Raw genomic sequence first — 143,190 nt, forward strand, 5'->3', positions numbered from 1 at the left:
TTGATGCCGCCTAATGAAAAAAAAAAAAAAGTGTTTTATAGCCAAAGAACATTTATGGAATGGAACACTGTGCTGGTTTGAGGCCAGCCAGAACATCTCTTGCCCCGAAAGGGACAAAAGAATGACACACGCAAACGGATTGGAGAGTGATGGAAAAAGTTAAAATGGAAAAACGAATTGGTGAAGCTACAGAAAACTACAAACTACAAAGCATAGTGGAAAAGAACATCCTAAAGCATACAGAATCCCCTCACAGGATTCCCAAAAGCTTCCCAGTCCTCCCTTCCTCCCACCTGAGGGTCTACCCAACCCCTCAGGGCTCTTCCTCCCCCCCCCCCCCTCCTACTGCTAGGCAAGTCTCAGGCTGGCCAGGTCTGAGACTGCCTCCCCCTCCATTCTCCTCCTGGCATTAGGCCTAGACAGGCCTAAGAGGCCTTGAGGATACTCCCCCGGCATTACCCGATAAGAGAGGACATCTCCCATGGGAGCAGAGGGAAGAAAGAGGACGAGAATGACTCTGCAGATGGCCTTATAGGGCATAGGATTTATGGGTAGAAATACGCCATTTCCTGTGTCCACCCCTCTGGGTGGGCACCCAGGACACCAGAGGTGTATCTCATGTAGCAGTGGCAGGGGGCACCCAGCCTAAACTGCCACAAACACAAAAGATAATTTTTAGCCCACCCTGTCCTAGTCCACCAGGTCATTGAGATCCTGTGGGAAACAAGTGAGAAAGCAAACATGCAGGTAAGTCCAGGCACAGCCAGGCTGAGGGTGAGCTGACCTGCCTGAGAAGTGGTTTGTGCAAGATGCATTATAAATCACAGCAACTGGCAGCAAGTGGTGCAAGGGGCACCACCTAACCTAGGCACTCAGGCATGACTGTAGAGTAAATGAAAGCAGTTTGGTGACTGCTGGCATAAAGGGTGGAGTGGCTTGTTTGTTTGAACCCTGGGGGGCAAAAAAGGTAAATAATCCTTTGAGGAAAAAAGGGTAAATAAGCCTCCATTGCCCCTTTGCCCACTTTTCATTTGAGAAATCCCCTCGAGGTGTCGGTAACCACGATGGAAAGGGATGTGTCTGCCACTATCTGTATTTCTCAGAAATTCTAATTTGCTCCAAAGATTCACTCTTGGGAGAAGGTGGTTGCCAGCCAGTGCTCTGCAGGTCTTTGATGGGCAGAGGTGTAGCCAGTGGGGAGGTTTGATGCCAGCCAGCTTGCTGTGCATTCTCACCGTGTGACTGCCAGGAGAGCCAGCGTGGGGCCAAGCACTGGGAGAGGGGATGGGGTGTGGGGTGGAGACTTCCCTCCCAAGGGAGAACAAATATTTATCTCTGATCTTCAATGTCTCTGTGAAACAGAGAGTTGGTCTCCACCAGTTCCTCCAACAACCCCCCTCAAGGTAAGAACCACTCTTACTCATTGCCCCCAGAAGCAGTCCATGCAGGGATGAGCTCTCTCCTAGGGATAGCAAAGCCAGGACCACAGGGCACCACCGCTGGCCTTGTGCCCAGCAGAGGCCATGGAAGAGTGCTTCCAAGTTTTTGTTCAGACTTCCAGCTTCCAGTAATGAAGTATGTCTTGTGTGATGTTTGTGCCACTGCAGCCTCCATCCACACCACCCTGCCTGCCAGCTCCCCAGACCTTCCTAAGAGATAGAGCTGCACAAAGAGGCTCTGCACACTGCAGCTGGGGCAGACAGAGGTTCTCTTTCCATGCCTCCCAGTCACACACACTAAGAACTAAGCAGGATCATTTTCTTTTAGCCTGGGCAAACCTGCAGTTGCCCTGAGTGCCTGCAGAGCTGTTCCCTAACCAGCCGAGCTGGTGGACACTTTTCATTTTCTGTTTCTCTCCTTACATCCAGCTTGCTCTGACAAATGTTTCCTGGTGACAAAAGCACGATGGATTCCCCTACATTGGACCGTTTCAAAACTCAGCCTGAAAGGATGCTGGGCCAGCTCATTTCAACCCTACTGCTACCTACAAAGGTAGGATTAAATGATCCTTGGGGTCCATTCTGTGACACTGTGATACTTTGACATATGGCATCTGTGTTTTAGGAAAAGCTCCCTGAGCTCCAACAACAGTGGGAAAGGAGAGCTGTGGAAAAAATTAAATAATATGTTGAAAAATACCAATTCTGTCCTGATCTACCTGTAGAGATGCTAACTCATGACTCCTGCCAAACACCCTGGAACCATGTCTGCCTGGTGTGGGTGGGATGAGATACCTGAGGTGCTTGGCTGCAGCAGGAGAGATGGTGTCTGGGATCAGTCCCTTGTCTGCCTTTAGACAATGCAGTGCCAGCCAGACTATGAGACATTCTGATTCAGTGATTTGCTACTTGTGCAGAAGCTGGAGTGAGCAAACTGAGCTGTGTGATGCAAATGGCAATGGAATTGGTCTCGTTTGCCCTGTCAGGAGCAGGATCTGTGTATGCTGTTTAGCATAGATATTAAGTGCCATGACTAACAGATTTTTTTTTGCAATGCTGAGATTCTTGAAGACTGATAAGAAGATAGAAGAGCCTACCTTGATTATTTGTTTGGTTTTGAACTCCACACCTCAGGCACTGACTTGAAGATTGGCATTGTTTTATTTTATTTAATTTTTATTTTATTTTATTTTATTTTATTTTACTTTATTTTATTTTATTTTATTTTACTTTATTTTATTTTACTTTATTTTATTTTACTTTATTTTACTTTATTTTATTTTACTTTATTTTATTTTATTATACTTTATTATTTTATTTTACTTTTATTTTATTTTACTTTCTATTTTATTTTATTTTATTTTACTTTATTTTACTTTATTTTACTTTATTTTACTTTATTTTACTTTATTTTATTTTACTTTATTTTACTTTATTATTTTATTTTACTTTATTTTATTTTACTTTATTTTACTTTATTTTACTTTATTATTTTATTTTACTTTATTTTATTTTATTTTACTTTATTATTTTATTTTACTTTATTATTTTATTTTACTTTATTTTATTTTATTTTACTTGTTATTTTATTTTACTTTACTTTATTTTACTTTATTTTATTTTATTTTATTTTATTTTACTTTATTTTATTTTATTTTATTTTACTTTATTTTATTTTATTTTATGTGTTTATTTTTTATTTGATTTTTTAAGCCCATGCTGTGACTCCTGATAGACTCAGCAGCGGGGAATGAGTCATGCTCACAGCTCCACACACAATGTGCACATACTCTGCTGGGTCCAGCTGTACAGCTAGTCTGGAGCCCAGAAAAGGAGGAGCAGAGAAGGCAACATTCACTGAAGCCTGAGTGTTTTCTGCAGAGGCATCCACTGGGTACAAGCAGAGACCTACACTTGAATGAGGAACAGGCGCAGGGTAGTCAGCCTGAGGAGTCAATGTCCATGGCTCCAGCCCTTGATCTGGGCAGTGTGGGAACCCAATATTGGGTTTTCTACACCAGTCCTGAACTGCAAAGAGTGGAATGTGCAGGCAGGGTGGGTACTTGCAGCTCCAGGGCACACACAAAGCAAAGGTACCTGGGAAGATTGTGACATTCTTGAGCCAAGATTGTGACATTCTTGTGCCAAGATTGTGACAAGTTAGTCTCTTCTCCCTAGTGACAAGTGCTAGGATGAGAGGAAGCAGCCTCAAGCTGCACCAAGGGAGGTTTAGACTGAGTATTAGAAGAAACTTCCTCACTGGAAGGCTTCTCAAACAGGCTGCCCAGGGAAGTGGTGGCATCCCTGACCCTGGAGGGGTTTAAAAGAGGCAGAGATGTGGTGCTCAGGGACATGGTTTAGCACCAGCCTTGGCAGAGAATGGTTTGACCTGATGATTTGAAAGGTCTTTTCCAACCAAAATGGTTCTATGAAATCTTTGTTCCAAATTCTAACCTGAATCACCACAGTGTGAGAAGGATGAGAAAGAGAAGGGAAAATTGGTGGAGCTTCAGCACTGCTGTGGTTTATTTCTTATTAGTACCTCAGTAACTGCACACAGAGTTTACATTAAAGATTTTTAGTGAAACTTTCAGGGAATAAATCTGTTTTAGGAAAGTAAAGGAAACACCCAGGCTGCAATCCCTTGCATGGCTCTCTGACTGACCAAGGCAGTATCTGATCTGTGATGAATACCTGCATGAGCTACAAATGTGTTAAATGCACATCTTCAAAATTAAGCTGTTTCATTAAAAATAATAGGTGCAGTCATAGTAACCAGGTAGGAAAAGTCTCTCTAAAGCAGGGAACTCATGCCCTGAGGAAAGCTGTAGAACCTGGGCTGGTGAACCTTCATTGCTGGTTGTACAAGAGGGGACCACTACTGAGGCATTGCAACCTTAACCAGTTAGATTCCAAAACCAGGTTAAGTAACTGCTCACAAAGAGAATTCCAGTTGAAATGTTTCATTTCTTAAACCAGACATGGGCTTTTAATCCCTCACCTCCTTTCTTCACAGGAAAAAAAAAAATGCCATCAGTGTAAATCAGTTCTTCACAGGAAAAAAAAAATGCCATCAGTGTAAATCAGTTATGATGCAGCTTGTAAAGAAAAAACTGTGTTTGCTCAGGACCTTGAGCTAGCTGTACAACTTCTGTGATAGCCAACAGAGTGCAATATTGAATCCTGAGGGACTTCCTGAGGGGTTCTCCTGTGTTATTAATTGAACAACAACAACGACAAAAAGTATTTTCCTCTTGAGTATTTTTTAGGTCGGTTAATGACATAAATATAACCTCAGCCTCTTTTGGCTCTGTGGAATCTGCCCACCACTGAAAAATGAGTTGTTCATACTGGGAGAGTCAGTTTTAAGTTGTGGCCTTCACTGATTACTGAGTGAAATGAATAAGCAGAAGCTGAAGGGGGTTTTTATCCCCTGGAAGTTTAGCTGTTCAGGATATAGTCTGTGGAATTTGTATCTGGCACAAGGCATTGCTCTGTGTGTTAAGCTCTCTCCTGATGAAAGCACAGATAAGTAGTTGTGCCATTTCATCTAATATATATTAAAATTATAATAAGAACACACAAATGGTCTCTGCAGTCACAAACCTGGTGGTTTACATCTGAAATGATGAAATGCTCACTCTTTTTTAAAGTGTTTTAGCCAGGCCTGAATTTCTGAACAGATTCATTTGTGCCTGCTTAACTCCATGTAAATCTATGTGCATATCTTAATAGAAGGCACATTTGGAGGATTATTTGCATGAAAGCTGCTGATGAAGACATGTCAAAATAGGAAAGTTATTTTAAGCCAGCTATAGTAGGGTATCTTCCTATCCAGGGTGTTTGTTAGCTCTGACAAATCTTTGTTAATTTTGTCTGGCTGTTCTCATGAATCTTTGAGCTCCAACAAAAGCTAATAAACCCAGCTCTGAATGCTTTAAATATAACTACATTTCAGAGAATATTAATCAGAGGAGGACTACATGTGTAGTGTTGGTAGAGAAGCACACACAGTTGCTTTGTGCCCTGCAGTGGCATTCAGAGGAAGACTACTTCCTTCATCACATTTCCATACCTTTGAACTGCTCTTGCCCAGCGTTAGGGTAAACTGCACAACAAATGTTATGATCATCAGCATCCATTCCAGGGAATTAAAGTAGCTGCTGACCTTTAAATGTGAATATATTCACGTAACAGTCTACCAGCCATCTGCTGTGACCTGACATTTCTATTACTGTCTCCTGCAGCCCTCTTCCCAAACGCTGCAAGTGTGATGATCTGTGCCCACGGTGTCTGCCATCTTCCTCTGCAGTGTCCTCAGGGAAGCACACTTCACTTCCTCTGGCCCATCTCCTCTTTCCATGCCTACTCTATTCCCCAAATCCCACTGAACTGCAGTCCTCCTTGTCAAATCCACCATTCCCTCTTCCACAGCTGATGTGCCCAGTCAGAAATGGTCCCAGGTGAGCTCTCCATCCCAGTTCCAGGATGCAGCTGCTGCTCTTCCTGCTTGCAGCTCTGGCCTGTAGCAATGTTGAGTGTGTATCTGAGACACTCAGACACCACCTCTAATGCTAGCCAAGTTCCCACAAGTGCAGCCAGTTCCATCCTTTTGCCCTCCTCCGGTTGATCAGACTAGATGTTCTCTGGTGGGAACACACATCCACCTTCAGTGCTGGCACAGCCTCTAAACCTGTTTGATGTTCATGCCTGGGCATGGGCTTCTGTAACTGGTGTGCAAGTCACCTTCTCCTTAACAGCAATGTGATGTTGGCTAGCAAACAGCTGCACCCCTCACAGACTCAGCACACAAGCACTCCCACCATCACAGATCCCTTGAAGATCAGCAGGGGCTCTCAGTCTGCCTGGTAGCTATTCCTGGACCATGGGCAGGCTCCCTTACCTCAACCACCAGGTCAGACTGAGTCCTCTGGATGTGGAAGTGTTTCCTCCAACTCACCAGCTAGTCCAGCTTGAAGTTTGCTAGTGAATTTTCATCCACACAGAGAGGATTAAGTCACTGAAGAACTCTAAACACCCCAACTCTAAACACCCCTTGCCAGCACTTAGACCTCTCACAGACCCACATACAGCCCAATCCACCCAGTTGCTGACACCCAGACCTACAGGGCCATTTCCCCAGTTGCTGGCACTTGGACCTTCCAACACACATACAACACACACTCCAGTCCCTCCAGTTCAGCTGGTGTTTAGAGCTACAAGCCCCATGGCCCAGAGTCCTTCCATTTACTGTCACACAGCATCTTGCACTCCAGCCTCTCTGTGTGCTAGCACCTAGACCTACCAGCCCTAAGACCTGTGGTCTCCTCTGGTTAATGACACCCTGATCTCTTTTGCAGGGTGCTCTCTCCTGTTGCTGGCACCGTTTCCCTGCACTGATTCCTCTCTGATCCACCATAATCATTCCTATTTTTTTTGGATCCTTCGATTTTTGGCCAAAACATTCCATAGTTATTTTTGCACAAGTCCACAGGCCTCTTCTGACAGCTCATATCCCAAGCAGCGTCATGTTTCCCATAATACTCATGTTAATCATATTTCCCCCTTCCTATCAGTTAAAAATTGATGCTGGGGTTGACAATCTTGAAGGCTCTGCCTGACTAATTCCTTTAATGGACCATCAATCAGGAGCTGAAGCATTCTGAGTCCTCATTATCGTCTCTGGTGTGACTTCCTCATTAATGTTTTTGTCTCTGTGTGGTTAATTTATCACTTTCTTCATTACCTGTTATTTCTTTTATAGTGAGCAGACCACAATCAAATAACCTAATGAGCCAGAGGCTCCCACACTCCATGCACCCTCACTCTACTGACTGGCAGCTGCTGCAGGACTCAGAACTGCTGGGTGCCCTGTGATTACAGGGTCCAGCTCCCTTCTATTCTAGACATCCATGTCATGAGGAGATAGCAAACCTAGACTCTGCTGTGCTGGTTGAGAGTCAGGATGCAGCTCAACATCTATTCTTCATCTTCAGGTGGACCTAAAGGACAGGGCAGGCATGGCACACAACAGCTTTCCTTTCCTTTCCTCTCCATTGCATGGTGATACACAACACTTGTCAGACACTTCACTGACTTTAGCACAGTACTTTATCCAGATGAGGAATTATTTGCCAGACTTTACAAACCTTTATCATGATGCTTGAGATAAAAATAATAGAAAGAACGATGACCCAGTTGTGGGTTTTCAGTGATGTTCATCTTGTGCCTTTGATGCTTGTTTGTCTTCAGAAGGATGTTTTATTAACCTGGGGAGGGGGGAGAAATAAACCTGTGTTTTTAAAGTGTGTAGGGAAGGGAACAGGGAATATCTAGTCTTGAGAAGGATGAAAGGGAATCATCTTGTAAATGTATGGACAACGAGCAATGGATACAAGCTGGAACACAGGAGGTTCCACCTCAACATGAGGAGAAACTTCTTTACTGTGAGCCCTGGAGCAGGCTGCCCAGAGAGGTGGTGGAGTCTCCTTCTCTGGAGCAGTGGTGGTGGAGGAGAGCAGGGTTTGATTGAAGTGACTTTATTGGGTTTTGATAAATTACCTCTTTAATTCCTAAGCTGGAGACTTCAGACTTCAAAACTGTGACATCTTCCAATATACTTCTTACTGAATTAGTTTACTTTTTAGTGTATGTCTGCACACGTACCTGTGTGTATAGAGATACTTGGTGGAAGAAGCAAAATACTTACGTTTTCTAGAGCAAGTTTCTCCCCATGTTCTTTTTCTTTCCTGTATTTCTTTTTAAGGCACACTGCAGTTGTGACAGTGACAATGAGCATTCCAACAAACACAGCTATGGTTGAAGAAACAGCTATTACAGTGTTTTCTTGAGTTGAGCCTTTCCTTTCACACTTTTCTCCCATGTACCACCAGTTGTCACCTGCTGGACATCTAGAAAGTAAAAGAACAAACATTACCTTCATATTCTGATGCAGTCCTGCCTTCTGTCATGCTCAGCTTTTACACAAAGCCCTTCTGCCTTCTTCATTCAGTCAATTTTAAAAAGCCTTTACAGGAAGGAGTTGAATAAGCTCCCAGTGGCAACTGGTCCAGAACCTTTACACCGTTATTTTTTAGCCAGTCCAGCCACACTTACCACCCTCCAGAAAACTTCATCCACCTGTTTCCTCACAAATTCATTGCTTTTTTAATTCTCAGCTCGCCTTATGCAATAATTTGAGCCCATGAGATAAATGAGGTGGGGACCATGGGCTGGACTCTCACAGCATTGCCTACCAGATAGCAGCTGGACCAAGACTTAGGTGCAAAGATCCCCCACTTCCAGGACTGATCCAGCTGAAGAGGTGCCCACCACATTTTCTTTACCCTTTACATTGCCAGAAGAGGCTTCATTTGAAATTTAAAGAGTTTGTATCAACTGCCTCTGCCCTCCTCTAAAGAAGGTAAGGAAAATTAATTGATATTCTAGCAGTCATCTGATATTAGAACTAAAAACAACCTCCAAGCTTTGATTCCTTCACCTCATCCAGCACCACTGTCAGCTCTGAAACATTGTACAGTGAGCATATGAAGGTCCCAATTGCCTAATTGGAAAAAAAAAATACATATGCAGTACTGTTGAGTGGACACCTGCCCCCATCTTGCTCACCCTGGTTGTTCCTACTGTTACTGCTTTTCTCATTCCTGTCTAAGCCCTTTATTCAGAACTATACATTCAACCCTGCAAACGAGTCTGTTTGCAGTGCACTGGAGGATACTGAGTGTCAGGGGGCTTCATGTGATCCAGCTTAACCAGCTACATATCACAATCCCCCTCCTTTCCCAGCAGAAAATTGGAGCTGAGACCAACTGCTGTCACACACTTCCCTAGGACAGAAAGAAGGTCACACAGGCACTAGACCTTCAAACCATCCAGAGGTGTCAGAAAATAAATAAATGTTATCTTTCCATACATGATATTTGACATCAGCCATAATATTCAACAAAACTTTTTTTTCCCGTCTTCTTGGAATTGCTTCTTGACATTTACTCCTCTCTGCCCTGCTTCTGATGGGTTGCACATGAATTGGTTTTTAAAAGGTTTCTAAATGGGGAGATATAACACTTAATGAGTCATCCTGACTCCTGTTCCTCTTGGCTTGTAGATGTGTGCCTCACAGCACTCCCCCAGGCTACCTGCCCTGGCACAGCACCACACAAAGTTCCTATCTTCAGCGTTAAAGCTTGTCTGAGAGCTGGAACAGTGCTCATCAGTCAGCTGGCATACAGAAATGGACCCACAGAGAATTCAATAAGAGTTGATATGAATTCTCTTGCAGGGCAACCAACCTTCTTAGTCCTCAGCCTTCCTTGCTGGTTTCAAGTGCAAGCAACTACCCTTTGGTAATTCATGGCTGTAATTTGTACTGCACGATATTTCTGAATCAAATTCTGAAATGATGTCTGTGCTGCTTCCTGCCTGGGAAGCATGAAACATCTTTTCTCCTGATATAAATGCCCTTCTGTTGCAACTGCATTTATATTTGAGTCTTCTAAAGTTTGCTGTAGGGACTTCCAGGAAGATGCACAGTTCATTTTACAACCTTGGACTAATACATCACTGAAAATGATAGACATGTGAAATGCAACTTAGAGGGAAGTCAAGCAGAGTACCACAACATGATGGTTGGACTTGATGATTTTAGAGGTCTTTTCCAACCTTAATGATTTTATGCTGGTCCAGTACTGAGGTTAGGAGCTTTGTTGCCTAAACTGATCAGAAGTTTAGTTTCACAGTAGCAGTTGGAAATATTTGCCCTAATCAGCTATCTGTCTTTCATTAGGAACAAAGAATTATTCTACCAGAAGCTTTCATTCCTCATCCTCTCATCTGAGAGTGAACAAAGTCAGTCACCTGCACACTGGTGCTCTGTCTACAACAATGCAGACACCATCATTTTCACAAGGGTTTTCTGGACAGACATCTGGACCCTCCACCTCTGGCTTATCAGTCTGGGTGACAAAGGCTGTGGTGGTGGTGGTGGGCTTGGTGGTGGTGGTGCTGGTGGGCTTGGTGCTGGTGGGCTTGGTGGTGGTGGTGGTGGGCTTGGTGGTGGCACTGGATGTATTTGTAACAACAGTTGGTGAAGCACTTGGCTGAGTTGACAGTAGATGTGATATATCTGCACAATAAAACCACAAACATTAGGTCTTTATTTCATTTCCCCCCTCCCCCTTATTCTAATGCTAAGTTCTAACCATAAAGAGCAAAGAGGCTGCCCAGGTATAATGGATACACAGGTGAGGTGGTTTTTTACCTTTAAGGAGCATGATTCATTTTGGAAGTGTCCCCTAGATTCTTTCACAAGCAGACAAATTTATTCAAAGTACTCTAAGCAATTTGCACAGACTCAGCATGATTTTATCCACCTGAGCCTTGTTTTATATTCCTTTACACAGATAAAGGAATGATACAGTGCAGCGACCCATCCATAAATTGATTCAAACACAGGTTTTGATGCTTTAGATACAGCTCCCGAACTGCTCATGTGCAAAGTACTTCCTGTGTGCTTATTCTGCAGCTCTAGTGACTCAATGAGTATGTGACATTCTGTGGTGATTGTATTGCAAAGCACAGCAGCTGTGGGTACCTACCTTCCATTGTTAGAAGAATGTAAATACTGTCTTCTTTAATAAAGTCACGTCTCCTAAGTCTCTGATGGGTTAAAAATGCACTTGTTCCACTTCCTGGACCTCTCTTGAAAGTAGTTCCATTGGGGAAAGTTGCTGTGGCTCCCACTTCAGATGGCCGACCCCAAAAATATTTTGATGAGGAATCTGGGGAAAAAAAAATTAAGTGCATGTGAGTATGGGACCACTCTGGATTTCCTTCTCAGTAGTGTCCCTTCCTTCTCAGATAACCTCTGCTGCAAAGTAATTCTGAGGCCTCTCTCGACAGCCTTTGCCTGCTCCTGCTTAGCTGCTTGTAGATATCATGAATATAGGATCATAGAATTTTTAGGGTTGGAAGGGACCTCAAGGATCATCTAGTTCCAACCCCCCTGCCATGGGCAGGGACACTTCACACTACATCAGGTTGCTCAGAGCCACATCCAGCCTGGCCTTAAAAACCTCCAGGGATGAGGCTTCTACCACCTCCCTGGGCAACCTGTTCCAGTGTTTTTCACCATCCTCATGGTGAAGAACTTCTTTCTAACATCCAATCTGAATCTGCCCACTCCTAGTTTTGCTTCATTCCCCCAGTCCTTTCACTACCTCACACCCTAAAAAGTCCCTCCCCAGCTTTCTTGTAGGAGAAACCAAGAAATCATCTGAAACTCAGGGAACTGGAGCTATGCTGAACCCACCTACAGTATTTGCAGATTTTTTCCCCCTAAGAGTCCACACTAATGAGATGCAGAAGACAAAGGAGGTCTTCAAGCATTTGGTTTAGCCTGAGGTGTTGAGAGAGAACCTGCTGGAGATGACATTATTGGAAAGACAGTTGAAAACCTGTGGGTTTATACTTTTAGTTCTTTTGAAGGGAAGTGGGCAAGAAGAAGAGCAGCACATGACTTCCCTGTGAAAGGAATTAACACAGTGCTTCTCTAAAAGGAGCAACTCTTGATGTGGATGTGGGGCAAGGGCTACTTGGACAACCTGAACGGCCCCAGGCCACTGAGGACTCCTCCATCAAACTGTGTTCTGCATCTCAAAGCTGAGCCTGATTGTCTATGAAAGCATCTGACAGAGGGAGAAGAAAGTGCCTGCTTCAGCATCTCTGCTGGTTAGAGAAAGGAGTTACAAGGCTTCTCCTGGGAATCTGGGGTGATTAGCAATATATGAGCAAATAAGAGAGAAGGAGCAGAGTGCAAACAGGCTGCAAGTCCACAGGGTCAGGGAAGGAGCAGGGCCCAGCCCCTGTGACCACAACAGCAAAGAGCACAGGGAAAACATCAGCCATCTATGGAGCACTCCTCATTTCCAGGGAGGACATTTAGTCTTTCTAGATTACCTGCTTTCCTTTTTTCTTTTTTTTTTTTTTTTAACCCCATGTAAAGACAATGCCACAGAAAAATTAGTCTAAATCAAAAAAATCTTTCAATTAATGCTGTGAATTAGACTTTTTTTTTTTTTTTTGGTGCCTTCTTCCTTCACTTCCTTTATTTGAAAGCTTAGGAAACCAATTCAGTGGTGAAGGGGGTTTGCACTGATGAAGAAAGTGTTTCTTGTCTGAAGTCCAATCTTTACCCAATGAGGAATTTGGGGGTGGGATGGGTTTGGGGTGTTTCTTTAGTATCTCTTTTTATAGAGATTCCTATCACATCTCAGAGCTACATCTTCAGCTCAACTGCCTCCTTGCCAAGTTATGGTGGACAACTGCTCCTTATCTTCTCATACCTCAAATGAGCACAGATTATGTAACAGGAATCAGTACTTTGTCCACCTGGAGATTTGTGCTGATACCACTGCACCTTTTACAGGAAGGGTGGGGATTTGGTTAATAGCTGCTCTTTTACCTGCTCTGAACTATGTGCCTTGCTAATTCAGTGTTTTCCTTGTCAAGCCTTCTGAAAAACTTCATTCCTCATAAAGCAGACATTAATGAATCTTCACAGAGCATACGTAAGAAATGTTAGGAGTGGATCATCCACTCAGCACATCAACTCTGAGATCCAGGGGGCCAGCTTAACCTATTTGTATGTCCAATTTTTTTCTTGTCTGCGGATCAATTTGGTGTTGCTGCAAACAAATAAAACTTTCCAGAGGCTAAACAAACTGCACTGATTTGCACAAGGGGAAAATCTGACTCCTTATCTTTTGGATATGTTTAAATGTACTGAGCAGCACCTCTGATTTTAACTCACCCAGTTGCTGGGGGTCTGTTGTTACACTCCTTTGGTTTGACATCCTTTGACGAATATCAGGATGCTGGTCAAGCAGGATCATGGTACCTTGTTGCCAAGCACAGGGCCATTGCAGATGATCATCATTTGCTCCAGAAATCAAGTGCAAATATATTGCCAAATTAAATGGGCTATCAGCAGTACCATTTACATACAAGCTGACCTGAAAAGCATAGCCTTTAGTAGAATAAAAAGGTGGGCTGTATATTCTTCCCTCTTGTCCTGCTGGGCTTGTGTTGAGGAGATGTGTGAAATTTCTGATATGCCAGACGTGGTGGGGACACTGAGTCTCAGACAAGTTGATGTCATCAATAGAGAGGCCTCCATTTGACAAGCCACCTCCTTTCACACCTTGAAACACAACCCGGGATTTGCTTGTGACGTTCAAAGAAACATGATGGAGCTGCCAGTAATTTGCAGGAGAACCTGAAAAAACAAAGGCAAGGATTGCTCAGTGAGCAGGACAGCCAAACACTGCACAGGCCTGCAGACCCAACACCAGCACTGTGTAAGAACATCTCTGTCCCACTGGCACAGAGATGTTGAAATATTTATCCTGTAGGTGTTACTTTTTCAATGCAAGTAGTGAAATATTTGAGAAAATAATTTAGTCATGAGGTGAATTTGGCAATTGTAGCTTAAAGAGTTCTTGTCCATCAGCTGCTCATTCTATTTGCCATAGGCTCCCAAAACCAGGAGAACTTCATTTTCTTCAAGCTACAACTCACATCATGATCTGTGACCCATGTATTTCAGTTGAGTCTTTTCAAACCTTGCTTGAAAAAAATCAGTTACATTTTATTTATCCTTTTTTAAATTGGTAGTTTAGCTATTTTAGGGCACATATACTTTCCATTTTTTTTATTATTACTTTCTTGTTTGTTGTAATTTACTCTAATTACAAACTTCATTGGTTGCTCTTGATAGCAGCAATTCAGGAACATCTAAAATGACTGCTGGTGGAATTTGAGCTGTTTTGGTGAAGAAACTGTAATGATAAGGCAAGAGTTTGTCATCTGTGGTAATTGATCATAGTACAGGAAAACAGCTGACTGAGGATCCATCAACCGTAATTCCATAAGAAGAGAATCAATTACATAGAGAAGCCAAAGACCACTGCTTGGAGATGAGTCACTTTGCCACAATATTTCACCCCCAGTACTTTGGGAAGGATACTGAGTATAGACAAAACCAAAATGCAGTTTTATTCCTTACCTTTTATCTCTTGAATGAGTCTCAGAGTGCCATTGGGATGGGCTGCAGTGTACTCCCTGACCCAGACGTACAGCCGGTCGCTTTCGTGACCACTGTTGTAGAGATAGAACTCCAAGCACTGGAAGCCCCTTTTGGGATACAGCACACGGCTCTCCAGGAGAGCTGTGCTCCCCTCTGCTCCAGCACTGGTGTTGAAATGCATGAAGTAACCAGAATCTGTCAAAAGCCAATGAGAAATGAATGGCAGGGAGGGAAAAAGCTTTTCCTGCGCTAACACTGTGCTGTAGTGAAGCAGGAAGATGTGGTTGAGTCAGAGTGAGGGGATGGCAGATCCTCTATAGATCTTCAGACTGAGGGCTGTTCATATTCTCCAGGGGCCAAACCATTCTCCTTGCAACTTTTCCCCTCATTTGCCCGTCCCTAGCAATTTGTACCCCAAAGCACTGGCTTTTACTCTTTACCCAGTGCCACTAATTCACACTTGATTCTCTCTGGAGGACTGGTTGAAGCTCCTGAACCCATGAAGTTTCGTCTGACAGGCTCAGAAACAACTGGCTACACTCTCAATTCATTATTCTCCTGCTAACATACATTCATTTCTAAATGCCAATCCTTTCCAAAGACTTACAGAGCAATTATTCAGAAAATTAGAAGCTTTCTGGTGTGCCTGAACCACAGGTTAGAATGGTCTATAAAGTTCTCATGTCAGGATGTGACACTTAGACAAGGAAACAGCACAAAAGAGATAAGGACACTCAATCTTCTCAAATAAGCAGAAAATCTAACAGACCACATGATGTCCCCAAGCACATAGGTTTATGTTTCTTAGATAAAAAATAATTTTTGCCAACAAATAAACAGAGAACAAGGCCAAGAGCGAAGTCAGCTCACATGCCTCTGCAGAAAATAGCTCCCAGAGAGATAAGGGCAGGGTTTTACTCTCATACCTTCACATTCCCCCATATTAGTGTGATCAGTAGTTGGCCCAGCAGGAACCTGAGACAAACGCTGCCAGTCACTGTTATCATCTGAACTTTGAATCATGCCACACACATTTTCAAGTTCAAAACTGCACGTGTCCATGAAGCTGAGGGAGGAGGCTGGAACATTAAAAAAAAAAAAAAAAAAGGAAAAAAAAGAAATCCACCAAGTTTTGAATCTCTATTACACAACACGCATTTCAATGCTGAGTGCCCAGAGCCAACAGCAGAGAAAGACTAACTGCAAGCACCAAATAATCAGTGGTTTTAATACCATTAACATTCATAGTGTAATGCTCAGGAATTCAAAGCATCTGATCATTAACACTGACATTAATAAGATGTCTTCAGGACCACTCTGGGCAGTTAGTAAGCACAGGAGCATGTCAGCTTATTATCATATCACAGAATCCCAGAATGGTAGGGGTTGACAGGGACCTCTGGAGATCATCTAGTCCAACCTCCCTGCTAAAGCAGGTTCACCTAGAGCAGATTGCACAGGAACACAGATTTGGAAAGTCTTCAGAAAAGGAGACTCAACAACTTCTGTGAGCAGCCTGCTCCAGTGCTCCATCACCCTCAATATAACTTTTTCCCTTCTGGGTTCTAATTTGTGCCTGTTGCCCCTTATCCTATCACTGGGCACCACTGAAAAGAGCCCAGCTCCATCCTCTTACCTCCACCATTTAGATATTATATTTATATAAATTATATACATATTTTATATATATATAAAATACTTATATAAATCTTATATTTATAAAAGGAACACTACTACCAACTCCAACCCACCAATCTTCACACAGTCAAAAGATCCTGAGGCTTCCCATTCATTCCTCTGCTTTACTGGGCCAGTAGCATGGCCAGAGATTCTGATAAAAGTTCACCAGGGTATCAGCTGGAGTGCTTATTTTCACTGCAATAAGCAAATTTTTTTCCCCAAAGTGCTGAATTGGAATAAAAAACCCCAACATTTGGGACCAGTGAATATCTCCTCCCGTACAAAATTTTAAGATGGGAACAGAAGTGCAGGTTTTAAACAGCCACCCAAGGGATGAACAAAACTCAGCTGCTGAGTGAAGCTGTTTTTCAACTAAAGGTCAGATAAAATTGCACAGAAAACTGCTAGACAGCAGTGTTTCTGCAGGAGAGCTGTGATATGTCTAGCTGCACCATTATTTGGGTGGGTTTAACCCAATTCACTTCTCCAACTATGTTAGCAGCTCTTTCCCTTGTGCCTGGGTGAGTTCAGCGTGCATGCATCACCCTCATTGATTTCAAATGCCAGAAGCAATAAAAAGAAACAAATATTAAAAGAAATGGAGACACTTACTGCAGTTGTACAGCCTGTTCAGCTTCTGGAGATCATAATCACTGAAATCCATCCTCTGTCCTATGACATCCATGAAGTCTGGTATGTTGGTGACAATGGTGGGTTCAGTTCCATTCTTGAATGCGTTTTGGCTGTAGTGCATCACAGAAGTGTAGTCATAGGGAACATTCAGAAAGTCTGATGTGGAGTCATTGTATTTTGCAAAATTGTGATCTTTACCTAAATGGGAAAAATGAAAAATAAAAAGGAAAGATTGCTTGCTGCCCAAGAGGAACAAGTTTTGGTGTTCACACTTAGAGCAACAAGGAATCCATCACATCCTCAAGTATTTTTTTTTTGTAGTCATTTACTTGCATAGTCTAAAACTATTTTAATTATCTAGAGTTATTTACTTTCCTCTTTAAGCCATTGGAACATAACCTGATGATTTCTGCTGCATGAAGGACAATTTCTGCTACCACAGAATATGTCTGGTTGGAAGACACCTCAAAGATCATCCAGTCCAAACTTCAGCCCAGCACTAAACCATGTCCCTAAGCACCAGGTCTGCACAGTGCTCGAACACCCCTAGGGATGGTGACTCCACCACTGCCCTGGGCAGACCATTTGTCATGGATTGAGTTCCAAAGTCTGGGAACCCCTTCAGTGAAGAAATATTTCCTAATATCCAGCCTGAACCTCCCCTGGTGCAGCTAGTAACCATTTCCTCTAGTCCTGTCACCAGTCATCAAGGAGAAGAGGCTGGCCCCCTCCTCCCCTACCAGAAAGCTTTTTCCCTTGAAACTACCTGTAAACTTAAATGGACTTGAGGAGCATCTCCAAAAGTGGAGATACTGTTTCAGTGCTCAGATTAATGCAATTTGCAACTGTAATGCTTCTCTGTTTCTAATTTGTCTTCTCTGCTGTTTAATTGCTGGTCATTTTAGCTCACAATAAACAAGTTGTCATCAGGTAATCTTTCAGAATTTAACTTTGCAGATATTTTCTGGAGTATGAGCAAAAAAAAAAAAAAAAAATATTCCTAACTACCCAATGAAGGTAACATTAGTAACTTTATTCTGCTCAGGGTAAAAAAAGCTGCAGCAGTTTCAAACAAGCAACACTAAGGAGTCAGCGAAACACAATGGAAATCAAATAACACAGTCTAAGTGATTGTCTGTAAAACACACTTGCATATGCACCAGACTATTGATGATGACTACATAAGAATGCATTATATTTAATCATTATCCATTGCTTTCAGACTCCTGTGAGTGCCTGCTAGGGAAGCATTAATTCCATGTATACAACTTTGTATCTGAGTTGCATGAAAGTCGCATAGGATGATGGCAAGTTGAGGAGGCAGAGACTGAGCAGATCCTAAGGAACCCAGTGCCAGCTCTCAGGCATCTGCCAAATACACCAAATACACTCACAGTCAGAAGGTGCATCACTGAAGTAACCACTTGTGTGATGTGGACGCTGAAAGGGTCTCTCCTGTCTGCAGACCCTCTCTGTACACTCTGCTGTCTCAGCTCTTCTGCCCAAACTAGGTGTAGTGGCCAGGGACAAAGAGGACAACCAGAGTTTTCACTGGAGATTTTCTACTGGCTTCACTCACACTATTTTTTTCAGTGTGGCATTGTTTGTTTGTTTGTTTTCAATTGCTTTTGTTTTGCCAGGGGCCCTAGAGTATTCATTTAACCAAACTCAGTTATTCACTTCTGCTTTTCTGCTGCACAACAGGACTCAGACCACTAGCTGGGGTTGTGGGGACTGCTGTGGCATGAGGAAAAAACATCAGCAACGACAAATTTTAGATAGATAGAGATAGAGATAGATATAGATGATATAGATATAGATATATAGATATAGATTATATAAATATAGATATAGATTTATTTATATATAGAATTTATTTATACACTTGCTTTGAAAAATAAGTCCAGGTAAGAGAAGGGTGTGACCACTGAAAGGTGTCTGGGAGGGATGTCCCACAGCTAAACCCACTAACACCAGAGCCTGAAAAGCAAAGCATGGGAGTGACTGACCAGCCTGAATCCTGTCCCAGATGATGGACACATAGTCATCCCTGTCAGACCGTGACTGCTCATGCCAGAATCCCAGGGCATGCAGGAACTCGTGCTGGATTGTGCCGATCCTGTCACAGCTGGCTCCAATGGAGAGCTGCTGTAGCCCATGCTGGCGGTTTCCCACTGAGGACCAGCATCTAGCATGGAAATATGAGAGAAGACTCTGTGAGACACAGCATCCCCATGCCATGCCAGCCCCAGAATCAGCCTGTTCAGCAGCTACATTTTTAGCTTGAGTGTTGAGGTTACATTTTGCTCCAGACAGAGTTTTTTCATTGATCTGTTCCTTACCAGATCCTTTCCTCTCACATTTAGCTCTGTTTGATGAAGAAGCAGCTTGCCAGCTCTGGCTCTGCTGGTTTTGATGAGTTTTCTCTAACAGAAAAATGCTGAGCTAGCTGTGACAGATTGAAACTGATGAGGAATTCCTTGATACTCCAGGAAACATCAAAGACCATGGATGCATGATTTAGAGCAATTAAGTTACTGCAGATTAGCAGTTTTTAGCTGGAGGACGGTACGTGACTGTGAGCACACCTTGAGCCTGTCCTGATGGTTAGAGGAACCAGGTTCATGCATGTTCTCACCTCTCCCACTGCAGCTGCTTCTCTCTTTACCATTTTGGCCTTTTGCTTTGTGAGGGGTTGTGGCTGTTAGGCAAAGTCTGGCCCTGCACAGCTGCTTTTGCCTTCTGAAAGGTGATGCATCTGACAATGCTTTCTTCCCAGCTCTCTGTGAGCTGCTGCACTGGAGCACTTGCTCATGAGGAAGAGCAAAACTGCAGCTGTGCTGGAAGTTTTTACTACAGAATAAAAAAGTCCAATGAACTATCTGCACAAGCCAATAAAATGGCACCCCATGACCAAAAAGTAGCAAGCACAGAGAGCTTCATTTAAACTGATGTTTTATGCAGCAAATAAATCAACACTTGCCCAGTGAGGTCCATAAAATTAATCAGGCACAAAATATGCTGTAGAATTTGCAGTCCTATCACCCCAGAAATGTAAAACCACAAGCACACCACACACTTTCAAACCCTGCAACTTAGTAGTGCAACTTATTCCCAGTATTTCTCTTTCCACAGAATAGCACAGGCCTTGGCTATTGATTACTCATTCAAATCACAGCATCAGACCTGGAAAGAAGGACATGTGGCATCCATAAGCTCCCAGGTTGATCATGACCCCATATCAATTATGCAGCTCTTTTGTATGTGTGTGTTCTGCAGAAGTCCAAGAACTCTATCACCGTTCTGGGTCCACTTCATACCAAAGCAGCTGTCTTGAAGCCACAGCTGCTGCACAGTGCACAGCAACACACCACGCAATGAGGGTAAGGCACAGTATTCAGCTAGAGGGACTTGTCTTCTCCATCACTGTAACATTGATTTTTTAATGGGCACAGAAATGAAACATGGTGCAGAGGCCTCTTACTTGCCATAGGCTAAAGATTGTTGTTCCTTTCCAAGCACTGTTATTAGTAAATTCATTGCATACTTTATGTGATGAAGCACTAAAAACATTAGCTACATGAGCTTTCCATTTGGCTCAAAAAGATGAGTCCTTAGCACAGGAAAATACTTTACTCCCTAAGTCTCCATTTAGACATCTTTTAGGGATGAGTTTCAGTGTCATGAGTACAGCGTGAAGAGTTAAGAATACAAAGAGCCAGAGACCAAAGAAATTGTGAAACAACTATCTGCTGCAAATATCTCAGAACAAGCCTAAAGGGAAAGGGAACCATTTTTATTATCAGAAAAATCTTTTCCCACTTATGAATGCATCCTCATATCAGGAAATGATTTTCTGAAAGTAAATTTCCTCACCAGGCTATCAAAGCTTTCCCTGATCTCCTTTTCTAAAAGAGAAATGGTTCAGCATAGTGTGGAAAATGTATTTGTTCTTATTGCACTGTTTTGACAAGGACAGTCTTAGGAAGGGAAGCAGCTGAGGCAGTTTCGACTTCTCTATTGGAGTCTTATTTTGCAAAAGGTAAGGTGGAATAAGCATAACTAGTCACCAAAAGAGGTAAAACCTCTGTGTTATGCAGCAATTAAAGGAAATGCTGGTGTGACATTGTCCATATGCAATTCCATTTGTTAGAGTCAAAGTCATTGTCCCACAGTTAGAAATATGGTTTTGCTGTTTGGGGTTTTCTGTAAACTAAGGTTATCCAATACTGATCATTTGCAAGTGATGCTTCACATATCCAAAGGTCAGTCAATAAAATAATTGTTTTGTTTCTTGTGCCTTTTACCACCAGAAAATTACCTCTCAAAAAGACTTTGCCCCCTCCCTGGAGGTGTTCAAGGCCAGGGTGGATGAGTCCTTGAGCAACCTGCTCTAGTGGAAGGTGTTCCAGACAGTGCCAGGGGGGTTGGAACTAGATGATCTTTAAGGTCCCTTCCAAACCAAACCATTCTATGAATCTATGACGTGATTTCCTCTTCTAGTTAAAAATTAGCATCAGCAAGAAATTGGTGATTACTCTTTCAGTAATTGCTACAAATTCCAGTTTAAAAAAAAGATGGGAAAACAGACACAACAAAAACCAAAATACAAAGTTATAGTCAGGTATATGAGCTTTAGAGTGAATTCTGGCCAGGAAAACAGCCTGAAGCCAAACAGGATGGCAGTTACGTTATGTGACTGCTCTTACCCACTTCCCTTGAACACAGAGATGTAATTCTTCTCCCCTTCCCAAGGCTTGAAGTCAATGCAGGTTTTCAGCCGATACTGTTCAAACGCCTTGAGGATGAGTCCCTTGGCATTCATTTCTGCAAAGCAAAAAGGCAGTGCTGAGCCCACAGGTTTGCACTATGATCCATGTGGAACAATTGTTCCATAGGACAAGAGGGTGACTCTTGATCCTGCAATCTTTGATCAAAACAAGCAGCCTTGTTCCTGGATTAAGCCCCAAGTAGGGACCCAAAAAACATAAATCAGGCTGCTGTGACATTGTGCCTTCCTCTTGTTTTGCTTTTGTGCAATTTTTCTTTGGTACTTATGTACAAAACATGATGAGTATATGAAATATTATGGTGTGTAGCTCTTAATTTTGTAAACTCTTCCATTTACTTTGCTGAGATTTATGTGAGCAAGCATTTAAAAAATGGGATCAAAGACATCAGATTTTACCTAATGCAGGATACAGATCTCCCACCAAACTCCTCCAGGGCTTGAACCACTAACATCCTATCTGGGTTGTCTCCTCAAAGCAACTTGTATGGTTTCAACCCACTTTAGATCTGCATCTAAAGTGGGGTGGGTGACTTATTTCTGTTCCCTGTCATGTTGCAGAATGATGACCTCACCTTGTGTAGTGAGGGCACAATCTCCTTGTGTGGTATGGAGCAAAAACTCAAGTTTGCTGCCTCACCACCTGCCTTTGCAGTGCAATCCATCACAGCTGGATGGATTGAAGGGGATGGAGACAAACTGTGACATGTCCCTGGCCCACACCAAGAAACTCAGCAAGGTGCCACTGCAAACTTCTTTGTCTGGCAGAACGCCAGTTTGCCACCAGTGCTGTGGATGATGTAAATGGCCAGGCAAGCTTCCTGGCTTTAAAAAGATCTTCAGTGCCCTGGTTTTTTTTTCTGCTCAGAAGTTTCATGTCTCAGACATGTACTTTTAAAACTAAATCAGCTGGGCCACCGCAATGACAGGATAAGAAGCACCCAAGAAAGGATGTGAGGAACCAGCACCAACAGCAAGGTGATGGAAGCAGCACCAACAGCAAGGTGATGGAAGCAGCACCAACAGCAAGGTGATGGAAGCAGCACCAACAGCAAGGTGATGGAAGCAGCACCAACGCCAAGGTGATGGAAGCAGCACCAACAGCAAGGTGATGGAACCAGCACCAACGCCAAGGTGATGGAAGCAGCACCAACAGCAAGGTGATGGAAGCAGCACCAACAGCAAGGTGATGGAAGCAGCACCAACACCAAGGTGATGGAAGCAGCACCAACACCAAGGTGATGGAAGCAGCACCAACACCAAGGTGATGCACTCAGTTATCCATTCCCAGGTCCAGCCCTGCTGTGGAAAATGGCCTGCTCTAAACTTACAAGAGGAAAGGATCCCATAGTATCTTTATCAACCTGCAGATAGCATCTCAATCAACACAACATGCAGACATTGTAAAGAACAGATGCTGTACCCAGGCTGTCTTCCAGGACATAAGGGATAACGTGGGGCCACCGATAGTTGTCACCAATGATGGCACTCCGTTCCTGTACCAGAGAGAGAAAACAAGTATGCAGTGCTCAAGACAAAGTGATTTAGGATCAGGGACTACAACAGTGTTAAAGCAAAGCATGTCTCCTACAAGTCCATACACGACATATAAGAATCAAAATTGCTCAGAAGCTTTGGAAGATCACTCAGAGGTCTAAGGTCTGGGTTTGAAATCCCTTCACTCCCTTCTAACCAGTGCCTCCAGCTTCTGCAGCATTTCCTCCATAGAAGTGACCTAAGATTTTGATGCTTGTGTGAGGAGAGCTTCAGCTCCCTTGGGAAATACTAAAATCTAAAGTCCTGAAAACCACACAGTGCTTAATAACTTTGTGATTTGTGAATACTGCAATGGTTTGTTCCTAGTGCTGTCCTTGCTTCCACTGTGCTATGCTCAGGCCAAAGCAGTTCACCAAAAGGAAGAGTAAAACACTATTGACTTTCAGGGCTACAAGACACTTTGAGGGTTTCTATTAGGTATTTTTGAGCTGTTAGCTTGCTGTGTAAATGTTATTAACTGGTCAGATAGGGATAGTGGACATACGCTTTCAAAAGTGGTATTACAGCTTTAATTTTTTTCTTTGGTTTTAGTGAATCTGCTCAACATGATGAAGGTTTTCCAGTACTGGTCTGCAGGTTTACTTGGCTCATAGTAAACAGTGTAGACAGAAACAAAGAATTCTTTATAGAAACCTGTCTGGATGATGATCAGTGGTGCTGAACCTCTTACAACTTCAAACATAAAAACCACACTAAAGGAAACAAGAAGCAAATAATATTGATCAAATGGCTAAACCAATCTAATTCTGGATAATGTTTCTGCAAATGCACCCAACTCCTTCATTACCCAGGATGTTTTGTAGAAATCCATCCCCAAACATTTCCAGTGTATTGTTACATAAACAGCATTTGTAGTTAGTAAAAGCAGGATCATTTCCATGCCAGCAGCATTTTACTTTGTATAAGTCGGTGACACATTGCTGGTTTGATATTTGATATTTGAACTCACCCCATCAAGCTTGATGTCTCCCTCAAAAAGGTCTAGTCCTAAAGCTAAAGAGAAAGAGGAGAAAAACATTCAGTTACAAAGACCTGAAGGGTGGGTGCCAAGAAGAAGGTTCCAGTCTCTTTTCAATTGTGCCCTTTGATAGGACAAGGATACAAACTGGAACACAGGAGCTTCTACCTCAACATGAGGAAAAACTTCTTCACTGTAGGATGACAGAGCTCTGGAGCAGGCTGCCCAGAGTGGCCATGGAGTCTCCTCTGGAGTGATTCAAGACCCATCTGGATACATTCCTGTGTGACCTGCCCTAGGTAATGCTACTTTGGAGAGGGGGTTGGACTTGATGATCTCCAGAAGTCCCTTCCAACCCCTAACACTCTCTGATTCTGAGATTCTATTTCATTGACCTGTGGCTACTGCAATGAAAACCACCCCAAAAAATGTGAAAGAGAAACCGAATTTTTGAAAACCTTCATTGATGTCAAAGATGTCTTGATCAATTCCTCCATCTACATCGATTTCTGAAAAATAAAGAGACAAGTGAGGCAGGACATTAGCCCTTGCTGTTATCTTTATGAAGTGTGAAAATTAATGCAATAACAATAACAGTAATTATAAATCTGTGTCTGTCCTAGTGATGGTTGTGAGCAGCTGCTTTTGTTGACTGCCTCCTGTGCATACAAATAGGTCTCTAAACAGAACTCACCAATTGTCTCTGGAGCAGGCTGGGGAGAAAAAAAATAAGATATTATTAGAAAGGCAGATAATGAAATGCAGCTCACGTTACCCTCTCAGCAGTATTAGAGATGAGAGATTCAAGCTCAACTGACAGCACTTAGTGCATGGCTTTGTATTGCATTGACTGGACCAACTGCCTCCTCATCTGACTGGAAAGGTTTATTTTCTCACGTGTCAGCTTTGTGTCCTCCCCCTCACTTCAACAAGTATGTCTCCCAGCAGTGCTGCTGTTCTCACAAGTGTTTTGCTCTCACAGCTCAGGCAGTGCTGAGTGGCCCTTCACAAAGAAGGGAAAAGAGCCTATGAGTTCTGTAAAACCAGGTATTGCTGCTAGTGAGGAGCTTGCAGAACCTGTGGAGGTTGTGCCTAACTTTCCATCATAAAGCTGAAGGTGGGGGAATAGAATGAGTGGTCTGGCATCATGCAGCAAGTCTTTGAAGGACCAGGTACAGAGGCCAGGTCACCTCAGCCCCAGCTCAGTGCCTTAGGTGGACTCCAATTAACTAAACAATGGCAACTCAAAGGCTCTTTCTGCAACATACAAAGCCCACAGATCATAATGAGATACAATGAGACATGTGAGACCTAAACCTGGTGGAGTGGGTCACAGTCTCACAGTCTCACAGTATATCAGAGGTTGGAAGGGACCTCAAGAGATCATCAGGTCCAACCCCCCTGCCAGAGCAGGATCACTTAGGGGAGTCTGCACAGGAATGCATCCAGGTAGGTTTGGAAAGTCTGCAGAGAAGGAGACTCCACAACCCCCCTGGGCAGCCTGTTCCAGTGCTCTGTCACCCTCACTGTAAAGTTTCTCCTCATGTTGAGGTGAAATCTTCTATGTTCAAGCTTGAACTCATTGTTCCTTGGCTTATCACTGTGCACCACCCAAAAGAGCCTGGCCCCCTCCACTTGACCCCCACCCCTCAGCTATTGATAGACATTGATCAGATCCCCTCTCAGTCTTCTCTTCTCCAGACTAAATAGCCCCAGGGCTCTCAGTCTCTCTTCATAGGGGAGATGCTCAAGTGCCCTAAGCATCCTCGTGGTCCAGAAGAGGGAACAATTTTGAGGGCAAATATAACTGTGGACCCAAAAACTGATGGCAGTCATATAAAAACTTTAACCAAATGAAGGGGAAAAAGATAAAAAGGTAAAAATAACTTCCATGAAGTTTCTTCATTTGGAAACGATTCAGAAAGAAAGCTCTGAAATTGTCAGAATGTCCAATTTTAGCTTTTTAATGAAAGATTTATTTCCAATCTGAAATTACTGTCTTCTGAGAACTTTAGCTAATGACAGAAAAAATAATGTAAATACAAAAGCCTGAACTCTCATTTTATCATTTTTATTCTCCTAAACTAAAATTAATTCAAACTGCTGCTTCACAATTTTTGTCAGATTTTGATAATTTGTTCTGATTGCCTAGGAGGGGAAAACCATTTTTTGCCTAACCAAGTAGAGGCTCAAATTTGTAGATTTAAGAGAGATAATGCATAGCTGGTATGAGCTGGCAGAATTATTTGTATAACATCTAAATGTTATACAAATAGGCAATGTTTTTAACCAACAACTTCTGCTTCTCCATTTTCTTAATGAAAACTGTCACCCCCATATGTCCCTGTCCAATTCAAAAGCAAGATATTGACTGGACAGTATTAAAATATTGTGGAAGTGCCATAGCAAAAAAACATTGAGTAGAATCTGTTTTCTGACCCAATTTCCCCTGAAACAGCCCTATTTCAGTACTTCATAGTTGTAGGTTGTTTCAAGATTTGGTAGATTTTAAGATACTTGACTCTTAAAAGCCCAGTGTCATTGTGGAAAAGTGACCAAGTCCACTGAAAAACTGTTTCCAGACTTGGGCAGATGCAAATGCTGAAGAATTGCTTTTGATGTCACATTTAACTAGGGACTATTCAGGTTTATGTTGATACATGAGAGAGGAGAGGAGAGGAGAGGAGAGGAGAGGAGAAGAGAAGAGAAGGAGAAGGAGAAGGAGAAGGAGAAGGAGAAGGAGAAGGAGAAGGAGAAGGAGAAGGAGAAGGAGAAGGAGAAGGAGAAGGAGAAGGAGAAGGAGAAGGAGAAGGAGAAGGAGAAGGAGAAGGAGAAGGAGAAGGAGAAGGAGAAGGAGAAGGAGAAGGAGAAGGAAAAGGAAAAGGAAAAGGAAAAGGAAAAGGAAAAGGAAAAGGAAAAGGAAAAGGAAAAGGAAAAGGAAAAGGAAAAGGAAAAGGAAAGAGAAAAGAAAAGAAGGATCATACAACTGTACATAGATACAGTTTAATAAACCAAATTATCCTGTCCAAACAAAGCATCCATCAGATTCCTCTTACTATCTCAAGTTTTATAGCCTCTCATTCCCTTTCACTATCAGTGATATGTATAAAACAGCATCCAGTCCACATGTCCAAGTTTCAAAATGAACGTGCAGCTTGTAAAACAAGCTGAAAGTACATGGGCAAAGGGTGCAGCAACGTTTGGATTACTTCGTTTGCTTTTAAATTCCCACTCTCACACAGATTTCTAGTTAATGTGGAGGGGGGAAAAAACATTACAAGCAAAGCTTGCAATATTCAGAAATTGAACTCATGTTCTCACCTTTTCTGTTAAAGACTGCTGGTGGCAGAGAGGAATCCTACCTGCATGTGTGGAATCCTCTTGTAACAATTAACGGAGAATAAAATCCTCCTACAGTTCCAATGACTACAAACTACAACATACCAGTATTGACTAACCAGAAAGCATAACTGCTAAAGGTACAAGCTGCTTAGCTCATGGGGAAGCTCCTTTATCAGCAGCAAAAGCTCACAAACCAAAATCAATGTAGCTAAGTCCAGCAGCACTTTTGGTGTACAAACCAAAACGCGAGCCCATGACTGAACACCACCAAAGTCAGCAACTGACTGAAATCCAGGCTGGTCCTCTGATGCTGTCCCTGAATGCTTTATGCTGAAGGAATCCCTTTCATCACTCTTTTACACATTCTTCTCAACAAAACTAGGTCTTCAATCCCATGAATCATAACAATTTGTTGCAAAAGGAGTCTCCCTGTGGATGAGTGTTACATGTTTGAGTAGCAACAGCTTCCATCTCAATCCCAGCCTGAGAACTGAGAGCTATGTGATGCATTTCTAAGTCTCTGAAAGTTTTGTAAATAAGCAACAGCTCCACAATTCAGAAGCACATGAGGAAGAAGGTTCTATTACCTGGGGTGTACCACAGAGGGATTTAATTTAGTCTAACCAGTGCTACTTGTATATCTACACACACACAGAGTTCTGAACAGTTAGTAACATTAGCCCCTAACTTTGGCAAACAACATGGTTTATGTGGATTAAGTTAAAGGTTGACCAAACCATGGCTTGTGAGCACATTCAACTGGCAAACAATTCAAGAGTGCCTTGAACAGGTGAGAAGCATCTCACCTATTTTAGTCACATAAAAGCTAAGTAGACTCACTCAGTAAGCAGTGGAGAAACAAATGAGTAATTGCATACATAATTCATCTGTCCCTAAAATAGATATGGCACCACCATGATGCCCTGACACCTCCAGAAGGTGGTCTCCCTCACCTAGCTTGGACACCTGTACAAGGATGTGATAAAACACCAGATGAAAATTTCCCTGCCTCACCATGGACTTCAGGTGGAGCAGAGCCAACCAGTTTAGATGAGACAGCCTAACTTATCAGTGATTTCTCCAGGCTATAAATAACTTTCAGTGCTGGCACCCAGAAATAGGAAAGCAACTCTTCCTGGCTGTAAGACACATGGAAATGGAGTAATTAGCCCTGGTGATCAGAAGTGACTCTCACACAGGTGCTGCTTATTACAAGTCAGTTTGAGGTGTGATAGCTTGTAGATGTTAGTAGCAGCCTGCATCATTTAGAGGAATCTACACAAGGCGGAGAGTTGAGTTTCCAAATAGTTGGGAACAGGTAGTTGTGACAGGTAGTAGACATACCAGGGAAGGATTGGGGTAGGAGGGGACACTGGTGAACTATAGGAAAGTTGAAGACATGAGGTTGAGCTCTTGGCTTAGGAGGATGTATTGAGTGTGTGTCAGTGGTGAGCAAGAGGACACAACTGCCATAGTGAGATACTAGAGCTGGAATCATAGAATCAGACAGTTCAGTTGCATTCCTTAAAACAGATAATGTTATTCCCTTGAAGTAATGTCACAGCAGGTAATACCTTACTCTTAAATTGCCCTGAAGCTGTGAACACCTGAAACAAACTTTCAACAACCTGTTGGGTATATTTGCTCCAAAAATAATTTTATTGTGTATCAATAAAATTCCTGGACTCTACAATGAACTAGCACAAAATGCCAGATCCCACTACAAAAAGACATGAAATACAAAATCTCAACTGATTTGGCTTAAATAGTTCAGCTGGATTGAAGGAACAGGGAACAGATGTTCCCAAACACATCCAGTGGCTAAAAAGGTATTGATTTCAATATCAAAAACATGAACAAACAAAAAACATGCTTCCATTTAAAAATGGAGAAACAAAACTGATTTTAATACTTATCTTGGTCCTAAACCCAAACCTGCTCTTCTGGTAATGGTACTTTGAATACTACTGGACATTTTGCTTAGATGGGGAATGCAAGAAGAGCTCTCCCCATCCACAGCCAAGCCTATTAAAATCAGCAGCACCCCAAGGAAACAGAAATCTTTCTCCCTCCTCCATGCAGATGCCAACTGCAAAAGCAAATATACTTAAGTCTTTTTCTCTCCACCTCATCTTTAGCTGCATTTCTTACCCTATTATCTACAGCAGATACATTCTTTGTTTTCTTACCTGACTCCAGACCACTTGCAGAAGAAGCCAAGTTAGGAGCACAGGCACAGAAAACCAGCCCATGTTGTTACCCAGACAAGAGTTGCATGGACAGAATTTGAGATCAACTTGGCATTTAAGGCAGCAAGTATCATAAATCAAAACCTTTGTCCCTTCATCAACTATTAACTTCCCTACCTCACCTTCCTACCTGCCTTACTGCCCAGTAAGCAAAGTCCATCATCACTGTATTATGATAATTAACATCTTCTTTAACTATGTTTGAGCATTGCAGTGAGAAACAGCATTGGACACTAGTTGACATGCAGGATGCAATGGACATGAGAAAATAGGAATACAGAGGAAACAGACAAATTGAACTTCAGGAAATTCCATTTAAACTAAGAAAACTTTTGTATTCTAATTAGGTGAGCTCCAGAGGTGCCTTCCCACCTCAGCCATCCTGTGATTCAGTCAACAAAGCTGGCACTAAAACCTTTTTGAACAACTGAAAGCTAGCAAGACTTGGCAAGTAAGACAATATATTAATGAATATGTATTAATAGACAGCAAGTGGAAGTGAGAAATGTGTGCACCTAAAAAAAAAAAAAAAGAAGAAATCTATCAGCAGCATCATTTCAGTGTCTTGCTTTTAGAAAGGGCAATGTCATTTCTATTTGTCTGTAGATCATGCAATGGGATCCTTCTGGACTATTTCAAAATCCCATATAAAATAATTTTTTTAATGTACTGACCTTCCTATCACCACCTGTGACACTGCAGTGTCCTCTTCTTACCTGTGAGTTGCCAGAGAGTGCTGAAAGTGCCACAGTTTCTTCTTTCACTTAAAGTGAACCTACTTGTGGTAACTGCACGACCACACTTGGCTAACATTTCACTTTCCTAGAGCAATTACCTGATTAGGGTGCCATAAAAAGACTAGAAATGGCATTTAGATTCTGCATTGTAAATGTTAGATCAGGATTAATAACATTTGCCATACTATTTCAGGTATTAGAGCTGATAAGAGAGAACAGGCTGATCCTAAGTAATGAGGATGCCTGAGCCATTTCCAGCTGCTTGTTTCATTGCTGATCCATTCAGAAGTGGCAGCTGTAGATGTTGTTGGTCTTAGAATGCTGGGGGGTTCCCACAAAAGTAACAATGACTGTTGTAACCCTCTCCCAACAATAATGATGCTGTCAGCTGCCCTCAGATCAGTCATGTTTGGAAGGTTCAAAAGCTCTTTTGTCAAGATTCCTTCAGCAAGTTCAGCAGTTCTTGAATTCTGTATGCTGTCATCTTCAGCTGCTGGGAGATGAGCTGTTGGTAGTATGCCTTTTGCAGGCTCTCTGGGTTGGGTTGGCTATGTTCACTGTAATAAGTACCTCAAACCCACTGGAACAGATCTGTGCATTGCAACCTTTGGTTGCTAAAAACATGTTGAGGAGAAGAGAAAGTAATAAACAGATGGCCAGCCTTAAAAAAGTTTTTTCTGTCTAATCATGGAAGATCTTCTCTACAGACCTTACCTGGTTTTGTCACCACGTTCTCCACAATGACAAGCATCTTGCTTTAGCACTGACCTGCTATGTTCAGACTACATCCTACTCCTTATTTTCCCTAAAGGGTTTTGCTACATGACTCCTTGCATTTTTCTCTGACCACCAAAAGCACTACAGCCATATCACAAACCCAAGACCAAGGTCCACCAGAAGAAATAAATGAGTATTGCTGCACTGAATTAAGAAACATACTGGAATAGATGGTGTGTGTTGTCAGGTATACAAAAAGAGTGGCACTCTTAGATTATGTCTTTATTCTACAAATTACCAGGGCATATAGCAGTCAAAAGTAACTCACACCCTTTCTTGACACAGTCAGGGGCCTGTGGGATTCAAGGATGTTACTTCCATTGCCATTTTGATCTGTGGGCACAGTCCACCAGTGGCCTGCCCACAAGGTCTGTGTTTGAGGAAAAGTAAAATCAAACACAAATCAGGAGCAGGTCTTTTGCTGGTTGATTGCTGTTTCCCTTCTTGCAATTCTTTCCCTTGAGCATGTGCCACAACTTTTATGGGTACAAAGTCATCTAATGATCCCTGAGTAACTATAAGGGACACCTGCAAAATCTGAGCTTTTGCCAGTTAGTTCTGTTTCTTTCCCCACAAACCCACACGCTCCCATGCTGTTAGTAGAAGCAATGGAAAAGCATGAGAAGATGCTGTGGAGCTTGCTGCAGGTCTATTGCAGTGACCACTTGGCACTCCAGACAGATGGGGAGCACCATGGAGCAGACTGTGTGCTCCCTGGGGCAGACACTGTGCCTTTTGTCAGCCCAGTGGCACCACTGCCCATGGGCACAGCTGCAGCACAGAGAATAGCAACACTGCAGTGCTCATCCCCTGCCTTGCTGCAGAGCTAGGAATATTCATCAGGAGTTGTCCAGTGCAGATGGGAAGCAACACCTGCTCTGCTCTTCTGCATAAAGACACATCTGTGAACAACAGTCACAGAGTCATAGAACTGTTTTGGTTGGAAAAGACCTCTAGGATCATTGAGTCCAACCATTGACCTAACACCACCATGACCATCAAACCATATCCACATATTTCTTGAACACCTCCAGGGGCAGTGACTCCACCACCTCCCTGGGCAGCCTGTTCCAATGCCTGACCACTCTTGTAGCAAAGAAATTTTTCCTAATCTCCAACCTAAACCTTCCCTGGCACAATTTCAAGTCATTTCCTCTTGTCCTATCACCTGGTACTAGAGAGAAGAGACCAACCCCCAGCTCACTCCAACCTCCTTTCAGGGAGTTGCAGAGAGCAATGAGGTCTCCCCTCAGCCTCCTCTTCTTTAGGCTGAACAATCCCTGTTCCCTCAACTGCTCCTCATCCTGTCTCTGAAAAGAGACAGTAATGAGAGGAAAGAGATTGGGACAAATGAATGAAGTACAGGAGAGCAGGAATGCTCTTTTCAGAAGCCAGAGAACCTTAATTTCAAAATGCAATGCCAGCTCACTGCTGACAACCACAAAAGCAGTTAAAAATAGCTCTATACAGACAGACCTTTCCCAGCACTTTTGGTAGGTAGTTTCCTGTTTGGAGGGGTTTGCTGATCTCCTGTATCTCAGCACAGATGCTTTGATAACGTCGAGATCATAGAGTGCTCAGTGAACAACTCTGATTCATGGTTGCTTGTTGACATTTGGGAGAATCTGACTAATGATGAGTTCCAATGTCAGCTGCAAGTGATATGAATTCATTCACTAAACTTGAGAAGTGCTGGCTTGTAGAGCATTACGTAGCTCACTTAGCAGTGCTCACAGAGCAAATGTTAAAGAGTAGGAGGATATTCAAACGGTGCATTATCCTCAGCACGTTGTTCCTCTGTCTCAAACTTCCTACATTGTCTTGCACAAATTAGTTTCAGTAATCTCTCAGCTGGGGATAGCACTGCAATAGTGTGTCCTTGGCTAAGGAGACCAGTGAGGAGAAGGGCTGTCAGGCAAACCTGCAAGATAAGAAGCCCTCAATCCAACCCAAAATATTTTGAGCTGAACAAGTGCTTCAAGTTAGGAAACTCCAATGTTTACAAACTGAGCAGGAGTCATATGGAAAGTGAAAATGACAACAGACACCAAATGCAAGTGTTCCATCTTCTTGCAGACAAGCAAACAAGATGTGTTTGCTTCAGTGAAGATTTTATCAAAAAAAAAAAAAAAAGCACATCTTCAGTTTCCTCTCACTGCTTAGCTGCAGGTAAAATAAAAAGCAAAGAGCAGAAGCTTAGGTGTATGACATCCTATCCCTTCCTACCCACTGTCACTTCACGTGTGTACTTCAACCATTATCACAGAATGCCAGGTTGAAAGGGACCCCAAGGATCACCTGGTCCAACCTTTCTACATGATAGTGTAGTTGAAATGAGCTAGCCCAGCACTCTGTCAAGCTGAGTCTCAAAGCTGTCTAGTGTAGGGGAATCCACTGCTTCCCTTGGGAGATGATTCCAATATCTAACCGATCTCAAGGGGAAACTTTTTGTTCTGGATTCCAACTGGAATTTCCCCAGCAGTAATCTGTCCCCATCACCTCTCGTCTTTTCCACATGAGTCCTTGTGAAAAGGCAGTCCCCAGCCTCCTGGTAGCCACCCTTTATGCACTGGTATATGGTAACAAGGTCTCCTCTAAGCCTTCCCTCCTTTGTCTGAGAAGACAATACTTCATAAATGAATAATTGCTCATAGACAATCACACCTCTCCCCCTTTCAGAGGGATCAGAATCACATCTGACTTGTTTTCACATAAACATATTTTATAGTGACTATGAATCAGATTGCAGCACGAAACACACTGTGACTCCCATGTGGCTACCAAAGCAGCTGAAGCTGGCCACTAAGATTCACACCACTACAAAACCATACCCCAGGGACACTTGGTCCTCGCTCAGATGACAGAGCATGAGCCTTAGCTGGGATGATGTTTCCATTCCAGAGGTCTGCAGCAACGTCAAACTATTGTGTGTGCTGCCAGAGAATAATTTAAAACACCTAAGTATACAAAGGGACGTGGAAGCATACCTGTGCTTGGTGTCTGGAGGACTTCACCGTGGATTGGATTAGCGAGGTTGTTGATGTGTGCAGCTTCAGAAAGGAAGAAGTCCAAACCCAGCGACAACCCCACAGCTCCTTACCGCAGGATGCAACAGTCCTCAGATGCCCTCCTGTGACTCCCGTGTGCACTACAGCGCCTTGCAGTTAACAGACGACCTCTAAGGATGCGTTTGGGGAGGGAAAGGTCTTGCATGTAAATGGAATTTGCATGAACATGTTACATTTTGTGGTCACTCATGAACTGGAGAGCACTCAGATCTTCCCAGAGTGGAGTCCTGGGACAACACAGATGATAAAGGACAGCAGCAAATTTGGAAGTTTGAGGTTTTAAAGGAAGTGAGAAACATTCTTTCTGGAGATTGGAATGACCCCAGTCAATCTCTTAACCCTTAAAACATATTTAAGATTTATTACGTTTTATGAACCATCTGGATAGAAACCCCACACCTGACAGTGCCTGGGAGCGCAGCTGCGTAGTGAATCAGCAGCCTGGGAGCCCTCAGAGCTAACCCAACGACGTTCAGCGCCCTCTTGTGGCTCCCGTTGTGAAAGGAGAAAAATCCGTCAAAGAAACTGCTGGAGTTTGGACAGTCTCAAAACTCAGGTGGCCCATAAATCACACCTTCCATGACACTAGTGACACAGCAGTCACCTTGGAGAAAAAACAAAAAACAAAACCAAAAACAACCTACCACCTTCCTACTGTCTTCTGTCCACACTTGTAAAAACACAGAACCTAATGTAAGGCTTCCTGAGAAACAAATCCCTATTACCATTAAAGAACTGGTCTGCATGGGATGTTCTTGAGTGCAAACATCATCCTAATCTCTCCAATCCAAACAAAAACTCCCCCACTAAAGAAATCAATAAAGCAAAAGCTTTAAAAAGCACTTAACAGTTTCAAAATCTCTCAAACTGTAAACATTGTGAGAAATAAAAACTGCTCCAGAGAAGTGAACATGGCAGGCCACCTCTGGAAATCATAGAATGCACTGGGTTGGAAGGGACCTCTAGGGGTCATCTAGTCCACCCCCCTGCAGTAAGCAGGAACATCCCCAACTAGGTCAGGTTGCTCAGAACCCCATCAAGCCTAACACTGAATGTCTCCAGGGATGGGGTCTCCACCACCTCCCTGGGCGACCTGTTCCAGTGTTCCACCACCCTCAGAGTAAAGAAATTCTTCCTGATGTCCAATCTAAATCTACCCTGCTCTAGTTTCAAACCATTGCCCCTTGTCCTGTTGCTACAAGCCCTCGCAAACAGTCTCTCTCAAGCTTTCTTGTAGGCCTCCTTCAGGTACCAGAAAGCTGCTCTGTCTCCCTGGAGCCTTGTCCAGGCTGAACAACCCCAGCTCTCTCAGCCTGTCTTCATAGCAGAGGTGCTCCATCTCTTTATCATTTTTGTGGCCCTCTTCTGGACCCTTTCCATCAGGTCTGTGTCCTCCTTGTGTCAAGCACCCCAGAGCTGGACACAGTACTCCAGGTGAGGTTTCACTTAGCAGAGGTGCTCCATCTCTTTATCATTTTTGTGGCCCTCTTCTGGACCCTTTCCATCAGGTCTGTGTCCTCCTTGTGTCAAGCACCCCAGAGCTGGACACAGTACTCCAGGTGAGGTCTCACTTAGCAGAGGGGCAGAATCATCTCTCCTAATCTGCTGGCCACAGTTCTTTTGATGTAGCCCAGGATGCCATCAGCCTTCTGGGCTCTAAGAGCATGTTGCTGGCTCATGTCCAGCTTTTCAGCCACCAATACCCCCAACTCCTTCACTGCAGGGCTGCTCTCAAATCTCATTGTCCCCCAGGTTGTGCTGACAGTGGGGACTGTCCCAACCCAGGTGCAGAACCTTGCACAAATGATTAAGTATTTACCCCTGAGGCACATATCAGTCCCGAGATATTGAGGGCAGAGCCAGAGGATGCTTTAAAAACATCCAGAGTATGAAACAGTACTTGTTAGTCAAGCAATATAATCTTAGCCAATTAGGTAATTACTTTAAAGGACAGAAAGGGGAGTGGAAGGGAAACAGAGAGTAAACACATGACAGTTGCTGTAAGGAAAAACATCCGGAGGAAAATGGGAGGTGAGGCACTGGAACAGATTGCCCAGGGAGGCTGCAGATACCCATTGTTTGAAGTCTTCAAGGCCAGGCTGCATGGGGCTTTGGGCAACCTGGGCTAGTGAAGGATGTCCCTGCCCATGGCAGGGTGGTTGGACTACAAGACCTTTAAAATCTCTTCCAACCCAAACCATACTGCGATTCCATGAAAACAGACACAGAGCAGAGAAGGAATGCAAAGTAACAGTGAGGAGCACCTTTCACAGTGACCAGGGGTCCTCATGAGCTGAAGCATTTTCATCAAATCCAGTATCCTGTCACTAAGCTCTCACAATGCAACCAGCCCCAGCTTACTGACAACAGGATGCTATTTCTGTCTTATTGCATGGGACAGAAACATGAATATGGAAGGGAGAAAAGAAGCACAAAGTAAGTTTTGGCCAACCCATCATCTTTTCTGCTTCATGGGAGGATCTGAAAATGTGACAGAAGATGACGTTTTTCAGCTCATGAATGGAGCATGAGCCACCAGTCAAGGGTTCCAGCAGCACACACACCACTCTAACCATTCAAACTGAGCATGCACTAAAGTTTAGAAAGCATCTGAAAAGAAGTAGCATCAAGGAGACTGGTATCTTTATTATGCAACAAAGACAAACAGAAAATAAAATACTTTAATAGGAGGGAAAAAAAAAAAATAGAAGGTACAATTCAAACATAACATTGAAACCAAACACAATGCAACATGAACACGAAAAGACAGTTGAATAGCCATCCCCTGGTGGTGATTGCACCTCTCCAGTACAAGCATCACCCACCACAAGTACACAGCTTGTTGTGCATGTCTCAGCTTCAGTGAGAAAGATCATGACCAGCAGCAGCAGCTTTAAACAGAATGTTTCCTTTTCAGTCAACGCTCACCTCCTGAATGCATTGGATGCAAAAGTTTTGTATGAAAAGTAGAAAATCTTAAGCAAGGCAGCACCTGCCAATACAGATTTTAACATGTGGAAATAAAGAGGATAAACATTTTGCAATGGTTTGTGGTTGTTTGGGGTTTTTTTTTGATATTGCATTCATACACATTTGTTGCTTTAAAACGTGTATTCAAGTCTCCCAACATTTAGACAGGTCTAAAATGCTCAGCAACTACACATCAAGTGATGACTAATTATTGCTATAGAAAATTTTGTTTCCCAGAGTTTTAAAAGAGATGTCATTTCATTTGCAATTCTCAAGATAGATAGGTTCAAGTAATAGAAAGAACTACTTCCAGTGTCCATGAGGTGTTTTGAATCTGTATTGGCTGTAAGCATTTATTGCCAGATCATACAAATATTTTATTGAATCTAGAAAAAAAGTTAACTAAACTCACATCTAGCTATTAAATCCTTTAGGAAAGGTAATGCAGTCAGAAAGTCACCATGGTATGTGGTTTTAGTTCAATAGGCTAAAACTTTAGCATCAGGCTACCTTGGAATTCTTTCTAAGGGCACCATTTCATAGTTGGCTTTATAGAGCAAAAGTAAAAATCCAAACAAGCTTTTCAGCTGGATCAGTGAACCACACCAATCAGTTTGTGGTCACACAAGCACTATGGCTAACACATGAGTGAGAATACAGAGACAAAATCTGAGGGCAGAGAGGGAAGCTGGAGTACAAGATGAAAGCATGGCCTGTTGTTAAAATGCTGCGTTTAGCCAGGAACAAAATGCAAGTTGTGAAGTTGATAGAAAAAGGATAAAATCTTTCAACATTTCTGAAATAGCCAACTTGTTCTGTATTTCAGCCAGCTGGGCCTTCAGTCATGTTTTATACTCTTAATAAAACACAAGATAGAAATGTCAAGTTACAGTGTAGAGTGGTGTAGTTCTGACACTTGACGTGCAGAACCAAGGTTCAGTTCTGACTCCCATTGCACTGCAGAATGAGGCACTTCAACCTCACCAGTTTGGGGATATGGAATATCCCAGTATTTAAAGAAAAACTTCTCTTTGGAGAGGAAATGGGCAGAAGAAGTAGATTGCACTTCAGCTGCACAACTGATGTTATTACACACAAATCACCAAGCAGGCCTGTAAAATTACTGGAAATGTTTTCCACCGTGTATGCAAGACCCAGTAAGAACAGCATCTGGCAATGAGAGATGGGTGACATTTGATGAAGTCCTAAACTGTATACATTCAGAACAATCTCTGTTTAAACCTCTAAAATGTAAGCTGTGCAGCTTTATCCACTGCTGTGCAATGGACAAGCCAGGCAGCTCATCTCCATTAGTATTTAAATTAAAAAACACTTACAGTTTTTTTACACACATTTTCTATTTCAAGTCAAACTGCATTATTGCTCTGTTTTCTCTGGTTTTAATGATGGTCTTGCTGGGCACGTTGAAATCTAGAATAGAAACTCTTAGAATATGTTGGCAACTATTTCAGAGCAAGCTTTTATTCTCAGGTGTTTTTTTTCAAGCCTTTGGATGCAGGAGATGTCCAAGTTTATCAACAGTCTTACAAAATAAGTTCGTTTCTGAGTGTCAGTAGATTTGAAACCAATTAGTTCTCTAGTTAGCCAGCCTTCCAGGAAAAACAGGACAGATGGAAACTTGAATTCCAAGTGCAAGAACAGAAGTTCTCAAAAAGCTCCAATAAAAGGAAAAACACAGAGAAAAAAAGCATCCCTTTAGCATGTCATCTCGGATTGCTCAGAATATATCTCATCTTCTTTAGTAGTTGGGAGCACAGGGAAAGATCCTCACCCATCCCTTTAGGCAAGCAAGCCTCCTATTTCAGTTATGCTCCAAAGGGGGGAAAAATAGATGTAATTACTGCTAGGCAATAGCATTGTTCTTGCTTAATGTAAAATGAAAAGAAACAACCCCTGCTCTGCAGGCTGATCTATAAAAAACAGAGTTTTGTTTCTGAAGTTGTTATTTTCACGCATGCGACTGTAAAGGTAAAAACCAAATCACAACAAACAAAACTTTGTCCTTAAGCAGGAGGAGGAAAAAAAAACTACCATCCTTTCAGAGGTATCTTTGCAGATGACAGCTGAACTTAAAGGAACTCAACAGTGCAACAGAGCGTCTCTGCATGTCTTTCTAAAGATACTTTCCAAGCTGGTTTCGGTGAATTAAAACATGATTAATAAAAGAAACAGTATAATTACAGAGTAGTAAAAGTTAAGTCTGCCAAGACAACAGTGAGATGTTCCAAAAAGGTCCCCAGTTCCACTGGGAGAGATCTCGGTAAAGATGTCAAGTTTGAGTTTCAGCAAAATCATTTATGAAAAGTCCTTAGGAGAACAGAGAGAAGGTAAGCCTGCAAAGTGGTCGCTGAATACAATTCTATCAACAGACACTTCAGATCACCACCACAATTAATGCAACTTTTCTCTCAGGTAATCAGTAAGATGAAGGGGGGCTACACCTTAAAAGTTCACATGACAGGATTCTTGAACTGCATTTTGGTATTGGGCTTCTTCATCGAGCTGAAGATTCTAAACAAAATGAAAACAACATCAAAATGGACAAATACTCAAGAGGTAGCACGGCCCTTAACTTAATTATTCATTTTGCACATCTTTACATAGGAATTGGCACCTAAGATGAAGGCTCTCCATCTTTTGTGTGCTAGCTGCTTGTTCATGTTGCACAGTGTGTTTTATTTAACCAAGTACCAAGAGACACATGAGACAGAAGCAGCAGATGAGTGGGACAAGGCTCATTAAGCAGGAGGGTCCACCTCCTCTCCCTGGCTCAATTACATTACAGAAGAGCCAGCTCAGGGAGCTGACTGTGTCATGCCTTTCTTGTCACAGGGCTTCAGCCAGCCATAACATCCTCCATCAATAACACCAAACTGTGATCCTCAGACAACAGTCATCACAGATTGCTGAGAACACACTGCTTCAAATGAGAAAGCAAACACAGCACAGAAGATGGGTGGTTGAACCCTGCTGCTTTTGAAGAGCTATCTCCAAGTTGTTAACATGGCAGAGCAACACCACCTCTGGCAGCTTCCCCAAATCAGAATTCCAACCATCAGCTTTACACCCTCAAACAAGCAAGATGCACTCAGTGTTGAAGAGCTCAACCATCTGTATCAGTCACCTAGCTCTTCAAGCCTTTGTCACAGATCACCCAACACAAATTACAACATGCAGTATCTTTGGCATCTTTAAAGCAGTGAGGTTGCCTATGCCTTAGATACTGTGCTGGTCCCACACAAAGCTCAAGCTGTGCACTCCAAAGTCTGGCAAACTGTGGAAACTACCCCACAAGCTCTCCAGCTCTCTGATCCCACAGGCAGCTCTCCATTGGCTGGCTTGATTCACCCCCTGACTACACCTGTTTATGCAGCTCTGCACCTCCTCCAAGGTCATTTACTCAAAGTGAGAGTAAAAGAAGGCAACCTGAACAATGATTTAAAGCCACATCTCTATTTCACACTGCAGCTTCTCTCTCAATGTACTGGAAGGGAAGCTGTAGCAGCAATACCAGCTAGTCCAGCTGCACTTTCAAGTCCTGAGAATTATGATTTCACCATTTCTGCCACCAAAGGTCAAAAATGTCAATAAAGCAGAGTAGCATGGATTTTATTTCCCCCAGAAGCAGTAGTAATAAACTGTTCTGGAGGAACAAACAGTTCAGATTAAGAACCCTAAGCTTAAGTCATCAGTTTGGAGCAGAGCTTAACTGTTGACAACACCTATTTCCTGTAGCACTTCATGTTGACAGCAGAAAGTTTAAGAGCAGACAGGTTTTACTTCTGAGTTCTGTACAGAGCAGGAACACAGCATGTACAGAGCACAACAAGTTTGGTACAAGTTTTTTATTTGCCATTTCTCTTTATAGAGTATGTTACCATTTATTCCCCCCCCAACCCCCCACCTCAAAGAAGAAAAAGCTTACCACAAATTCTCCATAGTCAAACCGGTGTCTTAGGTTAAGATGGCTAACAAGATTTCTAGTAACCTGGTTAGTGTCTGCCCAAGGAAGAGATACACAAATGGGACAGATCTGAATTTGGAAGGGAAAGAGAGAGAATGAAATGGTTATTGGCAATACAGGATGCATTAAAGACATGTTCTACAGGAATAACGAGTCTACTACTCAACTACTACCCAAATACAGTGGAGATGTTCATATAAAACCACAGTTCTAAGTGTTCCTCTCCTCAGTTGTGTAACATCCAAAATTACATTTCAACTTGCCAAACTTCTTAAGTGTTTCTCTTAGGAGTGGAGGGTTAGCTTGTCTGGCATTCTTTCCGTCAATTTCTGTTGTTTAAAATTTAGAAAAGAAAATTACTACTGCATCCTACTTAATATTTGGGAAAACTTTCACACAACTGAGGTGGTCAAGTAAGTTGGAAGAAAAATTAGCACACCTTATACAGAAAAAAAGTACAGAACAGAAAACCAACCAGGTGTTTCTCCTTCAGTGACTTTGATTATCTCAGATTACTTTTCAAGTAACTGTAGGCTTCACATGAAACAACAGTTAGACTACAAATGAGATTCTATAGAAACAGATCTGATTTACTAAATTAAGAAAAGTATCATGCTCCAAACCTGAGCTTGTTTCACACCCAGATAAATGAAACAGCTACATCTAAAATGCCTCAGAACCAACAAGAAGCTGGACAGGAAACACTTTCACATGGAAGTGACTCCTCAGGTTTAATGTGCTGCATTAACCACATTGTCTTTCTCAGACTGCAGTGATTTTTGTAGATAAAGAGTAGCTACTACACATTGAAAATTGTTCACGTAATTATAATGAAAGTAGCACATGTAAGTGACTTTACTTACTACAGGAACTATGTGGTAAAGATGTCTGTTGTTACAGTGATCCAGCAAACGTTGTCTGGTAAAATTGGCTTCCTGACACAGAGGGCATTTGAAGGTTGGGTGTCCACTGCAAAGAGAAATACACAGCATTGAACAGAACAGAGTTTCAGAAGCAGTGTTACAGAAAGCTTCATTCATCTGTTACCTTGTCATTGTTTTCCTTTCTTTAAGTAACAAAAAAACCCTCACTGACACAGCAGTGGGTCTAATGCTCTTCCAGTGCTACTCCAAGTTACAAATTGAAAGCACATCTATTATCTGTACACCTAAATGCACCCTTCTGAGACTTGGAATTTAGGAAATTCTTTCGTTCTGACTGCAGCTGCACCCTTTTCTTACTTACTGGTAATATCATTTAGTGCAAATGTACTGAAAGTACTGAAAAAGTAGGAAAGTACTGAAAAAAACCCAAATTCTGATGTACAGATACAAACAAAAGAAACTACAGGGTGTTGTTTTTTTTTAATACAGGTGTTCATGTGGGGTCTTTTCAAGTGAGTAAAAGCTTGCACTATGATTGTATGGATTCATTTGAATAATAATTATGAAAAAAAATAAGCAGCCTACCTTGTTTCTCCTTGAAGGATTTGATTATTGGCCATCTCTCCATTACCAGATATTGCATCACTCCTGCTACTTTAAATGAAGGAAAAAAAATAATTAAAATTGAGGTTATTTCAGTACACCAGCAATATTTTTAAATGTTTAACAGTAGCGGGGGGGAGAGGGGGAAGAAATCCATTAAGACCTACAAATTTCAAAGCAAAACATACAAAGACACACCTTGACTCTCACAACTCTTCCTTTGAATCAAGGTGTCTCAGTAGTTAGTTACCATGGTGACTCTTGGTCAATACTACACAACTTTATAGGAACGTGGTATTTAATACAGCCAACAAACATGGTAGGAGAGATTACAGCCAAGGAGCTCAAAATGCATCATGAATTACTTGGGAAGTGCTACTTGTCTTACATCATGTGTTTTGACCTAGAACTAACTGTGTAAGCAGGCATTTAACTGCCATATGTTTTCATAAATCACTTACATCTTTCAACTACAGCAAGATAAGATTTAGTTTGACCAGCACGACCAGGGAAGTAATTATCCCCCTGCATTCAACGCTGCTGAGGCCACACTTAACTATTGTTTTCAGTTTTGGGGCCTTCACTACAAGAAAGACATTGAGGTGCTGAAGTGTGTCCAGAGAAGGGCAACAAAGCTACTGAAGGGTCTGGAAAACAGGTCTGGTGAGGAGTAGCTGAAGGAACTGGGGTTTTTCAGTCTGGAGGAGGCTGAGGGGGACACCTCACTGCTCTCTACCATGCCCTGAAAGGAGGTTGGAGTCAGGTGGTGTTGGGCTCCCCTTCCTAGTAACAAGTGATAGGACAAGAGGAAATGGCCTCAAGTTGCACTAGAGGAGGCATAGGTTGGATATTAAAAGAAACTTCTTTCCTGGAAGGGTTCTCAAACCCTGGAACAGGCTGCCCAGGGAGCTAGTTGAATCCCCATCCCTGGAGGTGTTGAAAAGAAACAAAGATGTGGTGCTGAGGGACGTGGTTTAGCACCAGATTTGGTAGAGTTAGAGTATGGTTGGATTTAATCTTTAAGGTCTTTTCCAACCTAAACAAGTATGATTTTATAAATTTTCTTATGCTGAGCACAAAAACCTATTTCCTAAGTGACAGACAGGAACACTTTAGAAAGTAAACTTGACTACACATGCACCTCTAGCTAAGCCAGAAGAAACTGCTCAGACACACTGATCAGCCTAAGAACTTGAACATTTACAGCCACAAATCTGGCCACAGTACATTTTTTATACTTCTGCAATATTTAAGTACAGGTTTCTACTGTGGCATAGCCAATAAATAGTGGTATAACAATATCCAGACACTTTGGTGGGAAATCGCTGCAGCTAGTTGTGGTAACAGCTTGAATTTCCACTTTCAATATTTTGATGGGTTGGAAACCAAACACAGAGAAATTCAGACTGCTAAAACCAGAAAAAAAAAACAAAAAAAAAGATGTCAAAAGAAAGTAAATACAGGTCAGGCTATATATAATACAGCCTTATGAAACTAGTATGTGAAAAAGGTCTTCAGAAATAAGCAAAAATCCCCAAGCAAACCCAACACACCAGTGAGAAGGCATGAAAAAGAAAGTTCTTTAGCTGTACTGCCTGAAAAACAAATGGAAAGTGTCATTTTTATTTTATGGTGTGAAACACAATGGAGTTCCTTGTATAAGAGAGCAGTTCAAAACAAATTCAATCAGAAAGCAAAAACTTGCACAGAAATATTTTGAAACAGGATACCCACTCGAACAGACTTGGGAAAGGAGAGGGGGAATAAAAAGAGAGAGGAAAATAAAAAGGCAGCAAAACTTCCCTGGGGCCAAATATTATGAAATATATTACAAAATAAGCTGCTCAAATGCTGTTGAGGCAAGAAAAGTGAGCTACAAATACTGCACACTTTTTAGGAGAGTCCATAGAAGACATTTCAAACCATCATGCAGAAAGGTTTTCTTCTGTTTGCTAAAAGTAAAGGGAAGGACCTGGAAAAACTGTCACTTTTTGGAAGCACTGAAAAATTGGACAGTAATTACTGCAAAAAGAAGGCATGCCCTGGAAAAAAAAAAAATTCTCTCCTGGAGTAGGGTGGGGAAAGAAGAAGATGCACTGTTTATACATAAAGCACCCTGATTACCTGTTCCCTGTTGAATCTTGGGAAATCTGTAAGTTTGGGATAACAGAAGAAACACCATATTCATCCTGATACTTCTTACACGTTTTATAATGCTGTCTCATCCACGAAAATCTAACCTGTAAATGAAATGTCAAATTACTGAAATGATACAGTCCAGGGACAGAAGGAAGAGCTCATTCTGCCAACAGAAAGTGATGCATGCAGGAATTATACAGACATCATATGCACCAGAAACTAGAACTTGTGTCTCCCCTCCCTGACAGAAATCTTCGATTCCTTTCTTCAGAGAGCCTCTGTCACACTGTGAGACTGAAGAACATTCCCACTCCCCAAAACCCCAACATCCAGGCACCTTAGAGCTCACTCAGGGTGTGCAAACAAGTGAGTAAGCCTCATTTAATTGAAACAAAGTCACAGGAACTACACCTCACACATCCAGGATCAATAACTGATGAGCTACAATGGAGAAGAGCCATGAGGATGGGATAAGCACCACTGCTCCTTCAGTCTTCTCTGGCTTGCAGTTACCTTGTGCAGGGCTAAGCCTTTTTGGATTAGGTGTGTTCTGAGAATATTTATCTTTCCTCTTTGAGAGGGGAGGAGCAAAATGGAAGTGGGGGAGGGAAAGGGTGAATGATCACCACCTTAAGGTTGTCTGTCCACCTTAAATGCAAAGACAATGAGTTGCTTGTTGCTTCGATTTGTCAGAAGTCAGCTGTGCTGGACATGCCCCAGATGAGAATTTCAGGTCCAAAAGCACTGTCAGAAAGTGCTTACAGGTTGAGCAAGATCACATCTCACACATCTGTGCCTAAATTGCATTAAAATTCTACTGGGGGTTTGTTTGGTCCTTCCTTCCAGTTTACCAGCTTGCTAGCATTTCCTTTTCCCTGTTTTTCACCCTATTAAATCACGGAACAAAGTAAGCAGCTTGGCTTTTCACTAGTGCTCACCTTCACATTGGGGGACCTAAGTCCCAAATGGAAGGAAACAAACATGAACACTACCTGGAATTGATGCAATTTGATCTAAACCAAATCTATTTATACCAGAAGAAAGATTCCTCTTGATTTCAGTGGGGTCAAAATTTCATCCAATGTTGTGAAAATAATGACTCTTTTTAAAAAGGGAATGAAAGGAATGGTAACAGAATAATAGGGCAGGAAGAAATTAGACATGATTGGCTGTACACTGAGGTAATCAACATGGGATTTTTTTAGTTTTAAATTAAACTTTACACTAGCTCCAAGAACTTCAATTTACTTAGGAAAAGTTTCTGAGGTTTTCCATTAATCTTCAACTTTCATTGTCAGTTGTCTGTTTTTCCACTCAAAAAGTCCCTACAGACAATACAAGATCCTCTTTTAGTTTACACCTATTAGGCATATATAGCAGGGAATGCATGCCTAGTATATGCATGTGCCATACAAAGCCAAGTTCAATACAGGCTCTTTAGCCTCAGGACAAGAATGACACACACTACAAGTGTGTCTGCTCAAAAAAAAAAAAAAAAAGAAAAAAATGCATGGAACTTTTGGTAAAGTTTTACTCTACCTGCTTCTCACAGCATCTACAGCCCCCAGAAGCTTTCTTCATACTGTTTTCAACATCTAGAGCCCTTTTGGGATATGTTCTTTCTTTTTTAGTCACGCTCCCCCGGCAGAGAGGACAATGTGTTCCACTTTCTCTGATAGCTGTCAAGAAGCACTTCCTGCAAAACCTAAATTAAAAAGTTACCACAAACACAGGTGAGCAAAGTGAAGAGAGTTGGATGCTTTGTCCTAGAAGAGAGCTGGGTAATTATTAGGGGAAAAAAAAAAAAAGACAACATATAATCAAGCGAATAGTCTATTAAATACAAATAAATATCAGCAAAATGAAAACACAGTGCTTACAAAGGCGGATATGGAAATTAGAAAAATTTGGCAATGTTGTTTAGGTAAAAATCTTGCTATTGACTGAGCAGTATTGCTGAGCTGTACACTGGATTGATCATTAATGAGATATTAAATGCTGCAGCAGGCACGTGATAGGGGAAAAGCTTATCAGAGTAATTCCTGTTTATTGTCCTTAAGCAGAGCCAAAAATACTGCAAAGCTTCACTTAGCTCGCCTCCCCAAAGCTCAGCAGCTTTTGCACTTCTCCTCACTTACTTCCCTCATCTGCCAAGTGCCAAAGCTACTTTGCTTTTCCTACAAAGTAGAACCAGAAGCAGAGCAGCTGCGCTGAAAAAAAAAAAAAAAAAGAAAAGAGCTAAGCGATGGCCCGTGCTTGGAACCAGACAGGAAACTACAGAGCGAAGAGCCGAGTTGGGTTAGATGTGTAGGATGTTTTCACCGCCTGTGAAACTCGGCCTCCACCGATCAGCCGCCCGGGGGGCTGGCTCCAAGAGGTGCCTTTCCTAACAGACCGGTCCTACGAAAGAAAGAGGCAAGGGAAGGCTGCGGGCAGCAGCTTGCATCCAGCCCCCCAGCCAGCTCCCTGCTAAGTCCCCGGGGCAGAGGCCGGTACCAGACTCCGCGGGTCCCGCTGCGGCCGGCTGCAGGCCGAGGGTCCATGCACTGAGGGCCACGGAAAGGGGGGGAGGGCAGAGAAGTCAAAGGCAAGGAAGCGGCGGAGGCAAGGTCAGGGGTCTAGGGGCGCCGGGGGGCAGAAATACCCACACGTGCTGGCAGTTCGCAGTCCTCACGGGCGTTTTGAACACCTCCTGGCAAACCGGACAGTAAAAATCATCCTCGCTGAAGCACGCCGCCGCTGCCGCTCCTTCGGCCATGGCAACACGTCAGGGCCTCTCCGTGAGGATCGAGGACGAGAAGCAAGCTCCGCCCTGACGAGCTGAGCCCCGCTCCACTCTCGCGGGCCCGCCACGGGACACGGCGAGGGGCTGAGGGCGCTTGGGGTCCGGCAGAAGATGGCGGGTGGGCACCTGGCACCAGGTGGGAGCCCGGGACTGCGGCGAAGGCGGCGGGGAAGCGGGCCCGGCCTGAGAACCGCGCGTCCCGCCCTTCTCCTCCTTCCTTCCTTTCCTCCCTCCCTCCTTCCCCGGCCCGGGAAGCGCTCCCGCCCCGAGCTCTACCTGCCAGCACCCGGGGAACGCAGCCACCGGCGGCCCAGCCGCAGCTCCGGCCGGGCTCCCGGCGGCACCCACCCCCCTGCCGTCGTCGCCGCCGCTCTCCCGGGGGAAGGCAGGGGCGGGACCGGGGCCTGCGTTTCCATGGCGATCGCCTCCCGGCCCGGCAGGGCTGCTATGACACGGAAAGGCGGCCTCTGCTCCGCCCTGCCCAGGAGGTTTCCCCGCTCCGCCTCTCCGGAGGTTTGCGGGGCCTGGTGCCCCTTCTTCCGTAGGAGTCTAGGGCGGGTAAGGGCGGAGGGTCTGCTGTGGCGGCAGACGGTTGTCCGCCAAGGCCGGAATCTTGGGATCGGGAACCCGGCCCCGGGGCCCCCGGCGCTGGCCCCCGGCCCAGGAGGGGACGGTTCCAGGCTCCTCAGCATAAGCAAACTTGCTGAGGGTACACTCTGTCCCTTCATCCAGGTCATTGATGAAAATCTTGGAACAAGCCTGAACCCCGTACTGGTTCCTGGGGAACACCGTGAGCAACAGGCCTCCAGGTAGGCTCTGTGCTGCTGATCACAACTCTCTGAGCTCTATCATTTAGCCACTTCTCAATCCACCTCGTTGTCCTCTTGTCTAATCTACATTTTGCAAACTTCTCTATGAGGATGTTTACTGGAGGCAGTGTCCACAGCCTTGCTGAAGTCAAGGTAGCCAACATCCGGTGCTCTCTCATCTACCCAGCCAGTCATGCCATCCTAGATGGCTATCCCATTAGGCAAGCATGATTTCCCATTGATGAATCCATGCTGACCACTTCTAATAACCTTCTTTTCCTCCATATGCTTAGAGATGACCTCCAGAATGAGCTGTTCCATCACCTTTCTAGGGATGGAGGTGAGGCTGACTGGCCTGTAGTCTCCTGGGTCCTCCTTCCTGCCCTCTCCGTACTGTTGGCAGTACATTAAAAGGAAGAATTACAGAAGCCTCAGTTCAGATGCTGCTCAACCACCCTGTGATACTTGCTGGAGAGAGGCATCATGACCTTCAGCCTCAGCACATGAGAGGGTGGAAAAGATAAGCTTCCACATTTGCCTGTATGGTTTCATCAAAGCATATCCTTATGCCTCAACTTCTCAATCTGTAAAAGGAGAGCAGTTTTTAATCACTAAATAAGGCTGTTGTGAAGTTAAATTAAGAATTGCAGATAAAGAGGGTAAGGTCTTTTGAAGGCAGGAGTTAAAGAAAAGCAAAGATTTATCACTAAAGGACCATTAGAGGTCCATTTGAACTTTGTTTTGGAGACCACAGTATTTATCGATTGATAGCTTTTGGCAGGGGGAGAAATTGCACAGGTGACCTCAGGGAGGTAAACTACAGGAAGGTGTGTGTGCAGGCATTCATGTTCTTGGCAACCTTATTGTAAATCTTGATCATTTAATAAAGCTGTGACCTTGGAGCTGACAACTAGTACGCCACAGAGCAATATATAGCATGGTACCAGCCTTGTAAATCTTCAGTAGTTCTTGCCATTGCCAGAGGCAGTATGTAAAGAGAAATCAAGCAGCTGGAGTTTATGAAACACTTTTATTAGAAGGAAAACATTTATAAATCAGAGTTTTTAGATTAAATGAAACCAATGGCCCTGCCAACTTTTTATTCCTTGTGATATAAATGTGTCTGTGAAATGAGATCTCAGCAGTGAAAACCTGTGGAACTGCTCATAAAATCTGGCCACTTGCAAGGGGCAGATGCTGATGGAGAGGCAAAATTTAGGCCATCTTTGCACAGCTACTGTACAACTTTATATCCAAACTATTGTTTGTACAACTATTATTTTGGTTGCTTTCTTGACAATGCTGCTGCTGCAAGAACAGCACAGCCTCTTGCCGGTGTGAAAATAACAGGGGTTTGTTCTGTGGGAGCAGTTGAAGTTGGATGTGAACAGAAGGGGAACAAGAGGAGGCCATTTAATTGCAGGAGGATCAGAAGGTGCCACGTAAGAAGGGAAGGACATCCTTTGTTCTTGCCAGCTGTATCATTACCAAGAAGACTGACAACACTCCTATGGCTTGTTTCATACATGTAGAAAGTTCTCTATCCGTGTTTTAGGTGTGCAGGAAGCCATAAAACCAGTAACTTTTTCCATACATGTTTTTACTACTTTGTTCTGGCAGACCTGGGTGGGGTTTTTTCAGTTACTCAAATGTTCCCATAACTGCCAACCTTTGGAGCATTCTTTTTTTTTTTTTTTTTTCTGACTGAAGAGTTTTCACTGCCAAGGACATCCCAAGATGTCAAAGAAGGAAACAACTTTCCCAGCCACACGAAACACTGAATCTTTCTCTTCCCCATAAGGAGACTCTTTCTCATTCCATGAAAAACTAGTAAAGACTAGTAAAGTCTTTTGTTAGAATCATAGAATTATTTTAGTTGGAAAATATCGTTTAGATAATGGTTGACTCTATGATCTTACTCTACCCAGTCTGGTAAAGCCCATCAGCACCACATCTCTGCCTCCAGGGATGGGGATTCAGGCACCTCTCTGGGCAGCCTGTTCCAGTGTTTGAGAACCCTTTCAGCAGGAAGTTTCTTCTAATATCCAACCAAAACCTCCACTGGTACAACTTGAGGCCATTTCCTCGTGTTACAAAGGAGAAGAGACTGACCCCCACCTGGCTCCAACCTCCTTTCAGGGAGCTGTAGTGAGCAATGAGGTCTCCCCTTAGCCTCCTCTTGTCCAAAGTGAACAGCCCTGGCTCCCTCAACCACTCCTCCCCAGACCTGTTCTCCAAACCCTTCACCAGCTTCATTGCCCTTCTCAGAACTAGCTCCAGCCCCTCAATGTCCTTCTGATTAACATGTTACCATGGGACTAAAGCTACTTTAATCACTTCCTCTATGTATGACCATGAATTTTGCTTTCTTGCAGATCCAACTGCATCTTTGAAAGACACTGTGTTACACTGCACACTACCAAACTCCAGATACTTTTTGTACCTGCCGTAGGAGGATACAAGTTAGCTCAAAAAAACCACTGTCCAGAGGGCAGGTTTCTTTGTTTCTTTTTTCCTTTCAAGACAGCTTTCACTAGCTTACTTCACTAATTTTCAGTCTCATCTTGCACTGCAAACGGAAACTTTGCTGCAGTCCCTGACAGTAGGTAGCATGCCCGAGACTGTTTTGAGGTGGAATTGGAAGAAATGGCTTCCAATTTAATTAGTGCTGTAGCAGATGAAATGCTGTTGTTTGCTATTGATCTCCAGCACTGCACTGTTATCATCAATGACTTCTACACAAGACAGAACAGAGCTGCAAGGAAGCAGGACAGGCTTCTGTCAAAGTCGGTGTATCTGTATATACTGGATCAGCAGCAAGTTCAGGACCGTTGACTGGTGGAGAATCTGCCAATATTTTCTTTTATTCTCACAAAAAAAAAATGCAAACCAACCCAAAACTATATTTTTACATGAAACTGAAATTTAATTAAAAAAAAAATCTAAATCAAAACAATGCTTACAAAAAAATAAAAGCAGGTCCATACAGGTTATTAACACTCCATTATTAACTGCAAAAGCCAACCTTTTAATGGCCATGTTTATCCACAGCACAAGTTCCTCCACTCTTCTGCAGCAGTTCTTATGAGCTGTTTGGATGATTCACATGGACATAGTCTAAGAATGACCCATCTAGAGCACTTTCAATTAGAATTTCTCCAACAGTGTTTATGTCCTGAAAAGAAAAAGTATTTTATTGACTCTCAAGATAGTAATTAATATTTTAAAGGTTTATTTTTGACTGCTTCAGTTGCCAGTTAACAAAACACTGGTTTCATCTGGGTTTACATCTGTGTTTAAAGTTTACTGCTTAACTTTCTGTTCTTTGATGGTAAACACTGTAACAGGAAGGAAGAGAAGAAATCAGTATTAAACTTGAAACAAACGAGGGTGTCAAATGCTCAAACAGCTTACTTCAGTGAATATGCAGACCCCAACAACGCTGATATTCTTCATTAGAGAGCCAGATTTGGTGATCCATGTCCTATTACCATGTATAAAAGTAGATACTCAGTCCTAGCTATGCTTTCTGAAGCTGTATATGCCAGCTATCATTAAAGTGCTATCATACATAGGTCTGCTTCTGCCATGTGTGTGAATTATAGGTTCAAATTACTAAGATGGTTCTTCACCCCAGCCTACCATTTGGACATCGTCTTCTTCAGTACTTTTACACCATTTGAAAACAAAAATGTTTTATATCTTTGCCAGAATGGGTTACAAACATAAACACAGGAAAGCACTAGCTAATATTCTTGAGAAGCATGTTAATGCTTGTGCTGCAATTTCTGTTGTATAGTTCACTTAGAGAGCAAACAGCTGCAGCATCTTTCAAAGGTACAACTGTGTCCTCTTGGGTTCTTATAGAATAAAAATAGGTTGTTGAAACTTCTAAAGCACCTAAGTTTCCATTTGCAGATCTTCAAGTCATTTATAAACATGAGTCAGATTCATAGATTTGTAGAATGGTTTGGCTTGGAAGGGACCTTGAAGATCATCCATTTCCAATCTCCCTTCTATTGACAGCGACACCTTCCACCAGACCAGATTGCTCAAGGCCTCATCCAACCTGGCCTTCAACACCTCCAGGGAGGGGGCCTCCACAACTGCCCTGTGCAACCTGTTCCAGTGTCTCACCACCCTTACTGTAAAAAATTTCTTTCTAATACCCAGTCTAAATCTGCTGTCCACAAGCTTTAATCCATTACCTTTCTTCCTATTCGGAAATGAGGTAATGGAGGACCTTTCCCTGGTCCCACCATGAGACAACAACAGAAATGAGGACAGAAACCGTAAGAAAGATGATGCCTCCGAGTACCAGACAGTGGACTTCCTGTATATATCTACCACACTTCATGACTCCAGTGCAGTTACCTGCTCAGTTCTTTTCATGACTTCTTGATGGATAAAGGTGTTAAAGAAGATATACATAAAGAACACGAGTCAAATATGTTGCAAGTAGCACTACTCACTATGTAGTCTTCATAATGGAGCATATGTCTGACTTGAAGATGCCTTATAAAATTGCTGCTGAAGTAGCTTGGATCTCTCCCAGGTGTTAAGCAACAAATTGGACAACACTATAAATAAATGGAAGGATGTACTCAGTATGCATTTGTTTATCATTCAAATAAAACTAATAACAGATAATCCACTTGTCTATTATTCAAGCCAGCATTTGGGTAATAAAGTGCTGCAAGAAACTTACAAGAATTCCCTGTGTGCTTACAACACAAGTGCCATGGAAAGAAACGTTTAATTACTTCCTGTGTTCTCTAAGAGAAAAGTTGCAGTTGCTGCAACATTTATTTCTTCAAGCAACAGCGTGAGAACACTGTGTATGCTAAAGGATAACTCTTATGGAATACACCATGGGTAAATATACCATAAGTAGACTGAAAACCAGCTTTATGACACTTTATGGTAATGAACAGTGTCATACAACATGTCTAAAAAATCCTTTCTTGGAACTAAAAGGCTGTGTGTTCATTCTAAGTTTGATATAAAAAGGTTGAAACAGCCATGCCAAATCACCTTTACAGGTACTCCTGAAATCCTGAAACAGTTACCCAAAGTATTTCAGAGTTAAAGGGAAGGGTCAGAGTGTCAGTAGCCACATCACAAAGTGCACCTTTCAGCATGTTCCCTCTCTTTGCTTTGTAGTAGTCATGTGGTGTCTAAAACAATTGTGAAACCAATATGACTTTCAAAAATTACATTTTCATTTTTTCTGCTTAAAATTTTTACATTATTGCATTTCCCCATCCTACCTGCTGCAGAAAGCAGGAGGGTTGGCTTCAGTCCTTCAGTCTATAATCTGTCAAAAACACCTCTTCTGTGAGATGTGGGAATCATGTAAAATGCCTCAGCAAAGTACAAGCAGGGAAGTAAATTATGCTTGTTGAGATCTGAGTCTACAACCTATGGACCTCACACCTATAAACAGGGTCATAGCAAGACGTTGCAGCCTCTGTTGACATCCAGAACGAAGCCATTTATGTGGTGTTAACTTAAAAGAAATAATTAAACCCCTCAGCAACAGACTCCTATAAGGCCACATAAGCAGTTCTCAAATTATAACCTCAATCCCCAGATGAGAATACACTGCAAACACTGCACATAAATCTGAGTTATGGCAGTAGAAATAACGTGTGGAATTTAAAAGCAGGCAAGTCATTGAAGCTAGAAGTGCTCATTGTCTTGTCTAGTATGTAACTTGTTGTATCCATCATAATACTTCCTGTACCATTTTCAGTGCTCCTGCCAGCACCCACAATGATAGGAGAGCTAAGATTTTAAATATTTTGTGCATATATACACATGGGGATAAGATGTGGCTAGGGACACCTTCTTCCTCCGCTGTCAAAACCAATCACTTCAGGTATTTTCTCTTTGTTATCTCCTGTCAGTAATGCCTGCTAAAATGAATCAGTTTAACACATGAATTCAGTAAAATATATACTTATGTACATTACCACTGCTCTCCTTTCCAGTCTGTGGTAAGTTAGACAGTGATCCATTAGCTCATCCTCAGCTACTTGGCACTGGCAGTAAGGACAGGAATATCTGGGAATAGAAGGCAGTCTATAGTTAGTGGATGCAGATATAACAGAAACATTTTTAGTACTACAAGCAATAAAAGTAGTGTTTAGATTTTTCTGGCCAGATGTCATTAGGAACTTCTTTTGCCACAGATAAAATGCAGCATGGGTGTACGACATGTACCTGTGTGTGATCTATGCTGTGCTGGCAAAAGGTCACCTTGCTAATGGATACAGCAAGCGCCGCACGGAACCATGCCAGCACATCAGGATATTGATCCAGAAAAGCACTCTTAACATAACCATGACCTTAGAGAAGAATGGATGAAAATACTGAACACAATCACTACAGGCATTTGATAAAAGCATCATTTAAATGCTCTGATTCACTTGGAGCATGCGTGACCAAACTACCAATTCTCAGGAGCCCTCATTAAGCATCGACACTTTCTCACAGAGGATTCCTATTTAGTTTTCAGCACAGAGTATGGTCTTGTTGCATGGTGGAAACACTGCTTTCAAGGTTAGTGCAGCTTTCAAATGTGCCTGGGTAAATGTTCATGTTTTTCTGAGCATAAAAAGAAGAATAGCTGAGAAGGAGACAGGCCTTCTGAGCAAGCAGTCTGCTTAGTAAAGGATTCGTGCTGAATTCTGAGACAGAAACAAGTGGCAACTAAAAAGAAAAAAAAAGTTAGAAAATTCTTCTATCAGTTTGGCTTTACTCTGTCAGGATAACAAACTCAAAAGTGCTTTTGCGATGTCATAATCACCAAGGTCTACCTTGTTACAGCATCTTCAGGCTCCTGTATAGGTCCATAGTTTTCTATATATTTCTCACAAGTTCTTAAATGAGCTCTCATTTCACTCAAACAAACCTAAGGAATGAGAAGCAGCAGCTTGTTATGTTTTACACAATGACACGTTCATGCTCAGTTCAAAGCCTTATTACAACTCCATGGCTGTACCTAGGGAAAAATGTACATCTCCTACTACCAGCTCAGTTCCTTGTTACTGGCTCAGTATTGCTCTAACACATTTTATAATAACAGCATTCAATTGACTTATGAAAACAAAGTCTATTTGAGTGAAATAATTATTGGTTCATGCTGATTTCATTTGTCCCTTATGTCAGCCTTTAATATTTTGGAACGAAATCTGGAAGGCAAAAGGGAAACATTTGCAGTTTGAGGAGGGAAACCTTCCCCGTTCACATCTTTCTGTTTCTAATAGGGAATATCTAAAGCAACTCTGTTAAAACAAAAATAATCCAATGTGAGGGCTCAGTGAAGTCATCAGCAAAACTTTTTTACAGATTCCTTAAAGATAAAATTTGGGGGTTGTATTGCTGCTGCTATTGGCCATCCTATTTCCTTCAAGTCAGAACCTCTATATAACAAATCTGAAGTACAATCATGAGGAATATTTATGATAAGAAAGAATTGAAATGATATGAAGCCACCATGTTGAGATATTAAAATATTTGCACAGAAACAGTACAGAGGCATTAATATTACTTGTAGTTTGTTCTATATTCTTAACCTTTAAACATTGTTGACTCATTCTAGTGAATCTTGGGAAGAGATTTAATGTCACCCTGTCTCAGCTGTCTGTGCTATGGCTCCACTGCAATGATCAGCCTGACTGCAGATGCAGCAGAAAGAAAATGCTCAGCCTGCAGTCTCTTAATTGCAATTTCAACTTCTCAAGTCAAAACTGCAGATGAAGTTAAGTTTATCCTAACACAGCAATCCATCCACTGGCATGACTGAGACAACACAGTACCATCTGCCAGGGGTAGTCTGCCAGGTACCAGAAACAACATACAAAGGTATCTTGATGATAGACTGTTTTAAAACCACTCTCCTTCTCACCCTATCTTAGTGGCCTCACTGATGGCATTACCCCAGAAACACAGACAACACTCTCTGCAGCCATTAGAGAGATGACAAACCCCTGCAGATAGCTATAACCAGGTCCCTGCCACTGAACAGCAAAAAGCTGTACTTCAGCTCTGCCAAGTTCTGAGAAGCCAAGCTAAGCCACCTGTAGCTCAGCACTTCTGAGCATACCTGTTACAGCTGGTGTAAAATCTTATTTAAAAAACAATCTGTAAAATCTGCAAAATCTTATTTAAAAAACAACCCAGAGTTTAAATTCAATATTTAGCAGCTGTTACTATCAAGGTGTTACAGTTCGTGCATTTCATTATCACTTTTAAGCACATCTCTTCCAAACAGTGAAAAGGTAAAGAAGTAATAGTGTTAACCACAAACAAACATTGTTTTTCTGCTGTTTTTTATGCTCTCTATAATTCCCCACAAGGCTGCAAATAAGTCTTTCTGAAGTTCACACATATACTTGCTTGTCCTTATTTTATTGTAACACTGCTGCTGCTAGACAAGAAAGATTTAAGGGTATTGCTTTACAGTTAGCAAGACAGGAGAAATTATAAAAGCTAGATGTGAATCTGTTCAGGGAAAAATAAGAGGGAGTCAGACCTAGGCTGTACAATTTCTTCCTACAAAACAACACAGGTATGAAATATGAGGGGAGAGCAGGACTGAAGAGTGTTCATTATACAGAAAGAGGCACAGAGTAAATAGCACAAGCACAGGAGAAAATGCTTGGGTTTATACAAGTTTTCATACTCAAGTATTTAAATTCAATCTCGGTTAACTTTTTTCCTATTCCTATATGTCCTGTTCTCCACCACAAAGCCCTGTCAACCTTTTGCTCTGCACCTTGTTTTGATGAAACATTCCAGGTCAAACAGCAGCATTTAAAACTTTGTTTGCATGTAAGGGAAGTTTCAAAGGCTTTATTTAAATGTAAGGAAAAAGACTCAGTTTAGGTATGTTACCAAAGGGGGTGTGCTAAAAAAATAAAACAAACCAACAAAAAATAACAACATTTTCTGTATTTGTCCTGTATTTTAAAAGATGCAGCTGTGGCCAGGATTTTAAGAATTAGTTAATTGTAGTATATAAAAAATATGATATGTCCTTTCTCCAGCCAAAACCAAGGTAGGGTATCAAGAAGATTCAGCTCCCATAGGTTTAGGCTTGAGCTTAATGTTTGCCCTGGCACTGGCAGGGTAGTTTAGAGCTCTTTTAGATATGGAATTCATAAATCACAAAATTTGGATACGGATTCATAAATCACAAAAACCTATCTTTCCATCATTATGCTGGTGCAGTTTCTCTGTTTAGACACGCCTTTTAAAAGGAATCTTAATAGAGTTACTCTTATGCATGGATACAGGAATTATTTAGTAGTTAGTGTTCAAGACTGCAAACCTGTGTTTCACATTCTGTGCAATTTTGGAACGTGCTCTCCATCTTCTTGGCAATATCAGTGGCTGGAATCCCTTCAGAAGGCAGGTAAGCACGGCAGTAAGGGCATGTCCACACATTATTCTTTAAACTTGCAGAAATACAGGAACGGCAGAATCTGCACAGAGAAAGAAGCAAAACCAAATGTGACAATCTCCCCCCTGCCAAACATGCTTCAAATAAGGCAGGGCATATAAAAATTCATCAGAACGTTGCACCACATGACATCCCAGGGGTAACATTGCAGGATGTTTGTTCTTAGGATATATTGTTCAGAAGGCTGTGGGTGTTGTTCCTGCAGCCCTGCTTGTATTAAGCAGAGATCTGAAAACAGACAAGCTGAGCTTCCTGGTAGCACTGAGGCACATGGTTGTGAGGACATTCCAAAGCAGAAGCAAGAAACTAGGAACTAGTCCCCCATGGGCCAGGCAAAACCTCCAGTTCCTGATTTGAAATTGAAATCCTTGCCATCACAGCAAGGATTTTTTTTTTTTTTTTAAATTTCTGCAGGGTTGCTGCTGGACAATATCACAGATGTGCATACTGATAATTTAGTGCAAGCCTTCCTGAGCACATAAACTGGAGAATACTCCATGCCATTCCTACCAGAGACAACCATCCATGTTGTTAAGAGGGGAATTCTTCAGTACCAGATGAAGTCAGGAGTCTGAAAATTGCAAGGCTGTCGTGTGATAAGTGGTTCTCTGATGCAGCCACCTCGGGGTTTGGGTTGGCTAAAGGCACACCGACCTCTGGGAATGTCTTAGCCACTTCACTTCTCTGGGTTTAGTAATAAAAGCAGATTGAATTAGTGGTCACTGCAGCTGCTTTTGAAAGCTTTTTGTCACTTAAGGTCAGATAATCTTTGGTAACTCTTCCTGTAGAGATGTTAGAGATGTAGAGAAAGGACATTACTGCCTTTCACTATCTGAGACCACTGCAAAGTCCCAGTACTAAGGGACAGGAGATGGCCTTTAGAGTAAATTACAGCTCCCTATCGAGTTCAGATAGGGATCAGAAGGGCAGAGTGACAGCCTGGGGCTGCAAGGAAGGAGAAAGAAAAGGATGCAGACTGACTGACAGCCCCTCTGACTTTGGAGGAGCTAGCAGAAGCTGTTGTGCCAGACTGCAGCTCACAGTGAGCACCTTGTGCAGCCTGGTGCACAGACAGCAAGGACATGAAGGCAAGGACGTGGCAAAAGCCCTGGCACCTCTGCAATAGATTTGCACTTGTGTCCCACTGCCAAGCCTCTCAGCCTTTCAGCAGAAGCAGCAGGAGCAAAATCATGTCTGAAGCCCCAGCCGCATGAATGGAAAACATCACTTAAGTAAACTGCTGACTTTGCACTGAAACAGGCAAGGAGTAGGGACATCTTCTGGTTTGCCAATTCTGCCTGGAGATTTAAATGCAGTGGCTTCCAGGAAAGAGGTACCTAAAACCATAGATCACTGTAATCATAGTTGGCAAATCACTCACACCAGTAATTGCTGGTGCTCATGCTGTTACCAATTTAGGATGCTGCTACTCACACCATGCTGTGCTACCCCTCTGTTGAACCATACAATCATTTAGATTGGAAAAGACCTCTAAAATCAAGTCCTGCCTTATACCAAATGTTACCCACCTTTCCTTCTGTCTCCTCTCCCAACCCTCCAGCCCAGCAGAAGATATCACCTGCTTATCTCTCAGATGCTTCTACTCAGTCTGTCATTTTAGTGCAAACCCACCAGCTTTGCCACTTGGTAAAACGCTAACATTTGCACCAGAGAGGCTAAGTCACGAATCCACATTGCCCCCACCAGCTCTGCTCTGTAGACAGCACCTCCAGCAGAGAAGGAGAATTGGAAAATGAGGCAAAACCTTCTCCAGCCACTATAAAACAGCTTGCCAAGCTCACCAGTGCACTCTGCAACAGCATTTCTAACATACTTAGCAGCCTGTGATCCATCTATAGGAGGACTTCTTTGGAAGCCTTCTCAATACATAGGTCCACAGAGCCATGTAAAATACCATCAAAGCCCTAAGTCAGACATTAGGTGGTATTTTGCAGGTACTTCACAGAAGTAAAAATCCTCACACAAAGTGCCAAGAGACTACAGCCAAGACTCAACATCTCCCTGTCCAAAGATAAACTCTGAATTGTTACACAGAGTTTGCCCTCGGGCAGGTTTTAACTTGGATTATTCCAGTACTTTAGACAGGGTTGAAAAGGTTCCTTTGTTTCCCTGACAAACGGAAGAGACTTCTATAAATAACTCGGTCCAAGGGTCACACGTGCTGTCCCACAGCCTTCCCCTTGTAATGCCACAAAACAATAAACCAGATCATCCTTTGCCAGTTTATTCACCTTCTCCCTGAAACTGTCAGTTGCAGGAAAAAGAGGGAACATAAAGGATACAAGGTCTGGCAAGAACAACTACACTCATGCATTGTACACACAGAGTCTTTTGCTGTTAGTCAGCGATTTGTTCTATTGACTATAAAAACGATTTGCAAGAATTTCAGGCTCAACAACAACCACCGCCCTGCCCTTGACTCAATTTATCGCTGCTTTTATTTGCTCAGTCTATATCTAAACAGGTCAAACAAACAAACAAATACAGCAGTTCAGGCAGATTAAATAAAGCCTAAGCATCTCAGCATATCGACCCTGAGCATTGCTAAAACTGTTTTTCCTTCTTCATCTCTAGTTAGAAGCTGTGCAACACTTCTCACATCCAACAAAAGCTAACATATCCATTCTTGAAGATACCCAGGGTGCTGTGAACAGCTGCATTTTTAGATATACATGTATATGTGCACATTATTTTCCATGACCTGTGACCTGGAATAAACACAAAACAAATCTCCCCAGGTGAACAGCAGGAAAGACACAGCTGCTTACTGGATTTCTGTTTAAAAGGAAAAAAAGACCAAGTCCTCTGTTGTTTCAGGGGCCAACAAGTGGTCCTGGAAACTTAGAAGGGACTCAGAAACATGCTAGGAAGGGGATATTTTAGGGCTTTTTTTTTTTTTTTTTTTTGCTAGAATTATCCTAAACACTGTTTAACCACACTTCTGACTTGTGACTTGGAGGATGCAGGTGCCAGGTGCCACGTTTACAAAGGGAGTCACTAGCAGATGGTTCACATTTGTTCCTCCATTTTCCGCCTGTATCCATTGCTCTGTGCTGATTTCAGATGGGATTTTTATGCTGTGCTTGCATCTGGAGAGGATTCAGATTAGGGGCAATACTTCTGCCATGGCTCACATTAAATTTGTGGTGAAGACAACTATTACTCACTTGGGATGTGAGCCAGAAGCACACACTCACTCTAGAACAGCTGTTTTTATGCACTGAGCTTTAAAGTGGTCCAGAATAACTCACTTCATCCTAAAACTGCTGTCCTTTAAAGTTGCTATGGCCTTCTCCTAAAGCAGCTACCCCAAGACTGACCTGCTGGCATATCCTAACCTCAAACAAATTTATCTGGGATGAATCGAGATGCATTTCTCAGTATTTAACAGAAAAACAAAACTAGAGCACAGATGTCACAACTTCTCCTTACAGCCAGCAGAGAAAGAGACACAACTTGAGGTAACTAACTGCTAAACCAGCCGGCTCTAGAGCTGCTCTAGCCATGCCCATCGCCCCGTGCAGCCGCAGGGCTGCGGCTCCATCCTCACCTACAGCTAAAGCACCAATGAAACACGATCGTTTCCCATCAGTTTCAGTCAGTTCAAGGCGGATTTTCCCACCTCCTTCAGCTTTTTTCCCAGCCCCTGGTGCCCGCACCACAAACTTCTCCCATTGCTAGACCCCACATCCCGACCTCTCCCCTGGTAAAGCCGCGGGCGGCATGGGCTGGGCTGAATGGGGCTAGGCTGGCGGCAGTCCCGCCGGCCCCGGGCACTTACAGGTGTCCGCAGGGTGTGCGGACAGGCCGGTGCAGCACCTCCAGGCACACGGCGCACTCGAAGGAGAGGACAGACGGCGGGACCGGAGCCGCCGTACGGGACAGCGCCGAGCCCATGGCAGGGCAGAGCAGAGCGGAGCCAAGCCGAACCGAGTGAAGTCGAGCCGAACCGAGCCACACGGAAGCCCTTGCCGGGCACCGACCGCTACCGCCCCGACCCCGGAGAGGAGCCCGCGGCGCCCCCGCCTGGCCTTGCCTCACCCGCGGGGCAGAGCTCCCGGAAAGTGGCCAGCCAAGTCTCCCCCGGGCTGGGAAAGCGGCAGAAACACCCCCCCCGTTTCTCAACAGGAGTTCACTTCCCTAAGTGCAGGGAGCGGTGGGTAGGGAGGGGGCTGGAGGTCTCCAGGAGGTAGGCGTGACCCTGAATATTTTTAAGCCCCCAAAACGTCGAAGTCAAACAAACGCAGCGTTAGGTGTTGGTGGCTCCTGAAATGTGCGCCCACGAAATGCTAGGATCTTTAAAAGAGATAGGTTAGCCTTGAGGAACTCGAAAGTTATTAAAAAGCAACAAAACGTGTTTCTCTAGGAAATGTTATGCCAGAAATGTCTTTGATTTACCCTTTCATACATGGGACTAAGTGAAGAAATTATTCAGTGGGACTGCTTAGTCTGGAGAGGCTGAGGGAAGACCTTGTTGCTCTGTGGGCAACGCAAGGAGAGGTTATGATGAGGAGGGAGTTGGTCTCTTCTCCCAAATGACTAGTAATGGAACAGGAGTTAATCGCCACGGCTTGCACCAAGGGAGGTTTAGGTGGATAGTCAGGCATTGGAACAGGCTGCCCAGGGGGGTAGTGGAGTCACCATCCCTGGAGATGTTTAAAAGAGGCAGAGATGCGGTGCTGAGGGAAATGGTTTAGCACCACACTTGGCAGAGCTAGAGAATGGTTGGGCTCTATGATCTGAAAGGTATTTTCCACCCCAAACGACTCTGTGATTCAAATATGGCCCACTTCTGAGTAGGAAATAAAAAGACAAATGCAGTAGATTTGGCATCTCCAAGATGTAAGCATCAGCAAGTTTGACATCTTTCAGTTTGCATCTGGCCTGCAATAGAACTAGTAACCTTCTGTCAAAGTGCTTTTCTTGGAAATTTCCATCACAGGCTTGGTTTTGGAGGAAAATATCATCAGTTTCTGGAGCCAAACGCCACAGTGATGATTATCTCATATAAACAGCTTTGACAGTCATGTTATTAACTTGCCAAATCAAATGTGTAATGACAACAGAAGGACAGTGATATTTCCTGTGCTTACTATTTACTCTTGCTACCCCACCAATTAATAAAAGTAGATTTAAGAAGAATTGTACCTCATCATAGGTAAAACCCCACAAAAATCAGTACAATCATATGCATTCTTATAGAAACTGCAACAAAGTGTGTTCTGGCATATGCAAAATCTTGTCAGTCAGAATCAAATGAGTGAATTTCCTCTGTCAGTTATTGGTTTTCTTTAAATAAGTAGTAATTCCTTGTAGTAAATCACAAGGAAAACGTTAAATCCATGGCCCTGGTAGAACTGTCTGTTGCTGTCTTATGTTTGGTGTCACTTGGTTAAGATTTAGATCACAGCTGTACCCAGTTTTAATTTCTTTGCATATCATTGCATTAATAATATAATGTGATAAAATGTCATTTGCCACTGTAACATAATTAAGTGCAAAAGTTGTAAAAGAAAATCAATCAGGGACTAAAACTGTAGGCTTTTTCTGGTAAATCACACACTCATTTAAAATCTGATTTAATGCAAGTATGACTAATGTATGGAAAACATTAAATCATGAAAGATAAAAGTAAAATGCTTTTTAAAAAAGCATAAAAGCCCCCACATAAGCCAGTAAGTGCCTGTCAATAAGATGTGGAAATAAACCCAGCACTGTCATCATTGACGTATAGAGAATGTGTGTCTCATGAAGACAGCAGTAAAACTGCATTAGAGATCTTAGGAAATACTGATAATAATGTTCCAGTACTGAGTAGGTGGCACACACAGAGACCTGACTGTGCTGGGAAGGGCTGGAATGATCACAAGGCTGGAAGCCTGTGGTGGTGTGAAGATTGGTGCTCACAACCAATGACACCGAGTAAGAGAAGACAGAGTACAGGCTCAGTCAGGATCTGTTACATGTGGGTAGATTCAGGGCTGAGCAGGCATTTACAGATGTGTATTTACTTATTTACACACATTTAGATACATTGTCCACATCTGCCTGATTGGTTCCCTAATAAGTAAGAAACAAAAATATCTAAGAATGTATTAGAGGAGAAACTTAACAAGATTAACAAAAAACAGGGTGTGTCAGAAGACTTCATCATATGATAAGTGTTCCACAACATTTTAAATATTAAAATCCCTTTCTGGAAAAGGAAGGAAAGACAATAGTTAGAAGTAGATAGCAATCACAAATACGTCAATAAAAATTACCGAACATAGCCAAAGAAAATTCAAGCCTAGTAAAAATAGACACAATAGAAGGAAATCTAAAGTTTAAACAAAAGAAGGTGAACAGCAGCTAAGACTCACTACTAGACTGATAGGAGAGTGCTAATGGTGCAGAGAAGTGCTCAATATTCAGCTACAGTATTTGGCAAGAAGCAAAAGGATGTTTACATCTGATCAGGGTTCCAGTTAATTCACCAGCCCAAAACAACAATGCAGGTATTAAGCCAAATTAAGTAGGAATAAATATGCTAAAAGTAAGGCAGAAAGAACTTTCACTCAATATTCCTAGAAGAGTTGGCTGAGTTTTCTGTTCTACTATTAATAATTGTTAATAACTCTGAGTATACAATGGAAGTCCTTCAATGCTGGGCTCAAATGACCTGGTTGACCTCATCAGTTAAAAGATGTAAAAGATGAAGTTCAGTTAATAAAAGTAAATTGATGCTCACTGACATGGTTTTAGAAGTAGGACTTGGCAAGTTAAACTCAGGTTATACTGTGATGAACTTTGAAATATAATCAGATATTCAACTTTGTCTTTTGTGGCCTTCAAACTACAATAAATTCAAACTACACAGGAAATAAGAAATGCTGCATGACAAAGTATCATCAAGAACATACATACCTGACCAGAGGTAACATATTTATGAAACCACCAATTGACTGTGTTTATGGGTGCCAAAAGCACAGAAATGATAAATCACGATAGCAGCAGACATAGCACAGTGCAGTCTGGATGCCAGGATAAATTGGACCCATTCAAAGAAAATGAGTCCTAAAAAGTTGAGTGCAATCTTATCTATCCAGGGGTAAAAATGTGTACTATACTTCTGGAAGACTGACCAGTGGCTGAACACAGCTTAGCAGCATGGTGGAGAAGCAGCATGCACTTCCCTGGTAGCACTGCCATCAGTGAAGGCAGATGACTTTTGATGGGGATAACAACAGTGAAAGTTGAAACTGAGGTTATTTATTGCATTAGGTTCATTGCTCTAAGCACAGAACAAGCAAAAGAACCTCTGCTTAATGCAGCTCGCCTCAAATGTCTTTTTCTTAATTAAGAAATAGCATAAATCCTTCAGTTTAGTTGCTGTTTGTGAGTGCTGTGCACTTTCTACTCAGTTTTGAAAGAAATAGCTGCAGTGTTCAAGTAGGGCCAAGACGGGCAATTATTGATTCCTATCAGACAGCTTTGGGTACTCAGACACAAAAATGTCAGCATTTGTCAGTTCTTTATTTTCTGTTTTTGAGGACTTTGAGCATCATTAAAGTAATCTGGAGAGTCACAAAACTTTAAGGGGCTTATTTGCTCTACAGTGACAGCGATGTTCATTCATGAGTTTTTAGACTGATCCCCCAAAGAGGTTAACAATATAATCTCTGTGTATATATAAATCTGTCCTTGCAAGAGCCTCCACCCAATGACAGAGCTGCTCTGTTGAGACTCGAGCCTTCTCCAGTTCCTCATCCAGAAATGGTCCCAGCACCGTCTGTGAGCACTGAGCAGCTGCAGCTGCTCCAAACATCAGCTCAGCCTCCTCAGCAGCCTCTGGCAAGGCACTCCTGGGGGCTTGAGGACCAGGAATCCTCACCCAGTACTCCCCATGGGAAGGGTGTCGTCAAGCTGGTTGTTAGGGCAGGCCCAAGGAAAGAAAGAGAAGTAGTGTATGAGAAGGCTTGAGCAGGCAGTAGCTTGAGGAGGCTGAGCTCAGCGTGCTAGCTGTTTGTAACTCTGCTGACAACTGCAAGGGCTACCAAAGCCATGGTATTTACAGAATACAGTCTCCACTGAAAGGATCCAAGCATAACCCTGAGAGAGAAGAGCTGGGAACATTGGAATATGATAAAACACAAACCATTTTTCCCTCTTGGGCCCTTAATGTGGCTTCACCATCCCTTCACTCAAGACAGAACATACTTCAGATGCCCACAGATAATCTGCACAGAATTGCATTAAGGAGATGGGGATGGGACACAGATTGACAGTTTCTGAGCAGAGGTTCTGGGATGCGTTTCCTCTGATGTGACCTGAGCATGCATAACACGAACACTGCTGCTGAAGCACATAGCATATCCCACCCAGTTTTACAACTGAAAACCCTCAGTGAAGCACAACAATGGATGTTTGTTGGCCAGCCTAAAAAGAACATGCCAAGCTGCCTTTCCTCCTCATTCCCTCATCCTAAGGAAAAATGCTAAGATTGCAGAGGATTTCCTTGTAGGAGTTTCCAGTCATTTATGCAAGTCAAGAAAGAGGCAAGTATTTCCCACTCCCAAAAGGGAGAGACCAGTGCATGCACATTTGTCAGGCTGCACTGCAGTTGCCTTGAGATGTGAATTTCAGTTTCAGTGAGCTTCCCTAATTCCTTCACCTATTTGCCTGCTTTCAAGGAAGCTGTTATCCGGGATAGTAATCTCTGTCAACGGTATTAATTCAGTATAGCTTTCCAAAACCTTAATGTCTTAACCTTTGTTAGAGTGAGTCATAAAACTAAGTAATTGGGTAAGGTTAATTGAAGTAGACACATCCTGCCTGGTGACAGCATGCGTTGCCAAGAAGCTGGTTTTATAAAATCAATGTGTAATCTCTGACTTCTGCTTTGTACCTTGAGGGACTAAAGATGTTCCCCCAGGGAAAAGTCATGTGAATTCAGATAAAAAGATAGGTCATATAAGCATAGATACCCTTACTGGTTAGAATTTTAAGAGAAGGTTTAAAAAATTTTTGTTAATTTATGAAATCACTTCCACACTCCTTTGATTGAAAAGTGGCAATGAGAAAAACCAATGCATGAAATTTATTTTTTGTTATCAACTTATACAAAAATAATCTAACGCCAAATAACTTAAAACACTTCCTTTGGTGTTTAGATTTTCCTGTTCCTCATATCTGTCTCAGTTCTGATCCTATCTGTAGCAATGGCTTCCAAAAAGATTCACCAACCACTCCCCTGCAGCCTTCCCTTCTGCCTACCCTTTACTTACCCTCTGACTATTAATGCTCTGTCCGTTATGTGAGATTTGGGTCTTTTTCCTTGCAGCATTGCCCTTACAGGTCCAACCTTGTGTGATTTTTCCCTACAGTGTTTCGTTGCCAGCTAGAAGCTCTGTCTGTTGATTTAGCTTTCTAGATTTTTCTATTACTTTTTCATGTACTATTGCCTGACCAGTAGCACTCGCTGCTTTCCTGATCAATTTGAAAAGGAAATTATTTGTAACAAATTAATTGGTTTATGCTTGTGTGAATTTTCAATTTTCTCTGAATCCCCACTGCATTTTCCCCTGAAGAAACTTCCCCCAGAAAGGGACTAGCAGGCCTGAGTTGGTGGCTAGCTGTGGGATCTAAACAGCTCACCCCACCAGGCAGGGCTTGGGGAAAGTGAACCAGAGTAGAAAGGGTAGCAGGTACAGGAGGGAAAGAGGACATCAACTGTCACAAAGCCTTTAAAATATGTAGACCTTAGCCACACAGACCACACTCAGATTCATGGCACTACACCTCTTAGTCAGCCTCAGCTGAGAACATGAGGACTTTGAAGCAGGTATAGATCTAACAGATAATTTCTGTTCCTCAAGAAATGACCTAATTATTTGGTTGTTTTTTTTTTCACCTTAAACTGTAATAAAAGTTGTAATTTTGAAATATTCTACCAACTGTCACTGTAGAAGAACAAAAAAAACTTTTGTCTGAAGTCAGCTGGAATGTTTAAGAAAGCTTCTGTTTTGACTTGGCATTGTCATGCTTTTAGTGTGTTATTTAGGCTGCAATGTGAAATACTTTCCTGAAATGGAATTACTAAATGTAAAAACTTATGCAGGCTGTTTGGAAGTAGTTGGCAAGTTTGGACTTTAACATGCCACAGCTGGCACAGCACACAAGATATGGAAGAAAATATCCTGTGGTCATGGCTTTCCAGTTTGGAAACTAGCACTGTCAGACTCAATCTAACACACTCCTTTTCCTTCCTCCATTTCCCTTCCTTCCAAAGTAACAAAAATATCCATTCAATTCTAGTTCCTAGTAGGGAGGATGGTTCTGGCTTGTGTTGGCACTGTGCTGTCTGGAAGTTGCTGGAGTGGCAAGCTCTGACTGTCTTCCCTTTGCTCCCATCAGGAAAGTGTGAGTGAGCAAGTGAGCTTTTCTATTTCTTATGAGGAAAGTGAGAATTGTACCTATCCTTAAGTGCTGTGGTGAGTGGAGCCAAGGTCTCTGGTGCTTTGTTTGGATTCACTTGCTTTCCTTCTTCTTCTACTTCTCTCTCTCTTTTGTTATGTACAGCCTTCATATTTATCTGAAAAACTTAACGGTGATTCTTATAGAGTCCTTTTAGATTTACATCTGTTAATAAACAGAAGCTCTTAACTTAAAAGCTTTGGGGGAATGCTTTCATACACAGAGAATTAATTGCAGCAAGCCAGTGTAGGTTTAGAATGCAGAGCTGCTGTAATTGAAAGAAAAAACAAAATAACCATCGCTTTTATAATAAAAAATGATTTCTCACTCTGTAATGGCTACCAACAGCCACATGAAATTTGAATGCCTGCCAGAAGTTTGCATCACAAATTGAATCTCTGCCAGAAAGACACAGTGATGGTCAGAATTTTAAGATGTTTAATTTCAAGTCGTGTGAACACGATTAGGACTTCTTCTGATCCACTTCAATCTAGCAGATGTAATTCATATACTGTTCTGAAGTCATGGATCAAGAGGAATGGGGGAGAATCACTGCTCTTCCAAAGCTCCAATGTACAGGTCATGCTTTAAAGTATCTGTGAAAACATTATTTTGGAATAGTTCTAGGGAATTTCCAAATGAGAGTAAGCCATAAATGTTTGCATAATGTCAGCATTTGCCTTGTTCTAAACATCTGTCAAAGCAAAAATACCTTCCCCCCCCCCCTGCAGTATTTAGTAGCATTTGGATCACATTTCCAGGGCTCACTCCTGAAAAATAGCAAGTTGCATGGCCTATTATGATTTTTTCCCTATCTGCCTACATTGAATTAATAACTAATTTTTAATTCATACAGGAAATGGCTGACCCAGTTGATGTAGATGAATGATCAAACACTAATTTCCAAATTACTGGATTTGTTAGTGAAGACAATTAGGTGTTATTTCCAAGTTTCTGTTTGGCTTGTGTGGCCAGGTTTTGGTGCGTGTGGTGTGGGAGCAACAGGGGTGACTTCTGTGAGAAGCTGCTAGAAGCTTCCCCCTGCATACAACAGAACCAATGCCAGCTAGCTCCAAGATGGACCTGCTGCAGGCCAAGGCTGAGCTCCTAAGTGATGGTGGCAGCACCTCTAGGATAACATACTTATGAAGGGGGAAAAGTTACTGGAAAAGTGTAATTACAGCTGGAGAGAGGAGTGAGAATATGTGAGAGAACTCTGCAGACACCAAGGCAAGTGAGGAAGGAAGATGCTCCAGGCAATGGAGCGGTGATTCCTCTGCAGCCCATGGTGATGATCACGGTGAAGCACTGTCTCCCTGCAGCTCACAGAGGTCCACAACGAAGTAGGTATCCACCTTAGAGGTGGTCCTTAGAGGGGGCCCTTAGAGGACCCCACGCTGGAACAGGAGTGATACCTGAAAGATGCTATGACCCCACGGGAAGTCCACGCTGGAGCAGGCTCCTGGCAGGACTTGCGGAACCATGGCGAGAGGATCCCGCGCTGGAGATGGTTTGCTGGCAGGACTGTGACTCTGTAGGCGATCCACACTGCAGCAGCCTGTTCCTTAAGTATTGCACTCCATGGAAGGGACCCAACTAGAGCAGTTCGTGAAGTGCTTCCGCCGGACGAAAAGCTGGCCCCGGTACGGGCGTGTACGGTGAGGCGAGCGGCCCGTCCGGCGCTGCGGCTGCCACCCCGGGCACTGAGCCACGGCGCCGGCAGGGCGAGCACTGTGCAGGGGCCCAAAACACCACCGCAAATCAACTTCCCCACGTCAAGAGGACCCCCGGAGGCAACTGCCCACCACCCCAGCCAGGTGGATGGCCGCTAGTGACAGGTCCTCGCGCTAACCCACGGAGCACAGCGCAGAGCCCACAGCCACTTGAAGCCCAGCCGGCCGCCTCCTCACGACCGCTTCCGGCCGTACGCGGTCGGCCCCGTTCGGCCAATCACATGAGCGGGCGCGGGGGCTGCCGGGAGCGGGCTCTACCCGAGGGGTTCGGCTCAGGCGCAACATGGCGGCGCTGGCCGGTTGCTGAGCGTACTGTGGCCGCAGCGTCGGGACGAGCGGCTGGAGCGGGAGTCGTAGGGAGGCAGCGGCAGGCGGACCAAGAAGGAGGAAGGCTGCAGGGCCAGACGGAGAAGAGCGGAAGAAGGTGGCGGGGCCAGTTCGGGCCCCAGGGCGGCGGAGGCGATGGCCCAGTGCGTGCAGTCGGTGCAGGAGTTCATCCAAGACTCGTTCGTGCCCTTGGTAGCCGCGCTGTGCAGCGAGGAGGCGGAGAAGCTCACCCGCAAGAACAACCTGAGTTTCGCCGAGCTGGTGAAACCCTTCTGCCGTCTCACTTCGGAAGGTCGGTGCCGGGAGCGGTGTGGGGCGGGCGGCTTGTTTACACGGCGCGGGGAAGGCGGTGCCGCCGTTCTCTTCCGCCCGGCAGCCTCCTGGGGGGAGAGGGGGTCCGGCCCGGCCTGCCAGAGTAACTGTCGCAGCCCCTCCTCAGCCCTGCTGCCCAGTGAAGCTGAGCGGATACGGGAGGTGAGACGCCCCCTGGGGCCGTGGCGGCGGCCGCTGAGTCGGTGTGCCTGGAGCTGTGACAGGCTTTGCGGAGGCACACGTTTGCCGGGGTTGCCCCAGGTGGCTGCTAAGCCTGCTTAATTTTACTCGCTCTCTTCGTCTCTGTGGAACTTTGGAAGTTAGGCTTCTGGTGGAGACAGAGCACACTGCTGAAGGGAGAAGTGTCAGCAAACCTACCTGTTCCAAACGGATTTTTTTTCTTTCTTTAAAATGATGTACTGTTCCCTGTCTAAATACTTGTATCTGACTACTGCTGTAGATCTTCCTGAATTTCGTTCTTGTGGTGAAGCTGTTAGTGAAGTACCCAGGTGTTGAAAACATGGTCAGCCTTTCAGAAATATGAATTGTAACTGCAGTTGCAAGTTTGACTTTCTCTCACCTGTATTTTTATCGTATATACTTTTTTTTTAAATTGCTGTTTCTGTGAGTAAGAGCTGTGCAAGGAGAAGATGGGAGTTGAGCTGGTTATGTGGCATAGGTGAAATGACCATGGAGCCAAGGTATCAGAATATTGTGCAGGACAGCAGTTGGAATAGAACTGTTCATCAGAATTGCATTGCAGTGACATTTGTCAGTTTTGGTTTCTGGCAGACACCTAGCTCCGACTTCCATCTTCTCACATCACATGTTGAGGAAACTGCAAGAAAATGAAGCTTATGCTGTCCCTCGAGCTAGTTTTCTGCACTGCTGTTTAAAAAAATGCCATCAATTTAAAAGCTAGTGTGTGTTAAAAATCTGCCTTCATTCCATGGTGAATCTTAATAACTTATTAACATAATTTGTTTATAAATGTTTAGAAACACTTAGGAGCTATGTGAGAATACAGCAGAGATAAAAATAATAAACGCAGAAGGCTCACATCCTCAGAGTGCTGAAGTTACTTAAATATCTTTGGGTTCTTTGGTGAAAGGCTTTCAAAGTACATCTAGCAAACAAAACCAGGCAGGCTGTTTAAACTCTGGAGAATGCTTAGTTCTGTTGTGGCTTAGTTATAGCTGGTTTTGTTGCAACTATTTTAAGCTACAGAACTTGCAAACCTTAGTTATCTGCAGTGTTCCCCTTGTAAATATAGACCTCAATAGCATGTTGATGCTTAGAAACTAAATTAGTCTTCACCATCTTCTACTAAAGAGGTTAGTTATGGCTAAAGATTAGACTCCCTCCCATGATATAAGATTTTGAATTTCTTGAGAGACTGGTGCTGACTCAATTTCTGCATCCTACTAACGACCTGTGAAGGAAAGCTCCACTCTTTGATTTTCATAATTTCATAGTAATTTTTGATGTTTCTTAATTGATCTTCTCCAGGCTCTGTCACTTATGAACACCCACATGAACTGCATCTAAATCCCCGTGATAGTTTTAAATTCTTCATTTTGCAGCTGTCATGAGTGTGCTGTAGCTTTGAGAAGGGATATCCTTGCTGTTCTGTGTAGGCTGCCTACCTTTGACAGTCTGAGCCATCCTGTTCATAACCTGAACTGAAGGTCAGAGAAGCAAGAAGCTGAAGCTGGTACAGTGAGGTTTTGTTACTACATCATTTTCTGTGTATTCCAACAGGCTGCAAGCCGACTGCAGTTCTTCAAGCGTGACTTCCTCTTCTAGCTTCATGGAAAAAAACATCACTGGATGCTATATGTAACTTCTTGTGGTGAAAGCCAGCGTGCATGGGGGTAGGGAAAGCAGTACTAGCCATTTTCTTCAAGCAGAAGAGTAGTTCAGTGCAATAAAAAACCTTCCAGGAGTTTGTGTAACAATAAGCAGTTTATCTAGCTCCAGAAGTTGTGGAGCTCTGTGGCAGGGAAACATGCTTGTTGGACTCTGCACACACTGCTACACAGTGACACTGTTATCTGTGTCCTGTGCACAAGACTTGGAAACAGAGGATAAGTTCTTAAATTGTTCTGCCTTCATTGCTTCTACCAGACTCAGCAGTGAATTTTTTCATGGTTTTTTCATGTCCTGGTAAGAGGAAGTCTTGTCATGGTACAGCAGAATGTATGTACATGCACGTGCCTCCACAACTGGGACTTTCACTGCTCATGATTGTTTTGATACTTCACTTTTAAGCAGTTTTTCTTAAGGGAGCATGAAATGCTGTCTTTTTATTAATGCTCCTGTCTTTACTGAGTCTTTCATTCAATTTGTAATGTAAAATTGGGTTGTTTGGTATTTAATCTCTTCAGAAATAAGCCGCAAATCTTAAAGTTATATCTGTTATTTCCTTGACTCCTCTATAACTTTAAGAGCTCCATCACTGGTTTGCTACTGCATTTTTGGAGTCCTGTGAAAATACAGATTGTTCTCTGAAGTTTAGGATTTACATGTCTTAGGAGCCTGCTGAAGGCTCTGTGTTCATCAGTGTTCTTGCTTAGAGAAGCAGTGCAGTTAGGAAACGAATCTCCTGATTTACGTGCAAAACAGTGCTGAGAGAGAAACTAAGCTGAGCTTTCCACTGGTTCTGTATCAGTTGTCCTTCATTCCTTAACCTATCTGAAGGCACAGACCACTGCTGGATTCTTCAAGTAGTGTTAGACCACATGCTGCTCTTGGCTTCTTAGTGCGGGGAGACCAGATTATAGTTAATTTAAAATAGACCCCCACAAAGATATATAGTTTAGACATAAGGAGTGGCCTCTGCACTAATTAGCATTACTCTGTTCATCAGCTTCTACCTTTCAGCAACTTGCTAAAGTTGGTGTGGCCAAAAATACCCTTGGAGTACAATGCATTGTTGATGGTAGGAAATCCTGAGCACAAATTGAGAGTGCTCTGTACTGTAATTTTTAGCATCTTCGCTTTGTGTGACTTGTATATTTTCGAAGGAGAAATAGTTAAAAAAAGTGGGAGAACAACTTTATTATTGTGTTAAGTCTTGACTTTAGAGGAAATCAAAAGCGCTCCCAAACTTATATATTTTTTTCTTTTCTAAAGGAATCAGAAAGCATATTGTAGCTTTGATACATTCACACTTACTCTCAAACTGGCCATGTAACTATTGTGCTTGGTGGTAACTATTGATGCCTAATTTAACAGAAGTATACATTGTACTGTGTCCAGTTCTAGGCTCCTCAATTTAAGAAGGATGTTGAGACACTTGAATGTGTCCAGAGAAGGACAATGAGGCTGGTGAGAGGTTTAAGCACAAGCCCTATGAGGAGGGGCTGAGGGAGCTGGGGGTGTTCAGCCTGGAGAAGAGGAGGCTCAGGGGTGACCTTATTGCTCTCTACAACTACCTGAAGGGAGGTTGTAGCCAGGTGGGGGTTGGGCTCTTCTCCCAGGCAACCAGCACCAGAACAAGAGGACACAGTCTCAAACTGCACCAGGGGAAGTTTAGGCTCGAGGTGAGGAGAAAGTTTTTCACAGAAAGAGTGATCTGCCATTGGAATGTGCTGCCCAGGGAGGTGGTGGAGTCACCATCCCTGGAGGTGTTCAAAAAAGGATTGGACGTGGCACTTGAAGCCATGGTTTAGTTAGTCATGAGGTGCTGGGTGATAGGTTGGACTTGATGATCTCTCAGGTCTTTTCCAACCTTATTGATTGTGTAGGTAAGGTTTTCCTTGCAATTGCATCCTGATTTTAAGACTCTTTTCAAAATACTGTCTGAACTAATACTGGCTTGGTGGGAGGATGACAGTGCACACATCAGGTAGCAAAGTGTCACTTTAAGGTAGCTTTGGTTACCCTGTTTTGTATCTTAAAACCTGAAGGGTGCTGCAGGAAATCTGCAGAGGGACTATTTGTAAGGGTATGTGGTGGTAGGACAAGGAGCAATGGTTTTAAACTAGAGCAGGGTGATTTAGAGTGGCCATTAGGAAAAAGTTCTTTACTATATTGGAACAGGTTGCCCAGAGAAGTTGTGGATGCTTCATCCCTGGAAGTGTTTAAGACCAGACTGGGTGAGGCTTTGAGCAACCTGGCCTGGTGGGAGGTGGGCCTGTGCGTGGCAGGGTGGTTGGAACTAGATGATCTTTAAGGTCTCTTCCAACTCAAACCGTTCTATGATATTTTATGATATTTTAAAAAAAGGGAAGAGCTTCTGATAACTTATTCTAAGCCTTAAATATATGCTGGAAGTAAGGAGCTATGATGGCAGCTCTGCATTTATTTGAGCTTAGTTTGCTGTTATGAATTCCTTGTTCATGAGTATTTTTAGTCAACATCTGAATATTTTCAACTTCTGATGAGAAAGATCTTGTTCTAATATATGCTACTACTCCTACATTTGGCAGAATACTTTCTGAAATGATCTCATGAGCACTGGAAGGAAATGTGTAACACTAGAATTTTTTTGTATTATTGGGGATTAAAGCAAGAGCTTTGTGAGATTCCAAGTATGTTCTTTATGGCAGCATTGCACATGGGCCAGAAATGTCACCTACATCCTATATGGAAAAGTATTTGCTCTCCATTGTCATGGCTAGTACTTTAGGAAGAGACATCAATAATAAATTTTAGTGTTATAGCTGCACTGGTAAAAGGCAATCTGATGTCTTAGTTGTTCCCCTTCCCATTTTCCTTCTTTTCAGTAATCCTGTGGCAGTAGGGTTGATAGATAAGGTGGAAAAAACCTTCCCCCCTTAAGTTTTCTGATGGAAATGCTAAACTAGATGAATTCAGTTTAGCTCTCTGGTTCACTATTGTGGTCAATCTGAAACTTACAGCTGAAAAATCCAACGGATCTTGAGGTTGTTTTGTACAGCATCAGTTCTCTAAACTGCTTCACTGTATTTTCCCATGAGCTAGCTAAAGGTTGGGAGTGAATATGTGACTGAGAAAGGTCAAACTATGCCAGTCTGGGATTGAAAGCCAGGGAAATTGCTTTAACAGATAAAGTGGACTGTTAATATATCTAGTGTGATCTGCCTCAGGCTGTGTAGTCATTACTTCTGCAAAGATGTGGAGTGATCTCTGGGACAGAAGGCTCAGTTTTAGACCTTCACAGTGTGAGTCTTTTGTTTAGTTGCAAGATGAGGAGAAGAACAAGAATTTTCTCTTCTGCTGCCCTTTATATGCTATACAGTGATTTGTGAAAGGAGTTGGGGGCTGTGCTGTGACAGGGGCACTGGGTAGCACCCAGTGTCTTTAGTAGCAATACTCAGTGTGTCCTGCCTGCACTTACGGTCTGGCTTGCTTGGTAATGCTTGTGGTTTGAAAGAGAGGAAAATTATATGAAAAGTCAGAGCAGACCCAGAACTGTAGTGTCTGTTGGAAATGGCTTGAGTACTTTTTTTGAAAAACAGATGGCTTGAGGGAACAAGTTTCACAAAGGTTCTACAAAGGGAGTTCTGCATTTCCCAGTCACATGAAGCTCTTAATTATTGCTTATGGTAGAATGTGACTTTATAAGATACAGAAGAGATTGCAGTCCTGTCAAATTATAGTGACAAGATCACAGACCTTGAGTTGAAAGATGGGACAGGACATGTAAATATATATTAAAAAAAGCCCAAAACAATCCCACCAAAAAAAAGGCAAAAAAAGGAAAACCAAACAAAAACACCAAAGCCCCAACAAAACAAACAAAACACCAAACCAATACCAAAAACACAAACCCCAGACCAACCCCAAAAAAAAAACAAACCCAAAAAACCCCAACAACCACCAAACCAAAACCCACCAAAACCCACCCAACCCCTTAGCTTTCTTGTAGTTATTTTTACAGAAGTCTGAGACTTTTTAAAAAAAAAAAAAACAATGGATCCACCAAAACAAAAGCAGGGACTCAGGGAATAAAAGCAATCCTGTATCATTAAAGTGGAATTTGCCTGCGATGGAATTTTTAAAACTTAGAAAATGACAGAATGCTTTGGGTTGGAGGTCGTGTAGTCCAACTGCCCTGCAGTGAGCGGGGACATCCTCTGTGAGATGAGATTGCTCAGAGCCTTGTCAAGCCTGACCTTGAGTATCTGCAGGGGTGAGGCCTCAGTTACCTCCCCGGGCAACTTATTTCAGCATTCCACCACCCTCATGGTAAAAAAACTTGTTCCTAACATCCAATCTAAGTCTCCTCTAATTTCAAACCATTGCCCCTTGTCCTGTCACTTGAGGCTTTTGTAAACAGTCCCTCTGCAGCTTTCTTGTAGGCCTTCCTCAGGTACTGGCAGGCTGCTATTAGGTCTCCCTGGAGCCTTCTCTTCTCCAAGCTGAACAACCCCAGCTCCCTCAGCCTGTCCTCATAGCAGAGGTGTTCCAGTACTTTGTTACTCTGGATATTTTTGTAAGCTAAGATCCTATGCTACATATTCTTAACCTGCCTAGATGAGCCCAGTGTTGAACAGAAAGTAATTTTTCCTTCTTGCCTTAACCCCTCCCCCTCTATTTTTATACTCAAGTATTATGGACTGTGATCTAAAATTGATGATAGTAAAGCGAGTAATCTTTAAAGAAAAGGAAGAATCTGGGAGAAATGCTAATTTATGGTAACTGTTTTGACTCTGGGCTCCTCAACAAAACCTGTTTCTTTTTTCTTTTGTAGTTCACATGAGAGATCCTAATAATCAGCTTCACATAATTAAAAATTTGAAGATTGCTGTCAACAACATTATTACTCACCCACCTCAGCCCGCTGCCATTCGAAAACTCCTCAGTGATGTTGTGTTTCTCACTCAGCCTGCTGAAGGACTGGTAGCTAATGTGATCACAGCTGGAGATTATGACCTCAACATTAGTGGTATGTAATGTTTTTGTAATTTTCATAACTTAAACCGGAATTTACTGTAAGGTTTCTAACCTTGATTTCAGTTCTTGGCAGGTATTAACGTTTCTCTGAGAGCTGATCAGCTGAGTCATTGTTTTTACTGCATTTCTAGATTTACCAGAGTGTTGGTTTTATATTAGGCTAAAAGAGTGGTTGAACTTAATTCTTAATATTTCTGTAATTCTCCTGAACTTACAGAACCATAGAATGATTTGGGTTGGAAAGAGCCTTAAAGATGGCCTTAACTCGTGTTCAATCATCATGTTATTTTAATGTGTAAGATATTTGTGGTTCGGTCAATGTTATGTCATCAGGTGAGAAATTTTACAGAACTGATACACTGTCTTGTTACACTTGGTTGCATAAATATCAGAACTTATGTATAATGTTGACATTAATGTACAGCTCTGTGTTGAAGTTAGTCCTTGTGGTGTCTTTTGTGTTTCTTTCTACTTGTTGCTTAATACACAGACTTCATAAAGTTGTCATAAAAAGTTTAAGGAAAAGATGTTTTGAGGAAAGGTGTGTGCTTCCTTGTGGGTTGTTTTGTTGTAGGTTTTTTTGCCATGAAATGCACTGTCAAAACTGCTAGAGTATTCTACAAATGTTTCTTCAGATCTCCAAGGGATAAGGCATTGTGAATAACACTAGTTGAGACCTTATCTTGAGAGCTGAAAAGATTAAACTCTTCCCAATTAAGACCCTAATCCATCAAAGCCTTTGAGTACATACTTAATTCAAAGCATCTATGCATTGCCCTATTTAAACATGAGTTGAAACTTCATGAGGATTAGTAGTTGATGTTGTCGTAGTTTGTTGATGGGTTTTGTGCTGATCATAAAAAAATAGCATTATTCTGCATCTTTGATACCAAATTTACAAGCCACATCTTCAGCTTGAGTCTGGAAATTCTGATTTTTGAGAACTATTGGAAACTGCAACATTTTTCTTTATCTGTGAAATTGGTGAATTGCCGTGGTTTCGGTGAAGAGACTTTTCCATAACATTTCTAATGATCTCCATTTAGAAGTGAAGTTTTGGAAGGAGGGAAGAAAAATAGGGGCTAAATCAAGCCATGCTTTGTAGTCATGGAAGTTAGTAAATCTCCTTGTGTTTTGTTTGCTGCTGGAGCCTTAGATGTACAAATTATGCTTGACTTTCCTCTCTCGGTGAGTAGGTTCATACAGGAAAAAGTCATCTAACAACTTTGTAGCTCTGTGGTACCTTGTTTTAGGGCTTTTGCACAAAACACTGTCTCAGTGTTTCTTGGTAATGAGACTTGGATCCCATTATGTCATAGGAGGGTGTGAGGAAGTCCTTAGCTTGTCAGGTAGAGTTCCTTCTCTGCTTAGAAAACTACAACTTTTTCTTTTCAACTTTGTTAGAGCATTTTGTTTGAAACCAATGGAAGAATTCATTCCTGGCAACAAAACAATCTTCTGGCACACAAATATAAACCACTCTAATCTGCTCTTTAGTTTGCTGCTTTATCTTTTGGTGAATTAGTGGTTTAGGATGTATTTACTTAATCTTTAATGATGATGAAGTGCAGTCTGTTTTGAAGGAGGACACAAAGGTTGTTTAAGAAGCTGATGAGTAAGTGTTTCCAACACTGGGATCATGATCCTGCTCCTCTTTTAGAAACGTTTTAGAGCTGCTGTGGTGAATTGTTTAATTGTTTGTAATCCTTCTTTGTTGCAGTTGTTGTTTTAAATTAGTGTCATAGTTTTCCATAATCTTCTGCTAGAGACCTAGTTGAGTGCTCAAAGGGTGCTTATGTTCAGCCATGCCTGCTTCTCCCATGTTGTTGTTTCTTTTCTCAAGTTTTCAGCAGGATCACTTCCTTGACTATTTGTTCAGGGCTGCATAATTCCACTGCTGTCATGCAGCAGTGCAGGAATATAAATAGAGATAAGGGAGAATGTTGGGAAAACCAATTTCAGCAGCTAACATCTTCATTTACTTTAACTGTAGTACTATAGGCTGAGAAATTTCAGAAGTTGCTATGTTACAGTATTTTCCAACTAGAAAAGTAGACAAAATATCTAAACATAACTCAATTTTTTACTACTTTACATAGATTTCCATTTTGATTCAAGGTCAGAATTAGGGCTGAACCCAAAATTAATACTGAATTCTGTTGAAGTGTGCTTGTCAAATGTTGAGGAGCCTGAAATGTTCACGATTAAGGTTAGCTGGAATCAAATGTCTTCAGTCCCTGATGGGCCTGCATGGTATAGATTTTCTAGTTCATGGTACCAGAGCATAAAAGCCAATAGTTTGTTTGCTTTTTAGTGTAATAATACCATGTTTTTTCTATCAGATCGCTCAGTTAAAGCTAGTGTTCCTTGGTACAATAATTGGAAAGAGACACTGATGGAACTGAACACATCCACGTATTATTCAGGTATTTTTTGTGGTTGGTGCCAATTTACCAGATTGCCCTTTCTTTTCCATGTGCTCCATCCACCTTTCCTTACCATCTGCTACAACTGTTTGGCACTTTTCCTGGCGTAGATGTGTGTTCCTCCATTTGTTTATTTTTTTCCCCTCCTAAATCAAAAATTGTTGGTGATGGTCATTTGATTTTTCTTCTAGTTGCATTTCTCCTCCTCTTAATCTAAATCATTTGGTCAATAAGTGCAAAGTGGTGGTGGGAGATGACCTGATGCTATAAAAGCACTGTCTTGTTTGATCCTGTGGAGCTGTGTAATGTCACTGTTCTATATCTCAAATGTAAATACTTTCTGTTCTTCTATAAAACTTCTTTCTTGGGAGGTAGTGGTGCTTTTCAAACTGGAGCTGACATGCTGACTGTATTTAGAGCACATGTCTCTCTGCTATATTGACATTTTCTGGAGTATGACTCTCTTCAAAAACCTTTTAAATAAGTTTTCACCTAGTTTTTAAGACTTCTGTTGCTGCTAAAATGCATTGGTAATTGACCTCTTAGTCTACAGTGATGCTTTGTGTTGGGCTAGATTTTGATGGTTTTCAGGTTTGGATATTAACAAGTTGATGTTATGCCTTTGGTTAGTAACAGCCAACCTTTCAGCAGTGTCTGTTCAGATGCTGGTAGATGCCTTCCTTTCTGAGTGTGCTGGTGTACTGCTATCAGTGAAATTCATCTTGGTCAGTCATAGATTCATAGTTCTATAGAATGGTTTAGGTTGGAAGCACCTTGAGATACCTAGTTCCAACCCTCCTGCTATGGTCAGGGACAACTTCCACTAGCCCAGGTTGCTCAAGGCTTCATTCATTGTGGCCTTGAACACTTCCAGGGAGGGGACATCCACGACATTCCTGGGCAACCTGTTCCAGTCTCTCACCACCCTCTCTCTAAACAACTTCTTCATAATACCCAGTCTAAATTGTCAAGCTTAAAGCCATTGTCCCTCGTCCTATTGCTACAAGCCCTTGTAAAAAGTTTCTCCCTAGCTTTCTTGTAGGCCCCCTTCAGGTTCTGGAAGGCTGATGTAAAGTCTTCAGGGAGCCTAACAGCCCCAGTTCTCTCAGCCTGTCCCCATAAGAGAGGTGCTCCAGCCCTCTGATCATCTTTCTGACCCTCCTCTGGACCCAGTCAGGTAGCTAAAAGTACAAAACTTCATGAATTATACTTCTCATTCTGAAGCTATTATGTACAAATGTTACTTATCATTATTATTATGATGATTTTCTTAGTTTCTGAACACACTTAAGTTTGTTTAAGCTTCAGTTCTGCTTCTTTAATGTACTGGCAATGTCCTGCTGGAAAAATACAAACCATGCAGGTCTGTGTACCTGAGTGGCACAGTTGCTGTGCACTGCTGTAGTATGTTACATCTGTAAAAATGCTTTCAAATACTGACTGGTGCATGTTTATTATTCTAAGTGTTTACTATCAATGATTTACAGCCCTGTAAATGTTCTGGAGTGAATCCTGGTATGCTGTGTTGTGTGAAGGGAATCCAGTTGCCTTTGTAGCCACTTCCAAGGTTCTTAATAAGGCTGAATGAGAAAAGAGAGCAGGGGGGAAACCTCTCAAAACAAACAACACCCAACAAAAAGTAGTGTTTCTGTCTTAGTAGCTGTGAGATCTTAACTTTTTTTTTTTTTTGGGCATGATTCAGCTGTAAAATAGAAATGGAAAACTGAAATCTGATCTTGAAACTAAAATGCAGTTGAAATTTCTAGCTTAAGTGGTATAATGTAGTTTGGTTTGAACCCGAGTTACTCCAAGGCTTTGCTCCACTTGTGAAAAATATCCTTATGAGTAATTTTCTCATGGTTTGTTTTAATAACAAGCTGTATTTTTCTTAATTTAAATAGCTGTCATGTTCACATGAAGACTTAGGTCTTTATACCACAGCTGAGTGCTCAGACAGTAGTTGCTAGGAAGGCTGTAATCCAAAGCTGGAATTTCGCCTCCCATCAATCTTTTCCATGTGAGATGTACTGGCAGCTATGCTGAGCTCAGTTTTAAAGTGTGGCTATATCTGACTTAAGTGTGGACGAAGCTGGTGTAAGATGATCTGCCAATGTAAGATTAAACAAAATGCATTTAACATAACACTAGGAGATAATTCCGACATAAAAATTAACTCAGGTTCTTAAAGCCACCAAGAAGTCAAGATGGTGAAGTTTGAGGTTTTGTTTTGTTTTCTTAGTGTTTTTTGGGGGAGGGGATGGGGTTGAGGGGTGCAAAACTGCAAAACAGTAGAAATTCTGTAAGCTAAATCAAGGAATATGTTTACTTGGGGTTATATAAAGCAAATAAATGCCTTCAGCATTTCTTATTAATGCATTTTTTTTTTCTGTACTACTTACTGTTTTCTAGGTTTCAGGTGAGTTTTCACTGAATTCCAGCTACCTTCAGTGTGAAATCAGGTTACTGGAAGTGGGCTGATTTTGCTGTGGGGTCTTTTTTCCATTCAATGAAAGAAGTTGCAGAATTGAGAAGGCATTAAAAAGGGCCTGAAACAAGAAATAATGCTTCATTGCTGACTGATAGTTGGTGTGGAAAGCAGCAAACAAGATTTTTACTTTCACATATTCTGCACATGTCCCAGACTGACTTTGCTTCCCTTGATTTGATTCTCTGGGAGAAATGAAACTCCCAGAGAATGCCCCCATAAAGGGGCATTTGAAGATGTCAGGTTCATGTTATAAGGCATTAGGGGCACAGCTCTGATCAGAGCTTTTAGCTTTGTGGGTCTTTGCTTTTCAGATGACAGCTGAACTGTTTGTTTTGGTGGGGCAGAGGAAGGGAACCACTGTCGAGCCAAGTCACACTTGCAAAAAGCTTTAGGAAAACTGGCAGGGTAGGGTTTTGTTAATCCTTAGCTCCTCCACATAATCAGAAACTAATTTTGCTTCTCAGTTCTTGCATCCTCAGCTGAGGCAAATTCAGTGACTGTTAGAAGGATTTTCCTTTGTTTTTTTCTTTCCCAAGTGCATGTACATAAAGCTCTGGTAGGGAGTAGTTACTCTAACAAGGATTGAATACATGGGAGCCTACAATATTGAGGAATTTGGTGCTTAGGATCCTACTCAATTTCACAGAATTTGATTTAAAGTGTTCCTGTTTCTCTCACTTGTGTGTATTTTAGATGCTTTTCTTAGACTGCTCCCTCTTCCTTTCCCTGCCATGCAAACCTCCTCAGAGTTTGCAAGCTTCACTTTTAGGTGTAGTCTTTCATATTTCCTTTTCATACGTGAATGAACAGAAGTTTTGCTAAAAATTGATCCTATCTCATTGTGTTTTCCAGCTACTACTCCTTGGTTTGAGTCTTACAGAGAGTGCTTTCTTCAGTCCATGCCTGCATCAGATCATGAGTTCTTGAACCACTATGTTGCATGTATCCTTTGGATATTGCAGATCTCTGGTGAAGGCTGATAAACTGGCTGCAGAAACATAATGTAGGAGGCTTTGAAGTTCTACAGTAACTCTTTTTGCCCTTATGATTTGAAATGTATATTTTTTTTCCCCACTATGTTTAGCTCTACAGACTCTTTTCATAAGGTGGGGGAAGGTTTTCTTTATGGCTTTGTGGTTTTATTAAAAACACACTTGGTGTCAAACTGAACTGTAAGCTAACAGCTATAAACTGAATTTCCTTATCCTAGACAGCTTTCTGCTGTGGCTCTTTAAGTATCTATTGACTGTTTCTTATGTACCACAGAGACTTGTGTGTTTGGGGTGAACTTGCTGCTTCCTCTAGCTTTTTCTAGCAGATGGAGGAAGGAGGTTGGAGAGGATGTTTTGGAAAGTTGGTGAACTTTGAGCTATTTTGGACAAAAGTCTGGAAAGAGACCTGAATGCTTTCACTTTTTTTCCCCCCACCGAAACTTAAGCAAAATGTATTTGTCTATGGGGAGAACAAAAATATGTACTGTTTCATGAGGTAGGTAGTGTTTAGCTTTTCAATAATTATCATGCTGCAGGTTTCATAACACCTATTCTGTTCCTAACTCTTTGCTGTACTTGATCATTTCAGCGTGGGGGAACAGGTATGTTGGTAGCCATTAGAGAGAGCTCTTTGTGCAGAGCTAACTTTGCAAAGTAATGGTTCTGCCCTTTGACTTCTGAATCTTAATAACATTTTTAAGTTGCAACTTGCTTACTGGCTGCTATGAATTAATGTCTTTGATTTGTTGAACAGCTGTCACAGAGGAGAATGTTTCTGCTTAATCATTGTGTAGTTGCATTGAGGTAAATCTGAACACTTCTGCTTTTTGCTAAGATGTTGCTGTCTTCATGAATATTGGCAGTTATTGTTGCTCAGGTGATAAATTCCCAACTCTCCTTCAAAGCTGAAAACTAAAGGAAACTGGGGCTGAATTCCCAGCGTATGTTTGCTGGGAATTGAACAGTTGCATCTAAAATCTTAAATGACCTCTTAGCCATTATATATTGGCTTAAACTTGGATCCAGTGTCACAGTTGGAGTCAACTCCTGTTTCATCTCATGTTACAGATGTTAGTTAACTGATCATTCTGTTTCTTCACCAAGAATAAGGCCAAATAGTTCTGTGGTAGTGTGTTTGCCAGCCTTAAACCTTGTACTCATCTCTTACTTTGTACACTTGCTGTTGTATTATGTGATCAGTAGTTGTTGCTGGGTTCTTGTGGTACAAGTCCTTAACTGGAATTTAGGTATGCTTGTAGTATCTTCTAGTGAACCAGAGCCTGTGGAGCAATTTCTGAAGCTGTCTCAAGAGCAACATCGAATTCAGCATAGTAATGAATATTTATATCCCAAATGGTTTATACCAAACACGCTCAAATATTATGTGTTGCTGCATGATGTGAGCACAGGAGAAGAGCAAAGGTGGGTTGTCAGCCTTCAGTGAACTTACAGATGAATTCTTTGACTGAAATATTTGTGTTTCTAAAGTCTGTTGAGATGAGACATACAGCAGGATCCCTTAACTAGTGTGCTGACTATCAAGGCAAATTTGCTTAAGTATTATTTCTTGACCTGTTTCATTTATTCACATAGAAGAATCAATCCTAGCTTCTTGGGATGGATGCTTTCTTTGTTAATTTGCTGAACTGATTGTCAAAGGTTCTCAGTTTCACTCTTGCATAAAGGAGTGCTTTAAAAAACAGAATTTCCCTTCTAATCCCTATAGATAATAGTCTAAAATTAGAGTTTGTTGCAGTACATATTTAGAATAGAATTAAGTGGCTATTAAGAGAGGGTAAATACTGTTTTATTTTTTTTCAGAGCTGACTCCATTTATGAAGAGATGAAGCAGAGGTATGGAACTCAGGGCTGCTATTTACTGAAAATAAATTCTCGGGTGTCCAACAGAGGAACAGATGAACAGATACCAGATCCTTGGAGTCAGTACCTTCAGAAAAACACTATCCAGAACCAGGTATTGTAGTATTCTTAAAATAATTTTTCAGTTGCCCATCAAAGCTTGTTTTAGCTGTGTTAAATTTTGCCTTAGTATTGTGTATGTCTTTCTACAGAATGGGCTAATAGGCAGGCAGGATGCTTCCTATGACTTTTTGTGAGGGCATAAGATGACTCTCTCAAAGAACTGTCCTCTGTGCTACTTCAATTGACAGTGAGGAGCACTGAATACTGTCAGGAATGCTAAATGACTTGTGCTTCATGCATTGACAAGAGCAAGTAACTTCAGAAATACCCTATTCATAGTAAATTTCTACCTTCATTTTGATAAATTTTCTTCAGTCTTAAAATTACTTTTTTTCCAGATCTCTGTATTTCACTAACCAGTGTGGGGGTGTTATTTTGTGGAGCTATGTGTGGTTTTTCTGCTAACTTCTTTGCAGTCCAGTCTGGTCTGTCATCTGCTGTGATGGTAAATGGTAGTGTGTGTTAGCTCAGACTCCTGAGTTCAATTGGCCATGTCAGGTCCAAAAATACTCTTCCTTGAGTTTGCTTTTGACTGGCCTGCAGTGTTAACCACATCTGCTTAAAAGGTTTGTTTGTGAAATCATAGTTCTGTACTGAATCTAGCTGACACTGGAGAGTCAAAACACCAGTAAATAAGCACCAGTAAATAACGTTCCACCATAAACTAATTGAATGTGTTTCTGTCCCTTATCAGCTGTCCAACATGGATAGTTTTTGTTTGTTCAGCAATTGCTTTAAGGAGCGTTTTTACTACTGTAGGCATTGCAGTATAAGAGTTGGAGTTGCCTGCTTTTAGTTGACAGTGAAGCTATTTGAGCAAGCCAGAAGATTGTTGCTTCATTTATTATTACCTTTCACCCTTAAACAGGACAGGTTCTTAGAGCCTCACAAACTACTTAAGAAATGGACATGTAAGAGCAAACACTGTTACTAGAGCTAACAACTATTGTTGATTTACTTTTGTGTGTGCACTCTAGTACTTTTAAAATTGTAACTTCTCTTTTTGTCTTTTTTTTTCCTGGCAGGATTCCTGTGAGGATGGTCCTTATACTGTCATTTCAAACAAAAGCACTGATCATTTGATACCAGATGGTTTAGACAGTGAAATTAAAGGTACTTTTTATAACTTGGATCAAAACATTGACAGCATTTATACAGCTGTCTCGTGTCTTGGACAGTAATCACTTGAGTGATTTTTTAGGAAATTCAAAGAAATAACTTTTTTGATGCTCAAAGATAATGTAACCTTGTGTCCATAAATTAAAACACTGTGCTGTTGATCTCCAGGATCGGTGGTAATTAGCAGATGCATCTTTAATGAGATGACTCCTGAGGTATGGGGGCTTACCTGCTGTAAGATTAAGGTTATTGTCAGCAAACTGACAATTGATAAGCAGTAACAAAGGACCAAGTGGTTAATTTTCATCATAATAAAAGTTCTGGTTAGTTGCTCTCATAGGATCAATCATAGAATCAATCAGGTTGGAAGAGACCTCCAAGACCATCCAGTCCAACCTAGCTTAGAAGCTGAGGTTGGTTGGTTTGTTTTCCTTGGTTTTGGTTTTATGTCTGGAAATGGCAGAGTAGTGACTTACAAAGTAAGTTGGCTGGCAGAACTTATCTTGCAGTTGAGCTTGTGGATGGCAGAGGACAGGAATTGAAATGGGGTGCAAATTAATGCATGGCATTTTTTAACCTTCTTTTAAGGCAGCTCTGTAGGATTGAGATGAGACACATCATGAAATGGGAAAGAAATGAAGATATCCTACACTGACTGGCCTGACTCAGCTCAGATTTTTCATACCTGACTTGAAAGGCATGAGGAGACCTGGTATATGTAGGAAAGCCTGCAGCTGCCTGAAAAAGAGCTTTCTAGGGCTTCGCAGCCTGGATGTAGTCTGCAAGCTGGTGTTTGAACTTTACATACCCAGCTTTACATTTCATGAGTCAAATCCATTAAGGATTTGCTTTCACAGCTCGGCATTGTTCAGTGCTAGCTGGGGCTGGATGAAGCAAAGCTGATTTTCCTATAGGAAGGAAATAATGAAAGGATATTTTTAAGTCTTAGCAGGAAATAGTATCTTGATCTGGTTGAGATAGCTAAATTCAGTAGTAGTCAGCAGGCCTCACTGAACTAAGGAGGACTTCCAAGGAGATTGGTTTACGTCGTGGTTGCCTGGAAGGGTATGGGAAACTGGTTTGTTTTTTTAACCTTAAAATATAAACAAAGGAGTGACTGGATCCATTGCAGCCATTGTAATAACTGCTGCATTGCCAACTCTTCATGAATATTTGACTTGAATGTCTTCATAGTCTTTCTTCAAGTGTTACTGATACAAGTCAGCTTACTTGGGGATCTTTGTACTCTAGTTAAAAACCAAACCCATGTATTTGGCCATATTGTAGTTCCTGAGATTCTCTGAGCTTTCTGAAGAATTTCAGGAATGAAGTAATACTCAGGTTGTACTCTACTGCTGTCTGCTCAGCATTGGTCTGGAGTGGAGGTTAAGGGGTAAATATATTTTCTTAACAGATCACTGAGTAAGGAAAATTAAAAAGCGGGTTAATAAAGACATTTAAAACCCAAAATGTTTAAATAACTTTATACTTACTGGGGTTTTTGTCCACACTTTCAATAGATGGCCTGTCAAATAACTTTAAGACTCACCCCCTTCAACTGGATCTTCCCAGTGGCAGTTTGGATAGCATTGATTGCACAAAGGCTGCTGCATCGCTGCAAGACTCGAAGAAATCCAATTCTGGGACACCTCATGGGGCTTGTTTAACACTCACAGATCACGATCGAATTAGGCAGTTCATACAGGAATTCACCTTTAGGGGACTTCTGCCACATATTGAGAAGACAATTCGGCAACTCAATGATCAGGTCAGTTGACTCTTCAACACTTTGTGCCATAAGAAATAAAAACAGTTGGGGTATAAATCCAGTTACCCCAAAAATCTGTTTTGAAATTATGACTTCTTCCTCTTGTGATTCAGTGACCCTGTTGAAAACTAAGGAGTTTTTAAGAGAAGTAGCTGAATTTTGCTTAATTTGTCTTTTAAAAAACACAATTTGTGTTGGCAGAACTTCAGTGCAAGGTGGCTTCTTGGTGAAAGCCTATCTGAACTGTTACCAGGAATATCTGTCCTTACTCCTGTCATCTCAGTATTGTGTGCTTCTGGATGATTCTTGCATGGGGAACAAAATGTACAGCATTAGAATGCACAACTAAAGTTAAGAAAAGGATGATTGTCTGCAAAATTGCCTGCATCAATAATTGTCTGCAAAAAGGCATATTCAACTGCTACTTCTTGGTAGGGGCAGAAATGTGTGGACACCCCAAGTCATGCAGGTCTGTTTTGACCTCAGCAGTTTCTGCAACTGAATGTTCTCCTTGCCAAAGAGAGTTTTTTGGAATGTGATAATTAATATCACAGAATCATAGAATGCACTGGGTTGGAAAGGACCTTTTAAAAGTCATCCACTCCAAGGAGGGACATCTCCAACTAGATCAGGTTGACCAGAGCCCTGTCATGCCTGACCTTGAATGTCTTCAGGCATGCCTATGTTAAGTTCAGCATGTGCTGTGAAGTTATTTCCATCATAAGATGATCTTTTCTTGTATAAAAATGTTTCACTTTTACATGGTTGTAAGCAGCTGGAGAGATGGACTGGCAATCAATCATTGTCTTAGTAGAATCATTCCATTGGATTAGTCCAATCAAATGAGTGTATTTAGCATTAGACTTGTACCCAACATCAGTCTGTTAGCTGAATTCTGTATTTTGATTGAGTTTTCGATCCAGGTTATAGTTTTAAGTAAGAGTTTTGATATTAAGTGTCATCTACTGCAGGGAACACGCTCCTGGAATTGACTTTTGGGAATTTGTATGTGCTGACCATGTTTACACTTGGAATGTGTGAAACATGAGAAAGGTGCATACACAGTGCAGCAAACAGCCTTACATTGGGGATGTAAGAATGATTCTTAGTCATGGGGGTAACCCAATATGTTAAGGTCTTAAAACTACCCTCAGAAAGAGCTGTAATTTGCCTTAGGTATTGGGAATGGTAATTCTTTGTGGAAGTTTCCATGTTAGTGGGAATTACCTAAAAGAGCAAAGCTGTGTAACCTTGCTTGCAGGTATGACTAGTGCCCTTGGAACTGATACTCACTGTGTAGTAATGCTTTATGTGGGTGCTGATGGTTAGGTCTTTCTTCAAGTATCATCTTTGTCCAGATTTTAGCTTTAACTAATGCCAGAAATTAGATATTCTGTTAGATTTCAAACAGACACACCAAATGTTTTGGTTCTTAGGATGGAGATGCCTGTGGTTTACAGCAGCAATAGTGCCTGAAATAGAATAAATATATGAATTGCCACTGTAGGAATGTGGTCTTGGTTATTGCTGTTATTTCTCTTTTATGGAAACAACCAGAATTTAGGAAGCCTTACTGAAGTTTGGATTTTTATGTTAGTTTATCTTCTATTGTGTGCCTCTTGTAGTGCTCTAATTTAGTGTCCTTTTGCAGTTGATATCCAGGAAAGGATTGAGTCGATCGCTGTTTTCTGCTACTAAAAAATGGTTTAGTGGCAGCAAGGTTCCAGAGAAAAGCATAAATGAACTGAAGAATACTTCTGGTTTGCTGTAAGTAATTGCAGTCCTGTCCTTTAGATCTGAACTGTACCTCACTTTTATTTGATGATGTTCTGCAAAGTAAACTAAATCAGCAATAATATAAAAGCCTTTAATTGGAGATGTAATGAAAAGTGCTATGGCTAAATGTGTACAATAATAGAATAGAAGAACTTTGAGAGAAAGAGGATAAAAGAAACTGTGTAGAGCCATCTTCCTGTGATATTTGTAGGGAAGTTACAAAGTACAAAGACCACATGTTTTTAAGAGTGATAGTAATAAAAAGAAGCTATGATCTGCTGTGAGGAATGTTTTAAAATTACTACAGGCTTTTTACTTTCTTATTTAAGACAAACACTATTGTTTATGTAACCAGAACTAATAGGAGATGTAATTAATTTATTGCAGTTAAGTACATTTCTTTTGCAAGTGTGTTTGAGAGCTAAATCAAGGGCAATTTCATACTTTTTGCACCTCTATTTTACACTAAAACCAGATTTTAAGTTTTACCAAAATATTCCTTTTGTATACTTTGTAATTTCCCTCTGTGACCAATGATACTTAATCATGAAAAGCATTCTCTTCCACTGTCATTTTAACCACAGAAATCTAATGAGCTCTTGGACATTACCTAGCTAGAGTGAATGTTCCTGATGTGTGTACAGCTTTAAATTTGTATGTTGTGTCTCTTTGGATTCCTAACCAAAAAGGTTGTGAATTTCAACTTTCTGTATTTGTAAACATGGTTTGCTCCCTACAAAGTTTGACTAAAAAGTGTTCATGAAAATGTTTATGAAGTGATTCTTGCAGAGGACAGGAACTTGCCCAGTGCTTTGGCTTAAAGTATAGTTATTCAGTGGATTTTTTTCTCTCAGGAGACATAGAGAGATAACTACAACGTAGTGAACAGTCAGTTTTACTCTGTTTCCTTCTCATCCAGCTCTGTTCAGCACTACAGTTAATCTTACTAAGCAGTTTCAGTGATAGCTGCATAAGTTTTCAGTATTTCTTGTCTGAGAGGAATGCTTGTTTTGAATGTCAGTGGAACAGTGACTCTTAGAACATAGGGTGTGAAACCAGTTCCATGTGGCAGAGAGGAAGTGGCTTCACTTTGTCATATGTGAGTTTTAGGTAGGGCTAAAGGAGTGCAGTTTTTATTCCTACTTTGTGAATAGAAATTAAAATGAGAGGGGATGACTTTACAAGAGCATGCCTTGCTCTATTTATTCAAATGATGACTTTGAATTGAAATATTTGTATTTATAGGTATCCACCAGAAGCACCAGAGCTTCAAATCCGGAAAATGGCAGACTTGTGCTTTTTGGTGCAACACTATGAACTTGCATATAGCTGTTACCATACAGCAAAGAAAGACTTCTTAAATGATCAGGCAATGTTTTATGCAGCTGGAGCACTGGTTGGTACTTCTGTTAACATAAACATTCTGTGAACTTTTCCTAATAATCTCTAATATTTGTCTGAAGGTAACAAAATGCAATCTCTTCTTTCCACCTCCAAAGTTATAAGGGTCTTCCCACATCTGCTGCATATATCTAGCAAATCCTAAAGTGTTCTCAAATCTATTTGCTCTTGTTTCCTTAAGAGGCAAAAAAATGAATAAAAATGGAAGGGATGGTTCTTAAAATGTGCAATATGATAAGGAGAATACCTAAAATTTAACTTCCAGCAAGTGGATCTTTAAATTTGTAGTCTTGAGAACCCAAAATCAGGTGTGAAATAATTTTATAGTATCTCTTTTGGACTTTGGCAAAATATTTACTTGCCAGGAAGTCACGACTTTCACTCAGTATAGTATTGTACCATTTATTTGTAAGACTCTTGAAGGATATAGTTTGAGTATGTCACTGCTGAACTGTGCTGTCAACACATTCATGAATTTCTCCTGAGATTGAACAGCTACATGACTAAATTAATTTTCAACAAGATAATGGGAACCCCTGGGAAAATTCAGAGGCTTGTTTTAAGAATTTGTACATGCTGTTTTGTAGACTTTAGCCTGGTTGACTTCAGAAAATTTGAAACTTGACTTTGTAGAGCCATGGAAGCATTCTTGTATGCTGTCCCATCTTGATGTAAACTACAGAAACATGTATTTTTGCAGTACAGACACTTGCTCTGCATTTGGATAACCTGAAAATGTTGCCTTAATTTACTAATGAATGGTTTGTAGAGGTCTTGATTATGAATTGCTTTACAGCCTACAAGCTGAGAATGTAATTGCATTTAAGCAACACTCAGAAAACAGTTCTCATCTTAAAAGAGATGGTGGTTCTACTTTATCAGGAAATTTGTTCCTCCAAAAGCAGTACTGAATCACTGCTTCTGCCTAGTGTTAGTGGTACAGTCAACTGAAAACGCTTCACTACGTGTAGCTCTCTTCCTGCTGTCTTGCTAATTACAAACAAATTCATAAGTAGGCTATTGTGTTAAAGCTCTTATCAGTTGCAGTGTGTTGGGTATGCTTTTATGTGCCAGTAACTGGTTAGATGAAGACCTTGAAGTAGTAGCTGTTGAAACCTGTTCCTCACTCAGTATTTGCTGAGAAGCTGCAGTGACACTACTGAATCTCTCTTGTAGGAAATGGCAGCCGTGTCAGCTTTTCTTCAGCCTGGAGCTCCCAGACCATATCCTGCTCATTACATGGAAACAGCAATTCAGACCTATCGAGACATCTGCAAGTATGTTGCTTACTTTCATACTGATCCAGTCAAAGTTGGAAGACCTGGTGGTTTAACTTTCTTCCTCTGCACATGCCAGATAACTAAAAGATCACAGAATGATGGTGACTTTCTGAAGAGTGTCATAGAATGGCGGACCTCAGACATCGTCTACTCCCCACCCCAGGCAGGGATGCCTCTCAACTAGACTTGGCTGCTCAAGGCCTCATCCATCTTGACCTTGAACACCTCCAGGGAGGAGGCATCCACAACTACCCTGGGCAGCCTATTCCAGAGTCCCATCCCCCTCATACTGAAGAACTTCTTCCTAAGATTCAGTCTAAACCTACTCTCACTCAGCTTAACACCATTCTCCCTTGTCCTATTGCTAGACACCCTTATGAAAAGTCCCTCTGCAGCCTTCCTGTAGGATCCCTTCAGGTATTGGAAGGCAGCTATAAGGTCCCCCTTCTCTTCTCTAGGCTGAACCACTCTAGCTCCCTCAGTCTGTCTTCATAGCAGAGGTACTTCAGCCCTCTGGTCAGCTTTGTGGCCCTCCTCTGGACTCACTCTAAAGAGCTCTGTGCCCTTGTTATGCTGTGGATACCAGAACTGAATGCAGTATTCGAGGTGGGGGTCTCACAAGAGCAGAGTCAAAGGGCAGAATTGCCTTTCTTGTCCTGCTGGCCACACTCCTCTTGATATAGATACAATTTCCTTTCTGGGCTGCATTGTTATTTTACCTAAGGTAGCATGGAAGGGGATCTGTGCCATTCTTAATAGAGTGCTGATTAAACTTGTGTTGGATTTACCTGCTGGACTCTTGGACTTCCGGTTTATCAGAACATTTAGTTGATTGGATCGTTTTAGCTACTATTTTTATAAATATGATGCTGTTATCCAAAATGCCCTCAAGCTTTGATTTTTGGAAGCTGCTGTTCAGTAGGCCAAGACACTTAATGTGCCAGGCTGTATGTGGTTGTTTTTTGCAGGGAATGAACTTTCCTGTTTTTGACTTTAAGAAGGCTAAAAAGCAGAATGTCAGCCTGTTGAGATACGGAGAACATTTGTCAGATTTGAGGTGAAAAGTTTTCAGTGGTTTCTTTTGATAAACATTTACTAACACCTTTTTGGGTTTGGTTTTAGGAACATGGTTCTGGCTGAACGCTGCGTGCTGCTTAGTGCTGAAATCTTAAAAAGTCAAAGCAAATACTCAGAGGCAGCTGCTCTTCTGATTCGTTTGACCAGTGAGGTAAAAGACTTGGTAGCTTTTTCCACTGTGTTTACTTATCCAAGCACTTGGGGGTTACATTCTAATCCTTGCCTTATGATATTTTCTAGCCAAAGATAGCACATGAGCTGGCATAAAGCATGAAGAAAATTGTTTACACTGCAAATGAAAACGAACTGGTGCTTTGTAATCAAGTGACTTGTAATCAAGTGACACTTTAAGTGTCCTAAATGTGCATTTTTTTTTCCTGTGGCTTTATAATGAATTTCCTTGACATCTGCTTAGCTCTTGTATGACATACTTTCAGTTTAAGAACTCATGGGTTAAAAGCACTAGCATGGCTTGCCAGAGCCATAATGGATACTAGCCTACATAAAATTAGAAGTTCTCTATAGTTTAAGTAACTAAGGCATCAGTGGAGGTCAGCTGTTATGAATCATTAGAATCATACTGTGTAAATGAAAGCTAGGCTGAACACTTCTGTAATATTAATTGGTGGAGATTAAGCATAGAATTAGATTCTAACAGCCCAGAAAGTGTCTTGCTTGAAGAGGAGTGAAACAAATGTAATACTAATAGTAGTATAGTGTCTTCTATGTAGCTTGGAGGAAAGTAACTGGCAGTTAGTTCTAGCTTTGTGGTCAGCTGCACCAAATGTGATGCTTCTGAGACTTTTCCTGGAAGAGGTTAAGCATGGAATGAATTTGCTTAGTTGTGTAAGTTTCTCTCTCAAGTGTCTTTGTAGCTTCATTCTTGCTCTTTCAACTTAAACTTGCTACTAGAATTTGCGTGAGCAGTGTAGGTGATTTGAGCAAGAAATTTAAATATTATTGGTTCTGTGCAAACGTTTTACAACTTACAATTATATGCAGTGTGCTTGTGGTGCCTTTTGGCAGTTGCAAGGAAAATCTTCAGAGGATACTGTGGAGGTGTCTCAGTATATTTGTAGTCCATCACTGACTGCATAGAGATCACCTGTGGCAAAATCAAGTAGATTTTGTTCAGGTTGGTTAAAGCAATATAGCTGTGTCTGGGCATGAAGAATGTGATAATAAGAAATTTTAGCTTGTGAAGAAATCATCCTGGTTCTTGTGATACAAATTCACGAGGTTCCATTTCTCCTTTTGTTATTCTTTTATCATTTTAGAGCTCTTATTTCTTGTTTCTAGCCTTGATATCTGCAGGGAAATGGAGGGGGAAAAGATAGCAAGAGTGCTTTAGAGGTAATGGTGTTAGAAACTGTAGCCTGAGTAATTTAAAAAGCAGGAAATAGATCTTTTGTCACTCAAACTAAAATAGGTTGATACATAAAAGCTCTGCCCTGGAAAAAAACGACAGTGTATGTAGTATGTAACAGCGTGAAAACACTTCTAGTCTTACTTTCTTTTATATACACACATACATAAAATGTTTACATATAAAAGAATCTTCACCTTCACTGGACTGTCAGAGATTACTGTCCCTGTTAGCATTCAAATAAGGCCACTGTTACCTTTGTGTTTGTATTTAACTTTGAGGCTATTTTCTTTTTTACTTTTGAACAGGATTCAGATCTTCGCAGTGCACTTCTGTTGGAGCAGGCAGCCCACTGCTTTATAAACATGAAAAGTCCCATGGTTAGGAAGTTTGCATTTCATATGATATTGGCTGGCCATAGGTTTAGTAAAGCAGGCCAGGTAAGTGTTCTCTTTCAGAATGGGAAATATGCTTGGTGTTTGAAAACCACATTAAATATGTCCTTAGTCTGGAAAAAGATGGTTGATTCTGACACTTTTGTGTTAGTCAGAAGTGTACAGTTGTGTGATTTTTCTGAGTATGATCTCTGCATTGATCAGCTTTGTCTTCTATCTGAAATAATGCTGAAGATCATTGACTTGAAACTTCAGTGATGTGTGTTTTCATTTCTGGGTTTCAGTTTTATACACAGTGAAATACAAGACTTTCTATTTGGGTAAATGAGTATTCTTACTCCTGAGCTAAGAGTTGCAGGAGCTAAGAATTTGTTAAATTCTTGCTTTTTTTAGAATAATGGCAAAATTTAGGTATATTTTTCCTGCTGCCTCAACCACATGCTTTTTAGTGGAGTTGCAGGTGTGTGAATAGTTACTACAAGACAGACTAAAGCATCTCTTTATGACTGCTTAAGCTTAAGTAGCAATTAAACCAATACAGATCAGATTATTTTTTACTTTCATTCAAATTCCTGGGCAGGCAGCTTTAACTGTGGTAAATAAACTCAAGGTTTGTTGGACATAAAGCACACAAGTTATTTCTGCCTCGGTTGTGGGATAGACTCCCTGTTGTTTGAAACAAAGCCCTGAGTTTCTAGGGGTTGTTCTCCCACCCCACCCAATGTAATTTTTATTTGGTAAGGTTTTTCTGGGTTTTCTTCTATAAGGATCAAAGAAAATCTTGTGTTCTTGGCTTCTGTATTGAAAGTCTCAGATGTGAAGGATAGGAGGAGTATTTTTTCACCTCTCCTTGGTTTTCTTCATAGAAACTACTAAAAGAAACTGTCTGTAGTAGTTTCCATGTCTGTTTTTATGACAGGACAATACTGACAGGGAACTATTGGTCAGAATGTTTTTTTTTCTGTATTCTTTATTTCACTCCTTTGCATGCACTTTGTAAAGCTTTGACTTGGTGTTCATGTGACAGCTCTCTTGTTGTTTGTGTCTAATTCTTGTAGAGCAACACAGAGCACTATTTCAAAAGTAGTCTTCTCTTACTTGTGCTTTGAACTTACTGCCTCTTACACTAGTCTTGGAAAGCATGAACTTAATCTGAAGGCTTCGCTCAATACTGTCTGAACCACCATTTCTGTGCTTCATTTGGGGTTGGCTAGGTGCTCAGAGGTGTAGTTCTGCAAACATTACATGTGGCATAGTGGAGAGGAGTGGTAAAAACTTTCTGACTTACTGTTCAGGCTTCCTGATTCTGCAGTGACAATCAGTGGTGAATGGGATTGTTTGAGAAACTAGCTGGGTTGTTTTTTTTCTTGCAGAAAAGACATGCCTTACGTTGCTACTGTCAAGCCATGCAGGTTTACAAAGGGAAAGGCTGGTCCCTTGCAGAAGACCACATTAACTTCACCATTGGGCGCCAGTCCTTTACGCTCTGTCAGCTTGATAATGCTGTGTCTGCCTTCAGGCATATCTTGATCAATGACAGCAAACAGTCTCCAGCTCAACAAGGAGCTTTCTTAAGAGAATATCTTTATGTTTATAAGGTAAATGACTCTTCATTGTCTTCTTCCTTGAGTAATCACTAATTTTATTGCCAGTAATTTCCTGTTGGGTCATCAAATGATTTTCTGTCATACCTGCTTTGTTCCAGGGATGTTTTTTGTATAGTCAATATGTTCATTTTTTACTTCAGGCTTCAAAACACCAGATTTGCTGCACCTCATGTATTAAGTGTGCTTTCACTGGTGGGTAATAGCGTGACTCTTCTGTGCATGTTTTTTATTACAACAAAATGAGGATCATGGCTGAATTGCAGCTTGTGATAGTTCAGTTTCTGTTAGAGGAAGTGTTTTCTTTTGATCAATTCATCATGTTTTCTGAGGCTTTTGATAATAAATGTTTAATAAAGACTAGGTAGTCTGACACCTTTTCTGTTAGTGTAAAGTATCCCTATCCATGTAGTAGTGAATTTTGATCTATGAAAACAGATATTAAAGAATAAGTGACTCGGAGTTGGCTATAAGGTCATGAGTTATTCTGGGCTGTGGTAGTGTAGTGCATTGTAGGGTGTTCAGTGCTGGTAGCATCACACAATTTGCAGCCATGTAGTTACTCATTGTCTTCCAAAGCTTGTAAGCCATTTTTGTGGTGTTTGCTAATTTATGGTAGACCCTACTCAGGTTTGAGTCCACAGCTCAGCCGTGGTGAGCTTTGTGTAATGGTAGTGGTGTAGTAAACGGAGTTTATCAGATTCTGAGTTAGTCAAGCTTTGCATCAAATACAGCTTGTACCAGCAATGCAGCCTCAATAGTGATTAAAGTGCTGGGTTAAAAGACTTCTCTCTCTTCCATAAAGATTTCATGAACTTTAAACTCTTTCTTGAAGAAATATTACTTCAGACTGCCAAAGCAGAAGAAACTATCAAAACAGTTAGTTGAAATGATTCATTCCATCTTCAAAATACTACCTGTTCACTGGTAATGTGCAGCATGGGCACTGTGTATTTGCAGACTGGCATGACCCTCTGTTTTCCTCCTCTGCTCCAGAACGTAACCCAGCTATCACCTGATGGTCCCTTACCACAGCTTCCTTTGCCGTACATCAACAGCTCAGCAACCCGTGTTTTCTTTGGGCATGATAGAAGACCAGCAGAAGGTTAGAAAATTTTATGTAAAGACACTGAAGTCCTTTATTTATGGAACCAAAATACCTGCAAGAGTTGGTGTCATGAAAAAAACCAAAAACAAAACAAAAAAACCCCAACAAAAACCATAAAACGTAAAACTGATGTGACAAGGTAGCTGCTTAAATAAGATTTCAGAAGAAAAGCTTAGTATCTACTTGCTAGATGGTTTCAGGTTTCCTCTGTGCATGAGGCCTCTACGTACAGATGTGTTGATTTCCAGGTTTTCATAGTTGGAAAGCTGCAATGCAAGTGAAAGGGATTTTTAATGCTTTAGCAAATGCTAGACACTAGTGCCAGTGACAGAAATTAGCTTTATAGTTAACTTTCTCCCGGATGAAATGTTTGAAACACCAATTCCTGAATGTAAAGTGGAAATTCTTACAAAAACCAGGGCTGTACTGTGGGGCTGTGGCCTCCCATAAAGTAAAAACCTGTAAGTTCAGTATACCATGTGGCATGAGAAAATCCTGGAATTCCACAATTTGCAAAAGGAAGTCGTCTCAAATTCTGCTCAGTGTTGTCTGTCTTGTGTGCTTTCCAAAATGTCTTACAATTCACTTAGTGACTGTTGTTTTGAATTACAATTGAGAACTTAACATATTTTAACAATGCTTTACATGACCAGTGCAGCTGCTGCTGCTCTCCTCATCTTCTAAGACTGCTTTATTCATCCTAGGTGAAAAGCAGGCAGCTACACATGTAAGTCTGGATCAGGAGTATGACTCGGAGTCATCCCAACAGTGGAAGGAGCTCGAGGAGCAGATTGTTTCTGTGGTAAACAAAGGGACAATACCTTCAAACTTTCAACCAACACAATTCTGCTTAAATCGCTACTCGGATAACTCCAGATTTCCACTTGCTGTGATAGAAGGTAAAGTGAAGATTTAAACACTTCAGAAATCAAGTGAGATAGGTGAATCTGTATAATACTGTTGTAGATTGAAACTAACATTCTTGAGTAACTTGCTTGCACTTGAATGCTTTGAGTTAGGTGAACCTTCAGGTTGTGGGAGGGATAACCTGGAGGCATTCAAGATTCATGCATTAGGAAGAGGGTGGTGGAACACTGGAACAGGCTGCCCAGGGAGGTGGTGGAAGCCCCATCCTTGGAATACATTCAAGGTCAGGCTTGATGGGGCTCTGAGCAACCTGATCTAGTTGGGGATGTCCCTGCTCAGTGCAGGGGGGTTGGGCTAGATGACCTTTAGAGGTCCCTTCCAAGCCAATGCATTCTATGATTCTCCTTTCTTGCCCTTTTTTAACAGAGCCAATAATTGTAGAAGTGTCCTTCCGAAACCCTCTGAAAGTTCCACTCCTTTTAACTGACCTTTCATTGCTGTGGAAGTTTCAGCCTAAAGACTTCAATGCAAAGCATGGTGGAGAAACAAAAGAGCTGGTAAGGAAAGTTTCATCCTTTTTCAACCAAAACAAAGAAGTAAAAAATAATTTACTGTGCTGGAAATACAGTGATTTGGATACCTTTGAGGAACTACTTACTGCTGTTTAAGACTTCAACTAATACTGCCAAAACTTCCCTCCAAAGGACTATTCTCGCATTGGTGTTTTCAAGGTTTGAGTATGTTCTAATACTGCATACTACAGCAAATTCTTTAATAATTTGGTTCCCTGGCCAAAGGCATTTGGAACATAGTGATCAAGAATGATGGGTGGAACATCTCCCTTCTGAGGAAAGCTGGAGGGAGGTGGGTCTCTTTAGCTTGGAGGAGACTGAGGGGTGACCTCATTCATGTTTATAAAGATGGGAAGGGCAGTGTTGGGAGGACAGAGCCAGGCTCTGCTCAGTGATGGCCAATGATAGGACAAGGGGCAAAGGTTGCAATCTGGAGCAGAGGAGGTTCCACATGAACGTGAGGAAAAACGTTTTCACTATGAGGGTGAAAGAGCCCTTGAGCAGGCTGCCCAGAGAGGTTGTGGAGTCTCTTTCTCTGAAGACGTTCAGAACCTGCCTGGATGCATTCCTGTGTGACTTACTCTAGGTGATCCTGCTCTGACAGGATGATCTTTCAAGGTCCCTTCCAACCCCTAACATTGTGTGATTCTGTGATGTCCAAAGGTATTGTAAATGTTTGCCATAGTTATAAATGTAGTTTCACATAACTAAGCCTATAGTAACCATACACTTTCCCTTCCGTTCTGCTCAAGACTGCTACTTTAATGATACAATAAATACTTCTGTATCAGTGAAATTGACTTGGAATTGTTCCTGTTTGTAATAGTAAATCTTGAATTTCTCTCTGAAGGAAATGTTTATTGAGCACTCTAGCTGCTGCTTCAATCCAGAAAGCCTGAGAAGCTGGGCATACAGCACCTGCTGGTCCCAACTGTCTGCAATTTGAAATTTGTGTGGGTTTTCTTCCTGGAAAGGTGTAGCCAGTAGTATTTGCAGCACTTTTTCTACCTAGTATTAATGACATCTAAAAGTTGTTTCTTGTTTTCAGGGAGCATGCAATGATGATACGATAGGAACTGAAGCAATAGCAGAGTTTTTAATTAACAGTGAGGAGACAAAAGTGGTAAGTACTGCACTTTGTTCTAAAAATAGTCTCTTTGGTGTTGATCTTTAGGATGGAGTTCAGACTCATGATGATCTGAACTTAATGCTGATGTTACAGAAGACATTACTGGTACATGAAGTACTGGAACTTTGGAATTTATCAGTGTGTGTGTGAGTATCTGAAGGGAGGATGCGACAGGACAGGAAGCAGTGGGCACTGACACACACAAGAGGCTCCATCAGAACAGCAGGATACAGTTGTTTGGGATTTTTTTTTTCTCTTGTGTGTTGTTGTTGTTTTTTGCTGGGATGGCACAGGCTGCCCAGAGAGATTCTGGAGTTTTCCTCCTTGAAGATACTAAAAGCCGTTTGGACATGATCTTGGGCAGCTTGTTCAAGTGACCCTTGTTGGACAGGAAGACCTCCAGAGATCCTTTCCCACTTCAACTATTCTGTGATTCTGCCTCTGTTAGTTTAATTTTTGTTACAGTGTAGGATTCTTTTCTAATGTAATGAGCATGTCTCAAGTGGGACTGTTCTGGTGAATTCTGTGTATGTAAAATTTGGAATCCAGTAAGGGCCTAGTAGTTGTATCCAGTTATATCTGACATAACTATAAAGTAAATGTAGCTGTGAGTGTCTTTAGCAATTGGATATTTAAATGAAATAATCCTTTTTTTCTAGTAGCAACAACAACAAAAATTTAACATATCTCCACAGGCAAGACTAAAGCTCTTTCCCCATCAAACAGGGGAGCTACATATTCTGGGAGTCGTTTATAATCTTGGCACTGTTCAGGGTGCTGTGACATTAGATGGGATAGATCCTTCTGTTGGATTACAGACAGGTAAGTAAGTGGTGTTATTCCCTTAAATGTTGTGTCTCTGGGAGGGGCAGTCATGGCTTCTGCAGAGTAGAACTGAATTCTAGTATTTAATAGTTGATTATTGCAGCACAAAGCCCTCCTTCAGGTAAGGATGTGGGAAAAAGGGAAACGACTGTAACAGGAAAAGGATGGATTAGCATCTGCAGCAATTCCATGAGAGAGGAAGTAACCTCTGCCAAACCCATACTTACTGATCCTTTTAAATCTCTGGAAATTCTGAAACCACTTTTAAAAATCCCCAAATTTAAATAATCTCTCTCTGTGCCATGTTGATTTATAACAACTTTCACTGACTCTGTTGACATTCCTTTTTCTACTGGGTTTTTTCACCTTGTTAGCTTTTAACTTTCACTTGAATATTTCACTGAAGTTCTTTGCATAGATTCCCAAATTTAAATTTGGCTCATATACTTTTTTTTTTCCCCCATCTTCATTCTCTTTTCTTTGTCTTAGCAACTAAATGACTTGAGTGTGTGTGAATTGCATGTTGAGTGTGTGTGAATTGCATGTTGAGTGTGTGTGAATTGCATGTTGAGTGTGTGTGAATTGCATGTTGAGTGTGTGTGAATTGCATGTTGAGTGTGTGTGAATTGCATGTTGAGTGTGTGTGAATTGCATGTTGATCTGGTTTGAGTCATTCATCTGAACCTCATGGAAAATTTAGTTGAGAAAATGGGGATTTGAAATTGTCTCAAAGGAAAAATAAATCTTACTTAGCTGTCTATGAAATGGAAGCCTGTAAAATAAAGAACACTTGGAGACTAGTGGTCTTTAAAGGAAATAAAAATGTTTTGGGTGACTTTTCCAGCTTGGTAGAAATTGGGAAAGGAAATAAATACATCACCTTCATGCTCTGCCTTCTCCTCTCTTATAATCAAACTATTAAAAGGTGAAGTCCACCACAACAGATAACTGGCTGTCTGAACTCACACTGCCTTGTGTCACAGTAAGCTATAAGTAGTCCTTTGTCAGTCATGTAACTTAATCAATGAACACTTCGTGTGCCCCATAACTGGAGAATTAAGATGCTTTTTGAGATTGAGTTAGGCAGCTTTAGATCATGTCTCAGACAAAAAAAGAAATTGTTAAAAAAAAAAAAAAGGCAATCAATAAAACTTGGAACAATTGTTTCAGGGAAGTTTGTTGCCAATGGGTTATCTGTAAGAGGACGACAAGACTTAGAAATCCAAGGGCCTCGACTTAATAACACAAAAGAGGAAAAAACATCTATTAAGTATGGACCTGATCGGCGTTTGGACCCCATTATTACAGAAGAAATGCCTTTGTTGGAGGTAGGTAGTCACATTCTACTGGTGATTTTAAGCAAATAGCTGAATTTAGAGCTTATCAATGTGATTCTGACAATGAAGTTAGGCTTTGTTAACGCCTAAATCAGTTAATTTCTGATCTGTTATTGCCAAACTTGTGTGGGTTTTGAGTCAAGTGAATCTTGAAGCTTGCAAATTAATATCCTTCTGAAGCTCTTATATTCCCTTTAGAGTTTTAGTTGGCAACAGCTTTTGTAACCAGATATCAAGGTGAGGGAGAACAGGCAAGGAATTTTTTCCCTGTTTGCTTACTGTTCATCTTCAAGTTGGTTAACACAGTGATTTTCCTTTCTAGTGTGGTCAAACCGGTTAATACCAACACTCTATAGACTAGATTATTTCAGCTGGAAGGCATCTACAGTGATCAGCCCATCCAACTGCCTGAGCAATTTAGGGCTGGCCACGTTTAAATTTGTCTAAATGCCTCTTAAACCCTGACAGGCTTCGGACATCTACCACCTCTCAATAAGCCTGTTCCAGTGTTTGACCACCCTCTTGGTAAAGAAATGCTTCCTAGTGTTCAGTTTAAATCTCCTCTGCACAGCTTTGAACCATTCCAGTCTCTTTTTGATGATACCTAGTGATAGGATAGGGCAATGGACTTAATCACAAGAAATTCCATCTCAACATGAGAATTTTTTTACTGTGAGAGTGGTGGAGCACTGGAACAGGCTGCCCAGAGAGGTTGTGGAGTCTCCTCTGGAGATCTTCAACACCCACCTGGTTGCATTCCTGTGTGACCTGTCTTAAGTGGTCATGCTTTGCAGGGCTAGTGGACTTGATCTTTGGAGGGTCACTTCCAATCTCTGGCATTGTATGATTCTATGATTCCCATGAGTCCTATCACTGGATACCAGGGAGAAGAGATCATCACCTTCCTCTCCATATCACCTCCTCAGGAAGCTGTGGGGAGCCATATGGCTTAAATGTGTTGGTGGTTGTCTTCCTGCACATTTGTGCCTTGGCTCAGTGCTCAGGTTTTTCTCTTCTGTTCTCTCCCATACAGGTGTTCTTTATAAATTTTCCAACAGGACTTCTCTGTGGAGAAATCAGAAAAGCCTATGTCGAGTTTGTGAACGTAAGCAAGTGTCCTCTAACCGCGCTGAAGGTCGTGTCCAAGCATCCAGAGTTTTTTACCTTTGGTGGAAACACTGCTGTCCTAACACCACTGAGTCCTTCAGCTTCTGAGAACTGTAGTGCTTACAAGACTGTTGTGACAGATCCTACCTCTGTGCGTACAGCACTGCTGTCTTCAGCTTCTTCCTTAGACTTTGGGCTCGGCACAGGAGCTCAGCCTGAAGTAATAAACGTCCCACTTCCTGATGCTGTTCTTCTTCCTGGGGCTTCAGTGCAGCTGCCGATGTGGTTACGAGGACCAGATGAAGAAGGTGTTCATGAAATTAACTTCTTGTTTTACTATGAAAGTATTAAAAGACACTCAAAAATGTGGTAAGTTTTTAATCTGCTTTTATTCTGTCATACGTAGTAGACGTTACAAACAATGTGAGCATAAATTCCTCCTGAATCTCTTTTCGTTGCTGTGGTGATGTTAAAGTGTTTAGTTATCTGCTACTCTAAGCAAGAATTTTGATTTGCTGTATGATCTGATTTCCATATGGAGGGAGGGCCATGAAGATGATTAGGGGACTGGAGCTCTGCCTTGTGAGGAGAGGCTGAGGGACCTGGGGCTTTTTAGTCTGGAAAGGAGAAGACTTAGAGGGGATTTAATAAATGTTTATAAATATCTGAGGGCTGGGTGTCAGGAGGGAGGGGACAGGCTCCCTCTCACTTGCGCCCTGTGATAGGACAAGGAGCTGCAGCACAGGAGGTTCCACCTCAACACAAGGGGGAACTTCTTTACTGTAAGGGTCACAGACCACTGGAACAGGCTCCTCAGAGAGGTTGTGGAGTCTCCTTCTCCAGAGACTTTCAAGGCCTGTCTGGATGTGTTCCTTGGTGACCTGAGCTAGATTGTATGGTCCTGCTCTGGCAGGGGTGTTGGACTGGATGATCTCTTTGGGTCCCTTCCAACCCCTGACATCCTGTGATCCTATGGTATAGTCTACACTGCTTCCATCAGAGTGGCAATTATTAAAATAATTTAATACAAGAATGCTGTTAATACAAACTGTTAGGATTTAGCACATCTTTGAGGCACAAGGGTGGAAAAATCATGACTTAACTTGTTTCTGCACACTATAAAACAAAAATCTTGTCTACTTGGAACAGAAGCTTTTGTTCTTAGTTAAAATATGGTGAGTACTCGTATTATGATGAAGGAGGGATTAAATGCCATTTTGACTTGCTATTAAGTTTCTTTTTGGACTATCTTGAGACAGTGGACAGTCAAGTTTGACACCACAAGCTAACAAGTGGTGCTTTCATTGAACTGTACTTGAAAGGTAGCAAGCTTACTTTTGATGACAGGTTCTGAACAGCAGTGCTGGTTGTTCAGAATGTCTTTTTCTTTTTCTTTTCCTTTCTTTTTTCCTTTTCTCCTCCTTCCTAGTCATAGAGTATTAAGACACACTGCAGTTATTTGCACTAGTCGGTCTCTGCATATTCGAGCAACTGTCTGCAGAAGTAATGCACTTGTAGATGAAGAAGGCAGAGGGGACAATATGTTGGTGTTTGTGGATGTAGAAAATATCAATACTGTAAGTACTTGTTTTAAATTCTAATACTCTTCTAAAGCTCAGCTAATGTGTGTCACCAGTAGAACCAGAACTTAAGTAAAGCCTTTTCAAACTACTTTGCAAACAGTAAGTAAACCTCATGTATTTCATCACTCCAGTTAGTGTTGGAAAGAATACCAACATGAGATTATATCTCAGCTCTCTGGAAGTCTTCTATAACTGTCTCTCTCCTAAGCAAACTCCAGCACTGTAGTTCAGAGTGTTTCTCCTTGTGGGAAGATTTTGCTCCAAAGTCCTGAATGTTTTTGATAACTTTCAAGACAGAGAACCTGAGACAACTTGTGCCTCCCACAGCCTTCAGTGAAAACCTTGATGTAATTAGTGGTAATGTGAAGTCAGCATTTGAACTGCAGCTTGAAGGAGGCATCTCTGTTTACTACCTAACTCAAAAAGACATTTTTGCAAATACAATACAAATACAGATATACCTGCTGTGGGCTAGTGACTTAGGTGAAAATATTTCAGTTTTTCATACCATGCTACTTGAAATTTACTCATGTTTTTAGTAAAGCTGCTGCTATGTCTTTCAGCCAAGAAAGCAAGGTAATGGGATCCTCTGTTTATAGACACTTAGCTACTAGTGGAATCACTGAGCTGATTTTTCATTTTAATTTAAAGGTGTGAACACTCTGGTTTTTCTTCAGCTACGGAAGTGAATATTGTCCACACCTATGAGGAGGAAGGAAAAAAGTACTTACCAAGTTAACAGATAACACTTTTACCACCACCACCTCACTCTTTCCAAGAAGGAAAACCAACCTCATAAAATACTTTTTTTTACACACACACACAATGAAAACAAAGCAAAACACACCACCACACGAAGTCCTTCAATTCCTGGAATTCATGACCTAGGAATTATCCTAAAATATCCTTAACCTAGGTTGCCTTGCAGACTGTGTTCTGAGTGGAGTTACAAGCCTAGTTGTCTTAATTTAAAATACTACTTTGTGGGTATTTTCCTGTGTTTCATCTTCATGTGGCTCTATTTACTGGAATTGGAAGTTGCTGTGAACTGGGACTGTTTTGTTACAGTGGGTCTTAAATTTCTTCTTGTCTCTCATTAGTACTCTGTAATGGATGATGAGAATAATGAGTTGAATTAAGATTCTAACAGGGCCAACTTGTAGTCAGCACTTCTGTACAATGTTGAGCATCACAGCTGTGAGTGTTCATGTCTGACAGAACTTTTGCTTCTTCCATAGAGCGAGACTGGTGTTAAAGAATTCCACATAGTGCAAGTTTCAAGTAACAGCAGGCACTGGAAGCTTCAGAAGTCTGTTAAGGTCTCTGAAGACAAAGGTGTGTATCTTTACCACCCAAATGCTGGCAGGTCTAGCTTCTGACTGGTAAGCAGATGAAAGAATCTTAGGAGGAGTTGAATTTGGCTTTCAAAATAATTTATTTCTAAACACTTTATGCCTTTCATTCTACAGCCCTTCCTTTTTTAGTGTTTCAAGAAAAGTATATTTACAGATAACTTTTAGACTAATTTTACAAATGGGCTTAACTTAGAGGTGAATTATTTCTGTGCTGTAGAGAAATCTGTGGCTGGGTTGACTTCCAATTTGCCTCATGAGAATTACATTTTAGGGTTGCTTTACTGCTAGTTAATTTATATCAGTGATAAATTTAATTGATGAGCAGAAGACTTGACAAGTGCTCCATTCAGTTATTAGAAAAATACCCAAATGGCTCTTGCTGTGTCCTGCCTTAGCTAATACAAGCTGCTAATCTTGGAAAAGGCAAAAAAGTGCTGTTATTGTATCTGACAAATGTGTTCTTGACTTGTATGCTGACATTTTATGTACTTAAAAATTATACCAGATGTATAATCCTCTGGTATTAATACTGAGGATGAAGCAGATAAACTGAATTTTTGTCTTCCCTTCTTTCCTCCTTTCTCTGTGTCATCTTTATGTGTTAAAGCTCACTTACTGCCCTAGGTGTAGGTGGAAAAGGTCAGCAGAAGTTGTACCTTCTTTACTACCATGCATACTACTGCTTGATTAGTTGTGCTTCTTGAGTGTCGTCCCGGGTGTTTATTTGTGATGTGTAAAGGCAGACTTCTGGCTAATGAGGAGGGAAAAAAATCTCTTGCAACGTTTTTCTTTCAGATACTAAACTTGCTAGCAGAGAGCGAGCAAAGTTATGCTTTAAAGCAGTGAGATGCAAAAACTCAGAAGGTAAGTTCTGTCCTGAAGAAAATAGGATGCTGTATGCTGAAGCTGTGGCTGTTCATGATGCTGAAACATTGTCTTCTCTTTTTATCCCTTAGAAAATTACACCTTTGCAGACATTGTCTTTGGAAACGAACAGGTAGGTGAGCTGGCACTGCTGCATGCTTTGCTTTGTGCAAGGTAGCCCTGCCACGTGCAAGTATCCCAGCTGGAATCCCTTTTTAAAACTGAAAAATGGGAGCAGTGCTTTCCTAGTTGGGAAGTTGAGTTTTGCACATAAAAAAAACTATTGGTCTTCTAGGTCAGCTTGCTTTTTTTACAGAGAGAAGATGAGCCTAGTGTAGGCTGGGTGATAGTCTGGAGTTTTAAGTTCCCAGCTCCACAACTGAGTTACTTTGGGGATGCTGAGTATTTTGCTAATGTTTTTCCTTCCTTTCCAGCTCCTCAGAGCAGTTGTTTTGAGTATTTCCCAGTCCTCAAATTCTCTAGTAGAGATCTGTGTATTTCCCAGTTCCCTGGTAGAGATCTGTGTATTTCCCAGTTCCCTGGTAGAGATCTGTGTATTTCCCAGTTCTCTGGTAGAGATCTGTGATGTCAGATTCTTCTATATTTTTTTCCTAATTACATTTTCACTAAGATTCAGTTAAAAATTCTAATTACAGCTCATTCTGAAAACAATCTGGAATTTCAAAGCTACTGCTTTAGATTGCAGGCAGTTCAAGGAATCTGTTTCTTTGCATTTTCTTAAAGGTTCTGGACTATCACACTCTCTTAATCTTTTTTGTTTTTCAAGCATACACTTATTTTTTGGAGAAGAATCCTTTTTGGCAAATGAGCTTGGCCTCAGCAAATGCTTTCCCAAACCCTGAAGGAAAGTAGGCCACTTGCATCATGTCAGGAATCTACATTAACATAGTGGATTTAGTTTGCTGGATGTCAGGATGCTTATTTTATGCCAAGTGCACATTTTCCACGCATGCATACAGCTTTTGAAAGCCAAGGAAGACCTACTCACTGCCATCTTATTTTATAGGAATATAAATTTTTGTTAGGCCTAAAAAACTGAGGTAGATGATTCCTCTTTTAAAGTTGGATGAGCTGCATGAACTTCATCTTTCTTGTAAGAAAATACTCTCTAGTGCAGGGACGTGGGGATGGACCTCCCTTCTATATAGTTACTCCAAAAGCATTCTGCTAATGCAATGATTAGCAGCTCTGCAACAGCATATTCTGGGAAAGTTAACCTTTTTTGAAGGGGAGGGATTAGAAAGCTAAAGTTTCTTAATTCATCTGCTGTCTTTAAGTATTATTGCTGTCAGCCATCAAACTTTTGGTGTTGGAAAAGCTCAGCACAAAGGATGACAAATGTGACAAACAGCACAGTTCTTCTGGCTGTGGCATTTATCATGGGGAATAAACTGTGCAGTCTCTTGTCTGCTATTGCTAGCAAAATGTCTGCTCCTGACTTGGGGAAATAATTCTAGCTGTCTTGAAAATATTAACAAGCAGTAGGGACTTGCATGTGAGTTGGTTTGTGAGCAAGTTGGATGCTTCAGCTCTCTCTCCACGACACTTGATGCATCACAGTAGGCTTTCTGGTGGCAATAAACAAATCCTAAAGCTCTAGTTTTAGGCAAATTATAGAATCATAGAATGGCTTAGGTTGGAAGGCACCTCAGAGATCACCTACTCCAATCTCCCTGCCATGGGCTGGGATGCCTCAACTAGGCTCAGCTATTCCAGGCCTCATCCAATCTGGCCTTGAACACCCCCAGGAAGGAGGCATCCACAACCTCCCTGGACAATCTTTTGCAGTGTCTGGCCACCCTGATACTGCAGAAACTATTGCTGTTTCTCTACCTTAGCTCATTAGTCAGGAGTGACCTCTAACAGGGCAAGCACAGAAACCAAGAGGTGACATTGTGTAAGTTTGTAATGGGAAGCAGGGCAAGATAATGGAACTGCAACCCTACAGTGCTAGGCTGTGTTAGAGTAACTGAAGTCAGCTTGCATCCTCTTCTCAGAGCACTTTCTTGCCTTTTTTTTATTTTCTTGCAGATAATAAGTTCAGCCAGTCCTTGTGCAGACTTTTTCTTTCAAAGCTTGTTCTCTGAATTTAAAAGAACACATGTGCAATCTCATCCTCATGTATCTCAAAGGGCTGCCAAGCAATCATTTGATGAGACAGTCAGATTGATACAAAGATGCAATGAAGTCGATTTGAACATTGTTGTGCTGTGGAAGGTAAGTATGGCTGTGTGTCTTTGTGGTCATTTGGTCATGGAATATGGCTGTTAGAAAAGAATTCAATATGGACTCATGAACATTTGTATGGATTTCTTTCCGAAAGCTGGTGAATGAACAAAAATTGTGTCAAAAATCAAAGACAAGAGCTGTCACTGTAATAAGTATGCTTAAGTGGTTTTACATTACTCTGTATGCACCCAGTTCTTAGAAATTCTCTTCTCAGAAGGGAAAAATCTGAAATCTTAAACCAAGAGATTTGTTAATGCTTGCTTTTATCATAGACCTGTAAGAGTGACTCAGTCTATTTTGCAGAAGAGGATCTTATTTACCAGAATGCAAATATGAAGTAGTAGAAATTGGCAGCCTAAATTTCAGCTGTTGCCTTGTGCTTGCAAAATGAAAAGCATGCACATAAGTCATGCTAGCCTGTAGATCTTGAACAGTACATCTTCCACTTAAGTTGTGAGGAAAGTCAGCAGTTCTGTGTTTTGAAGCTCATGGTATTTTCTGCTTTGCTGATGTCTTTATGTTGTGTTCTGTAGGCCTATGTGGTGGAAGACAACAAACAGCTTATTTTGGAGGGCCAGCATCATGTTGCCCTTAACACAGTTGGGAAGGAGGCTCTTTCCTTTCCTCAGAAGCAGGTAATCCAGTGTGAAGTTTTCCTTTATAATTGCTTCTTTCCCAAAAGAGACTTGATATATTTTCTTGTATTTTCTGGCTGGTGTTCGCTGGTACTGAAAACCAGGAAAACTTAAGAACTGACATCTGAAGAGGACTTTTTCCACACCTCACACTGTAAAAAAAGCTTTTTGCACATGCGGATTTAAGCTGTGCTTAGCAATACTATATTGTAGATCTAATGTCAGCTGCTCCCTCTGGTATTTATTATCTTTAATGTCTTAAGGTGTATGTGGAACAGCAGATCACACTGTAGGCATCAAAATCTAGGAGTGAGAACAATGGAATTTTGAGGTCTGGTTCTAGCAGATGGGTGGGAAGAGACAGAACAGGGCTGAGTCAACATCTGCATCCTGAAATAAATGAGTGAACATGCTAGGGGCAGATATTTGTATTTCTTTCTGGATGCACTGGAACTCTGGTGGTCAGCATTAAATTCAGTTTTAAACTTTAAAAAATGAATGAAAGAATAAAAGAATGAATCCAGCCACTAGCAACCTGGAGGATCCCAATGCACCCTCGATTTGTTTTGAGGAATATTAGCCTTCTCTGTGTATAATCTGCTTGAATGCAGTTGTAATGGCATTAATTGATGAGAAAGATGCTGCATTGATTGTTGTATTCACTTTCTTCAGTGTAAGGAACATTCCTTTGAAACATTTTGTTGGAAGCAGAAAGACATCTGCATTGTGGTGCAGTTGAAGTCTGCTATCAGGATAATGGTTGTTTATAATAAATCTGTGAAGTCTGTGTCCTCATGATAACCAAAGCCCAGATTTAACTTGGATTTTAAAAGCCTCTAACCTCAAGACTGCTAAGGATTGAGAAATTCCATACACCATGAGGTGTGGTGTAAGAAATGAAAGTTTGAGACTTTGCAGCACTTTACTTCATTCATTCCACATTTAACATTTAAAAGTATCCCCCAGATAAGATGAAATGAGGCTAGGTAGAGCAAATAATACACATAATCTATTAAGGATTGCATATTATCTTTGAATTGTCTTGCTCTTGCATTAAAGTTACACCAGCAGTGAAAAGCTGTAGGGGGCAGAAAATCTAACCCAAAACATGACTTCTGACTGAAGATTTTCAATAAATAGTGTTGAGACTTACTATAGCATTCAAATGATTTGTCTTGTAAATCTTTATTTATTCTCTAGGTCATAAACAGGGATGGAAACTCTAGACTGTTTCTGAGTGTCTGATGCTGCCAGTGTAGCAGTTGTTTTCTGTGGTCTAGACAGCAGAGGGAGATGGAGGTGCATGCTTTTTACCAACACACGTTGCTTATCAGTTCTTAAATGATAAAGGGCTGCTCAGATCTGCTTGCAGAATTTGCTTGCAGACTCTGAAAAGGGATAAGAGCCAGCTCTCTTGTTGTGTTCTGCTTCCCTTCTTCAGCTTCTTTCTTCTTGAACTGCCTCTGCTTCATGCTGTTGCAGACAGCAAAAGAATGTTTGTATCTCTGGCAATACAGCCATCCCCAACCAAGAGCAATCTCACAGTGCACAGGGGGAAAGCACAAACAAGATAATGTCTGCACTTTTTTGTGTGTGTAGTCTGAGAAAAGACTCAAATCTTAGTTGAATTCATCAAATAATTACACAAAGCAAATCAAGATAGCATACTCTTGTATTTTGGTTACATTCTTTGTACCAGTTGGCTTTTGCTTTGTCAGTTATGATGTATCTCAGACTAATTCTTGCAGGTTTTTAAGGATTTGGTTGGGATTTATAGAATCTTGTAGAACTGTTGAGGAAAATAAAGCTGCAGTGAAGCACTGTAGTAGAGGAGCAGTAGATCTGCATTCATTGTGTTTCTCAGGTTCTTCCAGCAGTTGCTGGTAGATTGGTAGTTGGATGAACTAATATAAAGTCATCTTTATCATATCTCTGAGATGTTGGGCTGCTGATTGAGATACAAGGACAGGTGATTACTTCTCTGCTTGGCTCATTGTGGATCATGTAATGGACACAACAGGGATGTGGACAGACAGCAGGATGTGATTATTGCTGTATCACAGGAGTGTGACTTGCAATAAAATCAAGAAAAACCTCTGGTTTCTATACACAAAGTAGCGGGGCATAGGGGAGGCTTAAAATCTCTCTCTAGGTAAAATTTCTGTAGGTATCCACACAAAAAGAAGGAAAATGACAATAAAATTCTATACAGCCTTTACTTGGATGCTCAAATGCACGTACAGCCTTTCCTTCTATTGGCTCTTCAGAATGGAATGGTGAATTCTAAACTTATTCTCCCCAAGACAATAACTACTACAACTTGGAAGTTTATTGGTTTTCTGTCATTGAGTACAGAATTATTTGTTCTTATTTACACTACATGTTGTTTGTTTGTTTTAATTTAACTAAACTGCCTTTGAGCTTAGGTTACTGGACACAGACTTAGCAGGTGATGTGTGAACTACTGACATCTTTTATGTTCTAGACATTTGTAACTGTGACACACACTATGCTGAAAGAAGACTTAGTATTGACTCTGTTAAAGCATTTATTTGTTTTATATAGAAAGCTGTCTGAATGATATGGAAAACATACATCTTCCTGTCTTGTCTTGAAAAAACAGCCTTTTGGCCATTTCTAGGGGGAAAAAAAGCCAAGTAGTTGATTTCCTTGAATCAGAAGCATAAAAGGTACTATAAAGTGATAGATTATAGTCACCAGCAGCCATGTGAGGAATAAATCACATGAGGTGTTAGTGAACAGATCTGAGCACATGTGCTAGCAAGAGCTGTTGGAGTGCAAGCAGTAAAAGCCTCCCTAATAAAAATCAGCTGGGTATTTGTAACTAATGGCTGTTCTTCTTTGGCAATGCTATGGGTTCTGCTTCTCTCCTGAAACTTGCTTTCAGGAATTATTTTGTTTTAACTGAAGGTCCTTTTGAGTGCATCCAAAGTGCAGCTGTTCAGTCTCTTGTTCTTGACCCCTCTGCCTTATCTTAGCAAAAGGGCAAAATCTTCAAATAGTTTAAACATCCATTCACAGTCAGGGCTGTTGATCAGTCTTAGTTCTTATTTCTGTCTCCCATGTTCTTCTAATCTTAAAGGTCTCTTCCAACCAGAAAGATTCTATGAATTCAATTCAAAAGATCCCAATGAAAAGCACAATTCAGTATGGTGGGATGGAGGTGGTAGCTTGAGGCTGGGACATTTGCCACACTTCCGATTGGCAAAGACTTCACACTGCTGGTGGGTGAGAAGCAGCCAAGAGTCACTTGGGTGTGCTGGCATGATGAGAATATCCATGCTTCTGAAACAGTGTGAGTGTACACATTGCTTTGACTGAAGTCTAGATGAGAGAAAGGTTCCATGGGTGTGGTCAAGCACAACCCACAACAGATGCTGTCCCCATCCCCCCCTGTTTTCATGGTGCTCTCATAACATGGATACCTTCCACGCAGAATTAGCGTGCTCCAGGACTGCCTCTGTGCTTCTGTGTTGCTCCTTCAGCCCTGTGGATTAGACCAGTGCTAGCCCAAAATCCATACAACTCATACAGTGTGGCTACAGGCCTTTTGGCAGTGTGGCACTTCAGAGATGATAACTTTTGCTAACGTTGATTCTTAATGTAGATGCAACTCAGAGGGGTCTTAGTAAAATACTATTCCTGGAGTCGTCATTTCTGTAGTGAGGAGCTAGAATGAACATAGATGAGCCACATGGTGATGGAAACCAACTTAAAACTGAGGTTTAAAGGGGAAGTTCTCTGATTTTAAAATAGGAAAGGGAGAAAGACAAATCACTTAGGTTCTGTATGGTTCACTCTTATTCAGTTGCCTTCACTGCTTTTGCTCATGCTTAGTGTTGTTCAGGGGTTTCCTGTGTAGGTTCCCTTCTGTGCTGTCCCTTATTCCTGACTGAGCATCTTAACAATCCTTTTGGATGTGTGTAATTTGTGATTTGTGGGGCAAATGTGCTGAATTTCCTTACTGCTTGGGAATCAAATTGTGGTGGGTTTTTTGTTTGTTTCTGGTTTAAGAGCACATTGAGACAGTCATTGACAAGATGAGTTTTGAAATTGAAAACTTTCACTTGTCTAATATTATGTAGAAAAATCCTTTAAAATGGTGGTGAGAAGATGTCAGCATTTCCATCCATCTGGTGGAGAGGGAGAACTTCTTGGTTTGAAAGGGTGTTCTAAGAGATTAAGGAACCTGTTGTGGTCTGTGACCTCTGACACATGATGCAAAAGATGGAATGATCAAAATATCATCTGTCAAGCTCATCTGTCCCTCTAGCAGTATGTGGGGATGAGACCTTCAATTTGCAGCATCACCATTTTTGGAAGGCAGTGTCTTGACCGTTGTTGTGGCCTTCATGTGTATGATACACGGTGCTTCTTGTCTGTTGGACACTTCTGGAGGCTTTGCAAGAAAGCATAATGAGCCAACAAGCAGAGGCTTTAGCTGTCAGAACTTTGGGCTTTGCCTTTAAAAAGGCAATGCTCCATTTGAGCTAGGAGTCCAGCAACCAAGTACCACCTGTTTTAATTCTTGTGTTTGTTCTGCCTGGTGTGTATTTTGAAGGGAGGGTGAAGGTGCCCAAGTAGATATGGGCATCTTTGTTTTGTTTGGAGGCTTGATCAGTTTCCCAAGTTCTAGAGGAGGGCAGTAGTTTAATGCATCCTTAAACTCAGCATTTCCTATTAGCCCCCTCAGCCATATGCTCATCTTGGTTACCATTCAGAAATGCTTAGTTCTCCCCTGAAGCATTAGGTAAGAGGACCATGTACTAAATGCCATGTCTCAGCCTTTGTTCTAGGTCCAGAGTTCCAAAAGCCCTAGACTTTGAGCAGCTGAACTTGGAGACACACAGACATCTGTTCTGAATCTGACACCCAGAGGCTGGCTGCACTTAATGCTTAGCTCTGTGATGGTAACTGGGTAATCTTTCTGCTTTCCAGTCCTTCTGTAGAGGTGTGATATCAGAACTAAAGGTTTGAAATATTAACAACACTCTGCACTTTCACCAGTAAATGTGCCTGCTGCATTTCATGATGTCCTTGTCTGTTTGTAGAGATAATCCTTCGTGTTTGTCTTTTGTAGGGATTTAAAAAAATACTCGGGAGTTCTGATTGGGAGGACTTGGAACAGGTAATGGACTCTAGGGCTAACTGCAGTGTGTAGGACACTGATCTGTGGTTGAAGAGGCACTGAAGAATTGGTTGGACTGAAATTCGGAGGGGAAAGAACACTTTAAAATGAAAACCTGTAATCTCAGTTCTGGAAGCCAGTGTGTCAATTTTCATTGAGTTAGGTACCCACAGGGTAGGGTGGAAATACCAAATAAATTCATCAGCTACAAAGTATTTCTATGTTGCTGTGAAATGTCTTTTTTTCCCTTACTTTTTAAAAGCACCCTTCTCTTCCTCTCAAGAGGGAAGAATTACAAGCCTAAAACATTGGATATTTTCCTAGTATTACCAGCACAGGCCAACACTGACTGAGACCTTCATACCTGTTGCAGAATGCTCAGTCTCTCTCTTATTTTGAGTCAGGTTTTGTTGCCTGTAGCATTTCTTTTCAATCCAAAAGGTACAATCCATCACCCTTAAGCAAAAGAGGTTACTTTGCTACATTGTGCTGACTTAATGGTGGCTTTTAAAAATCTTCTTTCTCTTGCTTTTAGTAGTTGTCACATTTACTGCTCAAAGTCATTTTAATTTTAAAGGTGAACTTTTTGCCGACTAGGTTCAGGAGGGAATAAAGGAAAATAAATGCTGTTTGCAAAACAGATTTAGATGCTGTAGGACAGAGTTTCTGTAGTGCTGGCCCAAATGCAGCCTGCTTGCCTCATTTGTTGGTGTATCTTTCTGTATCTGATATATTCTGCTTCAGAGATTGATTATGCCACAGGGTTAGGATGAATCCCAAGTAGTGTGGCAGTCTTTGATTTGGGCTTTCAGCTGGGGACAAAGGTAACTTTGATACCTGCAACAGCTTGCTAGGCAGTTTTTAAGATGCTCTGCATTATTAAATCCTTCTGTCATCATTAGCATGTTCCTAGAACCTTTTGCATTCTTTACTTTGGATCTCTTTTGTGGGACTTGGCTACTGGCTTTCCTGTTGTGAACTTCTCGGGGCAGGTGATGGATTTTAACTGTTAGAAACAAACCAAACCCAAGCACTTACAAACCACAGCCACAACAGCATGCTTTTGTGAAACTTGCACAGTGTTTCCACAAGCAGCTGTGTGATCTGTTACCATCTTTTGAGACAGATAAACACATCATCTGAGTTCCTTCAGTAGCACACAAAACACACTGGAAAACAGCTGTAAGTTTTGTGATGTCATAGACTTAATCTCCCTGGAGGCATGGAGAATTGTAGCTTCTGTGACTGAATTTCTTGTGTTGTGTTGTTGCACAGTACCTTATGCCATTTTAAATGCCATTCTGAATTTGTGTTTCAGGAATTGCCAGAAATGGTTCTCCTCAAGTTTTTTCGGCCAGAAAGCACACCAGTACCTGCAAGACCAACACCAGAACAGCTTTCTAATCTTATCAAGACAAGTCTTCATTACCCAGAGTCTTTCAGTCATTCTTTTCATCAAAAAAGGTTTGTGAAACATTTTCCTTTAGAAACATTTGAATCATAGAATGGCTTAGCTTGGAAGGGACCTCAGAGATACCTACTCCAAGCCCCCTGCTATGGGCTGGGACACCTCTCAACTAGACTCAGTTGTCCAAGGCCTCATCCAACCTAGCCTTGAACACCTCCATTGTTAATTTGATGCAAATCACTTGCTGCCTCCATAGAGCTGTTTCAGATGCAGCAGTTTGTGTTCCTGCTGTGAATATCTTGGGGTCTTTCTCACTACAGCGTTATTTATAAAACCAATCATGATCACTGAGCACAAGCAGAATATCAACTGTAACTGTGTTAGTTTTGTTCAGGGTAAAGGCTAACACCAGCTGTTTGGGCACTGTACTGGCTAAAACTTTAGGCTGGATGCTGGCAATTTCTCCACAGGGCAGTGCAGAAGGAGAGTACCTATACAAAACATGCTGACCAGTGCTTCAGAGTAGCATAGTGGCCCATGTTAGCCCATGCTGAACTAAGGTACTATTCATGCTCTCACTGCTCTTTCTCAACTGGACAAAGGGAAGTGCTAACTTCATTTGGCCCAGCTGAGCCACTGCCCTTTGCTTCAAAAGCTTTTGTTACAAAAGCTCTGGTCAGTGTAAATGATGATATTGCTGTGCACCCTGTCTGACTGTTGCATAATGGATAACTGCATGTTAATTTTATGTTGCTTGAAGGTGTATAATTAAGACTATCCAGAGTAAGAGGTTTTTTCCTTTACTGTGGAACTATTTCTCTTTGCAGCCTCTGTCTGGTGCCTGTCACTCTCCTGCTTTCCAATTGTTCCCAGGCTGTTGTAGATGTAATGATTGATTTGAGGCATAAAACAACAAGGTAATGTTAATAAAATAAGATTATTTTTTTTAGAACCCTTCCTAGTTTTGGGGAGTCTTGTAATGTTTTAATTGTATCAAAGACCTAGAATAGGGTTTTTTCTAGCAGTAGCTTCTTTGGAAAAAAAAGGAAGGTGATAAAAGCTTGATATGGTCAAATGGGAGTCTTCACTCAGTGCTCAGTTTTACTTCTGACTATTGCTGAGACAAGACCTTGAATTGTGACTCTCAAATGGTTAAACTCTGCAGATCTTCTCTAGGGAAGTGGAAGTGCTTTTGAACTAGTGAAACCTGAGCTTCAGCAATCTTACCTAAGTGCAGCTCTGTCTATATATAAGTATAGATTAAAACTGTTACCCTTTCAAATTCTAGCTTTGTCTTGCTAGAAAAAACTGAATCTTTTAAAGATAAAGAGCAGGGTGGTGGTGTGAGAAATAAAGCAAGCACAATGCATTTGGGGAAGGCAGTGGCTTAATTACTGCAGGCAGTAAAAAAGACTCAACAGCTTCCAAGGTGTCATCAAAGACAACTGAGGGTGGGCACTGCCCATCCAAAATGACCAGAACTGTAACTGAAGTTCCAGTTCCTGGCTTTTGGAAAGAGGTTTTTGGAAAGCATTAACAAGCATCTCTTTGTAAGGGGCAGTGATGGACACAGTGTGTTCTGGCTGCTTGGGAAAGCTTGGTGTTGAGGGAATTCTGTAAGCTGCTAATACAGAGAAATAAGTTCATTCTCCTCTCTTTCAGCCCAGAAGCACTGGAATTCCACGGATCTTTCACATGGCTTGGGCAAACCCAGTACAGGCTCCAGCTGAAAAGCCAGGAGGTGTATAGCCTCCAGCTGAAAGCTTGCTTCGTCCACACAGGTGTCTACAACCTTGGAACCCCCAGGGTGTTTGCCAAGCTAGCGGACCAAGCGACTCTCTTTGAAACGAGTCAGCAGAACTCCATGCCTGCACTGATCATCATCAATAATATCTGACCACTTCCTAAAAAAAGAGATCACACTTAAAAGACAAAAATAAATGGGATTCTTTTCTTCTGTTGCTGGTTGACATTTTACTGCAGTTTTTGGAAATAGCACCTCAAACACCTAACTTGTTACTAAAGGTTGTGTAGGAAGGCAAATAGTCAACTCTTCAGACTCTTTTGTCTGTTTGTTTCTCAATGCAACGCAGGTTGGACTGAAAAGAAGTTTATCCTTTTATAATGTGTTTCTTCTCTGGTAATTAAGATCTTCATAACACAAAATACTCCTTAACTCCAAATCTGAACACGTTTCTATGTCCTGTGCCCTGGCAAAACGACGACTTGGCTGCTGTTACAACTTCCAGCATGGTGTGTTAATGTTTGTGGCTGTATTAGGATATGGTTCAGGAAGAGGAAACCCTCACTGGCTTCTTCCTGTCTGAAGCCATTAATCATGGTAAATCCCAACCCTAATGTGAAGTTCAATAAGGTGTCTCAAACCCACTTCTGTTCATCAGTTCTGCAGTTCAAAGCTTTTTGGTTCGAGTTTTCATGTTTATGGAAACCTTTCAAGGTTTGCACACAAGCCCCACCTAAGGTGTTGCAAAAATGTCTTCAACCAGTTTTGAGTATTTTCTCATTCATCTCACCACAGAATGCACTATTACACAACCATGGGATTGTCACTGAAATTGTCACTTGCTTTATGATGTAACTATAACAATTGATCTGTTTTAAAAAAAATCTACTCCAGATTTTCAGGAAATGTATTATATTTATAACAGATGTACTGTAAATAGAATAAAACAGACACCATATTCATGATGGACTTGGGGCCTTTTTTTTTCCTTCCTTTTTGTGCAGCTGCAGCAATCTCCAGGTGTAGATACATTCTGTACTGAGGCCTTGAGTAACCTGGGCTAGTGGAAGGAGTCCTCACCTGTGGCAGGGAGGTTGCAACTAGATGATCTTTAAGGTCCTTTCCAATCCCAACCATTCACAGGATGTTAGGGGACACCCTGCCAGAGCAGGACCATATAATCCAGGGCAGGTCATACAAGAATGCTTCCAGACAGGTCTTGAAAGTCTCCAGTGAAGGAAACTCCAGAAGCACTCTGGGCAGCCTGTTGCCATGCTCTGTGTCCTTGCAATAAAGTTCTTCCTCATGTTGTGGAACTTCCTGTGCTGTAGTTTACTTCCATTGCCCCTTGTCCTATCACAGGGCACAAGTGAGCAGAGGCTGTCCCTCCCTTCTTGACACCCAGCCCTCAGATATTTATAAAAATTGATTAATTTCTCTCATAACGCATCTTCTAATTCAGTATCTACTGAGATGCAGTTGTCTACACCCAAGTGTCATCCAGCTTAGGTACCAAAAGTCAGGTCCCTGAATTGCAATGGATACAGTATAGAGACTCCTCAATGCTTTTCACTTGCTCTACTCTTACTCCAGGGAGATCAAGTTTTATTTCTGAGTACAAAAAAAGATATCTGCAGTAGTAGAAATCTACTTCAGCCTTTCTTCCTATGCACATTGCCTTTATGTCAGTCACTTGAAATCTTAATGCTTGCTGTCTTTTTAAAATCACCCCTCAATAATTGCATGAGCAAAATTACTTGCAGAGAGTAAAAAAAACTAGACTGGAACAGAAGATAATCATTTTCTCAACACCTCTGTTTTGAAAAACCATGAGTGCTGATTAAATGTATTCCAGGACTGAGTAATTTCCTGGTCCCATTTTAAGCAAGATTTATTTACTCTGCATTTCTATCAGTTTACGGGAGTAAAGCATTAATTTGTAAAATGTCACTCAGCAAATGAGTTCTGCTAATTGCTTTAGTGGTAGCTGAAAGAGTAAAAAATTAACGTGCTTTAAAAAATGTTGCTTATAGAATGGAGAAGTTTATGAATCAATTCAGCTGATGCTTGCTAATGTTATTCCTGTGGGTTTTTCTCTTTTTAAGTTAGAATAGATGTAGGGTTCTCCTCCTGATAATTGTGGCATGGTTCCTCACCCTGTCACTACAGATTGCTACTTGCTGAAGGAGGTTGGAGGAGGTGGGGTTGGTCTCTTGTCCCTAGTAACAAGTGACAGGACAAGGGGAAACTGCCTCAAGTTGCACCAGGGGAGGTTTAGGTTGGATGTTAGAAGAAACTTTTTCTAACATCCAACCATCTTCTAAACTGAAAGGGTTCAAAAACATTAGAACATTCTGGTTGAATCCCCATCCCTGGAGGGGTTTAAAAGATGCAGAGATGTGGTGCTGATGGGCATTGTTTAACACCAGCCTTTTGAGAGTTAGAGAATGGTTCAAGCATCTGCCCTTCCACTCATCACATGGAACAATCCCAGAGCTAGCTGTGGGACCAACCCCACAGCTTTAGCATCCTCAGGAGCAGATCATCCTGGGTACCATCATGCAGCATGTGCAGGATACCAGGTGCCCCATTGCACTCTACAATTACCTGAAAGGAGGTTGTAGTGAGGTGAGTGTTGGTCTCCTCTTCCTCGTAACAAGTGCTAGAGTGAGAGGAAATGGCCTCAGGTTACACCAGGGAAGGTTTACATTGCATGTGAGGAAAAATTTCTCTCCTGAAAGAGTGGTCACCAGCTGGTGATTGGGGCTTCTCCCTGCACCATGGCCTTAATGTAATCAATCTATTTGTTCCAGATGTAAACTATCTGGGACCAATCCTGTCCTCCTAGCACTGTGGTGATTGCATCGTTATTGCCAATTACACTCTGCAGGTACTCATGGATTTTAATCTTATTGTTTTATGAACTGCAACTAATTAATCCTCTCATTCCTCTCAGCTCAACAGACACTATTGAGGATCATCTGCATTTCTGTTTCAGATGAAGGACCGCAGCAGAGATTTCAGGAGACTTGTCACTGTAATTAGAGGAGCCAAGGTGCTGGAAATTGCTCTCCCATCACTTGGAATCTGGGAACAGCTTTGGCTATGCATCTGTTCTTTGGAGGAGTCATACCATGAAATTAATAGCTGTGAGCTGAAATGAGGATGAGTCTTGTTGTCTTTTGTCTGATGTGTCTCACTTGCTGAAGAGGGTCAGGGCCAACCTATTCCATTGACACAGAGACACTGGCAGACACTGGCAGCCAGTCAGTTGTTGAGATTTAGTTCAGAGAGACTGGCAGAAGTTGTCCTGAGTGCTGAAACATTTTCCTTCTCAATTATCCCATTTCTCTGCTATGACACTCTGCTTCCCAGCAGGCTTCATGCCCAGAGGAGGCTGGTGCTGACTGCTGATAACCTGCTGCTCAGGGAAGATGATGGGGCATGTAGGGGTGATTTTTCCACTGCTGCATGCATGAACACAGACAGCTCCTCCATGGACTGTGGTTGCAGTCACTGTCCTCTCTGATGTACAGAAGTGTACAGCAGGAGTGACTAAGCTGTTTTAAAACACTTAGCTAAGTCCACACCTTAAAACCACCTTTTGTTCACTCTCCCAATCCATGGTTCCTCCGCTGCAGCTCACAACAGTTGGGTTTTAAACACCTTTCTACATCAGGCCAACCCCAAACAGCCCTAATTGCTTGGCAAGGGGATTCCTTCCATATACCCTGGCTGTATCTCCAGTAGAGAGAGCCAGGAAGCTGGAAGACAAAACCAAATCTAAATACTTCTGCAGGGAAAGTTTGGTCCACATCCAAGGTAGCATGAAGCATTCTGCACAGCTTAATGCAGGTGATTTGTCTTCCCAAAATGGTTTACTCTTTTCAGTTCCTAGCTGTGTTGGCTTAAGTTCCATTGCAAGTGGATTTTTTTTCCCTACACAATCCTGTGTCAGGATATCTGGGCTAACAAAACTACTGGACAGTTTTGCCATGAAGGGCTCTCCTCAGTTTTCAGGAAGCAGTGACAAAGCAACATCTGCTCTGAATTTCCAGGTGAATTTCATCTGCCTTGCCAGCTAGCTGCTTTGTGAGGCAGAGAGAATCCTACAGCAGCTTTATGCCCCCATGCTGCCAGCACCACACTGCTGTCTGTCCAGCAGACTGAAATAAAACAGCACCCCCAGCTCAAGCAGATGTGACCATGCCAATGGAAGCAAGGTGTTCAAACCACAAGGCAGAGTGATCTCCCAGAATGTACACTGCTCCAGCATGGGCTCCCTCCCACAGGAGACAGTCCTCCATACATTTCTCCAGCTTGAGTCCTTCCTATGGGCTGCAGTTCTTCACAAACTGCTCCAGAGTGGATGCCTTCCATGGGGTGCAGACCTTCATTAAGGAAGGACTCCAGCATGGGTTCCCCACAGGGTCAGCAAACCTGCTCAGGCATGGACACTTCTCTTTCTATGGGTCCACAGGTCTTGCCAGTAGCCTGTCCCAGTGTGGGCTTCCCACAGTGTCCCAGCCTCCTTCAGGTGCATCCACCTGCTTTGGTGTGGAGTCCTGCAGCAGCTGCAGGTGGGTGTCTGCTGCACTGTGGACCTCCACGGGCTGCAGGGGACAGCCTGCCTCACCTCTGGCTTCACCATGGGCTGCTGGGGAATCCAGTGCCTGGAGCAGCTCCTCCTCTTTATTCACAGACCTTACTGTCTGCTGAAGTGTTTCTCTCACATATTCTCATTCATCTCTCCTGCCTCTGTTCCACAGCAGTGTTGGTTTGGGTTTTGTGTGGGTTTGGGGTTTTTTTTGGTGGTGGTTGTTGTTGGCTTTGGTTTTGGGTGGTGTTTGTTTGGGTTTTGGAGATTGGTTTGTTTTGCTTTGGTTTGGGGATTTTTTTTCCCCCTTTCCTAAACACATTGTCCCACAGGTGCTACCACCACTTCTGATGGGCTTGACCTTGGGCAGCAGTGGGTCCATGGTGGAGCTGGCTGGCATTGGCTCTGTTGGACACAGGGCAAGCTTCTAGCAGCTTCTTACAGAAGCCACCTCTGGAGCTTCCCTGCTATCAAAACCTTGCCAGCAAACCCAGTCCTTAGGCCTACAGATGGCTTATTCAAGCCCAGACATTCATATCAGAGATGGAAGTGAAAGATGGGACAAACAGGATGTTCATTTCCTTTTGTGGTGGCTTTGCAGAATGCATTTCCAGTAACTGTGTGATTCTCAGTGAAATAAAATTGCTCATTTTTTTTTCCTGGAGCTGGGGACTAGAAAATGATGAAGGCTTCAGATCCAGGTTCAAATGGTTGGTTTACCTGGAAATAAAACATGGGAAAGCTTCCAGTCTCTCAAGGATTCATTCCTCTGCCAAGTGTGTTGGCAGGGAGGAAGGTAGAATCCGAAGGATGTCTGGAAAGCACTTTTTCACTGGTAACCTGCCCAACTTTTAACCTTGAAGTTAATGGAAGTTGACAGTCCTCCATAAGGCACTTTGATTTAAAAATCTACAGCTGGGGAATATCTAATGGGAATTTTTTCAAGAGCAGCTGGCAAGAGAGAGGAAATCTCATTTCCATTGGGTTCCTTGCCCTGTACCTTTGCCTGAGACTTCTGATGTGTAAGCTGAAGTGAAGAGATAATCGATTTGTCTTAAACTCCCACTGCCCTTTTCCAGAGGTGAGGAGATCTAGGACTCAGACTCTCCTGGAAGCATAATAAGCAGGCACAGTGCACAGACACGAGTTCAGAAAGCCAGGAGTAGAAGTCAGCCTTTCACAGGCAAAGGATTTGCAAACTAAATGTAGGTGAATGTGGAAAAATGGTTAGAAATGAGTGGTTGGGTACTGCCTAGCTCTTTTTTCTTCTCCACCAGAACTTTTACTGTCAGAATGGGACAAACTACCACAGGTCTGTGGTGGGTGGTATAAGGAAATAGGAGAGACTAAGTTCTTTGGGGCAGAGAATGACAGAATCACAGCATGCTAGGGATTGGAAGAGGCCTTGAAAGATCATCGAGTCCAAACTCCTTCCAGAGCAGGATCACCCAGGGCAGGTCACACAGGAATGCATCCAAGTGGGTTTTGAAAGTCTCCAGAGAAAGAGACTCCACAGCCTCTCTGGGCATCCTGCTTCAGGGCTCTGTCACCCTCACAGTGAAAAAGCTTTTCCTTATGTTCCCATGGAAGCTCCTCTGCTCCAGCTCACACCCTTTGCCCCTTGCCCTGTCATTGGACATCACTGAGCAGAGCTTGGCTCCATCCTCCTGACAATGCCTTTCACATCTTTATGAACAGGAACGAGGGCACCCCTCAGGCTCCTCTGCTCCAAGCTCGAGAGCCCCAGCTCCCTCAGCCTTTCCTCAGCAGGGAGATGTTCCTCTAAATTCAGCATCTTTGTGGCTTTGTGCTGGACTCTTTCAAGCAGTTCCCTGAGGTCCTTCTTGAACTGAGGAGCCCAGAACTGGACACGATATTCCAGATGCAGCCTCACCAGGGCAAAGTAAAGGGGGAGCAATGATGACCTTTTTCTTAAGCAGTACAAAAACCCAACAGGTCAGATTGGGAATCAGTAACATGTTTTGTAATCAGTTTCTGTGTGTTAGAATGCATTGACCTTTCTCTTCAAGGAAGATTAAATCATAGTTGTGGTTTTTTCCCCTTCTCATTTTTTTTTCAGACTAAACAATACTTGCAAGGTGTTTGACCAGAGACCAAATGTTTGTTCTTTACCCAAAATGAGGGAATCCAACTGCTGTAGGAATACAGCATAACAATAATAATGGATACTTTCTTTTCTCCAGTGCTATGAAGATTCAAGGCAGATTCTTTTAAACTGAAGCAGTGTTACTGGAGCTGAATGTCTGGGCTCAGTTCCAGCAGCTTAGACTCTAACTCCCTGCTAATGCTGCTCAGCTGGTAAAACTAGTTATTACTGTGCTCTGTTCTAGTGAGTGCCACTGGATTAAGTGTTCTTGGAACCTCAGTAGTATCCTTGCAGCTTTGCTGACCTGAGAGCCTGCAGACTGCACCACCAGATGTAACCAGCTCTAAGCCATAATGCAAGTGGTTGTGATACCCTGGTACTGGATCTGAGCTGCTAACTCCATCCAAAGTTTACCTCAGGCTGAGTTTTTCTGCTTCCATGACTCCTTTTAGCCAAGATGACTTCCACACTGCATTCCCACTGTGGCTTTTTGGGGGGTAATTGGCAGTATATAGGTATTATACTAGGAGTATTATAGGTTGGACTGGATGATCTTGGAAGTCTCTTCCAACCTGCTTGATTCTATGATTCTATGATGTATCTTGAAACAAGTCTGATTTGTCTCTAACATTTCTTAGTACACATCACACCAGAACTGGACTTTCCCCAGTGGTTCTTCTGGAGTCCCGAGCATGTGTATTGCCATAGGGATGTGCTTGAGAAATGTGATCATCACCAGGGGAGCAAGGGCTGATTTTAGCTGTTGTAATTATCCCTGCTTTGCCAGTCAGTGTGGGATTCAAGGAGCAGTAACTTCAAAGTGCAGGGCTTTGTACAGTTACAAATCATCACATACTACCTTTTGAATTTGTACAGAAGCCAAGAAATCTCTATGAATGTCTCCAGGCTGAGGTCATTTGTGAGCACACCATTTATTTCCAGGCATTCTGATACCTATGAGTACCTCTAGTGAATGTTTAGAAGCAGGTCATAGATTCATGAAATTGTTTTGGCTGGAAGTGACCTCTGAAATCATACAGGAAAAAGCTTTTCACTGTGAGGGTCACAAAACGCTGGAACAGGCTGCCCAGAGAGGTTGTGGAGTCTTCTTCTCTGGAGACATTCAAAACTTTGCCTGAATATGTTCCTGTGTGGCCTGCCCTGCATGGTCTAGCAAAAGGGTTGGACTAGATGATCTTTCAAGGTCCCTTCCAAACCCTAACATTCTGTGATCTGTGAGTCCAGCTGTCAAGAGCTCATCTTGCTAGCTAACAAAATGCTTTCTAGTTTTCCATGTCATTAATTTCTTTAGAAATTTTATCTGAGGTCACTAAAATTCCTGAGATTCCTGAATTTTCTCTGTAGAAGGGAATGGTATTGTCACTTTAAAATGTTCTTTTTCTGCTCATATATCCATATGCATATTGAAATAGGTGTGGATACATCATGCTCTGTCCTGCTCTTGTGATCTAGTGGAACAACTTTTAGCTGTCAGTTGTAATGAGCTTCAGGCAACCACTTTTCAGATATTCCTCTTGCTTGTTTTCTCCAAATATTAATTCCTTGGACTAGCAAATATTCTTTTCTTTCCCTGCCCTTTTGTAGTTGCCATTGTTACTTGCAAATGTGTTGGTACTTCAGTACAGAAAGGGTGGCCTGCATCAACACACATCTGGAAGAGAACTGGAGACCCCAGCAGAAGCTGGTTGGAAGGCAAGGCAAAGAAATAGAATTGCAAATTCCACCCTTTATGTTAATCTCCCAGTATATCTTCTAATCTTGATTCAATTTAATGAAGAAAGGTTTTGGGTTTGCTTGGAGGCAACGCTGAGGTGCTTTGGGCAGTGCAAATTTGTTCAGCTAGCTCCAAGAGCCTGAGTTTGCTGGAACAGCCACACTGTGTGATGCCATATGGACAGATCATCACAGGTCCTGAGAGAGGCATAGTTAGGCTAATTAGTTCATGCTTTCACCATTTGTGCTGCAAAATGTGCTTCCAGATTAGGCCATAGTTCTGCTGGTGCCCTTTGCCTTCTGCTCCATTGTGCACATACACTGCCCACATGCTCAGATGGAAAGCAACCTCCATCCAGAAGATGCACCTCATCCAAAGGATCACCAGGGAAAATTGTTCAGCTATGCTTGGCTTTGGCCAACAGCAAAATGTATAATGAGAACAGGGCTCAAACGACAAATCAGTAGGGCTCACACCACAGATCTGTATCTTTTCAGTTTCATCCAAAGCCAGGGATTAGTTTGATTGTGCTGGTTTAGTTACCAGCAAGATACAGAGGCTTTTTATCTAGGACTCTGTTACATTAAAATGAACCAACTCATTAGGATCCCAAATGGACCTTACCCAAAGGTCAGTTTGAATATTTAGATTGATTTCAGTGGACTAGACACAAAGTCAGCCAAGAAACCTTTATCTGAGGGGTTTATGTCTCTTCCTCATCTAAAATAGAAGTTGTTTGTTTGTTTGTTTTATTCCCTGCCAGCTTAACTGATCCTTATCAGTCAAATGTCAGCCACTGGCCACAATAAAGCCACCTGGAGCACAGGGAGGTTAATTTCTAGTTAAGTAACATCACCTTCCTTTGCATGCAAGTTGTTTTCATTTCAAGGTGGCTACAATTTACAAGACATGTTTTATAAAGTGCATTAAAAGGTGTTGACCTGTCTGGCAGGAAATCTTGCTCTACTCTGTCTCCATGTATGGATGGAACTCATTGATTCTTGATTCATGAATGTGGAGGCTTCTTCTGGCTGGCTAATACCAGAGCAATGCTTGTACACTTTCAATCTTGCATTTGTAACTCATCTCAGTGAAGTAATTACATGTAATGGCATCATTACCCGTTACAGCTGTTTGACTTACTGGCAATTACACTAATTAAACTACTGTTATGCACAACCATAACTTAGTTTAAGACAAGGAAACCATAGAAAGATCCCTCTTGAGGGTGTCTACATAGGCAGTGATACTGTGGTTGAACAGAAAGTGAGGTGTTGATTCTCCATCTTTTCTAGAACCTGTTGCAGAGTTTAATTTTAACAGGTGACAAGATGCAGAGTTAAAATACAAACTGTGACATAAGCCTAAACAAAATACAAGGCTCTGTGGAAGGAAAATAAACACTCTTGCTCAAGAGCACTTGTCACACTGCCTAGCAGGAAAGAAAACATCTTGCAGGCAAATAATCAAGCCTGTTTATTATGACCATTTCTCAGTGGTGGCCAAAGGTAAGTGTGGATTTAGCTCAGGACCTGCTGGTATGCTTTACTTCCCCCTAGATTAAAATTCAGTATTTAAGTCTTGTGCTCAGTCATCTACTCTGATATGTAAATGACTTCAGTGGATTGACTTTTTGCTTAGAGTGAACACTCAAATCACACAGACAAGAAGAACATTTGGAGCACGAACTTAAGTAAAGAAAACTGAGGGATTAACATAATGAATAGCAAGCAGGATGCTGTCTTTAAATTTATGGTTTTTGAGACATTCATAATCCTACAATTACTTGACTGGAAAGGATGTGCTGCTTTGTTTTGACTTAGAAGAGCACAATTTGTGTGCTCACCTTCTTCATTTGAAATTTGGTCCATGCAGTTCTTCATGGGAAAATGTCAAAATCCACTCCAGCTGCAGAACGTGAGCAAAACCTTCATTCTCTCTTTTTGCTCAGTCTTTGCATACTGTTGAATTTTATGACTATAAATAGAGGTTTGGGTTGCTGTGATGCATTTTTCTGACTATAGGGGTAAGCAGACAAGCACATCTGCTGTGGGCTCTGAGAATCTGGAAAACTTCCCTGTGGTAAACGATTTTGGAAATCTAAATCCTTCTCTAAGGAGGAGAAAGCTCTGCTGAGCTCCTACAGTTCTCTGCCCCCTGGAGCTGAGCAGGCTCTCACTTCATACATCTAGGATGCAGATTGCTTGGGTAGAAGACACTTCTTTGAGAAACCTGTGCAAGAGAAATGGAGGCACTTGACTTCCTCAAGAGAAGACCTAGGACCTGCAGCAGTATTCTCTCCTTTTTTTTTTTACCCACAGCAGCTCAAACAGTTCACTTGAAGTGATAAAAAGGTCCTTGAGAATGAAGCTATTTATGCTAACAGTGTTGTCTGGAGAAGGTTCCAGCCACCAGAATAAGAAGGCATCTACAATTTTACAGTTTTTGCATGGTTTTTTTTTTTTTAATATATTTTACAACCTCATTACACAGAATTAACTGATAACCAGCAGAGAGTTTTGTAATCTAAAAAGGTGTCACAAATGTGCAGTCATTTTTTCCCCTAAGGTTTTACCCATTACTCCAAATCTTCTTTCACAGTCACTCTTTCTGCAGGGTGATTTGAGGCCACTTATGTCCCTTGGATGACCAGAAGGTTTTAATGCTTCTTTTGGTGACAGAAAGAAGTGTTTTAATAAACTGCTTCAGTCTGCTGTTAAAGATGAGAGATTGTAAGATGCCTACCAATGTCTTTTGAGAGCTAATGCTCTATTGATGAGACTTTTTAGTAGCTAGATCCTGGTAGTGAAGGTATTGATTTTTGCCTTTTTTTTTTTTTTTCCTTCAGTTTCTTTGAAAAATGAGTGGAAATATTCCTGATAGCATCACAATTTAAGGCTGCTAAAATAGCAAAAAGAGGCAGCACTCCTGACCTTTGAAAAAGAGATCATCAGCAAAATCATTCTACCTTGTGCAACAATGAAACCAGAGGAGCAAGAATCAAAGTCTTTCAGTGAATTTGGGTGAGTCACTGCCTGGATGATGCTCTCAGATATTACAGGTGCTCTGTAAGAGTTGTTCTTTGTAGATGGTGAACAGAGAGATGGCTGTTAGTAAATATAAATTTGTTGCTCTGCCTTTCCACTAGAGCCATTCTTCAATAAGTTAAGCAGGAATTTTATTTACCAGTGCTCTTGCAGTGTTCAGGTAACATTGTTCTGGTTTAGTGCATGAGAACACCAAAACAATCATATAGAGATCAGTATTTTCCCCTCAGACCCAGGTTTTCCACTGCCAAAATAATTGAATTGGATATAGTTGTCTATAAAATCATAACATGGGTAAAATGCTGTTTCATAAACTCCTACACAAGCCTGGATTCGAATACCTTGAAGCGGATTTCAGACAACGTTGTCATAGAGGTTGTACTATACTATAGAGGGGACTCAGTGAGATGTTCATCACTGGCACCTTCTCCTTGAAAAAGCAACATTTCTGCAGAAAAGAGGAAAAAAAAATCTCAACCCAAACTGCTGGTGTGATTCATCAAACGCTGTCATTTATCTTTTTTTTTTTTTTTTTTTTTTTAGCAGTGCTGAGTCTTTTGACTCAGGAAAGCTAGATGTGAGATCTTTCAACAGAAGGCTAGGAAAAGTGATACACCAAGGAGAAAACATCTGGTTGTAAAGTTGCCTAAAAAATGGGCACAATTCTGACTGTTGCAACTTTTGGGGGGGGGGGATTTGGCCTTTAGATATCAGCCAGCTTTTGCTAGAGGCCTTCAGATTGAACAGGCAACTGGGATGATCTCAGTATGCTTTTAAAATTAAGTATGGAATAGAGATAGAGATGGAGATAGAGATAGAGATAGAGATAGAGATAGAGATAGAGATAGAGATAGAGATAGAGATAGAGATAGAGATAGAGATAGAGATAGAGATAGAGATAGAGATAGAGATAGAGATAGAGATAGAGATAGAGATAGAGATAGAGATAGAGATAGAGATAGAGGTAGAGATGGAGGTAGAGATGGAGGTAGAGATAGAGATAGAGATAGAGATAGAGATAGAGATAGAGATAGAGATAGAGATAGAAATAGAGAGACAGAGATAGAGATAGAGATAGAGAGACAGAGAGAGAGATAGAGAGAGAGATAGAGATAGAGATAGAGATAGAGATAGAGATAGAGATAGAGAGATAGAGATAGAGATAGAGATAGAGATAGAGATAGAGATAGAGATAGAGATAGAGATAGAGATAGAGATAGAGATAGAGATAGAGATAGAGATAGAGGTAGAGATGGAGATAGAGGTAGAGATGGAGATAGAGATAGAGATAGAGATAGAGATAGAGATAGAGATAGAGATAGAGATAGAGATAGAGGTAGAGATGGAGGTAGAGATGGAGGTAGAGATAGAGATAGAGATAGAGATAGAGATAGAGATAGAGATAGAGATAGAGATAGAGATAGAGAGATAGAGATAGAGATAGAGATAGAGAGACAGAGAGAGAGATAGAGAGAGAGATAGAGATAGAGATAGAGATAGAGATAGAGATAGAGATAGAGAGATAGAGATAGAGATAGAGATAGAGATAGAGATAGAGATAGAGATAGAGATAGAGATAGAGATAGAGATAGAGGTAGAGATGGAGATAGAGGTAGAGATGGAGATAGAGATAGAGATGGAGATAGAGATAGAGATAGAGATAGAGGCACAGATAGAGAGGTAGAGATAGAGAGATAGAGATAGAGATAGAGATGTAGAGAGAGGTAGAGAGAGAGATAGAGATGGAGATAGAGATAGAGATAGAGATAGATAGAAGTAGAGATGGAGATAGAGAGGTAGAGAGAGATAGAGATAGAGATAGAGAGATAGAGATAGAGATGGAGATAGAGAGGTAGAGATAGAGAGAGATGGAGATAGAGATAGAGATAGAGATAGATAGAAGTAGAGATGGAGATAGAGAGGTAGAGAGAGATAGAGATAGAGATAGAGATAGAGATAGAGATGAAATAGAGATAGAGGTAGATATAATAGAGATAGAGACAGAGGTAGAGGTAATAGAGATAGAGATAGAGAGATAGAGACAGAAATGTAGAGATAGAGAAGACAGAGATAGAGATAGAGACAGAGATAGACAGAGATAGAGATGATAGAGATAGATCCTAAACTGTTCCTCAGCCTTTTTTTTACACTGAAAAATTGCTGCCAGAACAGGCTGAGTTCACCCCAGCATATGGTACACATTAGAGATATTTGAACTCTATTATCCTGGCTTTGAAAATCAAGAATCCATATTAATCCTTGCTGGCATCATGGTCTGCTGGGGCATATTCAGAGAGGTTCAGTGACTAGTCATGGGGTCGCTGGGAGATCTAACCACAAGAAAAGTATCTTGCAGTTACTGACTGCACAGATCCACTCTGGGCTGCACTGCACTGTGTTTTCTCAGAGCTGAAGGCTGGATCTGTGAATCAACTTACAAAGTCTATCTTAAAAAGCTTCCCAAGAATAAGCTTTTGGCTTCTTCCCTGCTGGGAAGCTCGCTCTAACTAGGGGTTGAAAGACCTGCTTTTATAGTGCAGATGACCTCTACATCTTGATGCTGAGGAGACAGCTCAAAGAGTTCACAAAGGGAATCATGATCTTCTCCTTCCTTGACAGAGCAAAGGAGAAAATTACTTTAAATCTAGAGACTGCTTGGGGGATGAAAAGAGCTTCATAGAAAAGATGAGAGAGTTTCTTTGGTCAAATAGTCTCTTTTGTCACAAAGCTTTTCTTGCTTTAGGATTTAAACACCATATGGGGCCCTAACCTGTGTACTGATGTACATCCAATCCCGGTTTTGTTTGACTACATGACCACCATAAGTGTGAAGAAAAGCTTCCAACAGCTTTGAGAAATTAACTCTTCTAACAGCCCACACCTTGGATTCACCTCAGGCTGGCCACATGGAATGCAATTGCTGCTTCCTAGGCAACTTCCAGTCACAGCACTAATTCAGGTTATTTTATGCTTTCTTGTGCAGTCCTTCTGTTAGGCAAACAGCAAATCTCAGAAGATGAAAGACATTGAAGAGCTGTCCCAATGGCATGTTTGTTCAAAATTACAATCTTCTTGCTGCATGGTTATTGCAAACAGCTAGTGCAGCCCAGAGAACAATTTATGTTCTCCTGAGACAATACTGAGACTCAAAACTACTATATCATAGCCAACCTCAAAGCAAGAACAACAGAGTGTGTGACTTTTTTGGGAAGCTCTCACAGCAGGTTTGGCACAAGGAAGATGCAGAGCTGGCACAACTCTTTCTTATAACTCCTATTTTGACATGTCTTTGATAAACAAACCCATCTCTGGGAGACATCAGGGACTTGAATGGTTGTTCTATTACTCCAGTGTTGCTCCAGAAGCTGAAACAGAGATTGGATCACCCCTATTGGAAACCCATAAAGGTAGGAAGCAGTCAAATGCATTAAAATTAAACTTGCTAATTTCTTAAGTCATGAGCAATTGTTTTAGCACCATTGAAAATATTTTATTGCATAAGTGATCTTGGCAGAGCAGCTGCAAATCTAATGCAGAATTCTCCATGAGCATTCAGGACTGGATTTGTAAATTCTGACCTTACCAGAAATGCTACAGGCTGTAGGGGCAGTGTTAGAGCAATGCAAATCTGATACCAAGCCCTGCCACTAGTTTTAACAGCAGTCATGCAGTTCAGCTCATGATACAATATCGAACAGTTTTGCAGAGCTGCCTCATGGTTCTGAGTCTGCAGTGTATTTTCTAGACCACTAGGCAAAGGCCAGCACATCTCAAGTTAGAGTTACTCCTTTGCATGCAGTTAAAGTTTAACACTACACAATGGAATTAAATAATTAGCATTAAAACATCAATTCATTCCCACTAAAGCCCTTAATAGCAATTCATTCCCATATATAAGCCAGGAATTTCCTTCTTGTCATTGCATTTCACGTTACTGGTAGCCTTTTATATTTCCCCTCAAATGATGAGGAACACATAGCTTTAATGGGACTTTAATTAGCCACTCTCACTTGCCTTGAATTCAGTCATATATAGTGAGAATGAATCTTTTCTGCCAATGTATAACTTGACCAACACAGAAATATTTTTTTTTTTTGCTAGAGAAACCACTACCACCAGCTCTTTGAAATCACCTTTCTTGGCATGACAGATTTCTTTCTCAAAGCAGTTCATTGTGCAATTGATGTTTAAACATGAGAATCATTCCATTCAAGCCATTACCTCAATTAGCACGTGCCCAAGTGCTTGCTCTGAATGTCATTTCAATTAGCAGAGCAGTACATACAGGAGCTTTCCTTGCTGCTTGCATCTCAGCTCTTCCTCAGCTCCACTACAGACAGAGCTTTGAACCAGCCTGTGGGTGCTGAACAAATCTGGCACTGCCTGGGTGTAAGGAAAGCAAGCACTCACACAGTGAGCTTGCTCTCCCGGTTGGCATCATGTCTATCAGACAGGAAGAGGATGTGAATCACAGTATCATGGTACCACAGTATGCTAGAGGTTGGAAGGGACCTCAAGAGATCATCAGGTCCAACCCCCCTGCCAGAGCAGCATCACTTAGGGTAGTCTGCACAGGAATGCATCCAGGTGGGGTTTGGAAAGTCTGCAGAGAAGGAGACTCCACAACCCCCCTGGGCAGCCTGTTCCAGGGCTCTGTCACCCTCACTGTAAAGAAGTTTCTCCTCATGTAGAGGTAAAACCTTCCATATCCAAGTTTGAACCTGTTGTTTCTCATCTTATTAGCATGCACCACCTAAAAGAGCCTGGCCCCCTCCACTTGACACCCACCCCTCAGCTATTGATAGACATTGATCAGATCCCCTCTCAGCCTTCTCTTCTCCAGACTAAACAGCCCCAAGGCTCTCAGTCTCTCTTCATAGGGGAGATGCTCAAATCCCCTAAGCATCCTCCTGGATCTCCTACTTTTCTCTTTGCAGATGCGAAACTCCTGGAATTCCCACCATTTCTTGGAAATTAAATACTTTCATAGGTGCTCTGAACTAAATTCCTCTTACACCTATCACCTGGAGGTTTTTCAAGGCCCTGAATATGCAGGGTAACATTCTGGCCCCCTAACAAAAATTAGGAGATAGGCTAATGACTTCAAAAGCACCAGGAGCTCACCTCTACCACACCCAGTCCTTTTCCAGTGGAAAGCCTTCTTGCTTCAATATTTCATGTACTGAAAATTAGTTAGGATTGGGTGATCAGCTGGACTTGAGCTTGGAGATCTCTTCCAACCTGGTTGATTCTGTGCTTCTGTGGAAATAGATTTTGGTAGTAGCAGATGGAAGTGAAAATTAGTCTATCATTTTAGTTCTTTCTGTAGAAGAAATTCATTGAAAAGCAAGAATTTCACTTTTTGGCACATACTTTGCCTTCAGTGGGAATCATAGCTATAGTTTTTCACATCCATGCAGGTGCTTTTCAGGGGGTTCTACATATCTGAAGGGTGGGTGTCAAGAAGAAGGGGACACTGGTGTCCTGTGATAAGACAAGGGGCAATGGATATAAACTGGAACACAGAAGGTTCCACCTCAATGTGAGGAGAAACTTCTCTGGAACAGGCTGCCCAGAGAGGTTGTGGAGTCTCCTTCTCTGGAGACTTTCAAGACTTACCTGGATGTGTTTTAGTGTGACCTACCCTGCTTTGGCAGGGGAATTGGACCAGCTGCTCTCCAGAGTTTCCTTCCAACCCCTCTCATTCTGATTCTGTGGGAATCTACAGGAGGTATAGAATTTCTGTGGATACATATTTCTGTGGAGCCCTGGTCCCAAAGTTTTAATACATTACCAAACATACTCTTCCTCATGAAAATGTCTTCAAGCTCCAGCTGCCATGTGTGCCTACTGGCAAGCATCTCTGGTGTAGTGCCCACCAGCTGTAACAGGCTTATTTGTGGATTAGCTGTGTCTCAGCTGTAAAATTAATTCAGGAGCACAGCCTGCTGTTCCAAACAAGACTGCAACAGAAGGAAATGTTGTTTCCCTGAGTTTGTCTTTTAAAGATTTGTATAATTGGTTAACGCTGTTTTGTCTTTTTGTGGGGTTTTTTTTGGAGACAATCAATCAATACTTTGTCATGTGTAGCTTTTATTTTCTATTTTCAGTACATTGCAGCATACAAACAGCAAAGTCAGATGATCATGTCCTCCAGAGCTCAAGGAACCAGAGAGCTCTAATTAACTGATCTTATTGTGGTAGCAGTTTTAGCAATTAATTCTGAGCTGCAGATCCATGAACCAAGGCCTTCAGTTTTCAGCTTTCTGGATTTTTAAAAATTCAAATCAGTTTTCGCAGAATAAATGTATATTTTTCACTCTTTCCCCACTCTCAGTTAAATAGAAGACAAATGTCCCAATGCCTGAAGCAATTCCTTTGAACTCAGGTGCTGCAGGCTTGGTTCTTCCTTTCAGCCTCTCTGACTGACTGCCAGGAGACCTTTAAGACCATGGAGTTCAACCATTCTCTAACTCTACCAAGTCTGGTGCTGTGTTCCTCAGCACCACATCTCTGCAGATTTTAAACATCTCCAGGGATGGGGATTCAACCACCTCCCTGGGCAGCCTGTTGGAGTGTTTGAGAACTCTTTCAGGGAAGAAGTTTCTTCTAACATCCAACCTAAACTTCCCCTGGTGCACCCTGAAGCCATTTCCTCTCATCCTAGCACTCCTTACTAAGGAGGAGACCAACACCACTTCTCCACAACCTCAAGGCATCCTTTATGGATGGCTTCTTAATGCACTAGATAGAACCTTTTGGAAACACTGAGTCTGCCCCCAGTTTGCCAGGTGTTGCTCTTAGCTGGAAAGCAGTTCTCTGCCAGAGGCAGGGAGAGGTCTTTCAGTCTGGAAGTACCTTGGACCAATTTGAGTGCAAAGTCCAGGCAGACTTAAACCACTTTTGGCTTACAGAGTTGAACACTTTGGTGCTCTGTGGGTACCACCAGGCTGAAGCTATGGGTTGTAGCTGCAGTGTTGATGGCTTGTTCAGTGTGGAAGGAGATGCTGTGCTTCAGCCTGTGTGCACCAGGGGTTTGCCTTCAGCTGGGTGAGATCAAGCTGCTCAGTGGCACAACACAACCTGGCACCAGACAGCAAATGCTTTCCTGCAGCTGAAGCAGTGGAAAGCCAGGCTTTCAAAATAAACAAGGCTGATTGTTGTCCCTTGGCAGAGCCAATTTAGTGCAGACAACAGCAGCTGAGGTCTTCAGATGGCTAGAGATTGGTACTGGGTAAACTATCTCCTTCCTTTTCCTTCTGGGAGTGGTCAAACCAGCTTCTCCTACCAGTTTCTAGGAAAATAGAAGACAAGAGTTTTGCAAAGGAGAGCAGCTGCACTAGGAGGACTCTTCCTTTCCTGTTGGTATGATGGGGGTAATTTTTACAGTTACAGAAGCCAGCTGTATGATGGCTTTAGAGGTACTTCCATGGTTCTCAGGTAAGTTTGCCTTTGTCCAGCTAACAAATGTTCTATTTCCTCCTACAATTCTTCCTCCATTTGTCACATAGCTTGTGTTAGCATGCTCCTGGAGTGAACCTCACCTTCTAACCCCTTCCCTGTTGTGATGTTTGCAGGTCCTTCCTAGCACATTGTGTCTTTGACTTAATCCAAGGAGTTATCATTTTTAGAAAAGCTGTTCACACTTTTAACTGATCCAGCCTGACACCCTTCATGGCTGCATAACCCTGAGCAGCACTCAGCTCCACTAGGAACCATCCACATTGCTTCTTCCCTGCTATCCTATGGAAAAGAAAAGCCACTGCAGTGCTACTCTTATGCCTTCTTTCAGTGAGCTGCTACAACTAGACTTGATGATCTCTCAGGTCTTTTCTGACCTGGTTGATTCTGTGAAAGTGATCAAAGAACTGATAGGTTGCCTTCCAGAAGCAAAAATAGAAGTATAGAAGGAGGAAAGGCAGGAAAGAGTGGGTGTGGGCTGCTAATATGTGTATAGGGGGCATAGCCATCTGATGCACCTGAGGAGGTTGAGAATAATTATCCAGAGAGACAAGATGACACTCAAAGCTCTTTGTATAAGCCATAAGTTGAGGAAGGATGCAAAGGAGTGGAGGGAGAGGGAAATTGAGGAAGGATGCAAAGGAGTGGAGGGAGGGGGAAATAATGCTGTTCCAGTAGGATGCAAAGGAGTGTTTAGTTCCTTAAAAAAAAAAAAAAAAAAAAAGAGTGTGGCTTCCCAGGTGGCAATTTAATGCTATCTAGCAACTCAATGAAAACAACCTTAATGGTGAAGCCAAAGTAGGAGCTAAGCTTCCTCCCTGTCCTTGCTGTTTTGTGCCATCTTTCAGTTTCCTCCTGGATGGCTTGTTTTCTCAATCTCCTCATGTCCAACCAGGGTGCACTTACCACTGTGAGTCAACAAAGTGGAGGAGACCTACTCTTAGCCTGGTTCAGGTTCCCAATGCTTGAGTGAGCCCCAATCCCTTGGGCTGCAGCAGTTAGGTAATGATCACCTACAACAGGGCTCAGTTTAACAACAGAAGAGAGTACTCCCAGGTGAGTCATTAGAACCAGCCACCTTTCCATGTGCTCATTAACTGCAAGTAATAACAAATTTAGCAATTACATGTGCAGCCCAAGAGACTTGACTGGGTCTCACTTGCACAGGAAGAAGATCAAAGGCCATAAAGCTCCACACACATGCACTCACATACACTTCATGTAAAATAAACCAAGGAAAACTGATTTACACTCTAGAGTCTCCCTCAAGTCCTTGCCCAAGCCTTTCAATCACCCTGAACTGAAAACCTCTCACTTTATCTGGCTAGCATTGACAATATGGGAAATTCCTGCCTATGCTGAAGACCCAAATTTCTGTTCTCAGTCTGAGGATTCTGTGCCTGCCAGGAGTGGTGAGAAACACCACTGCTGCCTACAGTGCTCAGACTGGGTGGTGTTTGCCTAAACCCTAAGCTCGTATCAGCTTGCCAGCAAAATAATGCTATTGCCCACTGTGCTTATAATAAGGCTTAGCTCTCTTGGAGATATCTTGTAGAGGTAGAAGAGCTAAATATATGAAAAATCCATTTTTCTGGACATACTGCCCTCCTCCAACACAAATATACTGGTACAGCTATACCAGAAGCATCTCTGTAACAGGGATGTTAAAATGGCTCCAACCAGAGCAATCTGGATGCATTGAAGGATTCTATGTGTATCAGAATTCTATGTAAACCTTTAGCTTTAACTATGTGTGGATGAAAAGAAAAAAAATATTTTGTTGGTTCCTACAATTGTTAGATAAAGCCCTGAATCACACTAACAGAGAGTTTCTCTTTCAGAAAAGAATGAACCTTTTGTCTGCCTATGGCTCATGATTATTGCTTGAGATAATGATTGTCCTTTTAAACAGCTCCACTCTAATGGCTTTTGTAAATTCAAAGTGTGATATTTCTGAGACTGAAGTGTCTGGGGCATAATTATTTTGCTGCCAACATTAAATTGACAAAGAGTGACAAAGGAAAACATAAAACTGTGCAACAATTCTGCTATCCTTCATGGGAAAATGATGTAATTTATCTCTCTGATTCTCATTTAGCTTCTGGTAACTGCTGCTGGGAGGATAATTTAATCCCAGGAATTTTTCAGTAGCTTTATGAATGCTGTATCAAAGAGAAGCTATGACTTGAATAATTTAAGCCAATTAACTTTGCTGGTCTCCAACTGCATTGGTGTGAGTCTTTCAGGTTAGGCTCTGTCTTGCCTCATTGAAAGGCTGGGAGACAAAACCACTTCACTGTCTCTGAAGGGCTGCTTTTTTCTTTCTTGTATTCAGGCTTGCTGATCCTTTGTCCACTTTGCAAAGGGCTTGAGAAACATTTCTATGTAATGGAATCTCAGTTCTCTCCTTCTTCCAGCCATGTGCTCCATGACTGTGCCTAATGCCTTCCTTCTGAAGCACATGTTGGCTCTCCAGCCTGGCTGCATCCAAGTGTATCATGATAATGGATGGATTTATCCTCACCAGCCCTGCATTCCACAGCTCCCTCCACTCTGCAGATGGGAATTTGAGGTACAGAAATAGTAAGGGTTACATGTGCCAAAGGAATTGAATATTGACCTCTTTTAGCAGCCATATCAACCCCCCATTTCGAGTCTCCACTCACCCATTACCAGCTTGAGGTAGCATTTCTACAGGAGGAGAGCTTGAGGACTCAATTCATGACTGCAGTACTCAGCAGATTTGACTGGAAAATACTTTTCTTTTACCACAAGGACTTCAGAGTGAAGTGACTAAGGTTTGAAAGTAAGAGGAAAAAGTAGAAAATAGCCAAGGAAAAGATGATAGCAATGGGCTGACTTTGTCCCATCCTCTTCAATCTTGACCCTGGCTACATGCTGTTCTGCTAATACCAAGTATATATTTTAGGCCACCACACTCACACCAAAATACCAACAAGCAGAGGAAGAACTCCAAGGATCAAGACAACAAGGAGGCAGGGAGAAGACAATCCACCTCCAGTGAGTTAAAACTTCCAGATTCCATCCTATTGTGCCCCTGGCAGTGCCCAGTCCTCCTCCACTGCTGGCACCATGTGATGATGTTTAGTTGCTCTGACATGCATAGTTTAAGAAGAGTTTGAACTCTTATTTCTGCCAAAACACTTCTGCAGAGGGTTGCTTGCTGTGGCTACTCACTAAAGCAGTATAATGGTCCCCAAAGTTGAATGATGTTGCTCTTGTGCTTCCCTGGGATGCCTGACAGAATGAAACAATAATGAATAATACCTTCTTCCAAGGTGGATTTTCAGAAATACAATTTGTGAAATCTTTGAAATTCTGTAAATTCAGAGTGGCTGATCATTCAGTAAGACTAAGCAGACAGTGGGATGTATGAATTGCTTTAGCTCTTGATCACTCAGCTCCAACAATTTTTTTTTTCTGGCAGAAGGTTAGCACATGGAATTAGCTGCAGTGACTAGAGATTGCAGTGGAGTCACAATTTGGTTTTAAATGGAAACTCAGGAGGCAGGTAGGTAACATTTAAGGTAGCAAACTTCCTAATTTCAAAGAAATTATTTGGTGTGTTAGAATGACATCTAGTGACTACTTCAGGTTCTAATGCTGAGCTATAAAAATAGAACCAAAAAACTACTTTATTCTTCTGGTACTTTCTTTGCTGCCCCCTAATGAAAGGCATAAAGACAAAGAACTGCAAACCATAGCCAGAGACAATAAATGCTGAAAGAAAATCAAGTCAAATCAGGTTTAAATGCAAGCAGTCAGTTTGTGTAGGGGGGAAATGCAATAAAATACTTCATGTTTCTAAGACCTTGGGAATTTGAAATTAGGATTGCATCCCACTCTTCAAAATGATTTTCTTGTTCAGGAAATAATCTGCCATTTATCTCTTTTAATAGAATATACCCAGGGGAAAAATTGGTTAAAAGTTCCTTAAAATAGACTCCTGATCAGGAAAGGAAATTCACCCTTAAAACAGACTCCTGATCAGGAAGGGAAATTCACCTGCATTGTGAAAACAGATTTTGACAGAGGTCCAAAGCCTCTTTTTTTGAATGATAATCAGCAGTCCTTTTCCATTCAACATAATCATGCACTGACTCAATGAGCAGGGGGCAACATGGAAAGAGTTCATAAGATATCTCATGCCCATTTCACATTAAGAGGAGAACATCTGTATTTAGTCAATGCTAACATTTAATTTTAATTTTTTTTTCCATGTCTAATACTGGAGACAGAGCTCCACATTACTTGAGAATGGAAATTTGAGGGAGAAATGGGATGGTAGAGAGAGAAAAAGTCATTTCTAGCTCTAAAAGTAGAGACTAAAGATAATTTTTAATCTGCCTGAAGATTCAAATGATGTTCATTAATATATTATTTCACATACGGCTGAAAAAAGATTTTCTCACTAAAAATTGCAAATACATTCATCACATTAAAGATTTTTTTTCCATTCATGCTTCTTCCTCTGAACACAAACCAGTGTTCCTAAATAAGGAGAATTCTTCCTTTATAGGACAGGACACCTGCACTGAGCCAAGGATTATTCTGCTGATGCTCAGCTTCTTTTTAACACAAAAAGCTCACTCTTTAATTGCAGTGTTTAAAAGCAAATTGTGAGACTAGAACAGACATGTAACCATTACCTGTGTATCTACCTGAGTCTATAAAGGATTGAAACAATAACAGTGAGACAAACATCAGTCATGATAAGCTAAAAATCACTGTTAAGTGTTTCAGTGCTCATTACAGTAAGGGGGAGAAAGAATATGTGAGGGAGGTGACATTTGAGAGGTTTAGGTTGGATATTAGAAAAAACTTCTTCACTGAAAGGGTTCTCAAAGACTGCAGCAGGCTCCCCAGGGTGGTGGTTGAATCCCCATCCCTGGAGGTGTTTAAAAGAGGC

The 143,190-nt window shown here is 41.7% G+C and overlaps 4 protein-coding genes across 5 annotated transcripts; 1 reads left to right on the plus strand and 3 right to left on the minus strand.

The window, feature by feature from the left end:
- Positions 1–690: 690 nt before the first annotated feature.
- On the minus strand, positions 691–29,752 carry MEP1B (meprin A subunit beta). Its single transcript, XM_054394662.1, has 15 exons — positions 29,690–29,752; positions 24,853–24,871; positions 24,617–24,667; positions 24,150–24,193; positions 23,067–23,139; positions 21,564–21,681; positions 18,864–19,042; positions 16,834–17,052; positions 15,468–15,620; positions 14,521–14,736; positions 13,267–13,731; positions 11,054–11,236; positions 10,314–10,581; positions 8,149–8,350; positions 691–714 (listed from the first exon to the last, which is right to left on the minus strand). Exons 1-15 carry the CDS (start codon positions 29,750–29,752, stop codon positions 691–693), a joined length of 2,277 nt encoding a protein of 758 aa, XP_054250637.1.
- Positions 29,753–37,033: 7,281 nt separating this feature from the next.
- Positions 37,034–47,727, minus strand: RNF138 (ring finger protein 138). 2 transcript variants are annotated; one of them, XM_054394608.1, is made up of 7 exons: positions 47,561–47,727; positions 46,452–46,617; positions 44,898–45,013; positions 42,756–42,821; positions 42,150–42,255; positions 41,248–41,355; positions 37,034–39,833 (listed from the first exon to the last, which is right to left on the minus strand). In XM_054394608.1, the coding sequence occupies exons 1-7, from the start codon at positions 47,668–47,670 to the stop codon at positions 39,765–39,767; spliced, it is 741 nt and encodes a 246-aa protein (XP_054250583.1). In that variant the 5' UTR covers positions 47,671–47,727; the 3' UTR covers positions 37,034–39,764. The 2 variants fall into 2 exon arrangements, with proteins under 2 accessions (XP_054250583.1, XP_054250582.1); XM_054394607.1 differs by having other exon boundaries at positions 42,756–42,824.
- Positions 47,728–51,490: 3,763 nt separating this feature from the next.
- Positions 51,491–61,893, minus strand: RNF125 (ring finger protein 125). The gene is made up of 6 exons (XM_054394663.1): positions 61,778–61,893; positions 57,844–57,997; positions 55,328–55,422; positions 54,482–54,572; positions 52,979–53,086; positions 51,491–51,681 (listed from the first exon to the last, which is right to left on the minus strand). Exons 1-6 carry the CDS (start codon positions 61,891–61,893, stop codon positions 51,589–51,591), a joined length of 657 nt encoding a protein of 218 aa, XP_054250638.1. The 3' UTR covers positions 51,491–51,588.
- An 8,753-nt stretch (positions 61,894–70,646) lies between these two features.
- TRAPPC8 (trafficking protein particle complex subunit 8) lies at positions 70,647–120,257 on the plus strand. The gene is made up of 29 exons (XM_054394782.1): positions 70,647–70,803; positions 77,503–77,697; positions 83,472–83,561; positions 84,859–85,033; positions 85,433–85,586; positions 86,620–86,707; positions 88,234–88,481; positions 90,133–90,248; positions 91,503–91,653; positions 92,835–92,935; positions 94,061–94,166; positions 95,690–95,821; positions 97,150–97,374; positions 98,377–98,485; positions 99,193–99,387; positions 99,782–99,912; positions 100,976–101,050; positions 101,752–101,878; positions 103,052–103,209; positions 104,252–104,694; positions 105,755–105,902; positions 107,147–107,243; positions 108,059–108,127; positions 108,220–108,260; positions 110,180–110,365; positions 110,911–111,012; positions 117,480–117,625; positions 118,397–118,486; positions 119,232–120,257. The coding sequence occupies exons 1-29, from the start codon at positions 70,647–70,649 to the stop codon at positions 119,464–119,466; spliced, it is 4,290 nt and encodes a 1,429-aa protein (XP_054250757.1). The 3' UTR covers positions 119,467–120,257.
- The last annotated feature ends 22,933 nt before the right edge of the window (positions 120,258–143,190 follow it).

This window comes from Indicator indicator, chromosome 31 (assembly GCF_027791375.1).
Source record: "Indicator indicator isolate 239-I01 chromosome 31, UM_Iind_1.1, whole genome shotgun sequence".
Lineage (NCBI taxonomy): Eukaryota > Metazoa > Chordata > Aves > Piciformes > Indicatoridae > Indicator > Indicator indicator.

Bases quoted from the DNA above. Each gene is read 5' to 3' on its own strand.
- MEP1B (XM_054394662.1), bottom strand. From the start codon at position 29,752: ATGGGCTGGTTTTCTGTGCCTGTGCTCCTAACTTGGCTTCTTCTGCAA. The intron at 21,682-23,066 runs GTACAGCATCTG...TTTGCTTTGCAG, and splicing joins TGTCCTGGAAGACAGCCTGG to AAATGAATGCCAAGGGACTC. The intron at 15,621-16,833 runs GTAAGTGTCTCC...TTAATGTTCCAG, and splicing joins GAACAGGCTGTACAACTGCA to CCTCCTCCCTCAGCTTCATG.
- RNF138 (XM_054394607.1), bottom strand. From the start codon at position 47,670: ATGGCCGAAGGAGCGGCAGCGGCGGCGTGCTTCAGCGAGGATGATTTT. The intron at 45,014-46,451 runs GTAGAGTAAAAC...TTTCATTTACAG, and splicing joins GTAGATGCTGTGAGAAGCAG to GTTAGATTTTCGTGGATGAG. The intron at 41,356-42,149 runs GTAAGTAAAGTC...TTCCAAATTCAG, and splicing joins TTTACCACATAGTTCCTGTA to ATCTGTCCCATTTGTGTATC.
- RNF125 (XM_054394663.1), bottom strand. From the start codon at position 61,893: ATGGGCTCGGCGCTGTCCCGTACGGCGGCTCCGGTCCCGCCGTCTGTC. The intron at 55,423-57,843 runs GTTTGCAGTCTT...CTCATTCCTTAG, and splicing joins GCACAGAATGTGAAACACAG to GTTTGTTTGAGTGAAATGAG. The intron at 53,087-54,481 runs GTAATGTACATA...ATTTATTTATAG, and splicing joins GACTGGAAAGGAGAGCAGTG to TGTTGTCCAATTTGTTGCTT.
- TRAPPC8 (XM_054394782.1), top strand. From the start codon at position 70,647: ATGGCCCAGTGCGTGCAGTCGGTGCAGGAGTTCATCCAAGACTCGTTC. The intron at 97,375-98,376 runs GTAAATGACTCT...CCTCTGCTCCAG, and splicing joins AATATCTTTATGTTTATAAG to AACGTAACCCAGCTATCACC. The intron at 101,051-101,751 runs GTAAGTACTGCA...ATATCTCCACAG, and splicing joins ACAGTGAGGAGACAAAAGTG to GCAAGACTAAAGCTCTTTCC.